The 143010-nt window shown below is 46.1% G+C and overlaps 3 protein-coding genes across 17 annotated transcripts; 2 read left to right on the top strand and 1 right to left on the bottom strand.

The window, feature by feature from the left end:
- The first annotated feature begins 41878 nt into the window (after positions 1-41878).
- On the top strand, positions 41879-108990 carry SEPTIN6 (septin 6). Of its 15 annotated transcripts, XM_079911536.1 has the most exons (12): positions 41879-41892; positions 42363-42469; positions 55957-56071; positions 63409-63604; positions 81372-81558; positions 84498-84659; positions 90519-90615; positions 93320-93488; positions 96347-96479; positions 98974-99164; positions 101212-101273; positions 104709-105935. In XM_079911536.1, the coding sequence occupies exons 2-12, from the start codon at positions 42440-42442 to the stop codon at positions 104777-104779; spliced, it is 1413 nt and encodes a 470-aa protein (XP_079767662.1). In that variant the 5' UTR covers positions 41879-41892; positions 42363-42439; the 3' UTR covers positions 104780-105935. The 15 variants fall into 15 exon arrangements, with proteins under 15 accessions (XP_079767662.1, XP_079767658.1, XP_079767654.1 ...); XM_079911532.1 differs by lacking the exons at positions 41879-41892; positions 104709-105935 and adding an exon at positions 107982-108990 and having other exon boundaries at positions 42248-42469; XM_079911540.1 differs by lacking the exons at positions 41879-41892; positions 42363-42469; positions 104709-105935 and adding exons at positions 42727-42905; positions 105952-107906 and having other exon boundaries at positions 101229-101273.
- Positions 108991-116009: 7019 nt separating this feature from the next.
- NKRF (NFKB repressing factor) lies at positions 116010-129919 on the top strand. Its single transcript, XM_079910830.1, has 3 exons — positions 116010-116719; positions 125777-125907; positions 126958-129919. The coding sequence occupies exons 1-3, from the start codon at positions 116454-116456 to the stop codon at positions 128913-128915; spliced, it is 2355 nt and encodes a 784-aa protein (XP_079766956.1). The 5' UTR covers positions 116010-116453; the 3' UTR covers positions 128916-129919.
- Positions 129920-132787: 2868 nt separating this feature from the next.
- Positions 132788-142712, bottom strand: UBE2A (ubiquitin conjugating enzyme E2 A). Its single transcript, XM_079910603.1, has 7 exons — positions 142509-142712; positions 142109-142347; positions 141889-141969; positions 141470-141495; positions 135509-135598; positions 134419-134507; positions 132788-134075 (listed from the first exon to the last, which is right to left on the bottom strand). The coding sequence occupies exons 2-7, from the start codon at positions 142150-142152 to the stop codon at positions 133947-133949; spliced, it is 459 nt and encodes a 152-aa protein (XP_079766729.1). The 5' UTR covers positions 142153-142347; positions 142509-142712; the 3' UTR covers positions 132788-133946.
- Positions 142713-143010: the final 298 nt, after the last annotated feature.

Here is a 143010-nt window from a genome sequence, read left to right as displayed (position 1 = left end):
TCCGGGAAGATCCCACATGCCGCGGAGCGGCTGGGCCCGTGAGCCATGGCCGCTGAGCCTGCGCGTCCGGAGCCTGTGCTCCGCAACGGGAGAGGCCACAACAGTGAGAGGCCCGCGTACCGCAAAAAAAAAAAGACCCAATGCAGCCAAAAATAAATAAATAAATAAAATGTTATGAATACATTTTTTTCCTACAGAGAATGTGATCGCATATGCTTCATTAAAAAAATATCTTGGGTTAATATAGTAATACAGTAATACAGCTATAATTATACGCTATAATACAGCTGTGTGAAGGTGTGGTTCTAAGTTTAATTTATTTCAGCACTTGGTTTCAGCAGCTGCCATAGATGAGGAAGATGTCTGAAAAAGATGCACAGCTCTCAGTGGAAGACAAATTCCATGGGCTGAGTTTACCACATCGTCATGATTCTCCTTTTCCTATTCCACCCACCAATTATGAAACAGCTTTTGATGAAATTCAGCTGGTAAACCATCACCTTTCCTGATGCCAATCATTTGTTCTTGCCAACCAATCAGCACTTGCTGCACTTTTGTGTTTTATGTTTTTTTTTTTTTTCGGCACGCGGGCCTCCCAATGTTGTGGCCTCCTCCCATTGCGGAGCACAGGCTCCGGACGCATAGGCTCAGCGGCCATGGCTCACGGGCCCAGCCGCTCCGCGGCATGTGGGATCTTCCCGGACCGGGGCACGAACCCGTGTCCCCTGCATCGGCAGGCGGACTCTTAACCACTGCACCACCAGGGAAGCCCCGCTTTTGTGCTTTTAACAAATGTGTTCAAAATCCATCAAAACTCTACATTTGAAAGACATTTTCAGGGTAGATATTTTCAGTCCCAGGTTTTAAGTGTGTAGATATGAGAGGTTTTCTAGGTATGCAACTTAATCATTTTTGGCAATAAAATTACATAACAATGAAAACACAAATATCTGTTCTCCAAATGCTCTCTCCATGAACTGAGTTTCCATCCAAAGCAGTAATTTTCTCACTCAGTGTTAAAATATCAACTTAACCTTGAAGAGCTATATTGAGTGTGTTTATTATAATGGTTTTTAAAAAATAGCCACTGGGACTTCCCTGGTGGCGCAGTGGTTGAGAGTCCGCCTGCCGATGCAGGGGACACGGGTTCGTGCCCCGGTCTGGGAAGATCCCACATGCAGCGGAGCGGCTGGGCCCGTGAGCCATGGCCGCTGAGCCTGCGCGTCCAGAGCCTGTGCTCCGCAACGGGAGAGGCCACAACAGTGAGAGGCCCGCGTACAGCAAAAAAAAAAAAAAAAAAAAAAAATAGCCACTGACTGTTAAAGGACACCACAGAAAAGGTCAGTATATTTGAAACACGTACCTTTGTGTGAAAGGAAGCTATCTTTTAGTTTGAAAACTCTTTTAAGGAGTTTGCCACAAAATAACCAGCTAACCTCTGTGTGGTGGGGAAGTGACAAAGGGAGTGTCACTCACTACCTTGTTACAAAATAGAGTACTATGAACATATCAAAAGTCTAGTTTCTGTAGGATATTCGTGAATCCTATAGCAGTTTGTACATTCCAGGCTTCAATATCTTTGCTGTGAAAGGTTGCCAACTTTTTCAGTAAACTTACCTTGAAATTCACCCCCACCTTTTGAAAAATATTCCTGTCAAAACAGCACTTCATTAGAGTAAAAAACTGCATTTCCTCTTTTTCTGTAAGGCGTTTAAAAAAGATTAAACCATCTCAGTACTCTGTAATGACCTATACGGAAATAGAATTTAAAAAAGAGTGGATATATGTTTATGTATAACTGATTCACTTTGCTGTACACCTGAAACTAACACAACATTGTAAATCAACTATACTCCAATAAAAATTTAAACAATTAAACCAATCATTTTTTGTACATACTATATCTTGTTCTTTATATCTTTCCTTTAGTAGCCCACAAAAAAGTAGTTCTTTGTGGATTTCATTACTGAGACAGAATCTAGCAAATAGAAAGCTGAAAATGTTAGAAAGATTTTACCCAGCTATACAGCAAACCTCCCAAACTCCATCATTTATTCTAATACTGTTTGTTCAAATCTTCAGCAGTGTTTTCTAGATGCCTTCCAACACTATTTGCTGACAAAAGACTGGAGTTGAGTTTGTCATCATGTTGTTTCACATGGTTTTATTTTGCCCATTTTTACCATGATGGGAAAAACAAGTGGTTCCCTAAAGGGATCTGTGAACTTTCGTTTTTCTTTATTTAGTATGAAACTTCAAACAAAGCTTCTAAGCATGTATCTTTACGTTTAGTGAGATCTAATAAAGTACTATATTGAAAATCACTTGATGTTAAACATTGATAAAAAAATAGTAGAGGGGCTTCCCTGGTGGCGCAGTGGTTGAGAGTCCGCCTGCCGATGCAGGGGACGCGGGTTCGTGCCCCGGTCCGGGAAGATCCCACATGCCGCGGAGCGGTTGGGCCCGTGGGCCATGGCCACTAAGCCTGCGCGTCCGGAGCCTGTGCTCTGCAATGGGAGAGGCCACAGCAGTGAGGGGCCTGCGTACAACAACAAAAAAAAAAAAAAAAAAAAAAAAAGTAGAAATTTATTTTTATGTCCTGGATGCCCAGTTTTTTCATGTAAACTTAAAGAAACTATGACATACATATAGAAAAGTGCACAAATCACAAGTGTACAGCTTGACAAATTTTTACAAACTGAACACACTTGTATAACCAGCAGCCAGGTCAAGAAATAGAATATCGGGAATTCCCGGGCGGTTCAGTGGTTAAGACTTGGTCTTTTCACTGCCATGGCCCAGGTTCAATCTCTGGTCGGGGAACTAAGATCCTGCAAGCCCGGCGGCGCAGCCAAAAAAAAAAAAAAAAAAAGAATATCATAGCACCCAGGAGTCTCCTTTGTGCCCCCTCCCTTTCATTACCCCTTTAGTTCTTATTGCTGTGTAATGAATCACCCCAAAATGTAGTGAAAATGACCATTTTTTTATGCTCATGGATTCTGTAGGTCAAGAATTCAGACAGGGCACGTGGGGATGGCCTCTGGGGATTTTCTGGGAAGACACGATGGCTGGGGGTGACTGGACACCTGGCGGCTGAAATCTGGAGATGTCTTTCCTCATGTCCATCATTTTATGATGGCTGTTGGCTGGAACTTCAGCTGGAGCTGCTGGCCAGAACACCTATAGATGGCCTCTCTATGTGGTCTACGATCTAGCATCACTTCCACCATACTATGTTGGTCACTCAGATTCAAGTGAAGGAAACACAGACTCCTCCCCTCAAAAGGAGAACTTCCAGACATGTTTCAAAACTGCCACAAAAAGTAATCACCATCTTAATGTCTACCGCCATTGATCAGTTAAATAGATGCTTAGATTTTAAAGATCTTGCTAATCATTATAGCTTCATATCATTATTAGCTAATATATCAAGGCAAAGTACACACTTAAAGTGAGTTTATTAACAAAGTGGACGTGAACCATACTTTAATTAGCTTTCTTTTTTTTCAAGTTGAACTTCTCTTTTTCTTTTCATTCCTTTTTTTTTTTTTTGGCTGTGCTGCACAGCTTGCAGGATCTCAGTTCCCCGACCAGGGATTGAACCCGGGCCCCAGCAGTGAGAGCGCAGAGTCCTGACCCCTGGACCGCCAGGGACTTCCCTAAGTAGCTTTCTTGATGTTTTCTTTTTCTTTCTTTCTTTCTTTCTTTTTTTTTTTGGCTGATTTCTTATCAGAACCAATTTGTTCATTGTTGTTTTTATTTTGGAATGGGGCTGATGGAAAACTTATACTAGGAATGGGAGATGAATCAGTTCTGCCACTTTCCTGTTGCCCACTTGTCCTTGTATTCTTCATAGTATCTTCATTCAGGCTGTGGTTTATTTGTCGGAATCTTTTCAAGCCAGTTTTCCATTTGGGGAGGACTGGTTTAGTTAAAACCAGATGATATAATCTTCAAATTCACAACCCAACACAGACATTGCAGAACTTTGCAATAGGCTAAAAATAAAACGAAAGAGGGTGGACGCCACCATCAAACCCTTCTGTGTTGTGAAATTCCCATTCCTCCTTCAGGATACCCATCAGCAGCCGTGTTACAAATAGACCAAATGAGGGTGCCAGTGTCACCGCATGTCTTGGGTACATTACAGTTTAATTTCTTTTATCCTTTTGTTACAAAATAACTTTAAATAAAAGTTGTAATATTTTCTTCCCACACCTCAATGAATCACCTTGTACTCCTCACTTTAGAGACAACTGGTTTATTGCGTTTGTCCCATTTTACAAATGAGACAACCGAGATCCCAACAGGTGAAGAAACGAATTCGAGGATACACAGCTAGTACGTGATGGAGCCAGTATTCAAACAGGTCTGTTTGGTTCCAGTGCCCATGCCCCCTCTATTACAACCAAAAGATTCTGGCTGGTTCAGTGACACAAAGTTTCTGGTTTCAGACATCAGAGGGAGGGAAGACTAATGATCTTACTCTCCCAGCTAGGGGCACGTTTCCCTCTGCGTGGTCTATGGCAGAGTAGGGGTCAGGCTTAGAAGGAGGATACTGGCAAAACTGGGATCTAACCGCCAGTCATCGGGCACTTACTATGGGCAAGACCCAGAGCCGAGCACTGAATCCTCCTCACGGCCCTGTGAGAGAGCTCCAAGTGGTGCGTCCATTTTTCAGATGACAAAATGGAGTAGGTGGCCCTGCTGGCACTCCAAGCCGAAAATGGAATGACTCCCAAACCTGGGCTCTTAACCAATACACAGTGTAGCCTCTAGTAGACAGTGCCAGGCACTGTGCCAACTGCTTTTCATGTATTATATCTCATTTAACTCTCACAACAGCCTCATGAGAAAGGTACTGTTAGACATTATCTTCATTTTACAGGTGCAGAAACTGAGGCTCAGAGAGGTTAGGTAACTTGTCCAAGGTCACCGGGGGCTGCTAGCAAGTGGCAGATCTTCTAGCAGTCTGGCCTCCCTTCCGTCGTTGCTTTGGTCAGGGAATGGGCAGAATCTCCCAGAGCCAGCCTTTCTTGGGGAGTCCACATCCATCTGCCAGCATCTCCTCATTGAGCACATGGAGTCCAGAGAGGCCGAGAATGGTGTGGTCTGTGGACAGATGCCAGTCCAACGAGATAAGAAAGGACATTGAGAGCTTGGCAACATTTACACAACCTTGATACTGCTGCAGCATCCGAGTGCATGATTCATTTTTTAAAAACTTTTACAATAGTATCTGTTCATGACAGATTGGAAATTTAAAAACCAAATAACCTATCTTTCACCACAGATAGTTTGAGAAGCACAGGTATAGACAAATCCTGTCCACTATCCATGCCCATGATCTGTCCCTGTGAGAGCAAGAGTGGTCAGTTCCGAGCCAGGGGAGGGGGTGAGTTGCCTGCAAATGGTTCCCAAAGGATTGTGGGAAAGACTTGGTTCACCCCAAGTTGAACCTGATGCTGAGGGTTTGTGAAAGACAGTAAAGACCTGATCTTGTTCCTTTTGGGAAGCCTCCAAGAAGAATGAGGCTGTCGGCTTTAAATGATGATGATGCTGGCTTGGAAGATCCAGACTCATTTTTATTTCAAGGGGTCCCTCAGGAGTTCTCCAATGACTAGCCATCAACAAAGGGCATCAGGGGCTTCCCCGGTGGTGCAGTGGTTAAGAGCCCGCCTGCCAATGCAGGGGACACGGGTTCAAGCCCTGGTCCGGGAAGATCCCACATGCCGTGGAGCAACTAAGCCCGTGCGCCACAACTACTGAGCCTGTGCTCTAGAGCCCACGAGCCACAATTACTGAGTGCATGTGCCACAACTACTGAAGCCCGCACGCCCTAGAGCCTGTGCTCCACAACAAGAGAAGCCACCGCAATGAGAAGCCCGCTCACCACAACTAGAGAAAGCCCACACGCAGCAGCGAAGACCCAACACAGCCAAAAATAAATAAATACATTAAAATAATAATAATAAATAAATACGAATTTAAAACAAAAAACAAAGGGCATCACTGTGACATCCTCCGATCCAGAGATGCCACTGCTGTCCTCAGTTTCGGTAGGCATTGCCATCTCTGCAGATATAGGACATGACCCAGTTAAATGCTGTGGGACAGGACAGGCAGTGAGGCACTGGGAACCAGAACAAGATTGTAAAGTGAGCTTTAGGGGCCTAAGCTAAAGGCCTAGGCAGGTGACCAGACTCGTTTTTCCCTTCCACCTTCTGCCAGCACAGATGCTACCTATCACAGCTCTGCTTCCTCCAGGCAGCTCTAATCCTAATCACTTCCCTCTTCACAGCATCCTTGTTGCCTGTCACACCCAACGTTTCATCGTATAGTATCCTGAGTGGTTCTCATATGACTTACATCTCAATTTCTCATCTAGGTTAAAGGTCCCCAAAGCAATCACAGGGGAAAAGGCAAGGATTTAGCAACCAGAACTGAGGCATGATGGGATGTGGGGCTGGGCTTCAGGAGTAAGGGGGCTGCCCAGTTGTCAGAACTGAGGTCTGAAGTCAGGGCTGGTCCAGTAGTAAGGATGACCCCAGGCAGAATCCGAGAATGCTGGGCTGGAACTGCTGACATCCTTCTGAGCTAGAGCCTGGGGCTGGGCTGAGTCTGTAGCTAGAGGGTTGGTTGATCCTCAGAAAGTGGCTCCAGTCATGGAGGGGGAGGAGGAGAGTCTGGGAACCAGGCAGGACCTGAGCCTGCATTGTTCCTTGGCCTCCCATTCAAAGCCCTTTACAATGTGACCCCATCATAACGATAACAGTTAACATCTGGTGAGCACTTCCTATGTGCCAGCCGCTGCTCCAAGTTTACGTGTATTAGCTCATTGAATCCTCAGACTAACCTTGTGAGCAGGTTCCATTATTACCCCCATTTTACAGATGAGGAAACTAAGGCACAGAGAAGTTAAGAGGTTAAGTGACTTGCCCAAGTTTGCACAGCTAGCATGTGGTGGAGCTGGGATTCAAACCCAGGCAGTCTGGCTCAAGGGGCAGATGTTCACCCAAAAGCCTATGCTGAAATATTTGCCTTGTGACAGGGGCTTCAATGCCTTAGCCTGAAGGATTGCTCGAATGGCGGAGATCTCAGGCGCGCGGGAGCCTGATAGGGGAGGAAACTCTGATCTTGGAGACTTTAAGTTAGAGGCACACTCAACTCTGCCCTGAACCCTAAGTTTCATGGAGGCTCCTCTGTGAGACCATATCTGATTCTTACATGAGATAGATGAGGAAGAGAATCCCCTGCTTGGGTTTGTGGTATCTTTCTTTTCTTTTCTTTTTATTTTTTTGGCCACGCCACGCTGCGTGCGCGATCGTAGTTTCCCAACCAGGGATCAAACCCGTGCCCCCTGCAGTGGAAACGCGGAGTCCTAACCACTGGGCTGTCAGGGAAGTCCCTGTGGCATCTTTCTAAATGACCCAAGGCCTCCAAGCCATGGCCTTAATGTTTCAATGGCCCTTGTTCGGGCTGAGACTGAGTTCGCCTGAACATTGTTTCCGCTCAGATGGGCAGAGCCTGGTGAGATCTCAACTTGAAGCATTTTTGGTAGTATTTTGTATCGTGCCTCTTTGTCATTCATTCTGTTTCTGGAGTTCAAGAAATAGGGCCTGTGCCTTTACTGGCACCGAGTCTATCATCATCTGTGTATTCTGTGGCTTTGGGGAGACCATACTCTGTTTTCTTTCTTTTATTTATTTTTTATTTTATTTTATTTTTTTGCGATACGTGGGCCTCTCACTGTTGTGGCCTCTCCTGTTGCAGAGCACAGGCTCCGGACGCGCAGGCTCAGCGGCTGTGGCGCACGGGCCTAGCCGCTCCGCGGCATGTGGGATCTTCCTGGACCAGGAAACGAACCCGTGTCCCCTGCATCGGCAGGCGGACTCTCAACCACTGCGCCACCAGGGAAGCCCTCTTTCTTTCTTTCTTTTTTTTTTAATTGAGGTATAGTTGATGTATACTATACCTCAACATGAGTTTCAGGTTTACAACCTAGTGATTCACAGCTTTTAAAGGTTATACTCCAAAGATAGTTACTATAAAAGATATTGGCTATATTCCCTGTGCTGTACAATATATCCTTGTAGCTTAGTTATTTTATACACAGTAGTTTGTACCTATTAATCCACTGCCCCTATCTTGTCCCTCTCCCCTCTCTCTCCTCACTGGTAACCACTAGTTTGTTCTCTATATCTGTGAGTCTGTTTCTTTTTGTTATATTCACTAGTCTGTTGTATTTTTTAGATTCCACATATAAGTGAGATCATACAGTATCTGTCTTTCTCTGTCTGACTTATTTCACTAAGCATGATACCCTCTCTGTCTACTTTCACCTATTGTTAGGGCAGGTACGGGCAGTCCCTCACGACTGGTCTGCTAAGAGCATGATCCCTTTGTTCGGTGTGCTGGGGGTTTGGTCCAGGTTTGTAGAGGGGCAAGGAGGACCTCAAGCTGGGCACGGGCTTTCATGAGAAGACACTGTCCCTGGGTCAGCTCTTCCAGTGGGTGGCTAGGGAAAGGGAGAAGGAGAGAGCATCGCGGCTGGTCGCAGTGCCATTGCTAAAGGATTTGCGTGCCATCTTTGGCAAGCATGTCACAGGTTGCCAATCCCTGGAAGAAAGACAACCCTGCCTGGCCCTGCCAGGACAGTTGAGGGATCAAGGTCAACTGCCTGCTGGGTGCACTAAGACCCTGGAGGCGCCAGTTCAGTAATCCCTATCCCGGGGTGGTTCCCATTCTTTTGGAAGTTTAGCTGCTCCCTGAGGGCACAAGGAAGAACCCGCCCCAGTTTGGCCACCCTTTCCAGTTGGCCAGCTGGCATCATCAGGAGTTCTGTTCCTAGGGTCCCCTGGCAGCCAGTTTGGCAAGAGCAGGCTGGGAAGAATAGTCAGTTGATTTGTTTCCTGTCTGCCAGAAGCTCAGAGCTGCTGGAAATCCAGGCGGATGCAATAACCCGACAGGGTTTCATTCATCAAGATCTAGAGGGAGGACACACTCCTTCCGAAGACAGATCGGGCGCACATGCCTAATCTAGCAAGTCGGGTAGGGTTCACATTTCTCCACACATTTCAAATTATAATTAAATGTCAGGGCTGCCTCATGCACCTCCTTCTGTGCTCATAGAACACTTGTTTCTCAGGGGTCCTGGGGACAGAAGATTTTGTAAAGGAACAAAAGAGACCAAAAACACATATACAAGTTATTCATATTTATGAGTGAAAAACGAGCAAGACAACAGATCGGTGAGGCTTCTTTGCCAAGGCAGGAATTGGATTCCAGGCTGCGGGAGTGGCAGGACAGCGCCCAGAGCAAAGCGGGTGGGGACACAAGAAGAATATTGTGCTCAGTTTTTGGGACCCATCTACAGGGGTGACCAGCAGTGAAGGGACTTCAGGTGAGAAGTGATTGAAAGTTGGGAATGTTTAGCTGGAAGAGGAGAAGGCTCACAGGGAACATGACAGCTGCCTTTAAAAAACCAGACGGCTGGGCTTCCCTGGTGGCGCAGTGGTTGAGAGTCCGCCTGCCGATGCAGGGGACGTGGGTTCGTGCCCTGGTCTGGGAGGATCCCACATGCCGCGGAGCGGCTGGGCCCGTGAGCCATGGCCGCTGAGCCTGCGCGTCCGGAGCCTGTGCTCCGCAACGGGAGAGGCCACAACAGTGAGCGGCCCGCGTACCGCAAAAAAACAAAAAACAAAACCAGACAGGCTGGCCTGTGGGAGAGAGGAGGGGACTTAAGGCAGAGTGGAGGAGTGGAAAGTGTGGGCTATGGGTTCAGGAACCCTCAGTTGAAGTCATTGCTCTGCAATTTACTAGGCCTGCTCTCTTTGGTCATTTAATCTCCTTGAGCCTCAGTTTTTCCATCGGTGCAGTGGTTTGGAAGATAATACCTTCCTCCCTGTGCTGTAAGGATCCAGTGAGAGGGGGTCTACAAAAGAGTGCTTGAAATCTGCAAAATGCTTAGCAATTGATATTACTATCAGTCTCTGTGGTCCTGGAGCACAGAGCCTGGTCCAGTGGGTGAAACTGACAGAGAGGCAGACTGTGGTGCAGTACAGTTATGAAGAGGTACCTAACCACTATAGGGGTCATAAATGAAAATAACTGCTTTGGGTAGTAGTCAGTTCATCATCACTGGAGATGTTCAGGCAAAGGCTGGACCAGCATTTTCTGGGAGGCTGTGTGGGGGAATTACTGCATATGGAAGAAAGTTGGAGTAATCACCTCTAAGGTCTTTTCCATCCCTTAGGGTTGAAGATTCTATACTGAGTTTCTGCCAAGACCCGTTGGCACTCGATGCCATTCCCTCTCACTTACCTCAGGACCTTGCTCCAGCAGTTGCCCTCTCTCTCCTGTGTCATTTTTTCCCTCTCTACTGGATCTTTTCTATCACCACACAAATATGCTGTTTAAGCTCCAATCGAAGAAAAAGAAAAATGGTTTCCTCTAGCTATTGCCCCATCTCTCTCCTTCCCCTTTTCTAACACTTGCAGAATCATGGTCTGCATTTGCTTCCCCCCACTCAGTCTATGTCCTCCAACTCTCTCTTTCACATACTCTCGAAACTGGCTTTTGTCCCCTCCACTCCACCAAAGTTGTTCTTGTTAAGATCACTGTGAGATAATAGAGAATATATATATTGCTCTCTGTCCTGGTTCCTGGCACAGAGCTCCTAAAAACCTCACAATTTCCTAAGTGATAAGAATACTCGGAGCATCTCTTGTTCTAACATCTGTCTTCGACCCCATCCCTGACACAGGGCTCTTAAAACCGTTATAAATTCCTAAGTGACGAGAGCAATGAGGAACATCTTTTGTTCTACTGAGGTGGTTCTGGGTGGGCTCTTGGATGGGGGCTGGTCACCAGAGAGACCAAGCCATGATTAAAATCTTGGGATTTTCAGCTCCTCCCACATTCTCCAGAGAGAGGAGAGGGCCTGGAAATGGAGTTAATCATGGATCATGCCCATAAAATTTATGAAAGCCTTCATAAAATCCCAGTTCAGGGGGTTCAGGGAACTTCCAGATTGGTGAACACATCCATACCGGGAGGATGACACATCCCAGCTCCACAGGGACAGAAGCTCGTGCACTTGGGATCCTCCCAGACCTCAGCCTCTGTATCTCTTCATCTGGCTGTTCTGTAGCCTTTATCATATCCTTTGATAAACTGGTAAATGTGTTTCCCTGAGCTCTGTGACCTGCTCTAGAAAATTAATCAAACCAAAGAAGGGGGGCATTGGAACCTCTGATCTATAGCTGGTTGGTCAGAAGCACAGGTGATAACCTTGGCTTGCGACTGGCATCTGAAGTTGGGTGATTCACTGATTAGTTCACCGATTAGTACCCAAGTCTAAGTTTCTTTGTCTTGTCAGTTCTTCACACATTTATTGTTTCTTTGTCTAAAAGGTATAAAATCTGCCTGCTTTGGTCATTTCTTTGAGTCTCATATTTCTATGAATTTCTGTAAGTACCAAATTAAAATTTGATTTTCTCCTGTTAATCTGTCGCACTTCAATTTAATGACTAGATCAGCCAGAAGAACCTAGAAGGGTAGAGGAAAGTTTTTTCCTCCCCAACAGTCATTACGCATCCCACAGACAATTCCTCAGCAAATCCCGTCAGCTCTATCTACAACGGGTATCCAGAGCCCGGCCACTTCTCACTTCTCGGTAAAACATAAATGCGATCAGATAACTTCTCTGCTCAGAGCTGCCCAATGGCTACATCTTACTCCAAAGCCAAAGTCCTCATCTCCAACTATTCTCCCCATCACTCACCCTGCTCTGGGAATCAGTTGACCTTTTTGTTATTCATTTAACATGCCAGCCAAGCTCCTGGCCTGGAATGCTCTTTCCCCAGATGTCTGGTTGACCTGCTCACTCACCTCCTGCACATCTTCTCGGTGAGGCCTTTCCTGACCATTCTATTTACAATTGCAGCCCCTCCTGCCATCCCCTCTCTTTTACTTTCCCTTCTCTGCTTCCCTGCTTTACTTTTCTCCTTAGGACTCATCATCACCTAGCATACTATATGTTTTACTCACTTATTTTATTCCCCCCCTTAGAATGTAAGCTCCGTGAGGGCAGGAATTTTTGTGTTGTACACTGAAGTCTCTCCAGCTCTTAGAACAGTGCCTGGCACAGGATAAGTGCTCAATAGATGTTTGTTAATCTCCCAGACGGACTGGTAAGTGACAAACGCAAGTTGCAGAACAAGAAGAATCAGTGTGATCTAATTTATGTAAAAGAATACCCACAAAGCACCACTCTGTACCTGTATATATTCATGCATATGGATGTCAATGCACGGAATAGGCCCTGGAAGGAGCACACCAAAGCACTAACACTGGTTATAACTAGGGCTCTTCTCAATGGGCCCAGGAGTGGGAGAGGGGTGTCCAAGGAGATTTTAGTCATATCTGTAATGTTTTCTCTTTTTTTCCAAGGAAAATGTATCCCTGTATTACTTCTGTGGGATTCAAAAGAAATAAAAATGAGTCAATTAAAAGTTATAATTAAAAGTTATATTTTGCAGTAGTTTCTGGAAAGTGAACAGAAGAGTTTAAAGGACTCAGTAGTGCTAAAAGCCATTCTCAGGGCTGGGGCATCTAGGAGGCACCCCTCCTCCACTCTCTTCCTACCCCCCCCCCCACCCCATAAGACACATGATTTTTGTTTGCTTGTTTGTTTCTTTTGGCCACACCGTGCAGCTTGTGGGATCTTAGTTCCCCTACCAGGGATTGAACCCGGGCCTTCACAGAGTCCTAACCACTGGACCACCAGGGAATTCCTTCTTTTAAAAAATTTATTTATATTTTAGTTATTTTATTTTGGCTGTGTTGGATCTTCGTTGCTGCGCGCAGTCTTTCTCTAGCTGCTGCGAGCGGGGGCTACTCTTCGTTGCGGTGCGCAGGCTTCTCATTGCGGTGGCTTCTCTTGTTGCAGAGCACAGGCTCTAGGCGCGCCGGCTTCAGTAGTTGTGGCACGTGGGCTTCAGTAGTTGTGGCTCGCGGGCTCTACAGCGCAGGCTCAGTAGTTGTGGCGCACAGGCTTACTTGCTCCATGGCATGTGGGATCTTCCCGAACCTGCCAATGCAGGGGACACGGGTTCGATCCCCGGTCCGGGGAGATCCCACATGCCATGGAGCAACTAAGCCCGTGCGCCACAATTACTAAGCGCTCTTGCTGCAACTACTGAAGCCCATGCGCCTAGAGCCCGTGCTCCACAGCAAGAGAAGCCACTGCAATGAGAAGCCTGTGCACCACAATGAAGAGTAGTCCCTGCTTGCCACAACTAGAGAAAGCCCGAGTACAGCAACGAAGACCCAACACAGCCAAAAATAAATAAATAAAATAAATAAATTTATACATAGAAAATATATGTATATACCACCCCAGAATACACCTCTTTGGCATATTGATTATCTTTACCTGGTTATTTTTTATTTTATTTTTTTGTGGTATGTGGGCCTCTCACTGTTGTGGCCTCTCCCGTTGCGGAGCACAGGCTCCGGACGCGCAGGCTCAGCGGCCATGGCTCACGGGCCCAGCCGCTCCGCGGCATGTGGGATCTTCCCAGACCGGGGCACGAACCCGTGTCCCCTGCATCGGCAGGCGGACTCTCAACCACTGCGCCACCAGGGAAGCCCTACCTGGTTATTTTTAAGAAACAGCAGACACAGGTGAAGCTCTGAAAACTGAGTGGAAGTTACCCTTTTGTAAGAGACTTTTACATTTGTAGGGGACGTCTCCAAATGTAAGGATGTCTCCCCCTCTGTACACGCTTCTCTAAGCGTGACTCTAAATCTCTCGAAACTTATCAATGCAGAAGGCAATGACTTGAATCTGCATAACACCCTTAATCTGGTTTACTGTTTACTGTGCTTCTCCTGCTAACCTCCCCAAACTGTTTCCCACACCCCCATCTCCCCAATATATTTTGTCTTTAGCTGGAGATGGTATTTAAGATGGCAGCTTGGGCCATTTCAGGGAGTTACTCAGTTTTCCTGGTTATCTCTCACGTGTACAGGAAGCATATATATTATTAAACTTCTGTTTGTTTTTCTCCTGATAATCTCTTTTATTACAGCCTGTCTCAGCCAAGCACCTAGAAGGGTAAAGGGAAAATAATTCTTCCTCCCCTACAGTCTGTAGGGGAAAACCCAGTTCTTCCCCACTGCACGTTTCTTCCCTGTGGGTCTCCTTTACTACTCGTGCCAAACACTTCACTTCTGGTCACAAAATGTGTGGATTGTTTTTTCCTTTTTTATAAATTTATTTATTTATAGTAGTGGCAGTTGCTCCGCAGCAACTAAGGGATCTTCCTGGACCAGGGATCGAACCCGTGTCCCCTGCATTGGCAGGCAGATTCTTAACCACTATGCCACCAGGGGAGTCCCAAATGTGTGGTTTTTTTCCCCACATCAAACAATTCTCTGTGACACCAGCTAGGTGTTCTACAATTTAATTCAGTTCTGATATTGTGTACCAGTGATAGCCTCAGACCCCACAGGTTAAGGGCTCAGTCTCACAAGACTGCCCCCCACCACTTCAGCTGACAGTGGCGAGCCCAGGGTATCACTTCCGCTGCTAGCCAACAGGCTAAAGGGCTATAGGTCTGGGAGGTTCCAATGATCCCCTCCTTTGGTTCAATTAATTTGCCAGAGTGGCTCACAAAACTCAGGGAAACACTTACCTCCGTTTACCGGTTTATCAAAGGATACGATAAAGGATACAGATGAACAGCCAGATGAAGAGATAGGCTGAGGTCTGGGAGGGTCCTGAGTGCAGGAGCTTCTGTCTCTGTGGAGCTGGGATGTGTCATCATCCCGGTGTGGATGTGTTCACTGACCGGGAAGCTCCCTGAACCCCCTACTATCGGGATCTTATGGAGGCCTCCTCATGCGGACATGATCCATGATTAACTCCATTTCCAGCCCCTCTCCACTCTCTGCAGGATGGGGGGTGAGGTTAAAAATGCCAAGCTTCTCATCATGACTTGGTCTTTCTGGTGACTGGGCCCCCATCCAGGAGCCCTTGGGCAATTTGCAAAAACTGGGCCCTCTTCCTCATTCTACACAAAGGAGTTTCCGGTTTGTAGAAGGAAGGTGGTAACGACGATAATACCTACTTCTGAGGTTGTGGTGGCAATTAAATGAGTTTTGTACTGCGTGTAAAAGCTCTTAGAACAACGTCTGGCATATAGTAGGTGCTCAGTACAAGGAGGCAGTTATTTTTACTTTGATTGAAATCACCTTTTATTTAATTTACTGGTTATAGGGATTTCCCTGGTGGTCCAGTGGTTAGGACTCCACATTCCCACTGCAGGGGGCGTGTGTTCGATCCCTGGTCGGGGAACTAAGATCCTGAAAACGGCCCCCCCCCAAAAAAATTTACTGGTTATACAGCCCTGCAGGAAAGAATGAACAGAGTGGGCTTTGAAGTCAGACAGACCTGGTTTGAATCCCAGCTTGGGGACTTAACTAGGTGACCTTTGTAAGGCACTGCACGGTTCTGTGCCTCGGCCTCCTCCGCTAGATAGGTCATAATAATTACGTCTGCCTTCTAGCAGTGTCCTAAGACTTGAAGTTGCTCCTCCAAAGACAGCAAATGATGCTGGCGTGTGGCAAGCCTTAGTTAATGGGAGCGGGGTTTGGTTTTGGTTTACAATCTCCATTTGGCTGTGAGCTTCCTGTCTGGCCTTGGGCTCGCCGTCCTCTCCCTGGAGCTTGTCTGCTTCAACTGTCATTCAGAGAGTAGTGTCTGGCTCTCCCCTCCTGCAAACCGAGCCACTCAGCCTCGGCACGCCCCTTGGCTCCTGCCTGATGGGCTGTGACGGGCCCTGCAGGAGAGTTGCTGGCCCTGCCCACCCTCTGGCCCCCTTTCCAGCATCTGGGTCACTCAGCTCCTCCGAGGAGGGGACTTCAGCGCTCCTGGTCTTGACTTTGGTGACTAGACATTGAGTGCTAAGTCTATTTGTCACCGAGATGTCGAGATGGCACAAGTGCGGCCACCTGCAGCCCCAGCTCCTAGCTTAGGAGGAGGCGGGAGCAGGGATCACTGTTGTGCCCCCCGCCATTCCCAGGCCTGCAAGTGACATCTCTCTGCTCAGTTCACTGTCACACAGGAGGGTTCATGTGCGGTTTTCTCCAGAGCCTAGACTGCCCTCCCACCCACTCCCGCCACTCAGCTCAGCTTGTCACTTCCATCCCTCAAGCAGCGCCTCACACTGCCATCCCGATACAGCCTCAACGCGACAGCCACTGTCCTGGGCTCACTTCATGTGCCCCTTTGCCCGCGCCTGCTCAGCAGCCGCATAGAGGAGGAGACTTCTCCGGGGCAGAAGCACACAGCCTGAGCTGGTTGGACCCCGGGTCCCTGCAGTGTCCTTCACAGGGCTGTCGGCTCCAAGTGGGTCCTCTTCATGAGCCCCGCTGGCTGCCAACTGGCCCACTCCAGGGAGGCAGTCCTGCCAAGGGCTGCCGCGATCGTTGTTGTGAGAGAAGCAGCTTGTCCCCCATAGACACACTGGCTTCCATACTCACGGATGTGGACATGCCTCAGGAATTTGCTTCCTCCACTCCTCGAGTTTTGAAAACTGGCTAAAATGGGCAGCCGAGGAGAGAGGGAAAGACCTTACTGTGATTGGAGCCCTAGGTCTGGCGGTGACCGGCTGTGTGATCTTGGGCCATCACTTAACCTCTCCGAGCCTCTATTTTTCCATCTGAAAAATGGACATGAAAGGAATGACTTTATTACCTCCCAGGCCTTTTGTGAGACTCGAACGAGATCATGGATGTGAATGCTCTTGGCCAGATTACAGGTGATGAGGGCTGCTGCTGTGTGTGTGGTGTGGGTGCAGCATTTCCACTATGACGCAAAATGCTGATTTTGTGTGTGTGTGTGTGTGTGTGTGTGTATGTGAGAACAAGTAAAATTTGCCATTGATTCTCCTCTGAAGTACTCAAAGACTTTGCTCAAGCAAGTGTCCCCTCCTGTTCTTACATCATCAACTCCCCCCAATGGAGCATTGCCATCCATATTCAAGCATACTGTGCTGTTCCCTCTCTTTAAGAGAACCACAACTTTCTTGAGCCAATATCCCTGTCTACCCACCACTCCATTTCTTTTTTTTTTGAAGTACAGTTGATTTACAGTGTAGTGTTAGTTTCTGCTGTACAGCAAAGTGATTCAGTTTATATATGTACTTTCCCATATTCTCTTCCATTATGGTTTATCACAGGATATTGAATACAGTTCCCTGTGCTATACAGTAGGACCTCATTGTTTATCCATTCTACATATACTAGTTTGCATCTGCTAACCCCAAACTCCCACTCCATCCCTCCCCCACTCCCCTCCCCCTTGGCAACTACAAGTCTGTTCTCTATGTCTGTGAGTCTCTTTCTGTTTTATAGATATGTTCATTTGTATCAGATTTTAGTTTTAGTTTTTCGTTTGTTTGTTTCTTTTGGCCGAGACTTGAGGCTTGTGGGATCCTAGTTCCCTGACCAGGGATTGAACCCAGGCCCCGGCAGTGAAAGCGCCAAGTCCTAACCGCTGGACTGCCAGGGAATTCCCATTTGTGTCGTATTTTAGGTTCGACATATAAGTGATATCATATATTTATCTTTCTCTGTCCAACTTACTTCACTTAGTATGATCATCTCTAGGTCCATCCATGTTGCTGCAAATGACATATTTCATTCTTTTTTTATGGCTAATATTCCATTGTGTGTGTGTATATATATGTTTGCATATAGTCTTGGCTATTGTAAGTAGTGCTGTTATGAACATAGTGCTGTTATGAACATGTATCTTTTCGAATTAGAGTTTTGTCTGGATATATGTCCATGAGCCCACCACTCCATTTCTGTGCCCTCTTTTGCAGCAGGACTGCCTGGAATTCAAATTGTCTTCTCTGGCAGTCTCTACTTCTTTACCTCCCGTTGTCTCTTGGACACATTCCAATAACGTTCCTACCCCACCAAGCCTCAGAATCCGCACTTGCCGAGGCAGGACCGGCTACACCATTAGCAGGGCCCAAGGCAAAGTGAATACCTGGGGCTCTCTGTTCAAAAGTGTATTTTTTCCCTACAGTTATCGTAACAAATTACCACATGCCGGGTGGCTTAAAAGAACAGAAATTGATTCTCTCACAGTTCTGGAAGCCGGGAGTCCAAAATCAAGGTGTCAGCAGGGTAGGTTCCTTCTGGAGGTTCTGAAAAAGAATCCATTCCTTGTGTCTCTTCTAGCTCCCAATGGCCACAGACAGCGCTTGGCGTTCCTTGGCTTATAGATTCATCACTCCAATATCGGCCTCTATCTTCACCTTCTCTGTGTGTCTTTCCCCACTCTCCTCCCATTAGGACATCTGTTGCTAGGTTTAGGGCCCACCCTAATCCAATCTGATCTCACCTCAAGATCTTTACCTTAAGTACATCTGCAAAAACCCTTTCTCCTAATAAGGTCATATCCGGGTGGACATACCTTTTGGGAGAGGGGTCATCATCCAACCCACTGGAAAAAGTTGCTTAAGAGTTTCCAGATGGCGACAGAAGAGCATTAGACTAGTGCAAGACCCTGCTGAGAGCGGACTGTCCAACTGCACAGGTTGCGTGCCCGTGAGGCAGGAGCGTGCCAAGGTCATCCACGGCCTCCCTGCCTGCTGTCAAGTCCAATGGTGAGTTCTGAGTCCTCATCTTACTGGAGCTCTCCGGGCATTTGATGCAGTCCATCATTCTGTCCTCTCTTCGACCCTTGCTTCCCTTGGCTTCTGGGACAGCAAGCTCTCCTGCTTTTCCTTTGATCTCACTAGCCAGTCAGTGAATCCTCAATGCCTTCTGCTGGCTCCTCCTCTCAGCATCCTCTAGCGTCTGGAGATTGCAGAGCCACAGGGCTCTGGCTTTGGACTGCTTCTCTCTGTGCCTTCCCTCCTTTGAGGGTCTCATCTGGTGTCAGGTTTTTAAATGTCCCCCCTGCTGCTCTGAACCCTCCTCTGGGTGCTAGACAGACAGATCCAGTTGCCTGCTCGACAGCTCCCCTTCGAGGTCTAATAGGCCTCCCAAACTCAGCGCGTCTAAACTGGAGTCCTCCCCAGCTTTCCCCGAGTCTCCTCCGCATCACTTAATGGCATCTCCAGCCTTCCAGTTGCTTGGGTGAAGACCTTCGCATCACTGTAATGCCGCACTTTCCTCTCATAACCCAACAAGTAGTCTCAGCAACAGCTCGTCATCCCACTCAGAGGGAGGTCTCCGCTTCTTGCTGTGCGTGGCTCACAAGGCCCTCTGTGATCGGGTCTTCCTCTACCTCACCCACCCCATCTCCTGCTAACTTCACCCCGACCTTCACTCCCTCATGCTCTTCTAGCCCTCCCCCACCCCACCTGCTTGTTCCTTGATTATGCCAAGCACACTCCCACCTCAGGGCCTTTGCACCTGCAGTTCCCTCTGCCTGGCGTGATCTTTCTCCATTCATTCAAGATCCTTTTGCTCCCTCACTTCATCCAGTCCTGTTCAAATGTCCCCTGACCACTGTGTCTAAAATGGCACCCTCTGGTCTCTCTCTCGTCCCGTCCCCTGCTTTATTTTTATCCCTTTTGCTCTGTGTCAATCTTTCCAACTAGAATGTGAGCTCCATAGGTTTAGGGACTTGTTTTTTTTCACTGCCATCACCCCCACTACTAGCGCAGTGTGTGACACACACACACACACACACACACACATATTTGGCCGCGCTGCACGACATGCAGGATCTTAGCTTCCCAACCAGGGATCGAACCAGTGTCCCCTGCAGTGGAAGCGCAGAGTCCTAACCACTGGACCTCCAGAGCTATTGCCGTGGCACACGTATATTGAGTCAAAGAGTGACTCAATCTGACCATGTTGCCCTCCCAGCTTAAAATCCAACAATGCTCCTTCACACCTAGGTGCCTCTGCGCATGTTGCACTCTTCTCGGAAGGTGCTTCCTGCTCCTAGTCTGCCTGGAAAACTTTTATTCATCCCTTAAGACCCAACCCAGCTGTCACCAGCTTCGTGAAGCTCCCATGTCTCCAGGCAGTTAGCCAGTCGTTCCTCGTGACCCTGCGGCACCCTGCACAGGCCTCAGTTAATGTCTGAGTCTCATGCGATTGGTCTGTCTGTCCTCTCCAGTAAGCGGTGAGCTTCCTGAGGGCAGGCGCTGGGTCTTCTCATCCCTGTATCCCCAGAGTCTAGTCCGGTGCCTGCACAGCTATCAGTAAGTATTTGGAGAAGGTTTGCTGTCTGAATGAATAAATGAACCAACAGATGAGGGAAAAAGGGAATAGAAAGGAGGGAAAGGGGAACTATTTCTATCTCAGTAGGTGCTCTCAGGGTTCCTGGGAGCCCTGTTCTCCAGACTAATCCTGACACGCTCCCCTCATCCAAAGTTTCTAGAAACAGGTGCTAACCTCTCTGCCACAGTGATTTAATTTCCACCACCCCAAATTAGGACCCACGATCTGACAAGTTTAAGCATGGGTTTTAGAGACAGTAAGACTGAATTCTTGAAATCTGTCACCTGCAGGACCTATGGCTATTCAGGTTTATTTTCTGGTGAATGTGACCAAGAATCAGGGCTTGTGGATCTAATATATATTTGCTAGAGATTATTTGAAAATACAGGTACATGCAGGGAAAACCCATCCACAATCCTACATCCTAGATGCTAAACATTGTTACTATTTTGACATAACTTCCTCTGGCATGTATGTAGGCATCAACATATGTGCATGTGTGTATATGAAACATAATATACACCTGTAAGTGCATATGTGAAATACATGAATGGAATCTCCCTGCACCTTCCATTTCATACCAATGGATCATATTGTAGCAGATGCCTGCCCACTCTCTTCATTCCATGAGTAGCTGACAGTTGGGTGTCCACACCAGACACCCCAGGAGACCTGGCTCTGCCTAGACTCCCCATGCTGCCCCCACCTACAAGCAGGACCTCTAGATGTGCCAATGTGCCCAGAGGGCCAGGGCCAGCTGTGGGTAAATAGAGCAATGGGGGGCAGAACCAGGAGTTGGGGTGACCCTCCCACCTATTCCTCAGATCCTTCCTGTGAGGTCCAGGAGCTGAGGCAGGGGATGGAAGGAGAAGACATTTCCACAGAGATGGAAACTGGGACCCTGCTTGGAGAAATCCAGCAGTGGGGGGCTCTGCAGCCTGAACTGTCAGAATGCTGTGTTGCCGTGTTGCTTTTTTCCAGACATTTCTGGCGTATCATGCTGGATGGTGTAAGAGACACTCAGATTTTCTCCTCTATGTTAAAAAACAGGCAAAAAACCAGTAACAACAGTCTCCCTCAATCACTCTTTTTCCTTGCCTCTCCCAAGGTAACACCTTTCCTAGAGGGAAATTATGGGAATAAAAAAGATGGTTAAAGAAGATGTGATACAGGGACTTCCCTGGTGGTGCAGTGGTTGAGAATCCACCTGCCAATGCAGGGGACATGGGTTCAATCCCTGGTACGGGAAGATGCCACATGCCACAGAGCAACTAAGCCTGTGAAGCCACCACAATGAGAAGCCTGGGCACCGCAACAAAGGGTAGCCCCCGCTCTCTGCAGCTAGAGAAAGTCTGCACACAGCAACGAAGACTCAAAGCAGCCAAAAATAAGTAAACAAACAAATTAATTAAAATATGCTGTACATATATACAATTGAATATTTCTCAGCCATGAAAAGGAACGAAATTGGGTCATTTGTAGAGGCATGGATGGACCTAGAGAGTGTCATACAGAGTGAAGTAAGTCAGAAAGAGAAAAACAAATATCGTATATTAACACATATATGTGGAATCTAGAAAAAAGGTACAGATGATCTTATTTGCAAAGCAGAAATAGAGACACAGACGTAGAGAACAAATGTATGGATACCAAGGAGGGAAGAGGGGATAGGAGGAATTGGGAGATTGGGATTGACACATATACACTATTGATACTATGCATAAAATAGACAACTAATAAGAACATACAAAAAAAAAAAGAACATACTGTATAGCACAGGGGACTCTACTTAAGACACTGTGGTGACCTAAATGGGAAGGAAATCCAAAAAAGAGGGGATATATGTATATGTATAGATGATTTATTTTGCTGTACAGTAGAAACTAACACAACATTGTTAAGCAACTATACTCCAATAAAAATTAATAATAATAAAAAAAGATGGTTGTTTTTTTTAATAAAGTGGAACCTGGGGGTAAGAACTTGGCTGGACACTAGGGGGCAGCAAAGTGCGCCTATTCTTGGAGGAAGACAAGAAAGCCTTTCACATCCAGCCGGTAAGGGGAATCAATCTTTAGCCATATAGCAATAATGGCTCAGGCACTGAATTTACAAATGACTGGCCATCACCCACTCCAGCGTCAATATTTGGAAAAGAAATAAGAGTTTAAATCTCAGCTGAGCCACTTAGGATATGCCCTCGGGCCAGTCGCAATCTATTTCAAGTTACTCATTCTTTTATTTATTTATTTATTTTTGGCTGCGTTGGGTCTTCGTTGCTGCGCGCGTTGCTGCGCGCGTTAGTTGCGGTGAGCAGGGGCTACTCTTCGTTGTGGTGCACGGACTTCTCATTGCGGTGGCTTCTCGTTGCAGAGCACGGGCTCTAGGCGCGCAGGCTTCAGTAGTTGTGGCGCACAGGCTCAGTAGTTGTGGTGCACGAGCTTAGTTGCTAAGTGGCATGTGGGATCTTCCCGGACCTGGGCTCCAACCCGTGTCCCCTGCATTGGCAGGCGGATTCTTAACCACTGCGTCACCAGGGAAGTCCCAAATTACTCATTCTTAAACTAGGGATACCTGCTTCCCAATATCACACCTTCTTCATATAGTTTTCTTGATAATTAAGTGGATTAACTAAGGTAATAGATAAAATGCTTGGCATAAAGCAAGTGTCCATATGTTAAATATTATTATTACCATATAAAGAACCAAGGGAATAGTTATTTGAATACCTATTATGTGTGAAGCACTTTGAATCCTTAGAGCAATCAAGTGAGGAATGATGACAAATTAAATGAGAGAGTGAATGACAGATTAGAGGTTAAAGAATATGGCCAAGGCCAAGTAGCTAGCAACAGTAATAGCAGCTAATGCGAAGCAGGCACTAATTATGCGCCAGGCACTCACTGTTCTAAGTTGCATGAATTATCTCACTTCTTACAGAAGTCCTCTGGAGTGGGTACTATGATTATGCCCATTTGTCAGAAAGGGAAACTGAGGCACGACAAGTAACTGACCCAAAGTCACTGCTTTCCCTAAGGTTGGCTCTGTCTTCTTGATCTCCAATTCCCAAGTAAACCCTTATAAAATAATCATCAACGGGTATTTATTTTATGCCAACTATTTACAAGACATCGTGTTGAGCACAGTGAAGACTTGCACTGTTACTGAGGAACATAAAGGAAGACCTGAATGTTTGGAGGGATGCACCATGTTCAGGAATGGAAAGACTCAATATCATAAAGATGTCAGTTCTGGCATACAGAATTCATAGTTATGAGATAATAAAAAATATAAGTATTGGGCTTTGACCCAGTTGCTGACACAGAGCTTCTGAAACCCTGTAGTTTCCTAAGTGACGAGAGCAGTAGGAGCATCTTTTGTTCCAATATTTGGTTTTTAACCCTGGTTTCTGACACAGGGCTCCTGAAACCCTTGTAATTACCTGGGTGGTAGGAGTGTCTTTTGTTTTCATGAGGCGACTCTGGGTGGGCTCCTGGATGGCTCCTAGATGGGGGCTGGTCACCAGAAAGACCAAGCCATGATTAGAAGCTTGGGATTTTCAGCCCTTGTCCCCCATTCTCTTGAAGAGGGAGAAAGGCTGAAAATGGAATTAATGTTCAATCCTGACTATGTGATAGAGCCTCCACGAAATCCCAGTAGTATGGGCTTCAGAGAGCAACCACATTGGTGAAGAGCTGGAGATGCCGGGAGAGTAGTGCACCTGAAGAGGGCATGGAAGCTCCACCCCCTTCCCACAGAACTCGCCCTGTGCATCTCTTGCATCTGGGTGTTCATCTGTATCCATATCGTATCCTTTAATAAAACTGGCAAACGTAAGGAAGTGTTTCTCTGAGTTGTATGATGAGCTGTTCTAGCAGATTAATTGAACCTGAGGAGGGGGTCATGGGAACCTCTGATTTATAGCCGATTGGTCAGAAGCATAGGTGACCTGAACTTGCAATTAGCATCTGAAGTCGGGGTGGGGGGCATCTTTTGATACTGAACCCTTAACCTGTGGGATCTGACACGATCAAATTGTATCAGAACTGATGTGAGGGAGTTCCCTGGTGGCCTAGTGGTTAGAATTATCTGGGCTTTCACTGCCATAGCCTGGTCTGGGAACTGAGATCCCACAAGCCACCTGGCACGGCCAAAAAAAAAAAAAAAATTGATTTGAATTCTCAGTCACCCTGCTGGTGTCCAAGAATTGCTTGTTGGTGTGGGGAAGCACCACCCCCCACACACATTGGATTTGTGTCCAGAACTGAAATAATAGCTAATGAGGGTTTAAAAAAATGTTGTGCCAGACTGTAAATACTGTTTTGCAATATTTTTTCGTTTAACATTATATCTGAGTTCGCTCCCTTTCAGTGCACATATAGATACACATACAGAGTCAGCGCTTTAGAAGGATGTATGTCAAACACTGGTAACCTCTAGGGATGAGATTAGGTTTGGAGATGACTGATGAAAGGGAACTTTTACTTTATTCTTTTGTTTTTGTTTTCTTTTTAAAATAAGAGTGGAGGGGCTTCCCTGGTGGCGCAGTGGTTGAGTCCGCCTGCCGATGCAGGGGACACAGGTTCGTGCCCCGGTCCGGGAAAATCCCACATGCCACGGAGCAACTAAGCCCATGTGCCACAACTACTGAGCCTGCGCTCTAGAGCCCGCAAGCCACAACTACTGAAGCCCGCATGCCTAGAGCCTGTGCTCCGCAACAAGAAAAGCCACCATGATGAGAAGCCTGTGCACCACAACAAAGACCCAGAGCAGCCAAAAAAATAAAAATAAATAGAAGACATTTAAAAAAAAAAAGAATGGATTCATGTAGGATGGACCTAGAGATTATCATACTGAGTGAAGTAAATCAGACAAAGACAAATATCATATGATATCACTTATATGTGGAATCTTTAAAAAAGGCTACAAATGAACCTGTCTACAAAACAGAAACAGAGTCACAGGTGTAGAAAGCACACTTATGGTTACCAAGGGGGAAGGGGGAGGAGGGATAAATAGGGAGATTGGGATTGACATATACACACTACTATATATAAAATAGATCACTAATAAGGACCTACTGTATAGCACAGGGAAATCTACTCAATACTCTGTAATGACCTATATGGGAAAAGAATCTAAAAGAGAGTGGATATATGTATATGTATAACTGATTCACTTTGCTGTACAGCAGAAACTAACACAACAGTGTAAATCAACTGTACTCCAATAAAAATTAATTTAAAAGAAAAAAAGAATGGATTCATGTGTTACTTGTGCCATTAATAATAAATTTACATTTATAATATAACGATACAAACTTAGTGAATGGGAATTGGAATCAAAAGGGTTTGCTGTCCTTCTTAGAATGTTCTAAAATGTCAAGGCAGTTGCTTGTGTTTAACTGTGAACAAATAAAAATTTATTGTTTTGTACTAAAAAAAAAAAAGGATGACTCCTATGATTCTGATCTGTGTGACAGGCTAAATGGTGGTACCATGCTCTGAGAGGTGGGACACTGATGAAAATCAGGTTGAGGGTCAAGAGCAGGGAGGAGATGATGTATTTGTTCTTGAATTTGTTGAGTCTGTTTCTTTTGAAATATCTAAGTGGCAATGCCAGACGGGCACCTGCATACATGAGGCTGGAGCTGGACAGTTTGGGCTGGAGGTGCAAATATGTACTATATTGGATACTGTCCTTAACAATATTTTTTAATAGTCAGCAAAAAAGCATTTTACATGACTCTTTATTGTAATGATCAAAAGTGGAAGGTATATGGCCTTCCCTGGTGGCGCAGTTGTTGAGAGTCCGCCTGCCGATGCAGGGGACACGGGTTCGTGCCCCGGTCTGGGAAGATCCCACATGCCATGGAGCGGCTGGGCCCGTGAGCCATGGCCGCTGAGCCTGCGCGTCCGGAGCCTGTGCTCCGCAACGGGAGAGGCCACAACAGTGAGAGGCCCGCGTACCGCAAAAAAAGAAAAAAAGAAAAAAAAGTGGAAGGTATAGCATTAGAAGTAAAACTCAGGGAAAGTGATCCTGCAAAGGTGACCAAATACACAGGTTTCAAGTGCTCTAATTTGACTGAAGAAGAGGACTTAGAGTACCCAGGAGAGTGAATGGACATCCAAGGTGTCTGACACGAAGCTTGCAGACCCAAACATGGCCTGGGAAAGGGGGAGTTGTTGTTTGTGCCTGCCTGAGATTTTTAGCTAAATTAACTAATCTAATTTACTTAATAACTAATACTTAACGGCTTTTATTATATGTCAGTACTGTTCTAAGCATTTTATAAATTTTAACATATTTCATCCTCATAATAACCCCCTAACATAGGTAATCTTATTATCATCACCTGAATTTTACAGGGAAAGAAGAAATTGGGGCACAGAGAGGTTAAGCATTTTGCCTAAGACATATAGCTAGCAAGAGACATACTGAGATTTAAACCTAAAGGGTCTGGCCCCAAGGTCCACGCTTTTTTAAAATTTATTTATTTTGGCTGTGTTGGGTCTTCGTTGCAGCATGCGGACTTCTTAGTTGCAGCACGTGGTATCTAATTCCCCGACCAGGAGTCGAACCCATGCTCCCACTGGACTGGGAGGGAAGTCCCCATGCTTTGTTTTTAAGGCCAACGCACATGAATTAGGAGGTCGCAACCAGCTTTTTTTTTTTTTAAGTATTAACTTTTTTTTTTAAATTTTTATTTATTTATTTATTTATGGCTGTGTTGGGTCTTCGTTTCTGTGCGAGGGCTTTCTCTAGTTGCGGCAAGCGGGGGCCACTCTTCATCGCGGTGCGTGGGCCTCTCACTATCGCGGCCTCTCTTGTTGCGGAGCACAGGCTCCAGACACGCAGGCTCAGCAGTTGTGGCTCACGGGCCTAGTTGCTCTGCAGCATGTGGGATCCTCCGAGACCAGGGCTCGAACCCGTGTCCCCTGCATTGGCAGGCAGATTCTCAACCACTGCGCCACCAGGGAAGCCCCTAACCAGCCTTTTTAAAGGACTTTAAAAAGTTCTAAACATGGAAAAATTCACTTGTTATACATGGAGCGCCTGCTTTGAAAGGCAAATAAGATTTAAACAACGTATTCAAGCCAAGAGAAATTTGGGGGCCCAGCTGTCATTGCCTCATACCTCATGCCATGAATTTTGCAAGTCCAGTTTACCACATGGTGGGATGGAGAGAGCAATGAAGATTATGAATTTCCTCTGTGCTCACGCCTTTAATCATGAGCAGTTTAGGAGCTGTTTAGAAGAGATTGATCCCAAGTATGGAGATTTACCGAGCTGCCATCTCCAATCAAGGACTTTTTGGAATGAGTCCCCAAGTCCAATTTGTTAGACTTCCAGTGATTCACAAGCTTATATTTTCTTATGGATGTGACAAGACATCTGAGCACATTGAACTTGAAACCGCAGGGGACAAACAAAAGCTCTGTTGATTTGTTCAAGGAAATGCAGACTCCAACTGGACATGTGGATTGGGCAGATGGTGACTGGAAATCCCTCATTTTCCATCGCTGAGCCTTCTTGAGTTCAAGGCATTCATAGATTTTGAAGAGTTCTGCACTTTATTGGTGGAAAATAAGTCACCATTGTGCGAAGATCCCTTCCCTGGGTGCAAGGGGAGGGGTGCAGAGGAGAGTTTAGACCACAGGATCCTGAGAACCCAGGAATGGAGGAAGGAGCCTCTTACCTTAGTCCAGATACGCAGAGTCAGGCATCTGTAAGCCAAAACAGCAAGAGCAATAACAGCAGGGTCAGAGGCAGCTTCCAGGCCTGGGCCATGCTTGGCCGGTGCCAGGAATTATTGATTGTCCTGTATTTCGCGTAGCCCGGTAGGATGCAGAGGGCCCAGGGGAGTTTAAGGCACAGTGGTGAGGTGGTCAGAAGAGGCTGATAGGTTTTATTTTTCTCTAGTATAATAGGTTTTTTTCCTGGCCAATGCCACGCAGCATGAGGAATCCCAGTTCCCTGACCAGGGATCAAACCCGTGCCCCCTACAGTGGAAGCACGGAGTCTTAACCACTGGACTGCCAGGGAAGTCCCTCTAGTATAATAGTTTTTGTTTTTTGGTTTTTTTTTTTTTTTTGTGGTACGCGGGCCTCTCACTGTTGTGGCCTCTCCCGTTGCGGAGCACAGGCTCCGGACGCGCAGGCTCAGCGGCCATGGCTCACGGGCCCAGCCGTTCCGCGGCATGCGGGATCTTCCCGGACCAGGGCATGAACTCGTGTCCCCTGCATCGGCAGGCGGACTGTCAACCACTGCGCCACCAGGGAAGCCCTAGTGTAATAATTTTAATGAGATATAATTCACACACCACACAATCCATCAGGTTCATAGGTTTTGGTGAGCACACACAATCCTTTAATTTCATAAACAAACAAAATATACTTTATTTTTTACAATTTTATGTATTTATTTATTTATGGCTGCGTTGGGTCTTCGTTGCTGTGCGCGGGCTTTCTCTAGTTGTGGCGAGCGGGGGCTACTCTTTGTTGCGGTGCGCAGGCTTCTCAATGCAGTGGCTTCTCTTGTTGCAGAGCACGGGGTCTAGGCGCACAAGCTTCAGTAGTTGTGGCGCACGGGCTCTAGAGTACAGGCTCAGTAGTTGTGGCGCACGGGCTTAGTTGCTTCGCAGCATGTGGGATCTTCCTTGACCAGGGCTCAAACCCGTGTCCCCTGCATTGGCAGGTGGATTCTTAACCACTGCGCCACCCTGGAAGCCCCAAAATATACTTTAAAAGACAATTTTATGACTGTCTTGGGAGTACAGGCAGTATTAGGTTGTCATTTATTCATTTATACTTTGCTTACAACTAAATTTTCAAACCCACTACTAGTGTGTGTCAACGTTCAGCTCAGTGAACTGGATTCACCCAGAATTTTGCAGGTGAACATTATCCCAACGTCTTAGGTTGGATGGCCAAGCTCTAGACAAGGTTAAGTAAGGTCCTCCTGATGCAGCTTAGAGTGTGTTCTCTTTCTTAAAACTGCCAAAATTGAAGCCCGCATCAGGAGTCTGTCTCTGAAGTCAGCATAAGACAGCCCCAGACTGAATTAGGTCTCACTGTTCCAGGTCATTTTGTTAAGTGTCAGTGTTCTACTCTTATTATTGAATCAATCAAAACTGACCAACGACCAACAGACTTACAAATGTGCGCTTTTGAATGAATACAGTTGGTTAAACTTTTGGGGGATGCTTTTGTATTACTGTCTCTACAGTCCATATAGTTGACCAGCCAACAAGCCATATTTCACTATTACTATCAATGTATGCAGCCTGTACATATCTCCATCTTTTATCATGTGACCTACAATGGAAAAAATGTGGATGCCACAACCCAAGCAAACTTCCCTAAAATTTCAGTTCTCTTATCTAGATTTGTGATCAGAACTACATGGCAGGGGACTTCCCTGGCGGGCCAGTGGTTAAGAATCCACCTTCCAATGCAGAGGATCTGGGTTTGATCCCTGGTTGGGGAACTAAGATCCCACATGCCGAGGGGCAACTAAGCCAGCAAGCCACAACTAGTGAGCCTGCGTGCCACAATGAAGAGCCCATGCATGGCAGCTAAGACCCGACACAGCTAAATAAATAAATAATTAATTAATTTTAAAAGAAGAACTGCATGGCAGGCCATTTAAACCTGTCATCTCTGATAATGGCTTAGCTAGTATTTTCTCTCTGTTGTTTATGGAGGACTGATCCATTTATTTTGGAAACCTATAGAGGAGGTGGTTGGTAGATATTCTGTTACGAAAATTGAGAAGCTCGACCTCTGGTCTCACCTAAATGGTAGGTCATATGCCTTCTGGAGGTGGGCCATGAAGCTACTTATAGTGAAGCCCAGATCTTCCTCAGGAAGCTACTTTGACTATTTGCCAACAGGTCAAAAAACACTGCGTTCTGTCCCTGAGTTCTACAATATGGAGCATGACATTAATCAATAACCTGCCATAATCCTAGCAGAACCTCTGTACTATTCCAGCTCAGCAAAGGTCACATATGTTCCCTCCAAGGAGTGGGAATGGGGCATTCCATATAAAAGCAAGCTTCCAGAAAGGGTGTTTGTCCTTTCTGCTAAGATCTTACCTGCACTTGAGGCATGCTTATTTTTGCCTTGCTTACTTTTTTTTCAAATTTTATTGAAGTATAGCTGATTTACAATGTTGTGTTAATTTCTTCTGTACAGCAGTGACTCAGTTATACATATACATATTCTTTTTCATATTCTTTTCCATTATGGTTTGTCACAGGATACTGAATATAGTTCCCTGTGCTATACAGTAGGACCTTGTTGTTTGCTTACTTTAAAAAGTACTTGCTGGGACTTCCCTGGTGGCACAGTGGTTAAGACTCCGAGCTCCCAATACAGGGGACCTGGGTTTGATCCCTGGTCATTGAACTAGATCCCACATGCATGCCGCAGCTAAAGAGCCCGCGTGCCGCAACTAAGACCCAGTGCAACCAAATAAACAACTAAATTTTTTTTTTTTTTTTTTTTTTTTTGCTGTACGCGGGCCTCTCACTGTTGTGGCCTCTCCCGTTGCGGAGCACAGGCTCCAGACGCGCAGGCTCAGCGGCCATGGCTCACGGGCCTAGCCGCTCCGCGGCACGTGGGATCTTCCCAGACCGGGGCACGAACCCGTGTACCCTGCATCGGCAGGCGGACTCTCAACCACTGTGCCACCAGGGAAGCCCTAAATATTTTTTTTTAAAGTACTTGCTCTTCAAAGTCCCCACGCCCCATGTCTCTGCAGGAGAATGAAAGGTTCTTAATTCTGGAACCTACTCCCCCACCTGCAATATACACATCCATGCTCACCCTTGTTTTTTTTTTAATTAATTAATCTAATTTATTTATTTTTGGCTGCATTGGGTCTTTGTTGCTGCATGCGGGCTTTCTCTACTTGTGGTGAGCAGGGGCTACTCTTCGTTGTGGTGCGCGGGCTTCTCATTGCGGCGGCTTCCCTTGTTGCGGAGCACGGGCTCTAGGTGCGCAGGCTCCGTAGTTGTGGCGCACGGGCTTAGTTGCTCCGCGGCATGTGGGATCTTCCCAGACCAGGGCTCAAACCCGTGTCCCCTGCATTAGCAGGCAGATTCTTAACGACTGTACCACCAGGGAAGCCCCACCCTTGGTTTTTGACTCTAGCTCAAGATAATGGACTCACACCACTGGAACCCACCTCTGAACCTTTGCTGACCATCTGGCATTTCTCCACCCATTTCTGGTTACTAGTGTTTTCTTCTTAGACCTCAGCTTGATGAGATGATCATTGCCTTTGTCTTGTTCGCCCAACTCCTACTGCCATTCAGGCCTCAACTTAGTTATCACTACCTCTGGAAAGCCTTACTTAATTACCAGAATTAGGTACCCATCCCCTGGGGGCCCCGTAGCATCCAGTGGTTCTCTTTATCACGTTGTATTATAATAGCCTGTATGTCTTTCCCTCCACGCCCACCTAGACTGTAAGTTCCATAATAGCACTTGTTCACTGCTGTATCCCCAGCGTTATGTACAGTGCTCTGTAAACCTTTATTGAATAAACAAATAAGTGAATTCATTCCACTGGCTTCCCAACCCTGGAAACCCTGGCCGTATCCATTTTTTTTTCTTTTCTTGCGGTACGCGGGCCTCTCACTGTTGTGGCCTCTCCCGTTGCGGAGCACAGGCTCCGGACACGCAGGCCCAGCAGCCATGGCTCACGGGCCCAGCCGCTCCACGGCACGTGGGATCTTCCCGGACCGGGGCACGAACCCGTGTCCCCTACATCGGCAGGCGGACTCTCAACCACTGCACCACCAGGGAAGCCCTGGCCGTATCCTTGACTTGATCCTGCAGCTGGTGATTGACACTATGGGATGTCTGATTTTAAGTAACATGAATTACCCATGAGCGGGCTTGGTTGAATTAGCTGCAAGTCAATATGGCCTGAGGTGAATGAATCTACTTTATCAAGTTATTTAATATTGACCAGTTGAGTATGGAAAATATGTGCTAAAGTCAATGGTTACAATTTTACTTTACTTACTTCTATTAGGAGCAAAATACTAGGTCTGATTATCTCTTGAGGTCCTTCTCGGCAGGTGATGATAGAATCATGTCACTAGCTTACTAAAAGTCCCTGAATGTCTTATTTGCCGTGGTAGGGAGAATATCTGTGCAGGTGATTGAAACGCAGATTCAAATTATTGGAGTAGAAATTTTAAAAGAGAGGGCAGGCTCTTGGCAAGTGCCTTCTGTCTTAGTATGATATCTGAAATAAGGAATTGAAAAGATGAGGTTAGAGGTGTTACCTGGCCACCAGAAGAACTCACAAGATGGTTAGTACCTTGGTGGATTCACTAAGAGCCACAGTCTGTTCATCACCTTTGAGATTTAAAACACCTCAGCCTCAGGAAAGCTAGTTCATGAGAGCCAATTTCACATAAATCAAAGCAGAGGGCCAATTTACTAATTCACAAAGAAGGGCAGAACACCAAGGGAAAAAATCATAAAGGGAAATACTGATAGATTTTGACTGTACAAATATTTTAAACTTCTTTCCACAAAAGTCTGCTATAAATAAATGACAGTGTTAATATCCATATATATAAAGAGCTCATATGAATTAACAAGGAAAAAAGTGTTCCAGTATAAAAGCAGGCAAAGGACACGTACAAGAAATTGACAAAAGAAAAAGGTAACTGATAAATATTTCAATGCTTTCTGCCGTTGGTGGTGTGCTGGAGCCTACTTGCAGGGCTTGAGAACGCACTCACATTGAGAGCTTGAAATCAGTTGTGGTGAGAATATTTACACCACGGAAATAAGCAAATGCTGCATATCAGGGTTTTTTTCTTTTTTTTCCTTCTCAGAGAACCAGCTGTCAAACATTTAGCAGCACATTACTGCACATCTTCTATCACTCTCTCACCTGGATCCTTTCCAACAACATTCAAACCTTCGCAGGTCTTTTCTGCCATCTTTAAAGAAACTCCAACCTCCCACATCCTTCTCTAGCTACCATCTCTGTTTTCCTTCACAGCCAAACTTCCCCAAATAACTGACTATATTTCCTGAATCCATTTAGTCATTTCCCAATCGTTCTTCCACACGCTCAAGCCATTTTTTGCCACCATGTCTCCCCTGAAACAGCTCTTGTTGAGCTCAATGACCTCCATGGACCCCAAAGTCTGTGAACAGTTTTCCCTTACTTCCTTTGACCTCTTGGCAGTATTCAATTCTGTTGACGACCTTCTTGAAATCCTCTTGTCCTTGGGCTTCGGCAGCCCATGATCCTGGTTTACCTCCAACCTCTCTAGTTTCTCCTTTGCAGTTCCCTTCTCAGGTTCTTCTTCTCGAAATGCTGGTGTTTTTCAGGGATCAGTCTTGGGTCCTTTCTTTACTTTCTCCCTAGGTCATTTCATTTATTCCCATGGCTTTACACACTACCTATACACCAATGACTTCTAGATTTATAGCTCTGGTCCTGGCCCCTCTTCTGGGAGCTCCAGTTGCCTACTCGACATCTTCCCCTTCAATGTCTCAAAAGCATCTCAAACTCAAGCTAATCCCAAACTGGAGCCAAAGACTTTCTCTCTCTTCCTCGAACCTGAGGTTCTCCAGTGTTCCCCATTTCAACGAATTGCAGGACCATATAAGTCAGAAACTTAAGAGTCAACTTCGGCATATCTGTCTTCCTCGTCTCCCACATCACCAAATCTGGGTTGTCTTTACCTTCTAAATAGCTCCCCAATAAGTTCTCTTCTCTCCATCTCTACTTCTACTGCCCTAGTACAAGCCTCCATGATCTTTCAGCTGGAAGACTAAAAGAGCCTCCTAACGGTTTTTTCTTTTTTTCTTTCTTTCTTTTTTTGGCCGTGCCGTGCAGCATGTGGGATCTTAATTCCCAGACCAGGGATCGAACCTGTGCCCCTGCAGTGGAAGCTCCGAGTCCTAACCAGGACTGCCAAGGAATTCCCCTAACTGGTATTCTGCCTCCATTTTCTTCTCTTCAATATGCTCTGCATACTGAAGCCAAGGAACTTTTCAAAACACGAGTCTGATCATGCCACACTCCTGTCACAAACTCCTCAGTGGCTCCCATTGCTTAGGGTAAAAAAGTCCAAACAGCTCTGTACAATGGCCAAGGGCCCTGATTATCTGGCTCTGTGCCTATGTCTGCAGCCTCATTTCATTCCCCTCCAGTCTGTCTGTACTCCAGGAACACCAGCTTCCTTTCCGCTTCTTTTTTTTTTTTTCCTTTCCGCTTCTTGAACAGAGCCTTCGAACATGCTCTTTCCTTTGCCTGGAATGCCCTTCCCACTCCCGTCCTCCCTTCACCTAGCTGACTCTTATTTAATCCGCAGATCTCGATTTAAACATCACTTCCTCCACGAAGCCTCCTACACTGACAAGCTAGACTAAGTCAAATCTGCACCGCCCCCCCAATAAGTATGTCCTTAATTGCTCTTACTGCAGTTTTATTTCTTCATTTTATGTGATTATTTGATGTTTGTCTGTCCTCCCTACTAGATCATAAGCTCCATGAAGGCCAGGACCAAGTTTGTTTTTACTCACCAATGATCTCCAGCACCTAGTCTAAGACTTGGCACACAGTGGGTTATCTATTAATATTTGTGAGATTAATGAATCAGGGATCCCTGTGTACAGAAAATACGTAAAACTAAGCCAGCTAGTATTTCTCCTTTTGTTATATCTTCCAAGAAGCTAAGAATCCTATTTAAAGCTTAATCATGGCAATTATATCAACCCACTAGGTTCAGCATATCTGAATTCTCCTTTTTGATACCGATGTTCTATTCCCAGTTTATTGATCCATAAAATCTGTTTTGGAATAAGACGCTGTGCGTGTGTGTGTGTGTGTGTGTGTGTGCACATGTACGCGAGCACACGCCTCCATGTGCACATGTATATGAATGCAAAGCTAAATCAATACCTAAATGCAAAGCATTGACAGATTGATGAAAAAAGACTTCACCTTAACTGATGACTAATGGTGGTGATGGTGAGGCCAGTATCTCACTGAGTGTCGTTACCATCTTGATTCCATCTATGTGGCTCATTTCAATCCTTTCACAGTGCTGGTGGCTCATCTGTGGAAGACTGCAGGGTCACTGGGTAGAGACCTTCTTTCTCTAGATTCTGTACCATGTCTAGGGGCTGTGGGTGAATGTCATTCAACTCACAGAACTTATTGTCTTTTTAAACCTTCTTTTATCTCGTGAAATGTAACACATATCCCAAAGAGTTCCTAAAGCAGAAAGATAAAGCAAAAATCAATATTTATAAAGCAAACACCCATGTGATCACCACTAGGTTAAGAGCTAGAGCCCTGGGGGAATTCCCTGGCAGTCCAGTGGTTAGGACTCGGCGCTTTCACTGTCGTGGCCCAGGTTCGATCCCTGGTCGGGGAACTGAGATCCTGCAAGCCGCACGGCGCAGCAAAAAACAAAACAAAAGAAAAAGAAAACAGAAATAGAGCATTGTATTTATTGTCTATGCTTCATATTGGATACTGCCTTAAGACACATTTGTTATTTACTATTTGACTTTTAGTGCATATATATCTCGTCTCCCCAGTTAGACAGGAACTTCCTTCAGAACAGAAGCCATACCTCATATTTCTCTCTACCTCTCTCCGTGCCTAGTGCAGTGCCCTGGTAGGTACACAACGCATCTGACATGATTACACATCTTAGACTAACTCTGTGATTCTGGGAAGACCACTGAGGACTAATTGTGGTGAACAAGAATTGTTTGAGGGGGACTTCCCTGGTGGTCCAGTGGCTAAGACCTGGCACAGCCAAAAAGAAAAAAAAAAGAATTGTTTGAGGAAACACAAGATTGTATCATTTGTCTAAGTCTATGTGTACAAATCAGGGTCTAAGGACAATTAGTATCCCTGATATGGGCAGTGTGCCCAGCCTTCTCTTGAGTTCTGGCTCTTGCCCAACACAGAAAGCCAGCCTAGGACTATGGCAGTAGCCTCCTAACTGGTCTCCCTGTCTTTGGTCTTGCCCTCATTCAATGAGTTCTTCTGTGGTGACTCAAGTGTGCTGTGTAAACATAGATCTCACTGCCATGTCACTGCTCAATAACCTTTACATGGTGGTTCTCCAGCTGCGATGCACCTCACAACCACCTGGAAATCTTCTTACACACCCATACTTCTACCAAACAAAGATTCTGTCTCGGCAGGTCTGCGGTGGGGTCTAGGCCTTGGCCTCTATAAGAAGCAGTAAGGGTGATTCTGATGCAGCTCGGGTACCGTCCACCAAGAAACACTGCTGCAAAGGCTCTTTATTCCCTACAGGGTGAAACCTCAGCATCCTTAGCAGGGCACACAAGGCCCTTAATGGGTGGCCCATTTTAAAGCAGACTCTGTTCCCTCCATGCTACTCCAGTCCCATGTCACTGTCACCATCATTTCTTGCCTGAACTGCTACAACAGTGTTCTGGTTCCTGAGTCCTAATCGCTTCAATTGCTCTCTGCTCCAATCTTCTCCCCAACCTGGAGCCAGAGTGACCTTTCAAAATTGCAAATGTATTCATATCGCCCCCCTGCTCAAAACCCTTCGGTGGTTCCTCACCAACTAATGGACAGTTTCTCCAACTGGTTCAGGTGGCACGGCAGCTGGAAGTCATGATGGTCTTTCTAGAATGCCAGGAAATAATTGATATAGGATATCGCATCAGATGAAATAGAACACTTTTCAAAAGAACACTTCTGCTAGCAGAAAATACGTCTACATTATGTGTGTGCAACACAAAATCATAGCCACAAGCACAGATGTCCATGAAAAAGAAATAACCTGTTGAATTAAGCATAATCAGTCCTGGGATTGTCTTTAATATTCCTTTGCTACATGTTCATTCATTTTGTTGCTTGCTAGCAGATAAGAAGGAGCATCTGTCGAAGACTGAGCAAAACTTTATGGTTAAAAAAATTAAAATAGAGAAGTTTCTACCCATTAACTGATTTGTTTTTCACTGTGCGCATCCGTCTCATTTGCACCGGGCCTGGTTCCAGAACGAGCAGGCGTTGTCCCTGGAGAGCACAGCTCGAGAATCCCTACTCTTGAGCATGAAGGCTAAGCTCTTTGGCATATGACCAACGTGCCCCTTCCGGCTCTGGCCCCACCTTCTCTTCCAGCCGCATTTACAACCGCTCTCCTCTCCTCCACCACTCCCTCTGGCCAAGAGTTGGAATTCCCTAAATGTTCTGTCCTTTTCTTCTGTGGTTTTACATATAGTGTTCTTCTACTGTTCCCCCCACCCCTTGATGGCCAGATAAGCTACTACTCTTTCTTCAAGATTCAATCCAAATGGGTCTTTTTTTTTTTTTGGCCACACCGCACGGGCATGTGGGCGCTTAGTTCCCCGACCAGGGATCGAACCCACGCCCCGGAAGCGTGGAGCCCCAACCACTGGACCACCATGGAAGTCCCCAAATGGGCCTTGAGGTGCCTTCCCTCACCTCTCTGGGTCTCCACCTCTCCAAGGTCTTGCTCCTGACTGATTATATCACTTATCACGTTACTGGTTGTTTGTGGAACCATAATCTGGCACCTGGCCTGGGTGCTCCCTCAGGTCATGGCAAAGGTGCTTGGCACCCATTTTTCTTGAGTCCTCTGGCACTGAGCACAGTGGCTGATATGCAGCTCATATTTGTGGAATGAAGAGTAAAATTTCAAAGGAAGCAAAGTTTATCTTTAGAAACTTCCAGCTCCCTACAGGGGTCCCCTCTCCATCTTTCTGGTACCTCTTCTCCAACCCTAGGCACTCTGTATTCTCATGCTGCCCACTGGTAGAAATCCACCAGGATCTGCCATTATCGCTACAGCCCAGGCTTCAGAATTTTCCCTCAGTATCCTGCCAAACTTTACCCAGTCCTGTGTCCCATCCCTCCATGGCTAGATTTCAGATAAACCAGTGGTTCTCAAACCTTAGCATAAATTAGAATCCCCTGGAGGACTTACTTATTCAAAGGGTCCCAGTCCTCAAGGTTCTGATTCAGTAGGTCTGTCTGGCCTGGGGCCTGAGAATTTGCATTTCTAACTTCCCAGGTGATGCTGAGACTGCTAGACAATGACATATTTTGAGAAGCACTGGAATAAAATAATGTAAAGCCAGGGGCGACAGGTAATGATGCACAAAGGAATCCTTACTTCATCCTGACTCAGCCCTTCACTGAGTTTCTGGTTCTATCAGCACTGTCTGCATTTGGTTAATCTCAGATCATTTTCCCTCTGCTTCACCCTGTCCTCTTCCTCCAGCTTTCTGAACTTACTTTTCAGATGCTTCTCAGAGCGTCTCCACTTTAGACCAACTCTAGTATCCTCTTTCTCCTTTCATAAAGCCACAGTTTCAGGACAAAGCCCTTTGCTGAGCTCTTAGCTCCACTTCACGGCTCTCCTCCCCTGCCCTGTCCCCTTCCCCCATCCAGTCTGAGCACCCCCTGCCCCAGCCGTCAGGGTGACTTTGCTAAAGCTTGACTATAATTAGGCCCCCTCCTATCTAGCAGGGAGGGCCATTTCCCCTCCCCGGGGAGTCCGGTTCCACAAACAACATTAGCAAATTAATGACAGTCACCTGCTGGCCTGGGGAAGTCGCTGCTTGCTCCAGCTTCCTTAAGGACAGTGGAAACACTGAAAACACCACATTTACAGGCTTCCGTTTATTCATTCACTCAACAAACATTGAGCACCTGCCAGATAACTGTGCTGCGCCCAAGGGACCCCACCAGGACACATCGAACATGAAGACATGTTCATGGCAGGGCCTGAGGGTCCACAGTGCCTCTTCAGGAAGGGGATCTTTTGGTCCCACTCATCAACAGGGACAGACATGCAAGAAAGCAACTGACCACTCGTCAGTTGGTCGGAGCAACTGACTCTTGCCTCGGCCCTCCCGTGTCTGCCCCGTGCCTGGGCAAGTGACCCAGCACCGAAGACAAACCCAGCGAATTTCCAAATTTCTTTGTTTTCATTTTATTTTTTCCCCTCCCTCCCTCCAAGCTTCTTTGTTTAAATAAGTATTATAATCCACAGCATTCAGTTACTGGCCTCCTGCATTGAGTCAGGTAAGGTATGTAAAGCCCAGAACGCAGTGAGCTAAAACCTCTCTACACATACGCACACAGCCACTGACACACACATTGACATGCACACACTAACACACACACAATACTGGCACGCACACCTTCTCATACATACCAACACACACCAAAAATTCACACTGACACACACACATCGACACAGACACACTCACTGAAACACACACACTGGCAGGTACACAAGAACAAATACAAACATAGGAGTAAGCACATGCCCGTACACACACACACTGACATGCACTGAAACACACAGACACAGCTGACGCACACTGACACAGACAAATGCACGCCTACTCACACATCAACAGCAAGCCACACCCCACGGAAACCGGGAAGCCCAAGCCCCGGGAGGCACTTGCAGACGCAGGTGACAGGTCTTGCAGGGACCAAGGGGTTGAGGGAGACTTGAGTTACACACTTGGTTCCAGTCTGCGAGGTCTAGCGTTTTGGAGGCGGAGGCCTCCGCGAGGTTCTGAGGGTCCCTAGGGACAGGTGGGCAGAGGGGGGCACACTGGCGGGGCACCAAGGGTTCCCCGCTAAGGTACCCCCAGCGTTGGGCCGAAATGCACGGAGCTTTGGGGAGCGTGGAGCGCTAAGGCGGGAGGGCGGTGCTGCTGGGGGCAAGCAGGATTCCCCGGGAGCCCCGCAGTCAGCCAGCCCAGCTCTGCTGGGCCCTCCGCCGGCTCGCCGAGGCTCCGGGTATCAGCTCTCAGCTCTGCTTTCCAAATGTGCGCCTCTCGTCCCGCAGTCACCCAGATCCCACGTCCGGGTCAGAGCTAATGAGCTCCAGCCCCTCCCCGTCCTCCATGCCCCAGCCTTTGCAGGGAAGACCTGTCTCCCTGCCAGACACCCAGTCTGGAAGCGGCCAGTCCCCTCTGACTCCCCGCCCCCATCCGGTCCCGGCCCAACCTTACAGCGGTTCCTCATATACAGCCCTGCCCCCGCACATGGCTGCCACCCCAATCCAGGGCCTGGCGCCTCGCCCAGGCCCTGCCCCAGCGCCCTGGTGGGCCTTGGAGACAACAGCCGCCCCTCTTCTCTGCCACCACCATCTGCCCTGTGGGCCTGCGCTGTCTGTCTACAGAACTCCCCTGTACTGTCCCAGATTGTGCCAGGCCCTTCTCTTTCGGCGCCTCCTAGGTCTCCAGCACAGTTGGCACCTCCAATACTTGGCTCTTCTGTCCCTACAGTCACCTCTTGATTGTGTCTCTTCTTTCTTCTGTATCCCTCCTCCCAATCCAAGTCCTCTGCCCGCTTGTTCGGGAAATGCTTAATTGGGCGCTTGGTGGATGCCAGGCCCCGAACTAGGCACTGGGGGACGCATTTTGCGGAGTCCTTGTTCTCAAGGTTCACACGCACGTAAAGAGCTCCCTGAGACAGTGTGAGCAGCACTGCCCCGGCAGGTGAACACTGCCAGGGGAGCGCTTCATATGGCCACCCCAATTTCTCTGCCTTCCCCCCTCCCCGCGCGCACGGGCCTCTGGGTTGGGTCCCTTCTCCTTCTCTCTCGTTGGTTCCCGTTTTTCTTCTTTCCTCCCTCCTGCCCCCGCCTCAGCCGCTCCGCCTTGGGCCATTTCCCACGCTGCATCCCAGCCCCCTCGCGGGCCCAGCTTTCTCCCATGGATCTGTCTCCCCCCGCGGTCCCGGGTTCCACTCGAGGGTCTGAGTTCCTCTCCGAGACCAGGGCACCTGTCCTCTTAAGGAGTGGAGTGGAGTGGATTGTCCCGCCCGCTCGGGCCTCGGGCACGCCAAACCTGCCAGGGTTCGCCTGTCACTAGAAGCTAACAAGGGGCCACTCCCAGGAGAGGGGGTGCGGGGCGACAGGCCGGAGACGGGGAGAGGTGCCGAGGGCAAGGGAGGGGACCCGCGGTGGCGGTGGGCCGGGAGGAAAAGGAAAGCAGGCGGGCAGAGCCTCTGCCTTCGGAAGGTCTCCTGCACGCCGCGGCCGCCTAGTCTCGGGCTGACCCAAGGTTAAGGGGAAATCAGGGGGCGGGACAGAGTCACCGGAGGCAGCTCCGCGCTCCTCCCCAATATCCCCTTCAGTTGAGCTGGGAGCCTTCAGCCCCAAGCCCCTCCTCTGAGACTCCCCGGCGGTCCAGGCACTACGAGGGAGTGAGTCGTCTGAGTCTCCGTTCACACGCTGAGCGTCTAGGGCTCGGTGGGGAGAGGAGGCGTGGGGTCCGTTTGTATGAAGTACCCAACGGTGGTGAGCTCGGAAATGACAGCCCACAGCACCCGCCGCGTGGAAACCCCAGGGCAGAAGGGACGTCTCGTCTCAGACCGCTGGCCTCGGACTCCGCAGGTCACAGCTCAGCTGCTGGGCCCGCAGTGCGGCTCCCCCCAACCGCCTCCTTTCTAAGCTCCACCGTGGGGCGGCAGGTGCCGCAACTCGCCCCCGCCCCAGCAGCACTCCCGGGCCGGGATGGGGGAGGTGAGGGGAGGTGTGGTGGAGCAGCGAGACTCCAGCGGCGGGCGCTCCCCTCCAAGCACCCAGAGATCTCGGTGAGGAGGAGGAGGGGGTCCAGGGGGCGGGGATGAGGGAGAGGATGACCGCAGGGCTCAGCCGCCGAGTTGTGCGCGGCGGGGGCGAAGGGCGGGGGCTCCCTTCCAGCCTCCGGGGTCTGGGGACTCAGGGATGTAAGGCGAGAGCAGGGGGGTGTGTGACAATTCAGCAGAGGTCGGGACGTACCACGGAGCCCAGTGGCGAGGGGGGGGGCAGAGGACGTGGTCACCGAGGGGAGCCCCCGCCCCCCTTCGCAAAGGCCTACAACTGAGGCTGCAGGGAGAGCCGGAACTAGGCTCGCGGGAGAGGGAAGCGGCGCGTTAAATCCGCCCCCTTCCCGCACCCCACTTCCGAGGGGGTGGGCGATAGAGGAGAGGTTGGAGCCGCGGTGAGGGGGCCCCTCCCTTGCACCTCCCCCCACCGGACTTGGTCGCGCCCGAAGTGTAACACTTTCTCTTTGTCGGAGGAGCTCAACGGTTTCCTGTAGCTCGTGCTGAAGCTCCCGTTGCGGAGGCGCCGGTGGCAGCCCTGGCGGAGGCAGGAGCGATGGCAGCGACCGATATAGCTCGCCAGGCGGTGAGTGCGGGGCGTGGGTGCCAGCGCCGGGGCCGGGGGCCTCGGAAGGGCCGAGGGGACCTGGCCGCCGCCACCTCCACCGCGAGGAGGGCAGTGGGCAGCGTCCAGGAGCCAAGGCGCGGGGTCAGCGACTCAGTCCCCTAGCCTCCCGTCCCCCAGAACCGTGGTGGCTGGCGTGCGGGTGGGGGGCCTGGTCCGGGTTGCGGGTCAGCGACTGAACTTGCATTGCCCAAGAGCTGCAGTCGGCGCCGCCGCCTCCCTGGCTGCAGCTGCGGCCCCGCCGCTGGGGCGTTGCCGAATGAATGGCCGCACTGGCCGCCAAGCCCTCCGGGTCCCGGCACGCTGGCCTCGCTCCCTCCGGCTGCCGGGCCGCGCCCCTGCGCCCCGCAGCCCGCCGGGACCCGGGCCTCCTCAACCAGAGGGGCTCGGGGCTGGGGTGAGCCTGGGGCAGGAGGCGGCGAGTGGTGAGGGGGGCGGGGAGGTGACTGGCTGGGGTAGGGTTTCTCCATATGCATTACATATGTGACTGCGTCTGTGTGTGTATCACTGTGTGCGTATGAGTGCACGCGCGCGCGCTCCTGCCTCCCCGGGCGGGCGGCGGTGCCCGGCTTGTCTGTGACCCTAGATGAGTCCGCCAGTTTCTTGGAGTGTGCTCGCCTCTCTGGTGCTTGTCCCTGTGTCCGGACGCTTCTCTCGCCGTCTGCTTGTGCTGTGTGCCTCTGGGTCCCATTTGTGCGTTTTGTGGGGTGCAGTCCGCTGGCCTGTAGGTGGTTGGCTGCGTACTTTGGCGTGTTTCTGAGCACCTGACCAGGGTTTTGCGGGCCTCTGGGCAGGGGGATCTGTCTCCGGTGCGTGTTCAGTGTAACTGGCTTGTGTGCCAAAACCTGTGGAGCTGGCTTCTTGTTATGGGGACTGAGGAAAATCAGTGCGACGCTTGCAAAAGCGGTGCCCTCTCTCTCTTTTTGTTGGCAGCCGACTCTGGAAAAAAAAAAATCTTCATTTAACGAACTGAAGTTTTCCAGACTGGGATGTGCAGAGAAATTATACTGAAGTGACCCGGGGCTCCATGTTTGTTTTTTTAGACCAGAAGTTTCGTTGCCAAGGGAGGGGATGATTCCATTTGAGGGAACAACCTAGCCTTTCTATTCATCCATGGGTATCTGGGATTTTAAGAAACCCACAATTACCAGCACCCTGAGGTGAGGAAGGAGAGTGAAGTAGAGGAAGGTCAGATCCCATGACACTACACACACACACACACACACACACACACCCTAAACCTTGTGGCTTACTTATTTAAGGAAATACTCCATGCAATGCAATTTCAGTGCAAAAAATATACATAGCCTCTAGGTATTTGGTGTAATTGAAACTGATTTGTTTTCAAAATCTGAATCCAGAATCTGATAGCATTTCCTCTCCAGGAAATGGATACATTTATTCCATCCTCTTGTTCTTGTTTGGAAGGGCAAGGTGATTTCTTTGGAACCTCCCCCACCCCCCTGAAAGACCCCAGCATGGAGCTCCTTATGCAGTCATGATATGGAAGGACCAGCAGAAGATGGGAGGCAGTGCTCTGTGATAATGGAATTTGAGAGAATTCTCTTCTCCCCAAGATTGGCACTGTAATATGTATTGCTTTAGTGTTTTGAGGGTTCCCAGAGTACCTTTCTGCTCCTCCATTATCTGCATTTTAGAGATGGCATGCCTTAAGTAGAGGACTTAGTCTCCTGGATTACACTTGCTCCATCCTTAGTGACCAAGAAGGACACTAGTGATTTTTCTTGTCAGCTAATTAATTTGCATCGACCTGCCCATACTCTCTCACCAGTCCCCCTAACCTGAATTAAGATTGCAGGGCCGATGTAGCAAAGGGGAACATTCCAGAAGGTTGTGTTTCACCTCCGGCAACCCAGAGATCCCCTTTGTTCTGCAAATGGAGGTGGGGGCGATTTAGGGCCACTTGGTTTGCTTTGGTTGTTTCCAGTTTGCTCTGGCGGGCCTTGCCCTACTGTATGATGAAGAACATAATTGTATGCCAGATTCTGAAGCTGAAAGAGCAGCCCGAGCACTTGAGACCTTGTTATGGTGATAAATGGGTTTCTGGGAAAACTGACGTCACTCTCCATGCCCCCCTCCCCCAGCCAGTGAAGCCCTTGTTTATGTGTCATTTGTCTCTCTGCCTGCCTTTGTGTCTGCAAGAAGTTGTAATTCACCGGGGGAAGATGGAATTAACTCGGGAGGCCTTTGGACGTCTGGCTGCTGATTGTTTCTTCCTGGGAACGAGTATCCAGGATTTGGGAAAAGAAGACTGGAGACTAAACCTAAGTGTGCCTGGCTTAGGAGTTCTTTTTAATGAGCTCTGAGACATGGTGCCCTGCAAATAGTGCTCTGGTGTGTGTGTGAGGGATGGGCTGTCCTTTCCAGAGTCAGCTGAGGGTCACTGGCTTGTAAGGTAACATTATTAGTGACAAAAACAGACCTTAGAGTTGCTGGATAGGATCCTTATTTGGGCATACATGCAACTTGGAAGTTCAGCTTTTGTGTACATAATACAATCCCATCCCATCTGAATGAACACCACAAAGATTCTGTAGGACAAAACTGTTTCTTCATCATGTCCACAAGTGTTTATTTGATTAACTGCTAAGTGTCCAGCACTACGGCTGGCTCCGGTCAACTATACCAGAAAAAAGTAGTAGACACAGTTCTTGGCTTTTACGCTTATTGCAGTCTAGTTGGAGAGGCAAATTGTGGACACGGTGAAATAATTAGAGAACTATAGAAGATTCTTGGGATGTTTCCATCCCCAACCCCTGCCTGTGAGGTGGCTTGGGCTGCTGTTAATATATACTCTGAGAGGTTCCATGACTTGTCCAAGGTAACTTGGCAAGGCACGGTGCAGCCAGGTAATGGTCTTTCTCCCTAAAGAAAGAGCTTGCAGGGCCTAACGCTGCCCTAGCTGTGCTGGTCCTGGGGCAACTGTCCCGGGGCAGCTATCCCAAGGCAACCGCCTATAGGTGGCTGCACTCTGGTCTTGCTATCAAATGACACTTAACCTTGATTCCCATTGAAGTGCCCTGCCTCAGCCATCTCCCCACCTCGCACTAAAAGTCATATGGTGCCCCAAGCAGGGAGAGGAAAACCCCAATATCCACACATACCTCTACTGTGAATACAGCACTGAAGAAAATTTGCATGGCCCCAAATATTAAAAATTCTTGAATCTAGGTCGTGGGTATATGAATGATCATTGTACTATTTTCCAACTTTTCTGTGTGTTTGAGACTTTTCAAAATTAAAAGTTGGAGGGAAATTACAATGTCCGCCCTCCTCCCCACAAATGCACATGGCCCCTGCCCTCAGGGAGTTTACAGTCTAGTAGTGGAGGCAGACACAAATAATTATAATTATCTTTGTGATGTGCTGCAGAGGAGTGCTACTGCCCGCTAGGATAATTCATTACAAGGGGACCTGATCCAGCAGTGGACAGGGGCGGTGGGTGACAGGAAAGGCTTGCTGAGGGTTTTAACTAGGAAAAGGGTAGGTGTGAAGATGGGTGAGATCTCACTTCTGCTCCCAGGCTGGGTACATTTCATTTGTTAATTCACACACTTTTATTTTCATTCATTCCTTCAACATGTGTTTATTGGGCACCGACTCTGCCAGGCCCTGTGCCAGGTGCTGGGGATATAGTGGTGGCCACGGCACACACGACAGCCCTCTCAGAGCTTCCCCGTGAGAGGCCGGTATAAGCCCCATTTCCTCTTCATATCCTAAAACCTGGAAATGTGAGTGTTCGCGGCATTCTTATTACAAAACTGCATTACAGCCGAGCGATTTGTCTGTATAGTATAATGAGATTTTGATCTGCAGTCATGTGCACAGCATTTACTTTGTAGAGTCTCTGCTGTAAATTTTCTATTAATTGCTGGCTTTGTTACCTAGTATGGCCCCTCCCTTTTTGTGCTGTAAGGGAGCGAACCCGTTGCATTAGCCTTAGCAAAACTAATTAGAAAGATAAGTCCCCTGGATAAAGGTATTCCAGAACTAAATAGGACTGATTTCTGGACTTGCATGGGTTTCTGGATTATCGGAGCCTTGGTTTTGTATTATCGTGCGCAATTGAGGAGCGCTTTCAGTTGCATTTATGTTAAAACCACATTCCAGAAAGAAAGAGACAGAGAAAAGAAAAGAAAGAAAAAGAATACCGTAGATAAGTGTAACATGTCTCTTTCAACGATCTCAAAACGCTTCCATCTGTATGATTTCATTTTCCCCAGCAGCTTCCTGGATGAGTATTACTGTTCTTTTCATTTTATGGGTTCAGGAAGACCAAATGACTTAGTCCGAAGTGTTACTGCTGGTCAGTGGATGAAGCAATGAAACACCTTCCAGATGACACAGATTCGTTGGTTTTTTTTTTCAGATTCGTTTTTATATTAAAAAAACTCTGGCCTTTTCATCATGTTTCCAAGAAATAAAAATCCTGCCATGTCCCCTCTTCCCCCTCTTTTCACTGCGACCCCCCCACCCCCACCTCAGTATACTCATGGAGGTTGAGAAGAGTATACTTGGGTGCTTTGAAGACTCTGATGTTAAAAAAGATTCTCAGCTTAAACCCCAGATAGCACAGTCATGGCTATGTGGGCTTTCTTCCTTCCTTCCTCCCCTCCCTCCCCTCCCCTCCCTCCCCTCCCTCCCTCCCTTCCTTGCCCTCCCTTCCCTCCCCTCCCTCCTCCTCCCTCCCTTCCTTCCTTTCCTTCCTTCCTTCCTTCCTTCCTTCCCCTCCTCTCCCTCTCCTCCCCTCCCTCCCTCCCTCCCTTCCTTTCCTTCCTTCCTTCCTTCCTTCCTTCCTTCGTCCCTCCCCTCCTCTCCCTCTCCTCCCCTCCCCTCCCTCCCTCCCTCCCTTCCTTTCTTCCTTCCTTTCTTTCTTTCTTTCCCATACTTTAAATAAAAATCTTGGAGCCACCAGCCACGTAATGATGGATTATTTTAAGTAACAACTGGAGGAGGCGCGCAGAATAAATTTGAAACACAGACCCTTCCTCCTCGGTGTGGCAGGAGGAGGCTTCTGCTGCCTGCACAGGGGAAGGACCACATGCTCGGGAGGGGGAGATAACGTTCCCGCTTCTGCAGTGTCTTCTCATTAGAGGCAGCCATCTGCTGAATTATGCAGCACGCTCTCCGCTGGCCCTGCAGTGGGGTCATCCCTTCCACTCACTTAAAGGTGACTGGGCGAAAGATTCACGGGCCTTCTCGGGGACAGGACCCAGGGCTCAGGTTTCTCCTGCCAGGGCCCTCTCGGGAGCAGAGCTCTGCGCTTTCACGGCCCTGATGAGGTGTGAGGTCGTGTTCAGTTTCCTTTCGCAGCAGAGGCCCCCAGCTCTGAGCACTGGCGCTGAGGCAGGAACTGGGTTTTTTCAGATCCCCTTTAAATGAGACCAGATGGAGGCAGAGGCAAATTCAGGCTCCCCAGAGGACAGCTGGGCGTTCATCCAGAGGCCTGTGAGTAAACCTTTTTTTTTTTTCTCTTTTTAACAGATTGGAGATAACAATGACCAGAACACCTAGGAAACTCTAAATGGCCTGATTTGAAGGGAATCTGTCAGGCCTTTGTGGGAAAGTTGACCCACCCTGGGCAAGGGTCACCCCTGGCTGAGGTGGAGCTATTTCACCTAGAATCTGGCTGGCTGGGTTCGGTAACCCTGGGGCTCTTGAGCAGAGGCCAGGCTGAGGCTCAGGCTTGAGTCAGCAGTGAAGGAAATAGGAGCTAGAGGTGGGAGAGAAGATGCAGAAGAGGGGCACCAGCGTCTCCTGGCCTCCACCGCCTCAGTTGCCTTGTGTGGGCCAGAGGCGCCTTGGTGAGCCCACGGGCTTCTGGGTCATTTTCCATGACCCTTCTCCTCCCGACTGGCATCAGCCACAAGCCCAATGTCCCAGAATTCTAGCAGCAGAAAGAAATCTATGCGCCACTTGAGTCAGCTTTTCCATTTGAGAGCGGCGGTCTGCTTGACAGGGCCCTGGGTCCCAGCACCACTCTCTGCCACTAAATCACTCTGTGACTCGGGACAAGTCACTTCCTGCCTCTGAGTCTCTGTTTCCCTTTTTGTCAAATGCGCGGGTTGGATTAGGTGATCCGTAAGGGTGTTTCCAGCTCTGACATGGTACACTTCTTGTGTTTCCTCCAGCCTGATTTCTTTTAGGTCCTTGCCTGCTTCTGCTTCTGCTTCCAAACGAGGTGGCGGAATTTAACTCCACCCCTTCCCTGCTTTGACTCCTTGAGCTGGGTGGGGAGACGGCTGTAGAGAAAGCAAGTCTGTGCTTTTAGCTCAGCAGGGTCTCTGGAACTGGAATAGAAACAAACAACCCTTCGCATATTGTCTGTCCGGCCGTGTAGGTGTATATAGCTATTGACTTCCTATAAAGGTACGTGACAGCTGAATTTTTGTCTGTTGAATCCCCTTTTACATGCACTAGGAGAGCTGGCTATCTAATAGAATCCTGCTGTGAATCCTATAGAATGAAAAGCCACTCTGGAATTGATCCGGTGTATTAAAATCCAGAGTTCCATCTATTGGATTTGCCAAAACTGGGCCTTCTCCCTGTATGGTGAGGATGGTTTCCTTTGTGCTTCGTCAGGATCCCCTAAGCTGCTCCCCCACTGAAAGGTACTGGGGCCCCTAAGGGGTGCTGCTAGCTTTGGCAGGTTTTATTTCTCCTCCGAAAGGCCCCCAGATTTCTCTCTCCCAGTTCAGGGCATCGCTACTACTGTCAGTTTCCTCTCAGCTCAGCTTAATTGGAGCCAGGGAAATCGTGACGTTTGATGTGTTAGGCATACTGGAGTTGTTGTTGTTTTAACCTCTGGGAACTTAGCAGTGCTCTTGTGGTTCTTATGGCTGATAATATGGGATAATAAGTGGCATTCACTCCCTTGGTAACACCGGAGGTAACAGATAGGGCTATCATCCACCTGATTGTTTCAGCAAGACTTTTTGCTGCATGTTTCAGGGTATGTGATTTGACTTTGACTTCTGGTTCACATGAATCTTTATAAGAATAAGGCATACTGTATAATAATGTTATATTGCATATAAATATGTTATAATAAGAAGAATAATAAGGTTTTATTGTGTTATTGGGAAAATAAATGTTTTATATACAATAAAACTGCCAGAAAGCTGAATACTTCACCAAATTTTCTGGTTATCTGTACATAAAGCAACTTTTTGGCTGTAACTAAAGATTTTGCTAAAATATCTGAGGCCACTTTCCTGCCTAGGAAAGTATCATCATAGAATCTTAAAAAAATAATATTTTAATTCTGATTATAAAAGTAAAATATGGGGCTTCCCTGGTGGCGCAGTGGTTGAGAGTCCGCCTGCCGATGCAGGGGACACGGGTTCGTGCCCCGGTCCGGGAAGATCCCACATGCCGCGGAGCGGCTGGGCCCGTGAGCCATGGCCGCTAAGCCTGCGCGTCCGGAGCCTGTGCTCCGCAATGGGAGAGGCCACAATAGTGAGAGGCCCGCGTACCACAAAAAAAAAAAAAAAGGTAAAATATGCCTACTGTAGAAAATTTGGAACAGAAAAGCAGCAGCTCCTACAGCCCCTCCAAGCCAAAAGCAACCATTCTCACCATTTTGGTATATAGTCTTCCAAGTTTTTAAAAATGCATGCATACTTTTTTTCCTCATGATTGGGATGATCTTGTATACACAGTTTTTTATCTAACAGTATTTGGTGATCCTTTTCCTATGCCATTAAATATTCTTAGAATATGTTTTTATCAGCTGTTTAATATTCCATCATGCATCATTGAACTATTCATTGAGTTTGAGCGTCCTGAAGATTTGCAGGGTCTCTCAGAGATTGATAGTCAGAGCTGGGGAGGGAAATAGAGGAAGGGAAGGTGTGAGAGATCGGGCCCACCAGTAAGTGACACATGGGGCTGCCGGAGATAATCCTATTTCAGTGTTTCTGTCCTTTCCTAGCATCTTTGTGCCAAGGCCAGAGGAGAAAGTTAAGGACAAGCCTGGTCTTTGGCCATGAGTTCCAAACTTTTTGTTTTGATCTTGTCCTTCAGAATGACAGCTACTAACTTGGCCACCCCGGTTTTAAACGGAGGCCAGAAATTCTCCGTCGACACAGATGCGCCCTCGGTTTCCGGAGGCTTCCTACATGGCTTGCGTCCTATGCCACAAAGGTTGGAAGGGGGGAGGGGGGCAGGGGTTGCCCACTTGGGTGCTTATGGGACCCTTTATTTTCAGAATCACAGCAAGGGGAAAACGATGCACAGCTGGAACTGCCCTCACTCGTACTTCATAACACGAACCTCCGACTATTCAATTAAAACGCGCAATCGGTGTGTCCTCGGGGGAGGAGGCGGAAGAGAAAGCGTTGTTTCTGCCTGTGATATGAAATGTGGTATATAACGTATTTCAAGACCGCAGGTGACTGCAGATGAGGAGAAAACAGGAAACGTAATTGGGGAGGGGAGTGGGGCCTCTCCCAGTTCTCAGGAGCACGCTTTCATTTTTGCCTGCCTTTTAGCTCCTCTCAGACGCTGCAGCCTAATTACCCCTGCTGCAAAGCTGAACCAGAACTCGCTTTTCGTGTATTAAAAATGGTTTTTAAATTACACAGGTAATGTGTGAATACATTCATGCTGTAAAAGAATCAAACAATGCAGAAGCACACTGACTACCCCCGAGGAAGCCCCTAGTTCCAGTCCCCTCCCCTGAGGTACCCTGAGTTCTAGGTGTGGTGGGTGCCTTTTTAGTCCCCTTTCTCTCACATACATTTAAGTGCAAATACACGCAGAGGTTTTTTTTGCATATATGGCCTCATACTGTGCTTATTGTTCTGCAGTTTCTTTTTTTCTATATTATAATATGTCTTGGAGATATTCCGATCAGTACTGCATTCTTTTTTTAAATTATTAGACCTACTGCATTCTTTTTTTAAATTATTATTGGAGTATAGTTGATTTATAATGTTGCGTTAGATTCAGGTGTACAGCGAATGAATCAGTTATACATACACTTATATCCACTCTCTTTTAGATTCTTTTCCTATATAGGCCATTACAGAGTATTGAGTAGAGTTCCCTGTGCTATACAGCAGGGCTTTATTAGTTAACTATTTTATATATAGTAGTGTGTATATGTCCATCCCAGTCTCCCAATATATCCCTCCCCGCCCTTACCCCCTGGTAACCATTAGTTTGTTTTCTACCTCTGTGACTCTGTTTCTAGATCTACTGCATTCTTCTTGATGGCTGAGGAATATTCCAGAATATGCACGTACCATAATTTAGTTAACTGGTTTTTCTGTCACAACATATGAAACACCCGAATGAACTTTTTGGCCAACCTAATATTTTTCCCCATTGTCGGACATTTAGGTTTTTTTTTCTAGGTTTTCAGTATTATAAATAATTCTGTAATGAGTTTCCTTGTACTGTACGTGGACCTTTGTACAGGCATGTGAGTCTCTGTAGAGCAGATCCCGAGGGGAGGTTGCAGGTCACGGGAGGTGGGCCATTTAACATTTTGGTGGCTGTGACCTTTCTAGCCTCTCAGTTCAAAGCGTCAAACGTGGCACCACCTGCTACTCAAGATGATAACTTAAGGTTTTAGTGTCAGACGTCCTGGGCCAAGTTGCCAGTTCCATCTCCTTTTGTGCACTTTGTAATCCAGGGAACATTCAATTGACTGCAATCAAAGCAGTCAGGACCTCAATTAATCAGGCCACGTTAAGGAGAAAGAGGAAAGAGATAAGCTATCGGAGGTTTAGAGAGGGAAGAGGGAAGAAATTTCCAGGGGCTGTCCAGGGGTCAGTGTCCATTCAGCCCAGTGTCCTGTCGTTTTCACCATTACGTATTTACCTCTGAACAATGAGGACTGATGTTCATAACGGTGACCTTGACATCTTCTAAGATTCATCAAAGCAGAAGTGAATGGTGCTCGCTAGGCAGGATTTCCTAAAGCAGGAACTGCATATACAAATTCATTTTCGAAGCTTTCTCAACTACAAGGATTGAGACATACAGTTTGCTGCTTAAATCTTGATTAGCAAGAAAGACGCATTACCCAGATTCCATGTTCCCTAGTCCCCAAACCTTCCAGTTAACTTAGGTGTATTGGACACCGGGTAAAAAGATACAGAAGAAAAAAGGATTCTAAAAGTTACCAGTGGACTTTACCAAATCCAGACCAATGGTCGTTTCTCTGTAATTCTTCCTGACTTCAATCTTGGCCTCTGGTGATAGAAAACTATTGGGTCATCTCTTACTTTTCTGATCATCCCCCCACCCCTTGGAAGAATTCTCTTCATCTTCCCATTCCTTACTTGTGGGCATTGCTTATATTCAGTCCTTAATTCTTTTCTCCCTGTACTGTCTCTTGAAGAACACATCCAGTTTCATACCTCTCACTGCTAAATTTATATCTCAGTCCTGAATTCTCCCTGAGCCTACAATCCCATATTGCTAAGTACTTAGTGGGTAGATGTGTCACCATAAAATCAAAACTATCTTGTTTTCTTTAGTATAGAAAATGCTTTTACAAATCCAGAAGAGAAAGACAAGCACCCATTTTAAGAAAATGGACAAAGACGTGAATAGTTAACTCGCATATACATAGACACAACACACATATGTAGTTGAACAATAAAAAAAGTTCACTCTCACCAATAAAATGCAAATGAAATTACATGATGCCATTTTGCAGTGATTCAATTCACAATGGTTAAAAAGCCTCAAACTCAGTGCTGGTCTAAGTATGTGTAAACAGACACTCTCGCATACTGGCGTTAGAAATAGACATTTGTAATATTCTCTGTTGAACGATTTCTCAGTGTGTACCAAAGTCTTTCCAATGTGTGTGGCCTTGCACCCAGCAGGCTTTAATTCTAGGAATTTAGCTTAAGGAAATAATCAGAGACTATGCAAACCTGTAAGAACAAGAATTATTACTTATAATGTTGAAAACTTGGAAACACGCTAAATGTCTAGTAGTGGAAGACATTTCACTGGTTGAGAAAATGTGGTAAATTTCCACAATGGAATTCTATGTGGCCAAAAAAGTAATGTTTTAGAAGTATACTTAATTACTCAAGAGAACATCCATACTATATTAAGTGTCCGGTTATTAAGCCAGGTGATGAAAAGGAATATACAGGATTATCCCTATTTTGTAAACAAAAAAAAAAAAAGAAAAAAAGTATTATATATAGACTGTAGGGAAATACATGTAAATACTAATAGTGACTGTCTCTGGAGAGTGATATTATGGGTGATTTTTATTTTCTTCTTTATAATTTTCCATATGTTTTAAAATTTCTACAGCGGACATGGATTACTCTTATAAAAAACCTGATAAGTGTAATTTTAAAATAATGGCTATTTAAAACTAGAATCTTCGACTTTTCCGCTAATGCACCCTCTCCTGGCTTCCCTCTTTCTGCCCTTGGTGCCATCGATCCAAGCTCCCAGGCGCAGGACCTTGCAGCCTTACAGCTTTGATTGCTCCCGCACTCTGCCCAGTCATTCACCGAGTCTCATCCTTTCTTTAGGACGGCTCTCAAATTTGTTCCTCCCTCCTGAGTCCCAAGTCAGATCAGTTCACTTCAAGCAGCATTTATCGTCACAGTGCCTGGCTGTCACTCTGCCAGTTCAGCGTTATTGGAGTCCTCTCCTAATATGTCTTCCTGCCCCTTCTCCCGCTCTCCTCCCATCCATCAAGCGCCCTGCAGCTGGAATGATCTTTTGAAAAGACTACTTGTGTCATGGCCCTTCCTGCTCAAAACACTCAAAATGCCCCTTTTAAACCCCATTGCCTAGGGAATAAAGGCCATACTCTTCTTCTGCTATTTAGGGCTCTCACAGCACTGGGCTAGGTGGGAGATAACTGTGGGCACGTGGGAGGTGCTTGGGTGAGACTTGACAATGAAATAAATCTTTAAGAATAAGATGTGGAGTTCTCCCCGCTGCCCTTCACTGTCTTCAGTTTGAAAATTCCCTTTCCTCATCTTTTGGCACTTGGACCAGACGCCCTGGAGCACTTGAAGTTTCATGGTGCTGAATTTGGACACAGGAAGAGGCAGCCGGGGGTGATGATATATGGCTCAGGAAACCTCAACTCTGAGTCCCTCCCAATTTCCGATGCCTGCTGAGTAGGAGACTCCATCGAGAAAGCATATTGGCTCTTAGGTTTCTGTCTCCCCTACAGTCTTGAGGACCAAGAATGAACAGTGGGAAACTTACATCTTTTTTTAAAAAAAAATAATTAGTTAATTAATTTTTGGCTGTGTTGGGTCTTTGTTGCTGCGCGCGGGCTTTCTCTAGTTGCGGTGAGCGGGGGCTACTCTTCCTTGCGGTGTGCGGGCTTCTCATTGCGGTGGCTTCTCGTTGCGGAGCATGGGCTCTAGGTGCGCGGGCTTCAGTAGTTGTGGCATGCAGGCTCAATAGTTGTGGCTCGCAGGCTCTAGAGTGCAGGCTCAGTAGTTGTGGCACACGGGCTTAGCTGCTCCGTGGCATGTGGGATCTTCCCAGACCAGGGATCGAACCCGTGTCCCCTGCATTGGCAGGCGGATTCTTAACCACTGCGCCACCAGGGAAGCCCCTTACATCTTTTTTTGATTGCTTTGATAAAAAGATGGCGAAAAGGGTGAGGGAAAGCAAAAGGGGGTGAATGTAGCCCTGAGTGATGCAGGCCACTCATAAAACCCAGCTGTCTTCGGGTACCCCTCTGGGGCCCAGAATATACCACCCAGGACTGAATGATGGCATATGGTTGTCTGTTGAGACTACTCCACTGGAGGGTGTGGGGTGAGATATGTGAGGGTAGCAGTCTTGCCAGATGGCAGTCACGGGCATGAGGGATCTTTAGTTGTGGCATGTGTGTGGGATCTAGTTCCCTGACAAGGGATCAAACCTGGGCCCCCTGCATTGGGAGCGAGGAGTCTTACCCACTGGACCACCAGGGAAGTCCCAAGAAGAGAAATTGCTTTTTGAAGTCCCTTTGTCGTATTTACTGAACACTTATACATATTCCAGGCATTGTACTAAGCTCGTTACATGTGTTGGCATATTTGAGTCTCCCAATCATCTGTAAGGTAATATTATGTCATTTGACAGATGTGAAAGGAAACTGAGTCTCTGTGAGGAGAATTAACCCAAGGCTGGGAACCTTCTCATCCCCTGACCTCCCCCCCCGCCCTCCCACCCCTTACAAGCCGCCTCTGTAGTTTGCTGTGTCTGGAACTATGTGACGTTCATTATGGAGCCTCAAGGATGACTGTACCCAAGAATCCATGATTTCTAAGCGAATGGGTCATTTTGCTTTGGATCAGGGACTAGCTAAGGGGAGATGGGCCCCAGTGGGTGTTAATTCCTAGCACAGAGAGCATTTGGATGGGGAAGTGAGACCCAGGTTGCTTTTAAGCACATTTTCATTTTCTCCCCTCCCTCCCCTTCCAAATTAGGGTGAAGGTTGCCGAACTGTCCCCCTGGCTGGACATGTGGGGTTTGACAGCTTGCCCGACCAGCTGGTGAATCAGTCAGTCAGCCAGGGCTTCTGCTTCAACATCCTGTGCGTGGGTGAGTATTTCCATAGCAGGAAATTCTATTACAGAATATGGATCCTTAATGGCTGGGTGTGGCTCTGCAGGTCATTAGGTTCAATAGTGTGTCATTCTGATCTATTTGCAGGAATTTTTCTGCCCCTCTTCTTCTTTTGTCCCTCTGCTTGTTTTGGTGAGCAGCTGGCTGTAGTTACATTTTTCCCTGCCCAGACCAGAATGCGGGGCCATACCCTGGGGGGAGCTGAGCTGCGTGACACCCAGTGGAAATTCTGTAAGGGAGCTGGCTGGCTCAGCTACTCTTATCAGGTTTGTTCTGACTGCAGAAAATAGGAGCCAGGGCAGAATTGGGAGGGAGGTAATGGCTGTGGAAAGATGCCTGCTTACCAGCTGTGGGCAGTGGGTTGGGTCTGTCTGTTTCCTCTGCAGCCCTGCTGTGCTTGGTACAGTTTGAGCTCTGTGCAGGCACCACACAGCTGTGTGCCAAGTTCTTTTTATTCCCTTTAAGTGTATCTGTGCCTGGACCTTTAGTCTCAAGTGTGGGAACCATGTCTTAGTCACCTCTACTGTGCTAATTACAGCACAAAGAGAGTTCAATAATGTATGTGAAATGAACGCATGAATTATCCCCGCAGGAACCACTCACTACATTTCTCAAACACTTTCCCATGTTAACAGTTTGGGTCCTTACTAGGACTCTGGGAAGTGAACAGACTTCATATCCTCATGGAACAGACGGAGACCAAGAAACTCGGGCGGGGGTATAAGGGACTTAGCTGAGGCAACACAGAATAAGTGGCAGAGCCATGACAGGGACCCAGGTCTGCCTGACCTTTTGTCCCTCCCACTGCTTTGGTAACCGCTGCCAGAGACATCTCTTGAGAACGCAGAGGCACTTTGGAAACTGTCAAGCACTAGTCAAGCAAGTCTCAGGAACAGCGGTTCCTTGACATTCTTTGAGAATCTCTCCTTAGACCTTAAATAATCCCAAATTTGCAAACACGATCACAGTGTAAAATTTTCACTATACAGTGCAGTAAGGCGTACCTGCATATTTTTAGTGACATACCTCCAAACCTTAATGATTCTATAAATACCATAATAATGGCAGTTTTCATGCCCGGTCGGAACACTCAAAACACTTTTGCTAATTGCCTTTTCCTGTTTTTGTACAGAGCATACGGGGAATTCATTCCTACTGAGGGTGTGAACCACTACTGAATTGGATATTCTACTCTCTAATGTAGTCTAAAGTTCTGTTTTGTAACTAAGGCCATTCATTTTCTTGGACTCTGTTTTTTCTTCTCCCTCCCTGGCACTCCTCAGATCATTTTGTGTCGGAGAATTAGCTACACACTCGAGGACAAGTAGAGAAAACAAAGCCACTTCTAAGTATGGTTGACAGGCAGTCAGCTAGGCTCACTCACTAGTGAAATGACTCACTCTCACGCACCAGCTTTGGAACCTATGAGATGAAAATATGTGCTTCACGGATTTACATATCGTGGGCCTGAGAGTCCAGATCTAGGCTGTTAATTCTTCAGATGCCAAAAGTCTACCCATGGTTACGATGAGGTGCTATTAGGAGAGGGATACAAAATAAACAGCAGTCATGGTGATCGACATCAAGATCAAATACCATCACGTCCAGTATTAGCACTGCCAGATCTCTCCCATCTTTGGCTGATGGCCAACTTATTTCACATAACATTTGATTACTGAAAAACTTCCACACAAACATATTGGAGTCCCTTGGCATTCCTCCCAGAGCTCCGGGTGACCTGCATTGAAGCTGAGGGGATGAGAAGTGAAGTGACAGGCCCACCCCCATCAGCCTCTCAAACCAAGTGCAATTGGGTGGGCTAGTAAAGCTTTAGGAGGGAGGCCGCATAGGTCAGGATGGCTCTCTGAGGGCGGCAGCGTAGGGTAGTTGGACATGTGGTCCACAGGCTCCCCTAGGGCCCGGAGGAAGAGGCAGCCAAGCTCAAGGCAAAGTGAGTGGGAGAAATATTTCTTTATTTCTTTATTATTTATTTTTATTTTTGGCTGCGTTGAGTCTCCGTTGCTGCGCGCGGACTTTCTCTAGTTGCCGCGAGTGGGAGCTACTCTTCATCGCGGTGTGCAGGCTTCTCGTTGCGGTGGCGTCTCTTGTTGTGGAGCACGGGCTCTAGGCGTGCAGGCTTCAGTAGTTGCGGCTCGCAGGCTCAGTAGCTGTGGCTCGCGGGCTCAGTAGCTGTGGCGCACGGGCTTAGTTGCTCTGCGGCATGTGGGATCTTCCCGGACCAGGGGTGGAACCCGTGTCCCCTGCATTGGCAGGCGGATTCTTAACCACCGCACCACCAGGGAAGTCCCAAGTGGGAGAAATAGTAAACCCCTACCCACCCAGGCATCGTACATATGCAGCTGCTTCACTGTGCACCTGCGGGCATGGAGTCGCTCAACTGCCCAGGACAGACCCTCCAAGAGGGGAAGGGTAGAAAGGAGACCCTCACACCCAAGGAGTCACCTCCTCTTTCTCTTTCTACTTATGAAGTTTCAGGAAACGGCTGCTCTAATAGCTCCCCTCTTAGCCGTGCAGGTGCACCCCTTGGATGTACCCGCCCAGGCTGGTTAACTGCACTCCCCATCCCTGATCCAGAAAAGCCTGCAACTCATGCATCCCCCGCTCTGGCTGGGCTCAGAAGCCTGTCATTGCTCTGAACCCACAATTTGGGCCAAAGTCACAGGTGGCTTACGGTGGCTCTAAGGCTGCAATCTCAGCCCAGCCGTGGGACTGGGTAGCGTCACCGACGTGGCGAAGGATCCATAGCTTGGCTGCTGAAGGTGGTCGTTTCTCTCGCAGGACCTTCAGCGACCATACTTTCATGCCTACTGCCTGTGCATAACCGTCAGCTTTACTCCCTTAATGACGATTATAAAGCGGTTCTGTTTGGGCATAGAATATGTTTCCCCAAAGGATTTTCTTTTCTTTTCCGATAGGGCATTTTAAGTGTAAAATTATGGTAACACTGGCTTTGGTTATTAACAGAGATCTAGAATATTTTTATCACCGTATTGTTTATTGTGGTGCATAAGTGCGCATGTGCATGCTGGCATGGAGAGGGAGAATTTTTATGAATCAAGAGCGTAATTTATACATAAGGGCACTGATGATGACACCTACAATCATTATTTTTAGAGGGCCAGGCACATGGGTGTGAGCACATTATGGCTCCTCTCCAACAGACGCTATGGTTGACAGTAATTACCGAGCGGGCTGAGGTCCCCCTCCTGTTCTAAACAGTCTACTAGCCCACTCCCAGTCTACTAGCTTAGCTTTGGAAATCACTCGGATCCCAGGATTCTAGATATAGCACAGGAGGCGTTGGAGGAACGACTAGAGTCAGCAGTGCAAACGTTCTGCTGGGAAAGAGCCCCAAAGAGACTCAGCCCTCGGAACGTGCCAGCAACAGAGAATGCCTGACGAGCGCGAAGGGTCATAAGGCTAATATTTACTTTGAAACTGCTCAGGATTCCAGGCTCAACTAGGCTCTGTTGAACTTGGAAAAACAAAACATACAAGAGAAGCAGGATTGAGGCTCAGTGCAGGAGGAGGGGAAGGGCAGCTAGCATTCTCTCAGGGTTAGGGAGCGATGGTTTCTTCTCTCCATCTCTGGGAGAGGCAGCCGTCCACCTGTCTGAGACAGGCTGCCAGCGGTGGTGTGCTGGTCAGCGTCAAACCACCCACTCTCAGGAGAAAAGTTGCCGTGGTTTGTAGCATTTACCAATTTTTGTGCTGTCATTATTCCCACCATAGCTGGTTTTAAGCTGCCAACATGACATCACTGCACATGGGCTTGGGAAGAACTGCAGGAAGCCGGGCGAGCCGGCTCCAGCACACCCCTGTTTGCTAGGTCTCTGCAAGATCAGGAAGAAGTAGAGGGCAAGGTCACAGAGCCAGGCAGGACCTCGTCCCCATCCATAGGCTCCCTTGGCCAACAGGAGTTCCTGGAGAGTTCCCTTTTGGACACCTTCCGGTTGAACTCAGAGACGTTTCTCTTGGTTTATTCCAACATTCGGAGCCGGAAGAGACTAGCTCCTGATCATTGCTGTATCCCCGGCTCCTAAACCTGTGCCTGGCTCCTGTTAAAGGTTCTAAATATTTGTCGAATGACTGAATGAAACAACAAATCACACCTATGGGACACACTAGAACATGCATGGGCTCCAGTGTCAGACTGCCTGCGGTCAAATGCTGGCATTGCCACATACTACTTTTGTGACCCTGGGCCAGTTTCTTCCTCCACATTTTATAGATGAGGAACGTGACGTGCAGAGAGACTGAAGAGCAGGGGCACATTCACACAGCTAGGAAGTGGCTCGGTTAATCCACCTGTAAATTAAGGACAAATAGTAGTATTATCTAATACACAGTCTTACTTTAGGGAATAAATAAGGGAATATATGTAAGGTATTTACAGTGGTGCCCACGTAGTAAGTGCTCCAGGAGCAATAGCTGTTACTATTACTACTCAAACCTGCTCATTTTATGGAAAAAGAGACTAGAGTCCAGAGAAGGGGAAGGGCTAGGCTTAGGTCAACCTGCCTGGGACTCTGCATTTCATCACTTGCAAGGACTTAATTGCACAAGGTACCAGAGGATGCAAATGTTAACAGCAGATGAGGAAAAGGGCTTAAGCTTTTCTTTGTCACAGCGGTTTTGAACTCCCGGTAGAGAGGTCAACATCAGACTAGCCCAGGGAGTATAGCTTGAAAAAGCAGATTTCATATTGCATGTTTTAAATTGAATTCTTTTTTAAAAAGCTGGTGTTTCCGGGATCCTATCTACATTAAGTCAAGTGAGAGGAAATCCTCTGGGCTGGTGGAGATGACTTAAAAAGGGTTAAGAAACCCCGCTGTACACTCTGAGGAGGGAGGAGGAGAGAGAAATTGACCCCTCGGGACTGTTCAGGTTTCCTGCTGGAATCTAATTGCCAAGTCCCTACCTTCCTGCAGGGGTGTGGAATCTGCTGACCTGATCTGAGTTGAGCCGAGAGTGGCTCCCCTCCCCCGCTCAGTACCGGGCCCAGGACAACATCCCAGGCTCAGGCTGGGTCTGTGGCAGCCATCCAGAGAGAGAGAACTCCCACCCCTCCCCGCCCCCAGGCTCCACATTGATGGAAAACTGGAACGGGACAAGCACACTTGATTTTCTGCCCTCTTCTCATGCTGCATTTATCACAATTCCCTAGACACCCGCCGGGTCTTTTCTTCCAGACACTCATCATTGAGCATCTAATTTCCACAGCCCTTTTGCACTGGCAGGCGTCCGGGTGGTCATTTTCTCCGTTGCCCTGCCCTGCCCGGCCCACCCGGCCTGCCTTTCTACAGCTGCGCAAACAGGGCGGGCCCTTGCCTCTGTGGTACTGCTCCTGAGGCCTCTGTGTGAGCCTCTTGCTAGGCGCTCCGGGGAGTACCAGAAGTTGCCCATCCCCTGCTCTCTGGGAAGTCTTAGGATCAGGGAGTCAGGGAGCCAGCTCTGGGTGCTGGGGAGTCAGGGCCCGCCACGATCTAGGAGCTGCGGGGCGTTCAGCAAAGAGCTCACAGAACGGGAGAGAGGGTCTGAAAGTGGGGATGTACATGGACACTGTATTAGGCACGGACAAAGACCGGCGAAAATGTAGCTTAAGCTTCAACGCCCAGAGGGAAGGCGAGTTAGGGAGAGGCAGCCACCCTGTGTTCCCGTTTCAGAGGTGCCGGCCCCTTTCCAGTGGAGCGGCACCCGCACCTTGGGCGGGGAGGGGGGCGATTTCTTCCGTTGCTTAGCCAAGTCTGCCACTTCCCATGGCAGCCAAGTCTGCCACTTCCCACCTCACCAAGTTTTTCTGGGGACCCAAATACTTCCTGTCCCTTTAGGGAGGGAGAAAAGGGCCTCTTCTGGGAGAGTCTTTGCTGCTAGTAGGTATAACAGACCCTGGCTGGAAGCAGGATCTGTGTGAGGAACCATTTCCCTGCATCCTGGCAATCAACCACATTAGTCAGACCTGGCTATGAAATCGGGCTGGGGAGCCGGGTAGCCAGGCTGAGTTGAATGTTCTCCTTGTTTTCTCTCTCTCTCACACTGATCCCTCCACATACAGAAAGCTCTCAGCATAGACACATATTTTTAAAAGCACCTCCTGCATTCATAGCTCATTATTCCGGATAAAAGAGGTTTGCAAGATGCAAAGCTAGACACACCCAGAGGTGGGAGGGGAGATGGACCATTTACGGTTATGGGTTGTGCAGCTCGAACCCTAGCCCTGGACTGCCCTGCAGATATGTGCTGTCGGTCACAAGAGGGGACCTTCCAGGCCAGGATTGGCCCAGGGCAAACCCACTCCCCCCATTCCCAACTGGGAAGGTGTGTCAATTCCCACATCTCAAGGGTTGTGAGCAGGGAAAGGGAGAAGAGGGGTGATGATAGCGCAACAGCAGGGTAGCCCGGGTCTTCAAAGCGCAGCCCTTGGTTCCTGGCAGTGACTTGACATCCTTTGCGTCTCTCAGGAATAACCTCCACAAACCTTCACCAGTCCCCGCAGCCCTTCCCCGACTCGTTGCCCTGGTGCGAAAGCCAGTGGTTTTGAAATTCCAGGGGTTTAATGTATTAGTATCCAGCAGCCTGTTAGTTAAACAAACAACTGACTGGCTTGTTTGAAATTTAAAGGGAAGAATAACTTGTGGCCTGCTAAATTCCCTCTCCATTAGCTAAAAATGGTCTCCCCACTGGGATGCGTCTGCGGGTGCTGTCTGGGCCTGGCTGGGAGAGGTGGGGACTGAGAGGAGAGGATACTTATTTGATGAGGGACTGCTGTCCCTTTCTTGTAAACTTGAAAATAGCCCTTAAATTTTTATTATGAAAGCTATACACGTTCCTTGTAGAAAACTTGGAAAATAGAGAAAAGCATAAAGAAAGAAGTGAAAAGCGCACATAACCCCACCACCCAGACATGACCGTTGGTAAGAGTACATTGTACGCCCTTCCAGTGTTTTTCTAGGCGTAACTCTACCTCGCCATCACTGCCTTTAACACCGTTTCTTTTTCTGACTATAAAAACAATGCATACTCAATTTTCAAATAACACAAAAATATGAAGACTAAAAGAAAAATGACCCCAGTTCCACTGTCCTGAGATGACTGCTGCTGCTATGTTGGTGCCGTTCCTTATACTCTTTTCCACTTAACTGAGATCAAATAGTCCATGTAGTTCTACGTGCTCCTCACTTAGTGTCTTACCGTGTACATTTTCCCATGTCAGTGAATATGCATCCAAAACATGTGTAATGGCTGCGTGGTCATTGTGTGAATGCATCATAATTCATTCTTTTGTTTTTCAGGAGAGACAGGTTTGGGCAAGTCCACCCTCATGGACACCCTGTTCAACACCAAGTTCGAGGGGGAGCCAGCCACCCACACACAGCCGGGTGTCCAGCTCCAGTCCAATACATATGACCTTCAAGAAAGCAACGTGGGGCTAAAGCTCACAATTGTTAGCACAGTGGGCTTCGGGGACCAGATCAACAAGGAGGACAGGTAAGGGAGGCGGTGGGGTGGGGAGGCTACTGGGAGGCCACGGGGAGGAGCTCACCACTGGGGTCCCGCTGGACCTCTCAGATGACGCAGGCAGGCAGCAGAGAGCTCCCTAGCGCCGCCTCCGCCCAGGGTCCCCGTCTATTTCAGTGTTCTACTCCACACGCTTTGCCAAAAGCAGGCTGCTTTTCTATTCCATTCGACAGACATTTATTGAGCCAGGTACTGCCGTCCTCCAACAGTCTAAAAAGGAATGACCTTGTCTCTGCCCTTGAGGCAAAGACTCACGGGAAACCTGGTCTTAAACAAACAAGTTCCTTTGAGTGCGACCTGCTCTGTAAAGGACAGGGTACACAGAGGTAAAGGACAAGCTACAATGAGAACATGAAGGAGAGAACAGTCAGCTCCATGCAGGGAGGTCAGGGAGGCCTGCACAGAGGAGGTGCCCCTGAGCTGGCCTTTGAAGGGTGAACGATTTTGCTGGACAGACAAGGGAAGGTTGGGAACCCCATCCCGGGCAGGGACAGCTGCTTGTACAGAGGCAGAGGGATGTGGAAGACTGTGGCATGTTCTAGGGGACTGAGCTTGCTCTGTTTGGCTAGACCAGGGGTAGAGTTACTGTGAAGCTAGTGAAGCTTGTTTCAGGGCCCTCAGTTGCTCACGCACCTCCAAAGCCCTGGAACTAATTTCTAGTCATTGTGGTGTTTGATCTTTCTTGGAGGGCCCTTCAAATCGTGTAAACCTAGGGCCCCGCAATGCCTGCTGTGCCCCTGGGCCGGTGCTTGGCGTGAGCTGGGGGAAAAGTGAGGGGAGATGAGCCTGAAGAGGTAAGCAGCGACCAGATCATGGAGGGGTTTGTAGAATGTGTGGATAAGGAGCCACTGAAAAGCTTTATGAAGTAGAACGATGTAGTCGAATTGGCCTTTGAAGAGGGGGCTTTGGGATAGTATGGGATGGGCTGGAGAGCAGGAAGACCAATTAGGAGACTGTTGGACCAATTTGATCGAGGCCAGCGATGACACAGGTGCTGAGACAGGGAAGAGGAGACAGATTTGATAACTACTGAGTAGGTAGACTCAACAGGACTTGGGGGTTGGGAGGGCAAAAGAAGAACCTAGAATGAGGCTTGGATTTCTGGCTTTGGAGGGTGGACAGATGGTTGGCAGCATTCAGTAAGAGTTGCCATAAGAACCAGGTTTAAGAAGAATCAGCTCTGTTTAGGAAGTGTTGAGTTTGAGCTGCCTGCGGACCATAGAGGATAGGCAGCTGAATATGCAGGGTTAGAGGTCAGGAGAGGGTCTGCGCTGTAAACAGACTTGGGTTATCAAGGTATAGGTGATATGTTCCAGCCACAGACACACGTAAGATCATCCAAGGATTGGAGCCGAGTGAGATGAACGCTGGGCTAAAGATAAAAACCTGAGGATGTTAAGTCAGCAGATGGAGGAAAAGACATCCTGGAAAGAGACCGAGCTGGAATAAGCAGAGAGGTAGGAGGAGAGACTGTGGGTGGTTGAGAATGGTGTGCCAGTGAGGGCTGGAGTGAGGCTCAGATGAGGACGAGATGAGGGCTGGGTTGAGGGAGGGGGAGGGCGTCAGGCACCGTCTGCATTTAACTAAAAGTCACATGGTTATCACAGGTGCTCTTCACAGAAAAAGTCATTCATCATTTTGAGCAGTGCTCATCCTTTGAGGATTCCCTTGCTTCTCAGATGAACTGTATCCCAAATTCTTCTATTTCTCCCTTAAAATAACAACAGCCATACTCATTTCCTTATAATGAGTAAATATATTTAGCTCCTTAATAATTGAACTGAATTCTGTTTTCCATTTGAAATTCTAGACGAAGGACACCTCTGCTTTGTATAGGCCTGCTTATTGTGCTAATCTTGTTTGGTGGAGAATAAATTAAACCCTGGGGAAAGGGGATATTTGGGTCACAATATGAGTGATTAATCTCAGCTGCAGATGGCTCAGCATCTCGTCCATTAAATTTTTCACAGTTCTCAGTAACATATAGTCGACATATCTAACATTGGAAAACGCCTGCATAATGATGGCTTGGGAGGGCCAAACTGATAGAGCCCCTTAGAGGCTAATCTACTTCTCTTGCCCCTTAGAGGCTAACCTACTTCTCTTATATTTTTAATATCCTTACTGTTTTTCCCGATTATAAATGTGATACGTGCTTATATCAAATAATACAAACTCGCATAAGTAAAAATGAGAAGCCTCCGGGAAATGGACTGGGGAACAGAAGTGGAGTAAGCGCCAGGGATTTGTAATAAAAAGCTGTGTTTTCTCCATTCTGACAGGGCCATGAGGACATAGATAGGTCAGTGCAGCTGCACTGAAAGAGAGCATCAGAAGGCCCTGCTTTACCCAGGGTGCAGGGGCAAACTGAGAAGAGCAGTGACGAAGGCCATATCGTGAAGGGCACCATTTGAAAGCTGCTGAAGCAAAAGGAACTCAAGAGGGAGACAGAGGACAGGCTGGAAAGGGGTGTGCTTAGGAACTCAGGCTTTGGTCTCAGACAGACCTGGGTTCAAATCCCATCCTGCTACTTATTAGCTCAGGGATCTTGGACAAGCGTTTTGTGCTGGTCTCGGCCTATCCATAACCAATGTTGCGGCTGGACCGGCCCTTGTGGTTCTTATTATGATTGCAAGACGCCCTCAGTAATAACCGTCAGGAAACTTGGAGGGGAAAAAAGGGTTTATTACTCACAGCTTCTGGAAAGGACAAGGCACACCCGGGGCTACACAGCGAGGTCGAGGGTAGAGAAAGAGAGAGAGAGCACCTGGGCTTGGGGTTCTGCTTTCATAGGGATCGAGGGTAGGCGGCCTGTGGTTTTGCGGGCTTACTCTTTATTGGTGAATGTAAAACATAAGAGCGGGAATTTAACACGTGGGGAGAGAAAAAAAACAAGTGGCCTAAATGGTCAGTTATAGAAATCCACCAATATCTTTAAAACAAGGACGCCTGGGCTGGGGGGGTGGACGGGGCTGGTTCCTTATCTTTCTGTGGCTGGCAGTGTGTTTATTCGTGATAGCTGTCCTTGAAGTAGGTGCCTTTTTGAAGTGGATGCCTCCGAAATCAAAGCTTCAATCAGACACTTGGGTTACAAAAATGCAAGTTACAACTGTCAGGGCTTACACTACAACTAGGCACTTAAATTCTTTATGCCTCAGTTTCCTGTGAAGTGGGGATGGTGATAATACTGATATCTACCCAGAGGGTCATGGGTGAGGCATACTCCACGTGTATGGCATAGGAAACGCTTAAACAGTGCCTGGCACGGGGTAACTAACGAATAGAAGATACTGTTATGATCGTGACTTTTATTGGTAGAAGAATCAAGGGAGAGTTGTATTATGTAGCATATGTGAGGGAATGATAAATAGTGTCCGGAGAGATAAAAACTGAAAAATATCCATTGGGTTTGGCAACATGAAGGTCATTAATACACTTAGGAATAATAATTCCAGGGAAATCGTGGGTAGAAACTAGATTGCCATGAGTGAATGGGAGGTAAGGAAGTAAAGGCATCAGAATAGCAAAAGGAGGGACTTCCCTGGTGGCACAGTGGTTAAGAATCCACCTGCCAGTGTGGGGGACAGGGATTCGAGCTCTGGTCCGGGAAGATACCGCATGGCATGGAGCAACTAAGCCTGTGTGCCACAACTACTGGGCCTGCGCTCTAGAGCCGGAGAGCCACAACTACTGAGCCCTCGTGCCACAACGATTGAAGCCTGTGCACCTAGAGCCCGTGCTCCACAACAAGAGAAGCCACCACGATAAGAAGCCCGTGCACCACAACGAATAGTAGCCCCCGCTCGCCACAACTGGAGAAAGCCTGTGCACAGCAACGAAGACCCAATGCAGCCAAAAATAAATAAATAAATTTATTTATTTATTAAAAAAAAAGAATAGCAAACGGAACAGTTGAACAGAAAAATGAGTCCAAGATCAAATTCATGTTTCTATGGGCATTTAGCATTTGTAAGTTAGCAAGGAAAGAATGGACTATTCAAGAAAATGTGGGCTTCCCTGGTGGCGCAGTGGTTGAGAGTCTGCCTTCCGATGCAGGGGTCACGGGTTCGTGCCCCGGTCCGGGAAGATCCCACATGCGGCGGAGTGGCTGTGCCCGTGAGCCATGGCCGCTGAGCCTGCGCGTCCGGAGCCTGTGCTCCGCAACGGGAGAGGCTACAACAGTGAGATGCCCGCGTAACACAAAAAAAACAAAACAAAACAAAAAGAAAATGTGCTGGGAAAATAGGCCATCCGTTAGGAAAACATAAGATGAGACCCTCCCACACAAACACCATTCACAAAAATAGATTCCAGTTGGATTAAAAACAACTTCTAAAAATATGAGGAAAAAATATAAGAGAATATTTTTATAACTTTGGGGGTAGAGAAGGCTTTTTTTAAAACATCTTTATTGGAGTGTAATTGCTTTACAATGGTGTGTTAGTTTCTGCTTTATAACCAAGTGAATCAGTTATACATATACATATGTTCCCATATTTCTTCCCTCTTGCATCTCCCTCCCTCTCACCCTCCCTATCCCACCTCTCTAGGTGGTCACAAAGCACCGAGCTGATCTCCCTGTGCTATGCGGCTGCTTCCCACTAGCTAGCTATTGTTTTTTTGTTTGTTTGTTTGTTTTGCTGTACACGGGCCTCTCACTGTTGTGGCCTCTCACATTGCGGAGCACAGGCTCCGGGCGCACAGGCTCAGCGGCCATGGCTCACGAGCCTAGCCACTCCGTGGCATGTGGGATCTTCCTGGACCTGGGCACGAACCCATGTCCCCTGCATTGGCGGGCGGACTCTCAACCACTGCGCCACCAGGGAAGCCCACTAGCTATCTATTTTACGTTTGGTAGTGTATATATGTCCATGCCACTCTCTCACTTTGTCACAGCTTACCCTTCCCTCTCCCCCTATCCTCAAGTCCATTCTCTAGTAGGTCTGTGTCTTTATTCCCATCTTGCCCCTAGGTTCTTCATGACCTTCTTTCTTTTCTTAGATTCCATATATACGTGTTAGCATACAGTATTTGTTTTTCTCTTTCTGACTTACTTCACTCTGTATGACAGACTCTAGGTCCATCCACCTCACTACAAATAACTCAATTTCGTTTCTTTTTATGGCTGAGTAATATTCCATTGAATATATGTGCCACATCTTTTTTTTTTAACATATTTATTGGGGTATAATTGCTTTACAATGGTGTGTTAGTTTCTGCTTTATAACAAAGTGAATCAGTTATACATATGTTCCCATATCTCTTCCCTCTTGCATCTCCCTCCCTCCCACCCTCCCTATTCCACACCTCCACGCGGTCACAAAGCACTGAGCTGATCTCCCTGTGCTATGCGGCTGCTTCCCACTAGCTATCTGTTTTACGTTTGGTAGTGTATATATGTCCATGCCTCTCTCTCGCCCTGTCACAGCTCACCCTTCCCCCTCCCCATATCCTCAAGTCCGTTCTCTAGTAGGTCTATGTCTTTATTCCTGTCTTACCCCTAGGTTCTTCATGACATTTGTTTTTTTTCTTAAATTCCATATATATGTGTTAGCATATGGTATTTGTCTTTCTCTTTCTGACTTACTTCACTCTGTATGACAGACTCTAGGTCTATCTACCTCATTACAAATAGCTGAATTTCGTTTCTTTTTATGGCTGAGTAATATTCCATTGTATATATGTGCCACATCTTCTTTATCCATTCATCTGTTGATGGACACTTAGGTTGCTTCCATGTCCTAGCTATTGTAAATAGAGCTGCAGTGAACATTTTGATACATGACTCTTTTTGAATTATGATTTTCTCAGGGTATATGCCCAGTAGTGGGATTGCTGGGTCATATGGTAGTTCTATTTGTAGTTTTTTAAGGAATCTCCATACTGTTCTCCATAGTGGCTGTATCAATTTACATTCCCACCAACAGTGCAAGAGGGTTCCCTTTTCTCCACACCCTCTCCAGCATTTATTGTTTGTAGATTTCTTGATGATGGCCATTCCGACTGGTGTGAGATGATACCTCACTGTAATTTTGATTTGCATTCCTCTAATGATTAGTGATGTTGAGCATTCTTTCATGTGTTTGTTGGCAATCTGTATATCTTCTTTGGAGGAATGTCTATTTAGGTCTTCTGCCCATTTTTGGATTGGGTTGTTTGTGTTTTTGATATTGAGCTGCATGAGCTGCTTGTAAATTTTGGAGATTAATCCTTTGACAGTTGCTTCATTTGCAAATATTTTCTCCCATTCTGAGGGTTGTCTTTTCGTCTTGTTTATGGTTTCCTTTGCTGTGCAAAAGCTTTGAAGTTTCATTAGGTCCCATTTGTTTATTTTTGTTTTTATTTCCATTTCTCTAGGAGGTGGGTCAAAAAGGATCTTGCTGTGATTTATGTCATAGAGTGTTCTGCCTATGTTTTCCTCTAAGAGTTTGATAGTGTCTGGCCTTACATTTAGGTCTTTAATCCATTTTGAGTTTATTTTTATGTATGGTGTTAGGGAGTGTTCTAATTTCCTACTTTTACATGTAGCTGTCCAGTTTTCTCAGCACCACTTATTGAAGAGGCTGTCTTTTCTCCACTGTATATTCTTGCCTCCTTTATCAAAGATAAGGTGACGGTATGTGCGTGGGTTTATCTCTGGGCTTTCTATCCTGTTCCATTGATCTATCTTTCTGTTTTTGTGCCAGTACCATACTTTCTTGATTACTGTAGCTTTGTAGTATAGTCTGACGTCAGGGAGCTTGATTTCTCCAGCTCCGTTTTTCTTTCTCAAGATTGCTTTGGTTATTCGGGGTCTTTTGCATTTCCATACAAATTGTGAAATTTTTTGTTCTAGTTCTGTGAAAAATGCCAGCGGTAGTTAGATAGGGATTGCATTGAATCTGTAGATTGCTTTGGGTAGTAGAGTCATTCTCGCAGTGTTGATTCTTCCAATCCAAGAACATGGTATATCTCTCCATCTATTAGTATCATCTTCAATTTCTTTCATCAGTGTCTTATAATTTTCTGTATACAAGTCTTTTGTCTCCTTAGGTAGGTTTTTTTTTTCCTTAGGTAGGTTTATTCCTAGATATTTTATTCTTTTTGTTGCAATGGTAAATGGGAGTGTTTTCTTAATTTCACTTTCAGATTTTTCATCATTAGTGTATAGGAATGCTAGAGATTTCTGTGCATTAATTCTGTATCCTGCTACTTTACCAAATTCATTGATTAGCTCTAGTAGTTTTCTGGTAGCATCTTTAAGATTCTCTGTGTATAGTATCACATCATCTGCAAACAGTGACAGCTTTACTTCTTCTTTTCCGATTTGGATTCCTTTTATTTCTTTTTCTTCTCTGATTGCTGTAAACCTTCCAAAACTGTGTTGAATAATAGTGGTGAGAGTGAGCAACCTTGTCTTGTTCCTGATCTTAGTGGAAATGGTTTCAGTTTTTCACCATTGAGGATGATGTTGGCTGTGGGTTTTTCATATATGGCCTTTATTATAATGAGGAACGTTCCCGCTATACTACTTTCTGCAGGGTTTTTATCATAAATGGGTGTTGAATTTTGTCAAAAGCTTTCTCTGTATCTATTGAGATGATCATATGGTTTTTCTCCTTCAGTTAATATGGTGTATCACATTGATTGATTTGCGTATGTTGAAGAATCCTTGCATTCCTGGGATAAACCCCACTTGATCATGGTGTATGATCCTTTTAATGTGCTGTTGGACTCTGTTTGCTAGTATTTTGTTGAGGATTTTTGCGTCTATGTTCATCAGTGATATTGGCCTGTAGTTTTCTTTCTTTGTGACATCTTTGTCTGGTTTTTGTATCAGGGTGATGGTGGCCTCATAGAATGAGTTTGGGAGTGTTCCTCCCTCTGCTATATTTTGGAAAAATTTGAGAAGGATAGGTGTTAGCTCTTCTGTAAACGTTTGATAGAATTTGCCTGTGAAGCCATCTGGTCCTGGACTTCTGCTTGTTGGAAGATTTTTTTTTATTATTTATTTTTGGCTGCGTTGGGTCTTCATTGCTGCACACGGGCTTTCTCTAGTTGTGGTGAGCGGGGACTACTCTTTGTTGTGGTGTGTGGGGGCTACTCTTCGTTGCAGTACGTGGACCTCAGTAGTTGTGGCTCGCAGGCTCTAAAGAGCAGGCTCAGTAGTTGTGGCACACGGGCTTAGTTGCTCGGCGGCACGTGGGATCTTCCCAGACCAGGGCTCGAACCTGTGTCCCCTGCATTGGCAGGTGAATTCTTAACCACTGTGCCACCAGGGAAGTCCTGTTGGAAGATTTTTAATCACCGTTTCAATTTCAGTGCTTGTGATTGGTCTGTTCATATTTTCTATTTCTGCCTGATTCAGTCTCAGAAGGTTGTGCATTTCTAAGAATTTGTCCATTTCCTCCAGGTTGTCCATTTTATTGGCATAGAGTTGCTTGTAGTAATCTCTCATGATCTTTTGTATTTCTGCAGTGTCAGTTGTTACTTCTCCTTTTTCATTTCTAATTCTATTGATTTGAGTCTTCTCCCTTTTTTTCTTGATGAGTCTGGCTAATGGTTTATCAATTTTTTAAATCTTCTCAAAGAACCAGAATTTAGTGTTATTGATCTTTGCTTTCATTTCTTTTTGATTTATTTCTGTTCTGATTTTTATGATTTCCTTCCTTCTGCTAACTTTGGGGTTATTTTGTTCTTCTTTCTCTAATTGCTTTAGGTGTAAGGTTAGGTGTTTATTTGAGATGTTACTTGTTTCTTAAGGTAGGATTGTATTGCTATAAACTTCCCTCTTAGAACTGCTTTTGCTCCAACACATAGGTTTTGGGCCGTCGTGTTTTCATTTTCATTTGTTTCTAGGTATTTTTTGATTTCCTCTTTGATTTCTTCAGTGATCTCTTGGTTATTAAGTAGTGTATTGTTTAGCCTCCATGTGTTTGTATTTTTTACAGATATTTTCCTGTAACTGATATCTAGTCTTATAGCATTGTGGTTGTAAAAGATACTTGATATGATTTCAATCTTCTTAAATATACCAAGGCTTGATTTGTGACCCAGGATATGATCTATCCTGGAGAATGTTCCATGAGCACTTGAGAAGAATGTGTATTCTGTTCTTTTTGGATGGAATATCCTGTAAATATCAATAAAGTCCATCTTGTTTAATGTATCATTTAAAGCTTGTGTTTCCTTATTTATTTTCATTTTGGATGATCTGTCAACTGGTGAAAGTGGGGTGTTAACGTCCCCTACTATGATTGTGTTACTGTCGATTTCCCCTTTTATGGCTGTTAGCCTTTGCCTTATGTATTGAGGTGCTCCTATGTTTGGTGCATAAATATTTACAATTGTTATATCTTCTTCTTGGATCGATCCCTTGATCATTATGTAGTATCCTTCTTTGTCTCCTGTAATAGTCTTTATTTTAAAGTCTATTTTGTCTGATATGAGAATTGCTACTCCAGGTTTCTTTTGATTTCCGTTTGCATGGAATATCTTTTTTCCATCCCCTCACTTTCAGTCTGTATGTGTCCTAGGTCTGAAGTGGGTCTCTTGTAGACATCATATATGTGGGTCTTGTTTTTGTACCCATTCAGCCTGTCTGTGTCTTTTGGTTGGAGCATTTAATCCATTTACATTTAAGGTAATTATCGATATGTATGTTCCTATTACCATTTTCTTAATTGTTTTGGGTTCGTTATTGTAGGTCTTTTCCTTCTCTTGTGTTTCGTGCCTAGAGAAGTTCCTTTAGCATTTGTTGTAAAGCTGGTTTGGTGGTGCTGAATTCTCTTCCCTTTTTCTTGTCTGTAAAGGTTTTAATTTCTCCATCAAATCTGAATGAGATCCTTGCTGGGTAGAGTAATCTTGGTTGCAGGTTTTTCTCCTTCATCACTTTAAATATGTCCTGCCACTCCCTTCTGGCTTGCAGAGTTTCTGCTGAAAGATCAGCTGTTAACCTTATGGGGATTCCCTTGTGTGTTATTTTTCCTTTGCTGCTTTCAGTAATTTTTCTTTTTCTTTAATTTTTTATAGTTTGATTAATATGTGTCTTGGTGTGTTTCTCTTTGGATTTATCCTGTATGGGACCCTCTGTGCTTCCTGGACTTGGTTAACTATTTCCTTTCCCATATTTGGGATGTTTTCAAGTATAATCTCTTCAAATATTTTCTCAGTCCCTTTCTTTTTCTCTTCTTCTTCTGGGACCCCTATAATTCAAATGTTGGTGAGTTTAGTGTTGTCCCAGAGGTCCCTGAGACTGTCCTCAGTTCTTTTCATTCTTTTTTCTTTATTCTGCTCTGCAGTAGTTATTTCCACTATTTTATCTTCCAGGTCACTTATCCGTTCTTCTGCCTTAGTTATTCTGCTATTGATCCCTTAGAGAAGGCTTTTCTAATCATGACACAAGATCCAAAAGTCATAGAAGACTGACAGATTTAAATTTGTTAAAATTAAAAACAAAACAGAAACAAAAACCTTTTTCTTGTGGGTGAAAAGTGTCGCCTGCTTTTTCAGTAAACAAAGGATATTGAGGCCATCAAGCCAGCAGCCACTGAGGCCACCTGCAACAGTGCACCCTGCGGGGACTCAGAATGGATGGAGAAAAGCAGGATACTGGCCCTAGATAGTTAAGATGCCTGTCAAAGGCATGATTTCAGTGAGCCCAGCCAGACTCTTGTCTCTTCCCATACATAGAAAAGTGCTACATTCATTAACGTGAGATGTCTGGTTTTCTTTAATTAACAGTAATCTTTTGATGTTCTGACTACCTGGTTTTTGTTGCAAAAACCCCTGTATATCCTGGCTCCTCCTTTACCTCTTTGGAGCAGTCCCTCAGAACTCTCTGAGAAGCTGTCTTCTGGGCTTAAGGCCTCAGTTTTGTCCACCAAATAAAACATAATTCTCTACTTTTAGGTTGTGCATTTTTTCAGTCAATAGTCTATTGAAACATACTATAAACAAAAGTAAAAACAAACTACAGATGGGGAGAAAATATTTGCAACCTGTATAGCAAAGGACTTTTCTAAAATGTAAAAAGAGCTTCTACAATTCAATGAGAAATAAACAAGTAATTGACAGAAGGGGAAATGTAAATGGCCCATCAACATATGAAATGATTGTCATTCAACTTCATCAGTGAGTAGGGAAATGCAAAATGAAACAATGAAGTATTTTTTTCATCTATCAGATTTGCAAAAATAAAACATAAAAATATAATATCCATTAATACCAGGTAATTTTATTCATGTTGCTGGGAGTATAAATTGACACAGATTTTGTAAAGGTCAAATTTGATGGTATCTGTTAAAATTTTAAATGTGAATATCTTATGATCCAGCAGGTCCACCTTTAGGAATATAGCCTAGAGAAACAACTGTACATGTTCATAAAAAGCATAGAAAAACGATGTTCACTGCAGCATTGGTTATGGAACGAAAAAAAATTTTTAAACAGTCTAGATTTCCACCAGTAGGGCAACTAAATGATCTATAGTACAACCATACCATGGAACCGTATTTGGCAGTGTAAAAGAATGAGTTAGATCTATATATACTTACATAAACATGTTGTTAAGTGAAAAAAAGAAGTTGAAGAATGATACACAGATCATGACGCCATTTGTATAAATCTGCCCCTTCCCAGTAAAACAAACATTTCTCTCTCTGTTTATAGAAGCAGAGAAAAAAGTCTGCAAGAATAATCAACAAACTAAAAATGGTAACTACTATTAGTAGTTACCTCTGAGGAGGGTAGATTAAGTACATGTATTCTTTGCATAATTAAAAATAAATTTTGGGGACTTCCCTGGTGGCGCAATGGTTAAGAATCTGCCTGCCAATGTAAGGGACACGGGTTCGAGCCCTGGTCTGGGAAGATCACGTATGCCGTGGAGCGACTAAGCCCGTGTGCCACAGCTACTAAGCCTGCGCTCTAGAGCCCACATGCCACAACTACTGAAGTCCGCGTGCCTAGAGCCTGTGCTCCGCAACAAGAGAAGCCACCACAATGAGGAGCCCGCTCACCGCAATGAAGAGTAGACCCTGCTCGCTGCAACTAGAGAAAGCCTGTGTGCGGCAATGAAGACCCAATGCAGACCCAATTAATTAATTTAAAAACTAAAAAGAGTTGAAAAAATTTAAAAAGAAGCAGATAAAGTGGATATACATTGCTCCTTTAAAAAGCTTTTCTGAGCTGGGAAAAAGATAAAGCAGTGTATGGAGGAAAGCAAGAAGGTCACAGGTGAGTTTTATGAGGATGAGAGAGATGACAAGGGCTTGAACAGGAGAGAAGCTTCCAGGATGGAGAGGAGGGGGCAGATGTGAGAGATAGAAAATAGTAACCAATTGATGCGGGAGATCTAGTTCAGTTTATAAAATACTAAATGCCTACTGTGTGCCAGGTACAGTGTGAGGTGCCAGGGCTACTGAGAAATAAGACACAGTCTCTAGTTAAGGAGCTTGTAGTTGAGTAGAGGGGGCAAATATGTATACAAACTCTACATAATGTGGTAAGTACAGTAACAGAGGTATGTGGAGGGGGCCTGTGCGCACAGGAAGAGCAGCAGTCAAGCCTGGTGGCGGGAGTATAGGGTGCAGGTTGCTGAAAGGGGAGAGGAGGTGATCAGGAATGACTGGGCTAAGTCTTGAAATCTTGCAGGATGAGTACAAGCTAGTGAACTGGCTTAGAGTGGGTATTCAGTACACATTTGTTGAATGAATGAATGATATATACATTGATGGGAAAAAGAAAATAAACACCTCTAACTTTTCATCATTTAAAACCCAAAGTATCCAACCCACAGACATAGAAAACAAACTTATGGTTACCAAAGGGGGAAGCGGGGGAGGGCTAAATTAGGAGGTTGGGATTAACAGATACACACTACTATAGACAAAATAAACAACAAGGACCTACTGTATAGCACAGGGAACTATGTTCAATATCTTGTAATAACCTATTATGGAAAAGAATCTGAAAAAGAAGATATACAGTATAACTGAATCACTTTGCTGTACACCTGAAATTAACACAACATTGTAGATCAACTATACTTCAAACAACAACAACAAAAAAAACCCCAAAGTATCCATTGAAGGTTTCAACTAGGATGCTGGTGAGGGTGGAAAACAGTCTACAGTGCGTTGAGGAATGAACGAGAAGTAAAAATAAATAAATGAGTAGATTATTCTTTCATCTACTCCATCCATGCATTAAATATTTATTGGGCACCTGTTACATGCCAGACCCTGTGGTAGGTGCAGAAAAGAAACTTGACTGCTAAGGGGAGAAAAGACACAGGGCAGTAGTTGGGGAGAAATGTGTGGTTGAGGAGGACTGGGCTGTGGAAAGATCTTTCTTTTTGGTCGTTGTTGTTGTTGTTGTTGTTTTGCGGTACGCGGGCCTCTCACTGTTGTGGCCTCTCCCGTTGCGGAGCACAGGCTCCAGACACGCAGGCTCAGCGACCATGGCTCACAGGCCCAGCCACTCCGCGGCATGTGGGATCTTCCCGGACCGGGGCACGAACCCGTGTCCCCTGCATCGGCAGGCGGACTCTCAACCACTGTGCCACCAGGGAAGCCCAGATCTTTTTTTTTTTTTGAGATGAGGGGAGACTTAAGCCTGTTTATAGGTTGCGGGGAGGGAGTAGTCAGTAGTAGGTGAGGAGCTGATAGATGAAGCCAGGTTCTCAAAGAGCCTGAAAGAAATAAGATCAAGTACACAAGGGATGGTGGACCTTGAACAGGATGAGGGACCCTTCATCCTCAGAGACCAGAGGGGAACAGGGAAGGGGAGGGAGTGAGGTGGGTTGGGGCAGTGTGAGCCTGGTGACCTTGATTTTGTTGATAAAGTAGAAGATAATACCCTCTTGTGAGAGGGAAGGGACCGTGAATAAGTTCTGAAGCTTGAGGAAAGTGTTGAAAGTTTGGCATGGTCAATGAAAGCAGTAGGAATGGAGCCAATCAAGGCCGGGCAAAAGGATTGTCGTGCTGTTTTAAAGGCCTATAATGAGGTTGGAGGCCAGGAATTTGGGTACCAAGACCCAAAGGTTTTTGTTTGTTTGTTTGTTTAATATTTATTTATTTATTTATTTTGGCAGCGTTGGGTTTCAGTTGTGGCATGCACGTGGGATCTAGTTCCCTGACCAGGGATCGAACCCGGGCCCCCTGCATTGGGAGCGCAGAGCCTTACCCACTGGACCACCGGGGAAGTCCCCAGGACCCAAAGTTTTGTGATTGCTTCGAGTCAACTTCAGCAGCAGTGGTGTAGGAGCAGAAAGCAGATCCTGAAATTTATTCCGCCCAGCAGGTTTGCTAGGCAGGGAGGGTAGAAAGCAGGGGTGTGGTGGGAGATGAGCTGATAAAAGAGCGTTTTGGACAATCAGTTATGGGGGTCAGCCTGGGCCGAGAAGGAGATGAGGCCAGGAGGGGGTTGGTATCCTGTGAGATAACGGAGAGGTCAAGGTACCAGTGGATTCTATGAGGTGAAAGATCAGGTTTAGGCAGACTGAAAGCATAGGAGAGCTGGGAAGTTGTGCAGTGGTGGTCAGATAGTGGGGCGTTAGAAGCTGTCTTGGGTGAAGCTGGCCTGGCAAATGCTTTGATGTGTAGGTGGCTGAAGTAGAGGGAGCTGGAGGTTGGTGAAGTTGAGGCGATCAAGGAATAAAGAGGCTGAAGGTTGATGGCCTGTCCTCAAGCACATTGCAGTCACCAGAACAGGGAGAAGGACGGGGTCAGGCACCACCAGAAGAGGATGGAACAGGCCTCAAAACGGAGACAGTTTTTTACACTGAGGTAGAGGAGTAACGCCCTAGAAGTGGCGCTGAGGGGCTACCTGAATGCCCACACACTGAGCCCAATGTACACAGGTTGTGGGAGAATAAGAAGCCTACACAGGGGGCTTCCCTGGTGGCGCAGTGGTTAAGAATCCGCCTGCCAATGCAAGGGATACGGGTTCGATCCCTGGTCCGGGAAGGTCCCACATGCTGCGGAGCAACTAAGCCCGTGCACCACAACTACTGAGCCTGTGCTCTAGAGCCCGTGAGCCACAACTACTGAGCCTGCACGCCACAACTACTGAAGCCCGCGCGCCTAGACCCCGTGCTCCACAACAAGAGAAACCACTGCAATGAGAAGCCCGCGCACTGCAGCGAAGAGTAGCCCCCGTTCGCCACAACTAGAGAAAGCCCGCACGCAGCAACGAAGACCCAGCACAGCCAAAAAAAAAGAAGCCTGCATAGGAGGGGGCTGCCAGGCAATGGGGTCCTCAGGGTTGCGGGATCCTCAGGGTTGCAGGGTCCTCAGGGGAGAATTGGGTTACCAGTAGTGTGAAGAGGTAAGGCAAGTTCTGTGAAGAGAAAGATGATATAGGCCAGCACTTCTCAAACTTTAAAGTTGCATACAAGCCACTGAGGCTCTTACTAAGATGTAGATTCTGATCCTGTAGGTCTGGGTTGGGGACTGGAGAGTCTTGATTTCTAACAAGCTTTCAGGTGACCACAGTGCTGCCTATTCAGGGACCACACTCTGAGTGGCAAAGAGGTAGGCAGTTTTGTTTACCATGGTTCAGGGGTTTCAGAGCGCACAGTGGACACATTTTTGAGGGGTGATGAGTCCATGAGGAGAGAGTGGCATAGCAGTGAGCATAGAGGGAAGAGGTGGCTGGGAGGATGGAGTAGATTAGGTGGTGTCACTCTGGGCACTGTTCCGGTAGACCTGACCTTATGGTATCTTGGCTTTGATGGCTGAGATGGTGCTGTTCAAGTATAATGTCTGTGACCAGGCCTTCTGGGTTTCTAGCAGGGGAGCTTCTGACAGCTGCGTTTGCACTGAGGACTGGCACGTGGGAGAAGGAGACTGGGATGACTTCCGGGTGTCTAGGAAGCAGATAGGAGACAGTGATAACTGAGGCCATGGGAGTGACCAGGACCACGCAGGGCTAACGGGCATGTGATGTGTAGAATGACAACAAAAGATGGTCCAGGGGCTTCCCTGGTGGCGCAGTGGTTGGGAGTCCGCCTGCCGATGCAGGGGACGCGCGCGGGTTTGTGCCCCGGTCCGGGAAGATCCCACATGCGGCGGAGCGGCTGGGCCCATGAGCCATGGCCGCCGAGCCTGCGCATCCGGAGCCTGTGCTCCGCAATGGGAGAGGCCACAACAGTGAGAGGCCCGCGTACCGCAAAAAAGAAAAAAAAAATGAAGTAAAAAAGTTATGTAATGGAGGGAAAAAATGTAGCAGTGCCATAATTAGATCACTCAAGTAAGCCTGTCACCTGAAAATTAATTGGATAAACCTAAGGGATGTATCCCCCCGCCCCCACTCCTGATTCTTCAGGAACCTTCTAAGGATCTCTGCAACCAACAGATTCTTTGATGCTCTTACCCTTCAGAACAATTGTTTGACTCATGGGGTCAAAGGAAAAAGAAAGGACTATATTTTTAGATTTTTCTCTGAGGCTCCAGAGGTACCCAGCATCTGGCGCTCTCTGTATGTAGCTCTCAGAATCTAGAATTCTGTGATTCTTTTTAAAAAAGCTCTTTTGCCTTCTCTACTAGGGGGATCTTTCAAAAAGGCTCACGGTGGGAGCTGCTGCTCCTCCTTCAATCGTGTTCCCTTCCCACAGTGGTCTCTGCAGACTCCCTGTCCCGGGCCGGATGCTAAACCTCTTCCAGCCTGAAGGGAGAAGCCCTGGAGGGAGGGGCAGCTGACAGACAGGGAGATGAGAACAGAGGCAGGGCGGAGGCTAAGATGACCTAGCTAGAGCAGGAAGAGGCTGCAGGGGTGGCAGGAATGGCCTGGGAGAGAACAGAGAAGCTTCCCAGGACAGATAGGAGACTCCCAGCAAGACTTGGAGCCACACGGGAGCGCCGTGCCTGGAGACTCAGTGAGCTGGGGGGTGGGGCGTGTGGAGTGTGTGTGTGTGTGTGTGTGTGTGTGTGCGCGCGCACGCGCGCACATGTGTTAAGGTTGTGCAGGCGGGACTATCTTTACCAAATTTTGTCCAAATACGTAAATTTTAAAGTCATGACCTTAGAGGAAATGAGAACTGGAAAAATATCTGGACCTTAGGGGAGCCAAGTGGGGAGCGCCTCGAACCCAGGAAGATTGAGCAGAACCCACTGTGTTCTGGAAGATTCCCCAGCAATGGGTCAAGGAGAGGTCCTGACCACCACTGGGTACCAGCTTGAGTATTAGGCATTGCGGGGGAGACGCAGGAAGTGGAGACATGAGCCCAGCCTGGTGTGCAGTCAGCCCATCCACAGATACTGCCAGTGGGCTCCACACTGCATCGGGGCCCCATGGGGGCAGAGAAGGGCCCTTCACTGTCCCTGCCCTTCACGAGGACACAGTCTATTTGAGGGAACACTAATCCTTGTGAAGCAACAGTAAGCGATCCAATAGCATAATTCTTTTTCACACTCCTGGGTCACAGAAGGCATTTCTGGCATAACTGGGGAATTGTGGAGGAGATGGGCATTCATCCGAGCCCTGAGGCCTGGGAGGGCAGGATTGGGATGAGAAGAGAGAAATGCGTATTCTAGAGAGAAAGCGCGCTGACGGGCATATGGTTGGCTCACGTGGGGACCAAAGAGGTGGCCAGTCTGACGGGAGTTGGAGGCCCCACTGAGAGGAGATGGAGAAATCCAGCTGGATGGGGAGAGTCGGATTACCAAGGACATTTGCAACTTCTAAAAGAGTTTCGAAGCCTATCAAAATGCAGGTTTTTGAAGTGGTCTGGCCATTCCCCTACTCTCTCCTTTAGCTACAGGCCCATTGTGGAATTCATCGACGCCCAATTTGAGGCCTACCTGCAGGAGGAGCTGAAGATTCGCAGGTTACTGCACAACTACCATGATTCCCGCATCCACGCCTGCTTGTACTTCATTGCCCCCACGGGTCATTCCTTGAAGTCTCTGGACCTAGTGACGATGAAGAAGCTGGACAGTAAGGTACCGAGGCCTGGGAGGCAGGGACCAGGGCAGGCGGGAGGCAGGGCAAGCTGGGCTCCCTCCTGCTGGTCTCTTGTGCAATGCAGATGCCAGAGCTCAGGAGAGGTTTTGTGGCATCTTCATCCTTCCCTTCATTCCCTGTCCCTCCATAAAGATGGTGTTGATTGACCCAGCACCTGAGTTGTATGCTTTGCGATGTTTTCCCAGCACTGGGCATGAGTCTCCCCTGAGCTGTCTTTCTGCCCTGATCCCTCTTGGGAATAAAGGTGGATGCAAGCAAGACGGCTGTCTGGGTCTAGGGCCTTAGGCTTTGGCGATGCAAAGGTGTTTTTCCTTTGTCCTGATGTTAACTGACCTTTACTCGAATCAAACATGCAAACTTGACTTCAAAAGTTACTATTCTTATTATCAATAATAATTTTATCATAGCAGCTGACATTTTTTAAACCCTTATTATATGTCACCACTGTAAAAGTACCTCATGGAGTATCTCATTGAATCCTCACAACAACTCGGTAAGGCAAACACTATCATTACCTCCCATTTTATAGAAGAGAAAACTGAGGCTCTAAGAGGTTAAGTGACATGCCCATTGTCATATAGCCAGCTCCTGGCAGAGCCTAGATTTGAACTCAGATCTGTGGCACCAGGTTATATTGCCTCCATACCCAAGGAAGATGGCTGTGGGAATCAGGCACATCCTGCTTTAAGATAAACTGAAAAATGCAAGTCCCACATCCGATATAAATTAGACAGTGATTCTTCACATTAAAGAATTATTGGCTGTGCAGAAGAGTCGACCACAGGATTCTTTTTTTTTCTTTTTTCTTTTTTTTTTTGCGGTACGTGGGCCTCTCACTGTTGTGGCCTCTCCCGTTGCGGAGCACAGGCTCCGGATGCGTAGGCTCAGCGGCCATGGCTCACGGGCCCAGCCGCTCCGCGGCATGTGGGATCTTCCCGGACCGGGGCACGAACCCGTGTCCCCTGCATCGGCAGGCAGACTCTCAACCACTGTGCCACCAGGGAAGCCTGACCACAGGATTCTTTAAAAAGCCTAATTACTAGTACGTTTCCTCCCCTAACATTTCATATGTGTCTGGCACTGTGATGAGTACTTTATAGGCATTGTTTTTATTTCCTCCTTCCAATAATCCAGTGTGGTGGGTACTATTATTATCCCCATTTTACACAGGAGGAAACTGAGGCACAGTCAAGTAGCTTGCTCCAGGTCAGACAACTTGTAATGGGTCTGGGATTCAGACCGAGCTCTCTCTGACTCCAGGGAATTTATTTTACAAAAAAAAATCTACTTTATATGCAGTTGTTTAGTAGCACATTCACTATAAAAACGGAGTTTCAGCTAGCATCGAAATAGGAGCAGTTTTTCGTTTTTCACAGCAGTGAGTTCACTGCCCACAAGTAACGGGCCGCTTGGGAAGTGTCGCCACGTCCTGCATGTCTTGAAGAGGGTAGCAGAGTGATGCGGCTGGCGGCCTGGCGGAAGAGCTGAGTTAGGTAGGCCTGTGTTTACAACGTGCCAGTGGGGGACGTGGCGAAAAGTGTTGCCACCTTGCCAAGGGCTTCGGTCCCCACGCCCCAAGGCTTTAAGGGAGGTACCTCCAAGGTGCAGTCTTTCTTTGACCAGCACCTGAAGCTGCAGTGTCAGCCTTGAGAGGCGCTCCTGAGGCAAAGAGCAAAGGAGGTGGGATTTGTCTTAAGTCTAGAGCTCTTTTCAGGGCCCAAGTACCATCCATGCCAGCCCATTGGAGTCTGCTGGCAGGACCAACTGTGCTTTCTGTGTGAACTTGAGCTTAGCTGTGCTGTGTCTCACTCAGGCATGTAGGTTTCTTTACCCTCCAGCAGTAAAAGCCTTGTCACTTCTTGGAGGTATTTCAAGGATTGAGGTTCAGGTGGATTGAACTTTGGGTAGCATTAGTCCTTTCTCCTGCTGTCCAAAATTGGGCATTTGTACCTACTTTCTTTTTTTTTTTTTGCGGTACGCGGGCCCCTCACTGCCGTGGCCTCTCCCGTTGCGGAGCACAGGCTCCAGACGCGCAGGCTCAGCGGCCACAGCTCACGGGCCCAGCCGCTCCGCGGCATGCGGGATCCTCCCGGACCAGGGCACGAACCCGCGTCCCCTGCATCGGCAGGCGGACTCCCAACCACTGCGCCACCAGGGAAGCCCTGTACCTGCTTTCTTTATGCAGAAATTAATCATGAGACTCTGGCAGTATAACTCTTTTTGGCTAAGTCTCAGATCAAATTGGTAACACAGGGTCATCATCACGTAAGTGGGTAGGTTCATCAGTGTTTGCTGCCAGAAAGAGGGCCAGGTGTGCATCTTCACAGAGCCCTGCCCTTCTTCCCTTCGCATGTGGTTCCTTTCATACTGGCTGGGGCTAGCCTGCGCCGATGGGCTGGGACAATTTACTGTTAGCAAGGAGTTGCCACCTCTCCCCTTGTCCACTGTCGATTCCCAACTCTCATCTTTGTGCTTCAAATCACCCAAGCAGTTCCCTTGATATTAAGATATCACATAGCTCATCAGTTTGGATCTGAGCTGGCAGGTTAAGACTGTGGACTTAGGAATAAGGCTAAACTTGGATGTGGATCCCAGTTCTGTTACTTACCTGCTCTGTGGCCTTGGACAAGCTCCTTAGCCTCTCTGTGCCTCAGTTTCTCATTGTGGTACTAATACCTCCTGGGAGGGTTTTTTGTCAGGGTTAATTGTGTTAATTCTTGTAAAGCACTTAGTTCAGTGCCCAGCAAACAGTAAGCACTCATTGTCGTATATTATATTGCTGTCTGGCCATGGAGGTGGCCAGTCCTGGACTACTGTGTTGAGCTGCTCCCTCTGGTAGCTGGTAGAAGTCCTAGGTCGTGCCGCTATCAGCTGCAGATTACCAACAATGACGCCGCTTTGCTCCTCCCTTCTCTAGGTAAACGTCATCCCCATCATTGCCAAATCAGATGCCATTTCTAAGAGCGAGCTAACAAAGTTCAAAATCAAAATCACCAGCGAGCTTGTCAGCAATGGAGTCCAGATCTACCAGTTTCCTACAGACGATGAGGCGGTGGCAGAGATCAACGGAACCATGAACGTGAGTGGGAGTACAGGGCTTCAACTTTCTGGCCATTTGCTCTTTATTATTATTTTACCAAATAGCAGTCAGACGTCACCATCCATCTTAATGTAGTCAACTTTCATTATCCGAGTCTCAGGGATTCAGACTTCTCCTTCCACCCTCCTCTCTGATGCCACACTGGTCTAGGCCAGGCAGCCCCCATGGGACTGCCGGCAAGGCAAACGGTCCTTGTCTCTGACCAATTGATGCGGCGAAAGAAGGCAAGGCTGAAAAAGCTGGCTGGCTTTGGAGACTCGAGACTAATCTGTACTCAGATAATCAAGCCCTTTGCCCCTGGGACATGTAGCCTCCAATTTTTCTGGTGACTAGAGAAATGTTATTTTTAAATTTCAGGGTTACGCTCTGCTTTATGAAGTGTGAATGAATTGAAGAAAAAAACCACAACCAACCGCTTGCCATCTTTCCTCTCACTCCCGCATTCCCCCTTCTTTACAATGTGTCGACGCTGTTGCCGCGAAATCGTCAATGTTGTGATTTCAAGGAGACAGATAATAGCTTGCAGAAGGCCTCTGCTTTGGGAACAGCTTTTTCTCTGTTGAGAGGCATCAGTTTTTCCTAATGACATAATGCCTGGGTATAGCCAAACTCAGGAATGCCTTATAATAAAAGCCATTTTTAGAAAACTTTCCTGCTGCCGCCACCCCCGAAGTTATCATTAGAGCGTCAGCTGCCACCTCCTATGAATCGGCCAACAAATTAGCATAGCGGGGCAGCAAGTCACTGTCTCGCCTGACTTCCTGCCCATCAATACACCCGAGATATGTCTGTGATGAGAGGTCCCTCATCATCTTTGACAGAAATCTGGCCCAAGGGTAGAGCTGTGTGGATTGTGGGAGGTGGAGTTGTAGCCTCTCTGACCCGTCATGAGCATTAAAAAAAAAAGATTAGTGTTTATCCTCTCCAGCAGTCAGGGCGTTTTGATGGAAACTAGCTTCTGTCATGATGAGAAAACCTGAAAGGGTGCCTAGTCTGCAAGAAAATTGGAGCCTAGAGAGAAGCGTCATCAGGCACTGATGTCTGGAAGCGCCTAGTCACCTCAGAACAGCAGGCCCCATAGATACCTTCTGAACGTGGATTCCATAAGTCACTAGGCAGGTTTCAGGCTTGTGGCTTGCTTTGCTAAGGACAGATAGGGGCGAAGAGTCCTCAGCAATCTCAGGGCATCACACAAAACGACCTCTGGCTGCATTGTGGGTCGGGAGTGGCAATCCCGTTGGGCTCTGCTCTCGACTTAGCTCTGGGCCCTTGCTTGGAGCTCGGGCAGCCTTGGCCTCAAGGTCAGAAACTTCCCGTGCTACGAAGCAGCAGTCCTCAACCATGCTGTTTTGGCTGTGAAGGGGTTCTGGGTCCTTTCTTACATTAGTCCAGTGTTTCACTTTGAAAAACTAAATTTGAGTGGGTTCCGGGTTAGCCCTATAACGGCATCACTCAGCACTCATCCCCTTGCGTTCCCCCAGGCTTTTTTGAGTGGGAAAGACGGGTGGCTCACAGCTAGCGTGCCTGAACTGGGCATGTGCACGGGAGGGGGCGTGCATGTGAACGCTGTGTGTTACATGTGTCGTGATGGGGGAAGGGTGGGGAGTTGCTGCTATAAAATATATACACAGGTTTGCTGAGCCTGCCTGCCACTGGAGCAACTGTGTCAAACTGGGTCTTCGGACAAGCCGTGCATATGAAGCTGCATCATCAGAGAGCCGGGCTTGGCTGGTAGGAGGAATGGGTGCTGGCCTTTCAACTCTGAATTTGACTCTAGCCTCACAGCCTCGGCCACCCCAGCCAATTGTCATGGGAACTGGATTGGAAGAGGGGAAGAAGCCTCTTGCCCAAGTGCAGAAGAGCCCCCAGTCATCCTGCAGCTCCCCACTAGGGACTTTCATGGCAGGAAATGAGAGTCGTGAGGTCTAGCCTTCCCCTGGGCTTCTGGGTGGCTCTGAAAACCCTTATTTCAGCTTGAGGGGCAAGAGAAGGGAGGGAAAGGTCTTGTTGCGTGCTCCTTTCCACCTATGCTCTGAGAGCTCTCAAGGTTGTAGATTTTAATGCTTAAAATTGCTGTGTGGTTCAGATTGAATGTTGTTCTTTGAATGCTTCAAATCATGGCCAGGGACCAGGGACTAGGCCCAGTTACTCGACTCGGCTCAGTCAGTTGGCTGCCTATGAGGTCTTGGGTTTGGCCCCCACAAAGGCATTTGGGCCCAGTGAGAGCGCATGGGTGACCGGGAGGGTCACAGGGAGACCCATAGGCACAAGCCTGTCTCCTCCTGAGGCAGCAGTGCCATTTCCATTGTTGGCACATACTTTTGTGGGCATCACCACCAAGGGTTGACTTGAGAGAATCAGACAATTCTCGGTCACTGGTAGGAGCCTAGAATGGAGGCCAGCATAACCGGCAGAACGACTGGGAAATACTGTCCGCCCGGGAGGGAACCACACCCATTCGGGATATTACCAGATGAGGGATAAACGGTGGTCCTGACACTCTATTTCACGAGGCTTAGGGGGATGGTCATCTAACCTCCCTAGCAGAATGGGTGTCGTGGAACCAGAATACAATAATCATGCCAGTTGGATCATCAAACACTTTAAAATGTACCGAGAGGAATTTAAGGTACATGTGAGGCTGCAAGGGTAGTGAGTCTGGGAACAGACTCCCGGGAGGAGGCTGAGACTGGGGCATCCGAGGTCTCTTGGGCGAGAGAGGGTAACACGGAGTCCCCTTAGGAACTTGTCCAGGTTTCAGCAGCTGCGCCGTCTTGCATCTCCCCTCTCCTCCCTGGGCCCACACATACAGAGTGTCAGCCCTGGAGGTGGGGTTGGTTGGAGGGTTTACCTTTTCCCTGCTCTGCTCGACTCTATTCTGGTTTTCAGAGCCATCAGTGTCTCAAGAGCAGCATGGTTAAAGCTGAGCTGACTTCCAGCCCTGGGTGGTTGGGAGAGGCTGGCGGCTACAGCGCGGTGTCCTCACTGCTCCCTGGGAAGATCTGGGCACGGGACTTAGGGACCTGGGCAACTCGGTTAACTTTTCTCTGCACCAGTTTTCCAAATCACGAATGGGGTTTATACTAACCGCCCTGTAAGCCTGTTGTAGAATCGAATGAAATCTGCCTGGGAGCACTTGGAAATGATATCCTTGCATGTACTTATCAGGACAGACTTTGACGCCCGTTGCAAAGGAGTGTGTGTGAGGCCTCAGGAGCGCTCTGGAGCTGCCGTGGCAGGGGCTGTGTGTCTTAGAGCAGGGAGGGATAAAATGACAGCAGTTTAAGGAGGAGGGAAAGTAAGTGACCCTGGCATTCTAACTAACAATGTTTTCTGGAGAGAAAAATAACAGTCCCAAGGGAATACTGACATATTTTTTTTTTTAATTCCTTTATTCTCGTCTTGGATTTTGTTTTCTTTTTTTTTGCTCTTAAGCCCAGAGAAGTACTTCCCACTTCACATGCCCTCCTCCTCCATCACTTGCGTGAGAATGATGCAACATCTCCTCCCTCGGTCTCGCCCTCTGCTATGGCTGCCCCTTCGTGTGACTGAAGCTTTGGGCTGTCTGCAGGAGGGGCAGCCTTTTCCTTGAGAGTGTTTGGGGGTGGATTTGAGGCTCCCGATGTGTCTTGGGTCTCTGAGGGGGAATGAGTTGTGTCCAGATGACCCCCCCCCCCCGCAAAGCCAGCTGGCAGAGGTCACAGACACTCTGGCACTTAGGCAGAGTTTTCAGGATTTCATTGCCCCCCATCCCATGCTCTATATGTCGCACGCCCAGTGATCCTCGTGATCGGTCCCCTACTAGGACTGATGAAACATTTCCCACCTCCACCCATCACCCACCTTCCATATCCATAACCTCATCTTTCCCTCTGTCCTCTGTCCGCACTTCGGGGACAGTCATTGAAGTGGGAACACCTGAGAGGATCATTGGAGAGCAGCTGAGAGGGGGTGAAGGGGGAGCTGCTTCAGCTGGATAGCCAAGCACCTCGGGGGGTTAGCAGGTGTCCTGGGGCTGAGCTCCTGACTAACGCCTGTGTTCCTCCACTCTGAAGAACATTCTTGGGGTGCAGAGTTAGAGGAGAATGGAAAGGAAGGATTGGCTGTGAGATCAGATTTCAACTGCCTCTTACAATCTGGCCTTGCATGGCCAGTTCACCCCCAGGGTTTAGAGTGTTCCCCTCATCTGCTGCTCGAACCCCGCAAAAGGGAGTGGTAGACCAGCAGGGGTGGGCTTTGAAGTCAGAGAGACCTGGATTCCGCCCCTAGCTCTGCCTCTTACTGCGGTGTGGCTGCTGGCAAGTCATTTAGCCCTTCCGGACTTCAGTTTCCTCTTCTATAAAATGGGGATAATAAGAATACCTACATCCTAGTGTTGTAAAGATTCAGTGAGATAATACAACGTAGAGCACCTGGTATGTGGGAAATAGAGCTGCTGCTAATATCAGGTCCATAGCTCCCAATCCCGTTAGTACGATTGCTACTACCTACTCTGTGAAGCCTGCTTTGACTTCCCACGGAATTAGCTTCTCCTTCCTCTGAGTTCCTCCAGCCCTCAAGCCTCTGTTCATAGTCTGGACCTTGACTGTATTATCACTGTTGGTGCGTCTTTCCCCTACCACACTGTGCACTCGCCAGGGGGAGGCTCTGAGCTTTTTCGGCGTTGTATTCTTCTTAATGCCTGGCACATAGTAGGAGCTCAGTAAATATTTGTAGACTGGATGAGTGAGCAAGTGGGTCAGAATATCTGAGATTGAAGCCTGTTTCTCCAAGCAGGCTAAGAAAGCTTGTTCCAGGGGACTTTTTCCTTCTCTGTGTAAAGCCCTTTTGGCTAAAACTCCACCCAGGATCACCTGGTTTGTAAACAGTATTTATTCAGTGCTTCCATTTGGCCGGTGGTGACTCAGACTTATAACCTGGCCGGCTCCCTGTGGAATGGGGTGCAGTGCCGGTGTCCCAGGTCCCACGCTACCAGATGGGGGTGGCTGCCTCTCCAGGCCTCGCTCCTTGTTACCCCCCTCCCCTGCAAGCATTTGTACTTTTCTTTCCTCTGCTATTCCTGTGGTCGTGCCACTGCCATTCAAGGAGTATTTATTAAGCACCTACTGTGTGCAGGGCACCAGACCATACACTTGAGCCCTTGGGCATATTCTGTCTTATGTGATTTGGGGTATGTAATTCAGTCTTCCCCAACCAGAGTGTAAGCTCCCCGAGGGCGAGAGAGTGTGTCTTCTACTCCTTTTGCTTCCCTTACAGCCCCTGACACAGAACCCCGCACAGGGATGGGCATGTGGGTAAACGCTTGGGGACTTGACTTCTAGGCTCAAGAGCTCAATGCGAGCTCTTGCTCTGGGGAAGGAGTGTCCATGTCAGTCAGCAGTGTGGTCTCTGTATGTGCCTATTCTCGGCGCTGTCACACGCCGGGAAGGGGGGGCAGTGATCCCAGCCCCTTGGTTCTCCTTTAGTCTCTCTCCACACATAGCCCCCCTCATCCCACTCACCTGCGCTCCAAAGGCTCTTCCCCTCGGCAACTGTGAAGACTGACCAGCTGGCTGATCTGTGTATCTGCTTATTATCCTGCTTACTTACTGTCTCTGTTCCCTACGCACTTGGCCGTGTCCTCGTTACCTTCGATTGTGAATTTCTGAACAGCAGGAGCTTGGACTAGGCCTGTTCTCCCTACACAGCTCGGGAGCTTAAGAAAGGTCTCTTGATAATGGCGACAGCGAGGGACACTGCAGCTGGAGCGCCGAGGCCCCGGCGATGACCAGCAGCTGAACTGGGGGTCGCTCAGTGCCTTTCCCGGAGTTCAGAGCTTTTGTCTGCCTCCCGTTCCAGGCCCACCTGCCGTTTGCTGTCATTGGCAGCACAGAAGAACTGAAGATAGGGAACAAGATGGTGAAGGCGCGGCAGTATCCCTGGGGCACGGTGCAGGGTGAGTGAATCTCCAGGAGGGGGGCTGCGCTCAGGGATCCCCTTCTGTCTGTCTCTTTGCTTGTCCTCAGCCCCTGTGTGACCAGTCCCTAGCTTGTCCCCAGTCTCTACTCATTCAGCTTGGGCCTCAAACATCCGTAGGTGTTGCCAGCAGGCAAACTCTGGCTCCATACCTGGATTCTCTGCGGTGAGCAGGCTCTCTTTGTCTGTAATGGAGAAAGCATTCTTAAAACAAAAATAAATGTACTTGGAGTAAGGTAGCAAGGAGTGTGTGAGAAAGCATGTGTACTCGCCTGAGTGTACCAGGAGACCGACAACAGTGTCCACAGCAGCATTGTTCATAATAGCAAATAATTAGAAACGAGCCAGATAGCCATTAAAAATAGATTGGGAGAATTGTGGAATGTTCAAATAATGCAATATTATTCAGCAACGAAAATGGATGGACTTTAGTTACATCTACAGCAATGCATCTCAGAAACATAATGTTGAGCTGAGTAAATCATAGAAGAAGACAGGCCGTATGATTCCATTTATACGGATTCCAAAAGTAGATAAAACCAGACTTTAGGAATTCATGCATATGTGGTAAAACTATAAAGAAAAACAAAGGAAGGATAAATCCCTAACTCAGGCTAGTGGTTAAGTCTTGTTGCAGGGAAGGAGAGGCATGAGATCAGGGACTCAAAGGGACTTCTAGGGCCCTGGTAACGTTTCACCTGGGCCATGGATACATCGGTGTTCTTTTTTTTTTAAACCTTTAAATTGTATATTTCAAGCACTTTTTTGTATGTATGATTATTTTGCAAATTAAAAACAGACGTATTGCCTACGGGCTCAGGAAATTTCCTTTTGTGGTCTGCCTGACACACATTATGTGGTACTAGTCAGTTCAGTGGATAAGGCCCAGGACATCGCCATGGGTGTACGAGGTGTCTGGTCCTCCGAGTCTCCAGCCATACGCTGGGTGGCAGATGGCAGGGGCACCGTGTGAGAGGGTGGCTGGTTTACTGTAAACTCATTCCGGCCACTGAGCAAACAACCAGAAGCTGATGGGAAGTTGTCCACATCACATCAAAGGCTGGCAGGCTCTGGGGCACGCCAGACACCCTCCGGCGATAGCTGGCTTTTCTGCAGGTAAGGACAACGCTGGTCATCAGAACCATGCTAGGTTTTGGTCTTCTCTACCATTTGGGTCTGGGGATGCTCCTCCCAGAACATTTGCAAATGCTTTCTGGACCAACAGTCCCACCCTGGGAGTGAATTTTGGAGTCTGAGAGACAGGAACCTGAGGTGAAATGAGGAGAAGCTAGCAGACGTGGTCCCAGTGACATACTCCGATTCAGACCACCCCACACCCAACCAACAAAGGGGGTTTTCCAAGTGTTTCTTGTAAGTCGGAGTTCGTGGTTCTGTTTGAGTGAGAGAAGCCATGCATTGTCTGGGCCTTGCAGGGCCTTAGAGTCACTCCTTGTGACTGGCCATCAGGGACCACTCTCCAGGGATGGAGGAGGAGATTGTCCTGAGGAGTTGCCTGACTTAACGCTGATATGTTCTGTGACAGCGAGGGGCTTTCTCCCAGAGGCAGTGTGTCTTAGGCAAAGGGGTTATGTGAGCTGATTTGGGCTTTGGAAAGATTGCTCTGATGACCGCAATGCAATCTGCTGCAACCCTGCCCCACCCTGTCATCCTCGTGTCCCTCCCTGTCCCCACGACCTTCTCCCAGACCCGTGAGACAGAATCTGGGGTGACTGTGCCTGTTCATCATCTCAGATGCTACTCTTTTGAGGAGGGGGCTTGTTCACTCAGGCTGGAAAGTGGGGCCCACTCTGTCCTGGTCATCATTGCTGCCATCAGGCCATTATCCACCCTCTGAAAACACCTCCTTTGAAGCTTCTGCCATACAGATGGGCCACACCTGTGGTCCACATCCCTCCTTGTCACTGTCATCTATTGATGTCCTAGTTCTTCTCCCTTATCCTTTGGACTTTGGCACCTGGTCATAGCCTTTGTCTCTCCTTTAGAGGACCTGGATTGCAATCCTAACCCTGCGACTTCTAGTTGTGTAACCTTGCCTGACCTCATTGAGATCTTGCAAGGATGAGTCCCTTATCTGCCTGATTAATTCCTAGCCTTCCTTCAAGAGTCATCTTAGGGGTCGGTCATCTCTTTGTTGAAGCCTTTACTCTCCCTGGAGTTCTCAGGCCCCCGGGCTTTTCTGGGCTTTTGTTGCACCTTGGCTACATACCTCCATGTTGGTAATTTTTGCATTGTATTATGTTCTTCCACTAAACTGGAAGCTCCTACGGGCAAGACTCCATGTTTTTGAATTTCCAGTGCCTCACATGATCCTGGGAACAGAAATTTTGCAAGTATTTATCACATGGATGGTTGAATGTGCATTTGCCGTCGTCCTAAAAGTGGTGCAGAGCAAACATTTCTGTGAATGTCTGGTGGGTGAATTTGGGTTGAGGTGCTAATGAATGTCTTCTTAGATATTTTTATGGTATTGCAGTTTTCCATTAGTGTCATTCCTGTAACTTTTCATTTGCCTTTTTAGTAGAAAAGCCAATTAGGAGGCAAAATTGCGAGCTCTATATACACAGATTGAAAGGCGATGTCACTGTTAGACATTTCCCGTCTCATTTTGTCCATTTCTGCTTCTTGTGACCTTCCTTTCCAATACCCCAACTGCTGCTATGCAGTTGAAAATGAAGCCCACTGCGACTTTGTGAAGCTGCGGGAGATGCTGATCCGGGTCAACATGGAGGACCTCCGGGAGCAGACCCACAGCCGGCACTATGAGCTGTACCGCCGCTGCAAGCTGGAGGAGATGGGCTTTAAGGACACCGACCCCGACAGCAAACCCTTCAGGTACCTCTCCCACCAGCCCGGCCCAGCTCAGCTCAGCGCACACGATGCGGGGCGGGGCGGGGGTGCGGTGGGGAAGCCTCGCCCTGGAGAATTCACAGGGGAGGTGAGACACGGGTGCCCAGACCTGGAGCCACAGGGCTAAGTCGCTCGCCACTTCCACTTGCCCGTCCCTTCTCTGCCTCGGCACACCTGCCAGGGGGAGCTGTGGCAGGACGGGCTCGGTAAGCATTGCTGTCCTGCTTATAAGGGTGGGGGCAGGGAGGAGGCCAGGGGATGGGCGAGGCCGATTGTCTCGCCGCCACAAGCATTCACACGGCAGCTGCGAGCCCTGAACCCGGGCCTTGTTCCGCCACGTGGCAGTTTGTGTCTGGCCACTGCCCTACTTTCTACATCAGGCTCCTTCTGCTCTGTCGGGTTTCCAGTCTGTTCTTCAGCCCCCTCCCTGTTATCAAAACCAGATGGGACCAGGCAGCAGTCATTGCACAAGTGTTGATGAACTTCCGGCTCTTCGGTCGCTGTCCTTAGTGTTTGTGTTCAAGGGCAAGTTTTGTTTTGACCACAGGATGTTAATAATCATTGACATTTCAAATCAGAACCAAGATGCTTTCAGAGAAGAGGAATGTTTTTGAAAACATTGCTTCAAATGCTTTCAAATAACTATGCTGATGGGAGCTATATGTTTAAGTGTTTGATCTAGATGCATGGTGTGTGACGTAAGCCCCACATTGTAAATTACCATGTGGTGTCCTTTATTGGAGCTCAGGTCCCCTTTCAGGAGCTGTCAGGCCTCGATAAGCAAGTTAGGGGGATGCTTGTGGGATAAGATGGCCTTCAAATGGCCTCTGAGATCCCACAGTACTTGTTCACAGCAGAAAGCCCACCTGGGGGCAAAGCATAGCCATTCCTTTGGGGATGCCTGGTTCTGGAGGGGCGAGTGAATGCCCCTTTCATGGACAGGGGCTGCCGGAGCCCCTGGAGTTGGAGGAAAACATGCTGGTCTCTCTGGTGGGCGTTGCCTTTGCTTTCTCCCTCCTTCCCTTCCGACAGCTTTAACTGCACCTGCGGGGGAAGAGGTGTCGTCTAGTCCCCTCCCCTCCTAGGTCGCCTCCAGCCTGACTACCTCTGTTTCCCGCGTCTTTGCCCTCTGCACGTTTTCTCTGCTGGCTCCTTTCCACGTTGCAGGCAGACATTCTCATCCTAAAGAAACTCTCCCTCACCCTGCTCCTCGTCACCAGCCTCCGCCCTGTCAAGGAGTTTGGCTGTGATGGGAAGGGGAAAGAATTGTTCCGTGTTTACTGGCTTCCGCCTCCACTGCACCACTGAATGCAGACGCCTCTCTCCAAGGTCAGCAGTCACATACTCACGGCCAATTCCACTGTGGCCTCTGAGTCCCATCTCTTTTTAATCTCAACATAGCATTTGATACTCGTCCCCTCTGCCTCCTCCCCGAAATTCTCTCCGCCGTTCGCTTTTCTAGCACTGGTCTGGCCGGTTTCAGTCCTCTCGCGCGCGCTGCTACTCCTTCAAAGCCTCATCGACAGGTTCATTTTGTTCAGCTTCTGCCTTTCCCTGTTCTTTCTGATGGCCTCTGCTCCTTTCACTCTCTATGTTCTTTGCAGCTGGTTCTTTCTACTCTCACAGCCCTAATTACCACCTAGAAATAGATTACTCCCAAGCTAACATCTTACTTTTGAGCTCCAAACCCGGTGATCCCACTGCTTACTGGATATTTTCACTTGGCTGTCCCATAGAGGATGTACCTGAAACTCAAGCTGTCTCAAATTTAATTCATCTCCTTAAACGTACTCCTTCTCCAGTGTTCCCTGTCAGAGTACATAGCACCACCATCCACCTGGTTGCCCAAGTCGAAAAACCAGAATCATCTTTGACTCCTCCCAAGTCCTGGGAGTTCTGCTTCCCTCGCTTGTCTCCCATTCCCACATTCCTTCCCAGCCCTTGACGTTAATTAAGATCCTGTCATTTCTTACTTGGATTGTCGGAAAGTCCGTCCTTCACACGATGCCCAGAGTGGTCTTTCCCATTTTCAAAACGTATCAAGTCAGCCCTGCTTAAAACATCTAAGTCTTAACATGGCATCCAATGCCTGCTCTCTCCTGCCACACTCAGGAGCCTCGTCGCCCACTACTCCAGCCAGGTGTGCCGTTCCTTCTCCACATGTGCCCTTCCACAGGCTGCCCTCTTCGGAGCACACATCCTCTTCATGTTCACCAGGCTAACTCCTATTTCTTTAAAACTAAGTCCAGGCCGGGGGCAGGGAGACTTAACCCAGGCATCTCTCACTAGACTGTGAGTTCCTTGGCAGGCACAGTGGCTGTTGGCTCTAGATATTGAGTGACTAGCATAGTATCACTTATTTCTGTGTCCAGCACATGGTGGAGTCTCATCAAGTGTTTGTTGAAATCGTTCATCAATGTGATCAGTTTCAGAGCCAGGACCTGGCAGCATAGTGCAGGTGGAAGGACCTAGATTATGAGACGAAACCCAGCTTCCGGTCTCAGCTCTCCCTCTAACTAGCTGTGTGATCTTGAGCGAGTCACCTCACTTCTCTGGGCCTCTCTCTTTATCTGTAAATCAGGGAATAGAAGCAGATGTTCTAAGTCACTCCCAGTTCCAGATATCTCTCGGGTTCACCGGGGTGGCCCCATAACCCCGCAGCACCCTGTGACCCTGCTGTCACGTGCCAGTCCAGGTGCCCACAGCTCTGTGCTTCTGCTTTTGCACGTCCCACAGAATTGAGGAAGAGAGGGTGGGAGAACCCAGGGAGGATCACTGGGGCCAGTTTTCAGTGAGCAGGAGCCATTCCAAAGGCAGGGGAATTAACCTGACCATGTTCGCAGCTTACAGGAGACGTATGAGGCCAAAAGGAATGAGTTCCTAGGGGAGCTCCAGAAAAAAGAAGAGGAGATGAGACAGATGTTCGTCCAGAGAGTCAAAGAGAAAGAAGCTGAACTTAAAGAGGCAGAAAAAGAGGTAAATGTGAGCCTGCGTGCCAGGTGGGAAGGAAAAGGAGGCTGAACTTGGGCAAGACAGGGGTTCCTGCCCCAAGAGAGCAGCTGGGGGAGTCTTGCAGCCTCCGGGCAGGAATGGGGCGCAGCATCTGTCGCCGTGCCTTGGCTGGCACAGAGGAGGCTGTGAGATCTGTGTCTTCTCCATCCCTCATTCCCCAAGGCCGGGATGTTTTCTCGTTCTCTGTTACTTAGTTCACTAGAGCCGCACTGTCCCATAAGGTAGCTGCTAGCCCATGTAGCTATTTAAATTTAAATGAATTGAAATTAAGTACAGTTTAAAACTCAGTTTATAAGTTGCATTAGCCACATTTCAAATGCTCAACCCTCATGCCACAGAAAGTTCTATTGGGCAGCGCCACTCAAGAGTCAAGACCTGACCTAGCCCCTCGAGGTCAGGGGCGGGCTGATATTCCCCCCCCTTTCTGGGAGTTCGGAGCCCAGTAGGGACAGTTGATCACTTTCTTCGCAGTCCTGCTCCATCCTGCTTGCCCTGAGGGCCATGGGGAAAGATGGTCCCAGGGAGTCCTAGGTACCTTGCTGAATCCTAAACCAGTGACAGCTGCTGCATTTCCCCGTCCACTTGAATATTCTATTCCATTTCATGCTAGCATTAAAGAAACATTGGTGCGGCTCTAGCAAGTTTTTAAACTAAGGCTTGATGGTCTGTCTGGAGTTTTCATTACTTAAGCCGTGACTAATAGAGTAGAGTGCATTTAGCCCTCTAACCATTGCCTTGCCTCCGAGGTCCCACTACCGATTCCCCTACTGCTGCCAGATTAATTGGCCTCAGGCACAGTTTTGGTCACGTCAGCAACTGCTTCAGCTCTCTGGGCCTCGAAACCCATAAAGAAAGGAAGCACTTAATTACTTCCCAAGCCTCTTCCTCTTTTAATCTGCTGTCCGGTGTTATTGCCAAAGCCCATGGCAAGAGAATTGACTTCATTTCAGTTTCACTTTTCAGAAGAATAATATCACCCAGTACTTTTAGGAAGACAGGTGAGGGGATCTCAACGATAAAGAAAATGAGTGAAAGGCCAGTGAACAAAAGCCAGACGAAAGCAACTGATCAGCAGAGCTTCCACCACCAGCCTGCCCCAAGTGACTAGCAAAAGCTGGTTTACACAGCAGGTCTGTCATCCACCACCCCTTACTCAGTGACAGTCCCAGATACCTGTAGGACACGTGACCTCCTTCACAATGTACTGTGAGTACTGCAGAACCCTCCATTCCCTCCTGAATCCTCAAAAGAAAGTGAAATGATGCTTGGGCTGCTCTTACTATTCAGGGTAGTTTATCACATTCTAGTTTGTTACCACCTACACCCCTAGCGCTCTGATCCACTTATCACAGTGGCATGCCAGAATATTCTTGCTCTTCTCCTTTGGGTCTCTGGCTCTATTCAGGGCTAGTTAAGCCTCCCCTTGATCAAAGCTGAGGTTTCCGCAATCATCCCATTTTCTAAAATTCTTTTATCTCCTTCCATGTCCAAGAACAAGTCTTGTCTTTGACCAGCTTCGGCACTGCTGAAATTTTCTCTGCAACTCCCCATGATCTCCCTGATTGGAGGGAATAAGAAAAGGCAGGGGCCCCTTTCATATTGAGAGAGATGTCATTATATAATCATCTAAAGAATGAGTTGAAGGACTTCCCTGGTGGCGCAGTGGTTAAGAGTCCGCCTGCCGATGCAGGGCAGGGGACACGGGTTCCATCCTTGGTCCGGGAAGATCCCACATGCCACAGAGTAACTAAGCCCGTGTGCCACAACTACTGAGCCTGCGCTCTACAGCCCACGAGCCACAACTACTGAGCCCACGCACCTAGAGCCCGTGCTCTGCAACAAGAGAAGCCACCGCAAGGAGAAGCCCACGTACTGCAGGGAAGAATAGCCCGCGCTCGCTGCAACTAGAGAAAGCCTGCACGCAGCAAGGAAGACCCAGTGCAGCCAAAAATAAATAAATAAATAAATAAAAAGAATGAGTTGACCTTGGGCAAATTCCTTAACTTCTCATACCTTCTATTTCCTTATAAAATTCAGACAATAACAGAATCTACCTCATAGGGTTGTTGTGATGATTAAATGAGTTAATACATATAAAGTGCTTATAAAAGTCAGTGCCTGGCCTATAATAAGCACTCAGTAAATGTTCTATATTATCACTGCTGTTATTTTTATCCACATGTAGTAACTCTCGGGACTCTTTTAAATAAAATGCTTGATTAAGCAGAATGCACGGTTCCCTGACCATATTCCGCAGCAGAAACACAGAGGTAAGATGGCAGAAGGGAACTATCCAGAACATGGTGCCCTTTGGCGCTATCATAGCCGTCCCTGGCAGAAATGGCCCGTCAGGTCCCAGGGTCCTGAGGGTCGCAAGCCTGCCCATCCCCCCCCCCCCGGGCTCAGCTGGGATCTGCTCACAGGGGGTCTCCCCAAACTCCCTGTGCTTCCCTGCCAGCTGCATGAGAAGTTTGACCGTCTGAAGAAACTACACCAGGACGAGAAGAAGAAGCTGGAGGATAAGAAGAAATCCCTGGATGATGAAGTGAACGCTTTCAAACAGAGAAAGACGGCAGCCGAGCTGCTCCAGTCCCAGGGCTCCCAGGCTGGAGGCTCACAGACTCTGAAAAGAGACAAAGAGAAGAAGAAGTAAGTAGTGGGCTGCTCTGGGGCGAGGGCCTCTCTCCCCTCCTGCTCATCCCCTCAGGGCGGTGACCGAGGCCAGCTGTGGGCTGATCTCGGTGTCCCCACCGGACCTTCGGATTCCCTGAGTTTGGGGAGCTGAGAGTAGGGGAGGGCGGTGTGTGGCCCCAGAGGCCCGGCCCCTCTGCTCGGCCCGCTTGGGAAAACCCTGCAAACTCAAGGTAGGAGGAGAGGGAGGGAAAGGGGGAGGAAAAGCAAAAGGAATGTGAGACAGGAGAAAGAAGAAGGGAGGAAACAACGAGAAGCTGCAAAGTTACAGGAAAGAGAACAGGAAGAAGCGCAGAGAGAGGGTAGCAGGAGCCTCCGGGCACCCTCTTTCCCCCGGGAGGCTGGAGCCGATCCAGCTCACAGGCCTCTGCTCGCTTGTCCTAGGTCTAAGGTGGTTCACCTCTCCATGCCTGGAGACCCCCCCTCGCCCCCCCGCTCAGTTCTCACGGCTGCGGCCAACAGGGTTCAAGTGCTGCCGCTGAAGGCTGCAACCTGGTCCTGATTTCTCACCCCTTCCCGTCCCTCCCTCTTGGCTGCTTTGTTGTTCCCAGCCTGGGGTACCGGGGACTTGGTGGGGAACCCTCAGATGCTAGTATCCTCCGCGGGCACCATCCTCCACGCCGGGGATGACTGTACAATCCATCTGTCTCCCCTGGCGTTTGGTGAGGCAGGATAGCATGAGCTCTTGGTTACCATGTGGGTCAGTATCCCTGACCCAAGCCCAGGCCTTGCTTGCTGAAGTTATCCATCCCTTATCCCAGAACCAGAGAAGAGAAAAGCATTTCCGACGGGACCTGTACAACACCAGGAAAACATCCGGTGGTCCCTTGCGCTCTAGTTGTTTGTGCAGTGTGACTGGAGGAGCCCTCATTTGCAGTGTCAAGCAGTGTCCTTAGTAAAGCGGCCCGAGGATCTGAAACATGTCCCTGGTCATTGCCTTCTGTTCTTAGCCACTTGTTGCTGGACTCAACTATTGGATATTTGCCAGAAGGCGGAAGCATCCTTTCTTCTGTGCCTGGCTTATCACTTAAGGATAAAACAGTATAACATTTCACCAACAATAAAATACAACAGTAAAATAGCTTATATTTAAAGGCACTCAGTTTTGCCATCTGAATATTCTTTTTTCAAAAGTGTAATTTGGGTATTTTCACCAATTAGTCCAGAGATTTTTTGTTACTGAATCTCACACTCTATGTCAAAGTCACAGACTAACTCTTTGTGGTATTACCTGATAGATAAAGTTCAGGTAGCCCGAAAAAAACCTCTTTGGGCGCACTGTATATTAACTGACTTGTGTTAGTTGCGCCGGCAGGAATGGATTCCTATTTTTAAGATCAGAAAAGTCTAAATTTGTCTTCCGGCCTTCCGTAGTCCTGTGGTGTTTGTTAACTCAGTCCCTGGGGCAGTTTCATGGCCTGCTGGCAGGAATTAGGAGATTCATTTGTTGGGACCCCACTGACACTCAACTATAAATAGTCCCTATTGAGCTGTTCAGTGGAAGTTCCTCCCAGGCCAGGCTTTCTCCTCGTTGCCCTCAATTAACTGACTGCCACCCCACCCCCAGGCAGAGGACCCCAATAAGGGGTCCTCTTCTGTATTTCCAGATATATAAGTGGCCCCAGGTGTGGGCTTCTTATGTAATTCCCTGAACAGTTGGCTAACCTCTGGAAGACCCATCATTAGACCTGTGTCACCCTTGTCCCGTGGTGATGATGGGGGGGCGGGGGTTGAGGGCGGAAGTAGGGGTAGAAGCATTTCTTCTTGAGAGATGGTGATCGGATCTAGTAGAGTCACATACTGAGAACTTCCTTTGGCTGCCCTTAAAGAGGTTAAGAAAGAGTACCGGTGTTTCGGGGGTCCCTACCAGCACACCCTCCCTTCTTCCCCTCCCCACTCCTCCTAATCTCCTCTGACCTCTAACTCTTCATTGTTCGTGTCAGCATAATATTATGTTTGATTCATAATATTTGATTTCTCCCCAAGCTCACTCCACCTTCATCAGCTTTTACTGTTTTACAGTTAACTCTGCTGTTTGCTGCATGCTGCATGAGACCCAGGGTCCCGGTAAGCTTCATTAACTCTAAATAGAACTGCCAGTGGCTTCTAGAACACGTCTCCCCGAATCCCACCCCCTGCCCAACACACGTATCTAATATCAAAGAAGCTGCTTCATTGTTCTAGCTGGTATTCTCTTGTGACTTATATTATGAAAAAATAGGCTGGTGTGATTTCAGGTATACATGTGGGAATGTTTGCCTTCCTGATGACAAGTGGGGTGTTTTCAGACTTTTGCTGCTAGAACAGCTAGGTAGCATAGGTAGATCCTGTGATCAATATTTGAAGTTTCAATTTTGGCCATTTTTTTTCTAAAGGCGCCTTCATCATTACTTTCAAAATTAACTAAACTGCTGTGACGAGGGGAACTGTTGAGTTCACAAGCCCTGTTCTGCAACGTCACGGTCAGCCTTGGCGCCCAGGTTTGGGAATGTTTTGAGCCAACGGAAACTTGCTTCTCTGTTTCCCTCTGGTGGCTGTTTCTTACCTGAGGGGTTCAAGTTCTCTAATTTCGTTTGGCCCCCAAAACTATAATAAAAGTGGAAGAAAATGAAGGTTCTCAGATATTATAGAATATTTAATTCTACAAGTACCAGCTTCATGAACACCTTTGATAAGTAGGTAAGCAGGTAACCGTTGGTAAGATGGATTCCTCAGGGCTAGGTGTTGTGTCTGCAGGAGTGAATAAAGCAGCCCCTGGCATCACATAGTTTATACGTTGGTTATAGCGATGATTAAGTTGCCTCTATCTTTTTAACTAGACTCAGGTAGTGAGTGGGGAGGAACATAAATATTTTAAATCTAACATAATTAGGCTTATTACCATTGTTAAACTTTACCATAGAAACTTTCAAGCAGGAACGAAAGAAGAGAGAGGACAGTACAATGCAGCCCCATGTACCCACAACACAGCCCCCAAACAACTGTCAGCATACGCCAATCCTGTCTTATCTATTGCTCCAAACCGGCTGGATTACTGCAAAGCGAAACCCATATCATTTCATTTGTAAATACTTCAGCATGCATCTCTAAGAGCTCATGACTCTTAAAAAAAAAATAAATAACGACAACGCCACCATTATCACACCCCCAAAATGAACAATTCGTTCACATAAAATTTCTAGTCAGTGTTCAGAATACCCCGGCTGTCTCATAAATGCCTTTTACATTTGCTTTGTTTGGGTCAGGGACTATAAAATATTGAGAAGACTTCTCCCCACTCACCCATGGAACTTATGATTTAAATGGAGAGCCTGCTGTTAGTCAGCGGACTAATCGCTGCAGCTACTGCCCTGGGGACTTTGGGCAGCTGGCAAAACATCCTACTTTCAGGCAAATCCCGAAGAGGAAGTCCATAGAGGCTTCTGAAACATAAGGCCCGTGAAATTGGGCCAAAGGAAACAACCCGAAAAGAACAATGAAATGATTTATTGTCTGGCTTAAAAGCAAGTCTCAGCGCCCTGGTAGTTGACTTGAATGAAACAGCAGGTTTCCACCTAGGAAGACTCACAACTCCGAGAGTGTCTGTCCATGGCTGCAGTCCCAGTGCCCAGCACAGAGGCCGGCACTCAGTTCATGTGTATTTTCTTTGCCCCCCCCCCATTTTCAATGAGGACAACAGGAAAGTTGCATCCTGTTCAGTTAGATTTCAGTTAATGAAACCCAAATTAACGCTCTTTGACACACTTTGGTTCAGCCTTCCCAGAGTAAATCATTGGTAATGGCCATTACTAAAATGAGTCCTGGCAAAACTATAATTAAAGCCATACTTTCCAAGTGAGAGGCAATTGGCAAACAGTGGGAACAGCCAACCCCGACCCTGAGTAGGTTGGCTTTTTCTGGCATGCTCCTCGCCAGCACACCACAAAAGCCGTTCCAAACCAAATAGGGGAAGGAGGCCTTGGCTCCCTGGGGTCTGAAAGCAGCAAAGGCAACCCGTCCATCCCCCAAAGCCCTCATTTCAGGGGTGGATCACAAAGGCCACCCCTCATTAACTAGAGTGCAGGCAGAGTGAGGCTTACTGTTCCTTGCTGGTTTTGAAATGGCCTGAGGCACTGCTGGCAGCTGTCTGCAGTTGCAAGAGAAATCCTTCCTCTGTGACCCGCACACAGTTGCAGGTGCTATGTCTCAGTGGTTGCTGGCCCCTTGACCCTTGGTTGGGGGTGCCCAGTGCATGGACGGTACACACATATCAAAATATTTCAGCCTTCCCGTGCAGCCCAGGACGTAGGCTGTTGCAGTGTTCTATAGGTTTCTCTTGCCCTAGGAAGTAGACAAAGAAGAAAAATAGAGCTGAGCAGTTGTATTACATTTTCACACTCTTCAAAGTGTTTTTCCGTATGGTACCTCATTTCCACATTACAACAGTCCCGTGAGGTAGAGGAGAAAGGGCTGACCTTCAGTTGACAAGATGAACAAATGGAGGAGTGGGGAATTTAAGAGACTTGCCAATGCTCACATAGCGAGGAACAAGAATGCAAAACGCCTAGTTCCTGGTATACACTGCCACTCACGTGAGTGTGTGTGTGTGGGTGTGTAGGCGTGGATGTATTCACTCCGAGGAAGTGACTGTACAAACATACTCAGCATATGCTTTTAACTGTCCCTCCCCAGTATCTTTATTTAATGAGATAAATGTGTTCAGGTAAAAAATAACCAGGGGCTTAGATCCACAGGCAAGGAGTTCTCAGGGACACTGTGGCGTGAAGGAAAGAGTCTTGATCAAACAGCCAAGGGATTCAGGTGCTGCGCCTCTTGGTTGTGACTTTCTCTGTGACCTCAGGCAAGTCCGTTGGCCTCACCGTGTTTCTCAGCCTCCTCATATGTCAAACTTGCGTCACAAGGATGAAGTTTAAATGGGAGAAAGTTCAAAGTGCAGTGTGAACACAAACCAATAATGGATTTCCGTAGTTCAGGTTTTTAGGTGACTGTGGTCGGACCCTAGTGCAGAGCCCAGTTACTGCCCCCAGACACGTCTCGAACAGATCTTGCCCCAGGGGTACCAGGTAGTGGACTGGGACTCTCCGAAGGTGAAACCTCTACCTCCTCTGCTTTCCCTATGGGGCGAGGCACTCAGTGGCTGAGAGCCTGGCGCGCTGTGCCGTGGCCTGAGGCCACCTGGAGATTTGCTAAAGGTATTCCTCTACAAGGTGTCTGGGTGGGGGGCACTAGTGAGGACCTAGGAATTAAGAAGAGAGAAGTATTCTTGTGGCTGTTGATAATTGTTTTGCTAGCTAATGCCACTGTGGTCGCCACTCAGAGGTGTGTGGGTGAATGAGAGAGAAAGCATGTTCCCAGAAGCCAGTGCAATAAGGACTTAAGACCATCTAACACAGCTATATTCTAATTTATCCATTAGTCATCAAGACATTTTCTTCTAACCTTTTTTTTTTTTTTGACATTAATCCATCCATTCATTAACCCAACTTCTGTTTTCATTTTCAGTTTGGGCTTCCTGTAGACGCCCTTTTCCTGTGCAACAGAGCTGGGCTTCCCTGTCTCTAATTCCCCCTTAACACATCTGTGGGCACAGAACCCGTGCCCTCCCCTTTCTTCCTGCCAAGGTTTATAGAAGCCGGAGAGTCTGAGGACGGCGTCTGGCCTCTGGTCAAGAAGCCATCAGTCACGTGGTTCAAAGATGCATCCTGCATTCCAGTGCCCCTCCCAGCGCCCCCAGCCGGCCACTCCCCACTCCATCTTTGCTGGACTGTAACATGTTCAGGGGTCCCACCTGCTCTTCTATACCACCAGCTTCCCTGGTCCAACTCTGGCTGCTGCTTGTTCCCCTGAGGTATTTGCATCCACCATGGCTGGGTGAGCGCCAGTCGGCACGGCTTTCCCCATGAGTCCGCAGTCACTTGGCTTCCCCAACCATCCCTCAGCCCCCAACAGAAGAGCCGCAGCCTCTTCTCAGAGGGTTCCAGAAGGAGAATCCTTTGGTGCCTTCTCCTCCTGGCCTGTCAGCCCAGCCCTCTCCAGTTTTGATTCACTCAAAATAATTGCACTCAAGCTGTGTTAAAAACCTGGAACGAGTTTACTTACAGCCAGCCCTTCCCAGACAACACGACTGCTGAAGAAAGTAGCATGAATTTCCCCTCTCTGTTATTCTGAGTACCCCACAGATGCAGAAGGCAGAATAAACCTGAATATTAGTACCAACCTAGTGTCTTAGGGAATTGTCACGAGGTGTCTCAGCATCTCCTCTGTAATTTCCCTTAGGACGCCACACCATCCCAATAAGGCAGGGCCAGTAGCAGGTATAACCATCCCCTGTCACAAACTGCTAAACTGAGTGGTCAAAGAATCAGTGTTTTCAGTTTTGCTCTGATGAATCTTCCAGTCTGTTTGGTGAATGTGATGATGAGTTTCAATCTGTATTTTGCGCGTGCCACACAATAAGAAGAGGTGAGACTATCAGTTGGAGAGGAGAAAAGAGGTGTGCCTTGGAAGGTCCCTAACTTTGTCTCCAGTCTAAGGATTTGGTATTTTAAAAATCTTCCAGCCCTGATTTGTATGATGGGGCCCATCCGATAGTGGCTTTGGGAGCCCCTTTGAAGTTGAGAGCCCTCCATTGTCAGGGCCATGAGGCACAGTGGCCTTTGGTGTTTGGCCAGTGAGAGAGTGAGAGCTGGAGTGACCTGGCAACGATCTGTGGCTAACACGCCGTTTCTCTGCCCTTCCTTTGCAGTAATCCATGGCTGTGTACTGAATAGTATTCCCCGCTACAGCTGGACTGGACTCCATTTAGCCTTTTAAGCCAAGGTTCCTATTGTAACTGACAGCTTTCCTTTGGAGCGCCAGGCAGCTGGGTCCCCTGCCCCTGCCATGTACTTCCACTTCAAGCCCCACCTCTTCTTTTGATTTCTGCCTCACAGTCCCACTGGCACTGACCATGACCTTCTTTTTTATTTTTGAGGGTTTTTTTTTTTTTTGGTCACTTTCTTTCAAAACACACAAACAAGGCTATGTGAAATTTTCAGGCCTTTTTGAAGTATTGAGAATGGGAAGGGGAGTTCTCTCTTCAATAATAGATAATGACAGGAAGCAAAAAGCAGAAAAAAACGAAAAGCAAACAAATGCACACACTTTATCTTTTCTTGTTGGCAAAGCAAGAGTGCAGTTTTGACATGTATTGTTTGGTGAGTCACTGATTGGTGAGTGGCCAGAAGCAAGTATGAAGGTGGTGCTGCGAAAGCATAAGCTAGTTTCTTGAGAAAATCCAAGTCACACCGTGGAGCATTTTCGGAGACCCTGTGCTCGGAGATTTAAAAAACAAAAAAGCTTGGGTACTCAGCCAGTAGCTCAGGGACATGCTAAGCTAGGGCTGTCAGGTCTTGGGAAAGGCTGCTTATTTGTAGCTTTGATGTTTCTGTGACCAGTTTCACGGCTGCTTCCCAAGAATCCCAAACATAAACAACGAATCGGTCTCCATCCGCTGTAATTATTTGCATTACAAATCGGAGGCTCCCTCATTTGCATTTGTTTACAGATTAACTGCTTGAGGCGTGAGGAGCTCTGAAAACTTCAAAAGGTATTAGAGCCACCCAGCCTTTGAGAGACCTTCAGAGACTAGGCAGGAATTTCGTATGAGGGGAGACATTTTGGTCCAGAAGACAGATAGGACCCACTTTCTTGTAAGAGGAAATTGAGGCCCCGAGAAATGAAGGGACTTGCCAGACGCCCCAGTCCTGTTTCATGGCAGAAGCCAGGCTAAATGCAGTGTGTCCTGAGTCCCGAGCCATTTTATAGATGGACTCAATGTGTTCATGTATGTTCCTAGAGACAAGTCTTTTGATGTTCCAGAGAAAATGAATAGTTAGTATTAGAGGGCCTTTGAGGTTTTTATCCCATAAGAAAATATTCGAGGATGGGGTGGGAAGGGACACGCAAAGCAGAGGGCTCTAGGCCAGCACTGAGCACTTCCGCTGACGATAAGAGTCACAGGCACCTGTTAGCTGCTCAGCTTTCCTGGGAGTCTGGAATGGGGCGTGCGGACGGATGTTTAACAGGTGCCCTAGATGATCCTTGTCATCAAGGAAGTTTGGTAAACAAAAATCTACCCTGTGAGTGAACACGAGACCTTTAGGAAGTCAACCAAGGCTATTAAAAGAATTAAAATGCTTATTTTATTGGGTAGCTTGTCTCACTGTAGACAGAAAGGTTTTCTTCCTTCTTCAGTGAAAAGACTTTTTAAGTGGTACAGTTATTACTATTTTAAAAAATACCCTAAGTACTCTGTTTACTTCTGGTGAAACAAAACCAGTCGTTAGAAATGGTCTGTGTCTGGCTCCACGCCCACCCCAGCCGAGACTGGGATAGAACGGTTTTCTTGAAAAATCCCCATGTGTACACACACACATCCCTCATGTCTCTTAAGCCAGAAGCTTGCTTTTCCTAGCTGCAGTACAGATCACTTTTTTGTTGTTTATGTTTTTTGTTTTAATTATTTGGCATTCACATGTGGCTGTTAATATGTGCTCTCTCTCTCTCTTTTTGTTTTAATTAAAACAAGAAGCTTTTAACTGGTGTGTGGTGTTCTTAAAACCTCAGCACATTTCCCTGTGGTGATGGCCCATCAGCGACCCCATTTCTCACCTGTCTTCTCCAAGTATGCTCTGTGCTACCTCACACTGCCTACTTCCCTCACCCTGTCTTATTCTGAATATCCTTTTTCTTTAGCTAATTTCATGTTTTCTTTCTTTCTCTCTCCCTCTCCAGCTTTTTTTAATCTTGTCTTCAGCAGCTGCACTAAGTCTAAAGGAGAAGACTGCCATTGTAGAAGAGTTAGGGTTCCATATTGTCTCAAATCAGAAACCAACCAATTCCCTCTCCCTCCAAAGTGCGTGCGCATACACACACACACACACACACACACACCACACAGCAAGTGTTCATTGTGTCCCTGTGTCCAGGCAAGACGCTCTCTCCCGACTTACGTGGTATTTTAAATGGAAGTGTCTTGTCCTAACCTAACAAGGCATGCAAAGAACCATCCGAGCTGGAGAATGGACCAAATGTAGCCTCAGAGAGACAACTGCAGGACGACTCACCCAAGTGTAAGTGACTGAGGCAGGAGACCTCAGCTGTGGGTGTGGAAGTACTGTTCACAAGTTTTCGTTTGAGTTTTCTGTTTTTCTTTTTAAACACCAATTCTCTGGTTCAATGGGTTGACTGTCTACAGCCACTATTAAACATTTCTGAATATGGATGAGAAAGTCGAGCAACATTCATGTCTTCTTCAGCATTCACAGACCTTCTGCAGACCCCCCAGCAAGTGGGGGAAGTGGATCTACTAACTCTCAGGTGGAGAAGGGAGAGTCGGGGGAGTTTAAGCTTAGTGAGAGCAAAATGACTCCGTTCAACCTTCCAAGGCCAGTTGGGGTTTTGAGAGAAGTTTCTGCTCAACTTGGGATCTGGAGGGAGAGCTTTGATGTCGATAAATCTGCCTTGAATTCATTGGTTTAACTTGCATCAAAATACCATGTGAGTGTGCTCATTCCCATATATCCCTACAACCATTGCCATTCCACTGTTCTGTGTCTCTTGAGAGAGCCTCTTTGCATGTTTTCCAGAGTCTGTTTTTCCTTTCTTCTCCTTTGTTCTTTTTGCTCAGAGATGTGACCAGTCATTGGCCCTCTGGGGCTTTCATTCGCCAGGAGAAACATCCCGAAACCAGCATTGTTTAGCTTGATACCTTTCTAATGTCCATGTCAATTTTCAATAAAATTCAAAGAAATGCTCAACGGCTGTGTGATCATTAGGTGATGGGCCCACCGCGGTTTGCCTTAGGAGGAGTGGGTGGCTTCCTTTCAAAGGGGGTGACCGAGGAGCTCAGGGAGGCACCATCAGCCAGTTTGCAACCTTCCTGGGTAGGCTGCTGGGCCTACTCCCCCCACCTGGGCTTGAAATTTCCATGGGGTGAGGTGGAGATGAGCAGGAAGTCCTTTACTTTTCCTTCATTAGCATGGACTTAACTGATGCGTTGAGCTCATTATCTTCCAGGATAATAAATAGATGGAGAAAGTGGAGTTGCCAAACCCTACAGAATAAGATTCGGGTGAGTTTTAATTCCAGAAGGAAAAGAACTCTGCGCTGCATGTCTTATTTAATACTGTGATGTGAGCATCCCTAAAATTCATGGATATGACTTGAAAAGCCTTCTATGGATAGGGTCTCCTAGGGAGGGAATCCTCCTTTTGTCCCTGCCAGCATTAAAGCGGGCAAGAGGGAGAGTGGTCAGTTTTCATAGTTCTGGTCGCCGTCGAGGTGCGGTTTCCTTTCCTCAGCTTCATTTCCCGAATGGCCAGATGCTGGAGACCGGAGGGTGGTGGATACCCTCTTCGAACCGAGGCCTGGAGGCGTCTGAGCGGGTACCGGGGGAAACGACACTGGCCTGCGTCTGCGCAGCTCGCACACTAGGGGGCAGCCGAGCGGGAACAACACTTGCCTGTGACGTCACCGAGCCCCGGCAGGCACTGAGGTGTGGAAAAATACCGGCTGTGGAGCCAGACAGACTTGCCAGCTGTGTATGCTCTGGGGCAAGTTGTGGTCAAAACTTCCCTGTAAAAGAAGAATATCAGTAACTCCCTTGCAGGGTGATTGCGAAGGTTCCATGAGCTAATGTAAATTAAAGATCTGGGTGTTCACTAAACGGAATCCCTGTTAAGGATGGAGTTTCCCCTTTACTAGAAGTATCTTAGGTTCTTCCAATCCACGGTTTCTCAACCTCAGCACTATAGTCTTCTGATGCCGGATAATTCTTTGCTGTGGAGGCTGTCCTGTGCACTGTAGCATCCCTACCCACTAGATGTCAGTAGCACACTATACCATCCCATCCCCAGCTGTGACAACCGAAACTGTCTCCAGATAATGCTAAATGTCCCCTGGAGGGCAAAATCGTCCCAAACTGAGAACCACTGCTCTAGGGCAGGGGCCAACAAACTTTTTCTGGAAAGGGCCAGCTGGTAACTATCTTAGGCTTTGCAGGCCACGTGGTCTCTGCAACTGTTCAACTGTTAGCTATAGAACAAAACCAGCCATTGATAATATGTAAAAGGATGAACGTGACTGTGTGCCAATAAAAGTTCATTTGCGGACACTGAAATTTGAAGTTCACGTGTGGGTTTCATTTTCACATGTTCTGAATTATTATTATTTTGATTTTTTCCAACCATTTAAAACGTAAAGACCACTCTGAGCATGAGGGTCATAGAAATGCAGGCAGATGGACGGCATTTGGCCTGTGGGCCACGGTTTGCTGACCCCACCTCTAATGCATTTTGGTGCTTGTTGATATCGAGCCTAAAGGTGTTAGAAGTGACTGACTGGGGACTTCCCTGGTGGCGCAGTGGTTAAGACTCCACCTGCCAATGCAGGGGACGCGGGTTGGAGCCCTGGTCTGGGAAGATCCCACATGCCGTGGAGCAACTAAGCCCGTGTGCCACAACTACTGAGCCTGTGCTTTAGAGCCCGTGCTCTAGAGCCCGCGAGCCACAACTACTGAGCCCTCATGCCACAACTATTGAAGCCCACGTGCCTAGAGCCCGTGCTCTGCGACAAGAGAAGCCACTGCAGTAAGAAGCCCAAGCACCGCAATGAAGAGTAGCCCACCCCCCCACCCCCGCTCGCTGCAACTAGAGAAAGCCCGCGCACAGCAATGAAAACCCAACGCAGCCAAAAATAAATAAAATAAATTTATTTAAAAAAAAGTGACAGACTGGTCAAAAGAAATCAGAAATGAAGACAAATGGCTGATGTTTTAATGCAAGTTAGTGGGGAAATGGGTTTGATTAACTAAAATTTGCATATAGTTTCGCTAGAGCATAGATGGGGGCAAGGGTCTGCTGGGGCTCTGAGAGCCAGTTGCTGGGGCCCTGCTGAGCAGTGAGAAGGCCAACTACTTCTAGGGACAGAACCAGGCCGCTAATACCCTCAAAAAGGCTGAGCAAACTGGGCTCCAGTTGTAAGCACTGAGGTTAAGCAGTGTCCTTTTGTGTTCAAAATGCCCCGGCTCGGCTCGGGGAGATTCAACCCTTTGCTAAAAGGACAGATTTCTTGCAAGGCCATTCTTTTAAAATGACGGCGCCTCTTGAAAGACTTCTGCATTAGAACAGTTAATACCTCACGTTGGCTTTGCCACCTGGACCTACTACCTTCCGTCAATGTCCAGCCAGGTCCTGTACTATCTCTTAGCTTGTTTGGCTTGGACTTTAGAAAGTCCCTGCCCTCAGCTCAATACCTATAAAAATTATATATATATTTGTTATGTATAGGATTGGGGTCAAACTTCTTATCTTGGTTTTAGGCTCAATGAAATTATTTTTTCTTAATCAAGTGATAAGGGTGTATTGGACACCACCCGTGAATTTGGTCCAGTGCCCTCTGCTGTGGGGGATACTTTGCATGAGATCAGTTAGACACTGCTCTTGAGGAACTTACAGACTGGCCCTATCTTATTTACCCAACCATACTTTCCAATAATTCCTAATAGCCGCTTCCATTCCAGTCCATTCAGTCTCTGCACAGGCCTCTCCCTGAATTATGCAAACTATTTGTTGACATTATCTGAAATATCCTCTACTGATTTAAATCCTGCCTTTGAGGCTCAGGCCTACCTTCTCCTTGAAGCCCTTCTTGACCCCATTCACCTATCTTGATCTCTTCTTCCTTTTCTAACCTCCTGGCTGAAATTTTCTAACCTTCTCTGCTTCTCGTTTGAGGGACTTCATTCCTAAAGAGAGGTTAAACTTCCTAAGGGTAGGAACATCATTTCATAGCCCCCCAGAGGGCCAGGAGAGTGCTGGACACACAATAAGAAGTGATTAAGAGGTAGCTAGATTGAGATTCTTAACCAATGTAGGGAACTATTGCACTTCTGAAACATTTAAATTTGAAATTAAGCTACAAGAATAATACCAAGTATACCCACATCCTCTTGACCCAGATGCACCAACTGATAATATTTTGCCCCATTTGCTTTATCATTTATACTCAGGCTCTCTCTGTATCTAGATAGATAGAGATACATAATATTTTTTTATGAACCACTTGAAGGTAATTTACATGTATCATGGCCCTTTACCCCTAAATATTCCAGTGTGTACTTCCTAAAAATAAGGATATTCTCTTACATAGCCACAGTCACCAACTTCAGTAAATTTAATATTGTTACACTGCTTTAATCTATTGAATAGTATACTTTACAGCAATTTTTCTTGTCATATAAGATTGGCTCTAGGATCACCCATTGTGTCCTGTTTCTTTAGTCTCCTTTAATCTGAAACAGCCTTTCTTCGTCTTTCCATGACATTGATATTTTTGAAGTCCCATTTAAAAAATAGACTGTTCTCATTTTGGGTCAAGGTGTTGCCCAGTGTCTGCACTATATAATCACTGTTTTTTCCCCTTCTTTGCTACTAGTAAACAATCTGTGAGGAGAAAGTATAAGTCCATGCAAATATCCTACTCCTCACCAAACATTTCCCCCTAGATTTAGCATCTATTGGTAATTCTTGCCTGAACCAATCTACAAAATGATGATTTTCCAACTCCAGCATTCCCTTCATATTTACCAGTCAGCACATGGTATTCTGTTGTAAGCAAAGGCCCTCCCTTCTCTCTCATTATTTCTTTATCTACTTGGTATCACTGTGGACTTATGACTTCCTATTTTTTCAGTGGCTCATAACTGTCCTTAATAATTTTTATTTTATTTATTTATTTATTTATTTATTTTTTTGCGGTACGCGGGCCTCTCACTGTTGTGGCCTCTCCCGTTGCAGAGCACAGGCTCCGGACGCGCAGGCTCAGCAGCCATGGCTCACGGGCCCAGCCGCTCCGCGGCATGTGGGATCTTCCCAGACCAGGGCACGAACCCGTGTTCCCTGCATCGGCAGGCGGACTCCCAGCCATTGCGCCACCAGGGAAGCCCTTTTCCTTAATAATTTTGGTGCTCAAATTACCGGGATTTGGCCAGCTCCTAGCTATTGCTTTTAATCCATTTAGTAGCCATTCCTCAAGAGGCTATTGTAGTGCAGAATACTCTGGTCAAGAACTTTTGGTGATCTAATTTCTGGGATAGTTTATGAGGGTGGTGCTTAGCCAGGTTCCCCTCCTCTCATCACGCACTGGCTTCCCCACGGGAAAGGGCAGGGAAGGAAGCTCAGAGCTGTCAGACTCTGTGTGTGTGTTTCATGTAAAAACAGTGGCAGGAGCCTGTGTTAGAACAGAGAAGGATGATGGAGGGGAGGAGGACAGGTGATTACAGGAGATTTCTGGATTGTTTTAGGATGGCAATGGCTGCTGTTATCAGAGCCCCCTCCTACACCTCTCTTCAACCATTATTCCGATAATCTACTTCTGCTTAGGGGTTTCAATTCCTGCTCACTGAGAAAACATCTGTGGCTTGTGAGAAGGGAATAGGCTGAGATAGGTTGGCTGAAGGCTTTTTTTGATCAGAAGGATTACCAGGGAAAGGTCATGGAGAATCATGGGAATTTTTGTTTTGTTTCCTAGAGATGAAACTGCTTATTCCATAGCAGGATTTACAAATGGACTCCAGCTATGGCTGTTCCAGAGCAAATGGCCTCTAACATCAATTTCATTGCCTTTCACTCTGTAATCCAAATTCACAAGTCAGATTGGAATTATTTGTTCCTGTATGATGGAAGAATTTTCATCCAAGGTGAGAGGAAGGCATTTTTATTTTCTCAACTCTTTTTCTAAGAAACCTGTGTATTTTTTTAACACTATGGTCTTTTGGTATAATTATCTGTACTTCTTTTTAAAATTTATTTATTATTTATTTATTTTTGGCTGTGTTGGGTCTTTGTTGCTGCACGTGGGCTTTCTCTAGTCGTGGCGAGTGGGGACTATTCTGTTGCGGTGCGCGGGCTTCTCATTGCGGTGGCTTCTCTTGTTGCAGAGCACGGGCTCTAGGCACGCAGGCTTCAGTAGTTGTGGCTCTCGGGCTCAGTAGTTGTGGCTTGTGGGCTCTAGAGCGCAGGCTCAGTAGTTGTGACTCAGTTGCTCCGTGGCATGTGGGATCTTCCCGGACCAGGGCTCGAACCCGTGTCCCCTGCATTGGCAGGCAGATTCTTAACCACTGCGCCATCAGGGAAGTCCCGAAAGCTGTGTATTGATTGCAATGTTGATTTTGATGAAAGTTGGCATCTTAGGCTGAAATTAATCTAACTGTAAAATTACAAATCAGCTTAAAATGTAGGCCCCAAGAAAATGAATTTCACAAGTTTGGGACAACAGAAAGAGCCTTCATTCATTCAATCATTCATTTAATTCAACAAATACCTGTGGAGTTCCTACAGGAGCCAGGTATAGGTGCTAAAAGCAAGACAGATGAGTTCCTTGTTCTCATGGGGCTGTCACGGGGGGTGGGGAGGAGTCAAATTTTTTTAAAGTTCAGAAGGTGGTACACACTGCAAAGAAAGAAAACACAGAGCAATGCAATGGCAAGTGACTGGGGGAGCACTGGATGATGAGTCAGGTGACCTAGATTCTGATCTCAGCTTTGCCGGGAATGGTCTCTACAGTCTTCAGCTATCATTACACCTCTCTGCCCTTATTTTTCTCACTCATGCAATGATGATTTGAGTTTATGGTCTCTACGCTTCCTTTCTAGTATCATGTTCTTTGATTTGATGGTTCAAAGACTGTCATTATTTCAATAAACATGAATGCCTATCAGAGTCAAAGACAGCACTCCCTGTGTAATGGGAGAGACAGGCATGGAAATAGATCATTATGAAACAGTGTGAACAATGCTGTAATTTGCTCTTCTCAGTCCAACACATCCCTACACATAAATGTGTCACATAATGAGAAATACATCGTTAAACAAAAGGGGACAGTGGGTCAAAGCTACCTCATCCAACGGTCCTGCTGCCGTGGGACATTGAGTTCTGTGCAGGACTATTTCTCCCCACTAACACTATAATCAGTTCCAGGACAACAGAGAAAACCCAGTTTCTTTTTCCTTTGTATTGACTATACTGAGCACACAGTAGGTGCTGTGTAAATTCCCGCTGACAGACACTCATTAACTACTTTCATAGCACAGATTGGCAGACAGGGATTGAGGGATTGGGCTGGAGCAGAACCGCGCGTCTAGTAATAACGTTTGCCTACAGAGTGATTGAGCCATTTGCTGCTGTGCAGCTTTTAACCCTCTTTTGGGGGCTTCTTTTGCATTTTGTAATATTCTGCACGTTTTAAATTGATACAGTTAATACAGAATTATTTGAAATCGTGATCACTACTGTGTAAACACGATGCTTGTCAACAATTGGGACGCAGTATGGATGATAAAAGTGGTTGACTAGAGAAGTGGCGCTGTGGATGATTTTCTAAGTATTTCGTTTTTAGTACTACTTCACAGTAAAACACAAAGCTAATCCTCTGAAGAAAAGGCGCCTCGGAGAGCTGACATTTAAAAAATAAAAAGGGTAAAATACATTTCAAACCCAAGTCCCTCCCAAAGTACACGGTCCCACTGTCAGAAACCCAGGGAAAAGCATCAGGCGAGCTACTGCTGCCAAGAATCACCTGTAAGAGCCTTCCAGGGACTTAAGGGAAAAAGGTTCCCAAGCCTCAGAGAACCTTCCAAAAATCCCCTTCCTGGAGCCCCGCCCCCCGCTTGTTATCACAGTGCGTCAAAGGCCCGTAGTCGTCAGGAAAGGGAAAAAAACGTACGTCGCGCGAGACTCAGCGACGGGATTTCGAAGTTAGGGAACAGCCGCGGCGCAAGCGCACTGGCTTCACAACCTCGGGGCTGCACGCGGGTAGGTAGACTAGAGGAAGGGGAGCAAAGCGTGCTGGTGTCTTTTTTTTTTTTCCTTCCCAGTGCAGTGCGTGAGTCTGCGGGTAGCCGGAGGTGCGGAGCGCGGGGCCTGGCTCGGCCTCCCCGGCGCGCGTGTGATTGCGGCGGGTGCCCTCCTCCTGCTCCTCCACGAGTTGGAGGAGTGCAACGGGCGTGCTCCCCGGTTGCCGGGACGCGAGCTTGTGCTCGCCTTTTCAGCGACTGCCCGTCACGCACACACTCCAGTCCCCTGAGAGTTGGTCTTCGCGCCTCGGCGCGCCCCTCCTCACCCAGCCCCTCCCACCGACCCCCGTTCCCGCTCTCTCCTGGTAGCGAGTCGGCTTCATCCCTGGGGTCCCTGCTTGGGGGCGGAGAAGATGGCTGGCGGACGTCTGCTGTTGGGGGGCGACTTCCTGTCGCCGCCGCCGCTGCCCCCCCTCCCGCCGCCGCCGCTGCCGCCCCTCCCGCCGCCCCCGCCCGAGCCAGTGCTGGAGCAGTGGCGCTATAGCCACGAAAGTGACTGGCAGTGGGCTCTGCGGCGCAGCTTCATCTGTCGGCACCTGCACAGCTATCCCGGGGCTGCCCTAGACCAGCTCCTCGCGCTCTCCGCTGCCTGGACCAACCACGTTTTCCTGGGCTGCAGGTGAGGAAGGTGTGAGGGTCGAGTTAGGGACCCGGGTTGGGGGGGAATCGGCGATGAGGGTTGGCATAGGGACGGGGGGGGCGGGTATGGATGAGGGCTTAGAGACTGGAGATTTGGAGGTGCTGGAGGACTCCAGAGGGCTCACTGTTGGCCTGGGGGGGTTGGCCGAGCTAGGTGGCAGGGGATGACATAACAGCTAGAAGGGTGCGGGGATCGCGGGAGCGGCCCCTCCAGGACCAAGGATGGAGATAAAGAAACGCCTGGGAGAGGATTATTGAGAGGTGGTCATTGTGATGGTGTTTTTGGACGGCGTGGGAAATGACGAATAGCAGAACCTCGGACCTGCGTAGGACCTTCCAGGGATGCGGTATCCGCAAAGAATATTCAACAGTCGGGGCTTTGAGGGTCTGTGGGGGGAGGGGAGGGGGACTCTTTGGTTCTAATTCTAGTCTCCTCCTGACTGGCCTCCCTTTCCATCCCCGTTAAATTAAACAACACCAGCCCCTCAGCTGGGTTGTACTGTCTTCTCCTGGGGAGGCGGTTTGTATGAGGTCTCTCAGCCGCAGGGCCCGCCTTCCTGTAGATTTGCGCATAATGTGTATGGATGCAAACAAAGAAATGGATATATCTGCTGTAAAAAAGGATTGCCCTCATTTCCCCTTCATTGTGATCAGAAGGATTAACATTTGGCCTCTGGGTGAGGTTTTAGGTATGAGTCCCCTACCCGCCTTTCCTAGAACCTGGTCTGTGTTCTGAACAGGCCTCTTTGAAAGCTCTTTGCATTCAATGGAGACTGCGGTATGGTTCCAACGCATTTTTTTTTTCTCAACAGACTACTTGGACCACTGTCATACAGAACCCTCAAACAGGCCCTATACTAGACTAATCATTCCTTTGATAGACTAAGAGGCTTCTTTTTTTGACACTCTTGCCTCACGGTGAATTTTTTATTAGGAAGGATGAGAAATTCTGGAAAATGATCAGATCAATTTCAGCCAGTTCAGTTCCAGGAATGACTGTAACAGATATAGATAAATAGGATTGTCTACTGTTAGTGCTTAATTGTTGAACATAGCATCCAGCGTGATACTTTGTTTTGCTTTCATAACACAAATGTGTTTTTTTCTACTCTAGGTTAGTGTAATTTCTGCCTCCAGAGATAATGATTATTTCACTGGAGGAACTGGTTGCAACTGGGGAAGCCTCAGTAATTAATCAAGTCAGATAAATCTAATTGACCTTCACTTAACAATATTATTCTGGCAGTAGAAAAGGTACCTTTATCCTGTAATCATAGATCTCCTTAATATCACAGAAGGCCATGGGGAATCTGAATCCTTAAAGAAAAAAAGTTATAGGTGAGGAGAATAACCATCCTTTGTGTTAATGATAAATCTTACCTTCCCATAAGAATGTGAGCTCCTTTGGGGAAAGGGTTTTTGCTTTCTTGTTCACACCTTTATCCTCAGTGCCTAGAAGAGTGCCTTCTTCATAATAGCTGCTCAGTAAATATGTGTGGCATGAACAGATGAATACAGCTTTGTAATGTACAAAATACTTAAAACATTTATGTATCTCATTTAATACAACAACCTTAGAAATTGAGTGGTATCTCGTTTTTACAGCTAAATCAACGGAAGCCAAGAAGTTAAGTGACTTTTCCAAGGTCCCATAGTTGGGGCTGGGACCCAAGTCTTCCGATGTTCTTTGCACTGAGACACAGCTGCTATAGGGAAGGATGGACCAGGAGTGAAAGCAAGTAACGGACATAAGTCATTATTATTTCTCAGGATTTCATCCCAAGAACAACAGCAGCCTTGAGCATAACTAGAGCATTAAAAACATAAACCGGGCCAGTGATAGTGTTAAAAGCTCAGGCATCCAGAGCATTTGTGTGTATGCACTCACCCAGGCACATTTGTGTATAGTATGTATCAACACATGTATTGTCATCATGTTGCATTGTAGTTAAGTCAATTCAATCAATACAAGAATTGCTATAACATTATCCAGTAGCTTAACTGAAGAGTAATGTTTGCACTGTACCTGATAACTTAGATATAGGAGAAATGGAAGAGGCAATAAAGAATCTTGGAAGCTAGGGACCAAGTGCAGTCTTCCACTTTAGGCAGGCTTTATATTAGCTGTCATCTTCAGGTGGGTAAAATCTGTATTCCAGTACTTGTTAATGTCGATGTTGGCAGAGCTCTTGTTTTCTGGTCTATTCTTCTGTGACGGAAGACTCTTCTTTTCTCCCAAGGGAACTGTGGAGTACATGGTGACACAGCCCATTCTACTCTAAAATTGTTAATTTGTTGTTCGAGGCTCATCCCTTGACTTACAGAACAGATTATAAACAGTAGCAAGAAGGGAACTCTTTGCCTTTTGTTTCCCACTCGCAGGACTTTCTGTGTTCTGATTTAGCTGGGGCTGAAAGAACTCCTAGGTTAAGGACATCTTTGAAAACTCCTTGATCATAAGACCAAGCCAGGAGGAGGAGCTCAAATGTGCAGGGAAGCAAACCACGTTTCATTCTTTTTGGTTATAGTGGCGATTGTCAGAGAACAAGTTTGAATATCTTCTTGACTATCTGTAACATGTTTCTCAGACTTAAGCAAGCATCAGAATCACCTGTTAGGCTTGTTAAAACACATTGCTGGGCTCCACTCCCAGAGTTTCTGATTCAGTAGGTGTGAGGTGGGACCCCAGAATTTGCATTTCTAACTAATTCCCAGATAATACTGTTGATCAGAAAATTCTCATCCAGGGACTACACTATAAGAACCGTTGCCTTATAGGATAAAATAAAGCAATGTTTTCCAGTCTGCTTTTTGATCATTTTTTCCCTCATAGTCTAGGCAATGAGGAAGCCCAAATAGCTGAAATTATTTCTCTTCGCTTTTTCTTGTCTGCTTCATAAAAGTAAACAACCTGTCAAGATTGTTTTCTGTAGGCAATTTCTAAGATTGTCTTGTGGTTAATGAAAAGTTAGTGCAGTCTTCTAATCAACTACATCTACAGCACTGACATAATTGTTCATATGAATGCCTAGGGACCTCTGCAGTTTTTACTTAAAATTGTCAATAGTGTATGTATATTTAATAAAGCAGAATGTTTGGTTAACTGGAGCATTCAGTTTTCCAATCATTCTTCATCAGTAGTATTAGAAACAGAATCCTGGCCTAATTACCTTTGATGAGATATTAATTAATAGAGAAAATATACCCTAAAATGAAATCAACTTTGCCACCTTGATTATTTGTCTCTTCCTTGTTGATTGAGATTGGTGTTTGGAAGGTAGATGCTAGCTGGGCTCATGTTGTGAAACTAACCTCGCACATAGTAGGTAGAGTGCATCAGTCACCAGCTAATGAAGTATGAGTGGGAGCTTTCAAAAGATGTATCAATAATCTTGGTTTTATGTTATTCACTGACTATGTTAGGAGTCTTAAGAATAGTTTTGCATAAATAATTTTATACTTGGAAATCCTAATCTTTGCTTAGTTTTCAAACCTCAACTTTTTAATTTGGACCTAGTAGAGCAGTTTTATAAATTAAAAAAATTGAAAGCATCTATTACTGAATATTCATTAAATTTCAGGTGCCATTGTATATCATAAGTATACACCTATATGCACGTGTCTTTTTTCAAGAATGTAAGATTCATGAAGTCAGATGTCTTTGTCCATTAGACATCATCTTTTTGTATGCTAGGTATGGTGGGACAGTTGTGATTTCCTAAAGCTTGGAACATAATAAACTATCTTTGGAAACCTTAAAGACTTGCTGGGGCTTTTTGGTTTTCTTTTTTAAGCATTTACAACCAAATGGGTGAATTAACAGACTTAACTACATAATATGCATGCATCTTAAAATTACTCTATTAGACTTGCCTTAGTGACACTTTACATCATGGTCCCACCGTAAGATAGAATACTATATAGCCATTAAAACTCATGTGGTAATGACATGGAGAGAAAGTTTATGACATAGTAAATTAAGAAAAACAACACCCGCCCCCAGCAGATTACAAATCAACATAGATGATCTGATAGTGGTTTTTTGGGGGGTGGTGGGGGGACGTGGTATGGGAAGCATAGAAAAAGGAATAAAAAGTAAACCCCAAAATGTTAGTGAAGTTATCAGTGGTTGGGTTTGTAGGTGCTTTTCTTGGTGGATTCTCTAAAATTTCTGGAGTGAAGGTGTTCCTTTTAAATCCACTACAACAACAACAAAAAATACACTACGGAAAACTGAGTAATGAAAGCTTTACTGCCTTGGCTTATTTCAAATTTGTGGAACCACTTCTTTATCCCCGGGTAGCTACTCTCTGGAGACAGAAATCCTAGTGGTCTTCATAGTAAAGATTAATGCAAAGATTAATATTTGCATTGTTCTTTGAATAGTCAAGTGTTAGGCACTATACGGTCTGTTCCATTATTTTTTCAGCTGGTTGGGCTTCTTCAGTATTATGACTTCCTAATAAAGGGCTGAGAAGACGACTGTGTTGGCAACTAACACAGAGGTTTATTTTTATAGCCTATGGGTGATGTTGAATTTTGTGGCAGATGTAATGAATAGAGAACAGTAAGTAGGTATAATCATTACTAACGCTGGAAGAAACCTGAGAGAAAAAGTGAATGAATGGAGTAGGCCCCAAATGTATCATTCATGAACACTGTATGGCATACATGCCATTTACAGTTGTATACCGTATTTGGAATCAGACTATAATTTAAGGTCTGGCGAATTTTGACTGGAATTCAAGGTGAGTGGGTTGGTTGTAGTACCAATTTTGGTAGCAAGAGTGGCAATACCAGTTTAAGATTTGTAGACTTCATCTCACTTTCATAGTCTTTTGTTTTCATCACCTTGGAAATTGGACTCCCAAATCTTAATGAAAGTGATATATACAATGTATGACGTTTTAGGCGATGTCTTTTGATATTTAGATAAGAGTAAATAAAAATAAAATTACTCTTGGCGTTTAAACACTGGTGCTAGCAGCAGCAGTTATCAGTGGGAAGTGCGGGTTACAACTGGGCTGGCTTCCAGGTAATCTGTCAGTGAAGGCCACCATGTCACTTCTCTGCTTTGCAAGGAAAGACATCTGAAGGGTGTGGAACCTATTGTGTTGAAAATGGAAAATGTTATCCTCCTTCAAGTTCAGAACCTATTCATGTAGAGGTGTGCTAGTCACTCATTTTCAGAACTTGCTTGGGGAATTCCCTGGCCGTCCAGTGGTCCCTGGTAGGCTGGGAAAGGCTCTGAAGGTAGGAAGGGTGAGTAGATCCCCATGATAACCAAAACTTCCCATGAGCCCATAGTTTTGTTTCTCTGCAGGAAATTGATATTCTGTCAAGCTCCAATCTACTTCATAAAGGAGTCCTTTTAAAAATTGTATGTTTTAAAGCTTTTTATTATGGAAAAATCAAACACACAAAAATAGTTTAGTGGACACCCATGTGCCCATTACTCAACTTCAGCAATTATCAAGTCTGTCATGCTACCCTTCTCATTTCATCTTGCCCCCAGTTTTTTTGTGGGAGACAGTCTAGAGTGTATTAAAGAAAATCTTGACATCATTTCTCCTGCAAATACTTTAGTATATATCTGTACCAGGTAATTTTTCATAATACCATTATTCATACTCAACAAAGTTAACAATAATTTCTTAAAATCATCCAATGCCTAGTCCATGTTTAGTTTTCTGCATTTGTCTCAGGATACCTTTTTACAGTTGGTTTGATTCACAATCCAAACAAGGTCCACGCATATCTGGTTGATCTGTCTCCTTTAACCTATAACCATTCCCTCTCCTTTTATTTCATGCTGTTTATTTGATGAAGAAATGGGCTGTCACATAGTGTTTCCTTCATTATGGATTTGGCTGGCTATTTTTTTTTAATATTTATTTATTTTGGCTGCACCAGCTCTTAGTTGCGGCATGCGGGATCTTCATTGCGGCATGTGGGATCTTTAGTTGTGGCATGCGGGCTCTAGTTCCCCGACTAGGGCCCCCTGCATTGGGAGCATGGAGTCTTACCCACTGGACCACCAGGGAAGTCCCTGGCTGGCTGTATGCTTGTGATGGTGTTTAACATGTTTCTAGGAGTTAGGGGCTTGATGAGGTTTGAGTTCAGTTATTTGGTGGGCAAGAACACTTTTTAGATCTTTGTCCTGTCATATCACATCAGGGACACAGGTCTGGTTGTCCAATTTTTAGTGATATTAAGATTATAAAGTTCTCCACCAGCTTTTTTTAATTGAAATTTTTATTGAAATAATTATAGATTCACGTGTAATTGTAGGGAAATAACACAAAGCAGTGCCCTGTACTCTTTACCCAGTTCCCCCCAGTGACAACATTTTGCTAAGTTATTGTATCATATCATAACCAGGATAATGACCTTGTTACAATCACTGATTCTACACAGATTCCCCCAGTTTTCCTAGTACTGGTGTGTGTGTGTGTGTGTGTGTGTGTGTGTGTGTGTGTGTGTGTGTGTGTGTGTGTGTGTGTGTGTGTGTGGTGTGTTTAATTCAATACAGTTTGTCACATGTAGGTTTGCATATCCACTACCACAGTCAAGATATTGAACTGTTCCAGTACCACAAGGATCCCTCATGTTGCGCTTTTATAACCACATCCATCTCCCTCCCACTCATACACAATATTGTGTGTATCAATAGTTTTTTCCTTTTTATTGCTGAGTAGTGTTCCGTGGTATGTGGTACCAGAGTTTAACCACCTGTTGAAAGACATCTGGGCTGATTGCAGTTTTGGGTTGTTACAAATAAAGCTGTTTTGAACATTTGTGTACAGTTTTTTGTGTAAACATAAGCTTTTATTTCTCTGAGATAAATGCCCAAAAGTACGGTTGCAAGATTGTGAGGTAATTGCATGTTTAATTTTATAAGAAACTTCCAAGTTGTTTTCCAGAGTGTCCATACCATTTTACATTCCCACTAGCAGTGTACGGGTGATCCAGTTTTTCTGCATCCTTGTCAGCATTTAGTATTGTCACTATTTTTCACTTTAGCCACTCGGATAGGTATGGAGTGATATCTCATTGTGGTTTTAAATTGCATTTCTTTGGTGGCTAATGATGTTGAACATCTTTTTGTGTGCTTCTTTGCAATCTGTATATCCTCTTTGGTGAAATGTTCTGTTTATATCTTTTGTTCATTTATATGTATGTGTACACATATATATGTGTATATACACATATATGCCCATTATATATATGCATATATCTTACTGTTGCATTTTGAGAGGTCTTTATACTAGATACTAATCTTTTGTCAAGTGTGTGGTTTGCAAATGTTTTCTTGCAGTCTGTAGCTTGTCTTTTCATCCTCTTCATGGGGTCTTTTGAGAACAAAAGTTTTTAATTTTGGTGAGGTCCATTTTATTAACTTTTTCTTTTTTTTTTTTTTTTTTTGCGATACGCGGGCCTCTCACTGCTGTGGCCTCTCCAGCTGCGGAGCACAGGCTCCGGACGCGCAGGCTCAGCGGCCATGGCTCACGGGCCCAGCCGCTCCACGGCATGTGGGATCTTCCCGGACTGGGGCACGAACCCGTGTGCCCTGCATAAGCAGGCGGACTCTCAACTACTGCGCCACCAGGGAAGCCCTATTAACTTTTTCTTTAATGGATCATGCTTTTGGTGTCAAATGTAAGAACTCTTTGCCTAGCCCTAGATCTTGAAGATTTTGTCCTGTGTTTTTTGTAAAAGCTTTTTAGTTTCACATTTTACATTTCAGTCTGTGATGCGTTTCGAGTTAATTTTTGTGTAAGGTATGAGGTTTAGGTTGAGGTTGTTTGTTTGGCTTAAGGATACCCACTTGGTCCAGCACCATTTGATGAAAAGGCTGTCCTTCCACCATTGGATTGCTTTTGCAGCTTTGTCAACAGTTGAGCACATTCGTATGGGTCTGTTTCTAGGTTCTTCTCCATCAACTTTTCATCTGATAAGCTTAGCAGCTATTGATGATCACTTATTGTTGCATTATGGGTCGCAAAATGGTAGTAATCTATCATTCCTTCATTTATTAGCTGGAATGCTTCTGTAAAAGAGATTTTCCTCATCAACTCTCTAGATTCTCTGAGGTACAGTCTGTACAGGAAAATGCCAGATAAATGCTTGCTTTCATTACCTGTTTTTGGAATAATGTTTTGATTCCCTACAAAGGTGACCAATAATGAGTTTGTAAGTATTATGAACTAATGGATTTTTTAAATATTTGATGTGTTTCAGTCCACTGTGATTATTCTTACTGATACTCAAGTTGGCTCACTTCTGAGTCCATTTGACACAACCCCTGAGGTCTTTGACAGCTTCCTTGTTTCCAGGCACAAAAATATCTCCCAGGTTCACCTTATACATTTCTTGCCCCAGACTTGGATCCGATGCAACCATTTCTCTCGGGACTCTTGATTCCTTTTGGTGGGAAGTGATAGAAACCACAATCTGGATGTTAACAACCCATCCCTTATTATTTATTTATTTATTTGGTTGCACCAGGTCTTAGTTTCAGCAGGCAGACTCCTTAGTTGCAGCACGTGGGCTCCTTAGTTTCGGACTCCTTAGTTGTGGCATGCACGTGGGATCTAGTTCCCTGAGCAGGGATCGAACCCAGGCCCCCTGCATTGGGAGCGCAGAGTCTTTATCCACTGCGCCACCAGGGAAGTCCCACAACCCATCTCTTATTAACACTCTTAGTACTTCTGTAAATATATTAATGTAATTATTTACACATAATATACATATATGATAGAGAAAAATTATGAGTTTATATGGATACTTTTAGTTCAAATTAAAGATAAGGTCTTCACCTAAATTTCTTGATTTTTATGTTTGTATGTCTCCTAATGATAGTAACATAGTTACTCATTTGATACATAACTATTTTATGGCAGATTCTTCAGTTTTATAGCCAAGACACTCTGTTGGTAAAGTCCTGTGGGAGCAATTATAAGACGGGTCATCTAGAAACTTTTTCAAAAACTGCATTCTTATCTGTTTTAACTGTAGATTATATTAATTTAAATAGGTACAGCCCACGCTTGATGGAAAAAATTCTCCAAATGGCTGAAGGTATTGATATTGGGGAGATGCCTTCATATGATCTGATGCTGTCCAAACCTTCCAAAGGTCAAAAACGTCACCTCTCAACATGTGATGGTGAGTATACTTATTTCTGGAAGGTGGGATTTGAAGAAACAGTGTGGCTTTTTTTTAATGATATGAGTGTGGTATATGATTTTAAATAACATTGGTAACTTTGGATCTTACACAAATGTAAAATTTTAACTTTCAGTTTATACATTTTTTTTTAGGATGCTAAATAGAACTGAAAACTAAGAATACTGAACTCACCCTATAATGCTGTCCTTGAAGTCCGTGCCATGGAACCTCCCTTTAAATAGAACAACCTTATACTCTAGATCATTTGAGCATCTAAGTAACTAAATCCTCTTGGATGGGTCCAGCGTGGACCAATTTTCTACTAAACAGTGTTATAGGGAGAAAGCTCTAGTGTCTGGTATAGCCTCAACAGAGTTCTTCCATAGCTTTAAATTTGATATCCTCCATAAATCATTAGTTTCCAGCTGTTCTAGAAATAAAATATAGCAAACACCTTTTTGTGCAGAATAGGTCAGAACTAAGATTTTGAAGTTGAAAACCTTTGGGATCTTTTGACAATTTTTTTAATTTGATTTTTCAGTCACAACCATGTAAAGCACCATCACAGAGTCAGTCACTTCTGGTACAAAAGAGAGGCTTTGTAAATGCCTCTGCTCATCATCTCTGTTGCATTAGAGCCATCTGTTCCGTTTGCAATCCTTAAGAAGGGAGCTTTTCAGCACAGGTGGTATGAGATCGTAGTGGAACAACCTCTCACTCGGTACACTTCACCTGTGCTTTAACGCATTAGATGTAGAAGCATCTAGCAGTCATGCATGGTGGTGACCTGCATACTCGAGTCAATGGCATATTTTCTATCAGGTCTCTTCCCTTACACATGGAAAGACAGGGAGCATCCCTCCTTATGCTGGAATCTTACATTGACATTTGAGCACCTTCACCTAAATGACCTGAAGTTTTTGTGATGGGAAGTATCTTGTACCAACAATATAGTTTGCGGAAATAATATGGTTGGTACTATTTTCCTGCTTGGTTCTTTTGAAATATTCCTTTTTTAATGAATTGTAAATTTCACTCATTCTATAGGTCAAAATCCTCCTAAAAAGCAAGCCGGTTCCAAATTCCATGTGAGACCTCGTTTTGAGCCTGTGCATTTTGTAGCTAGTAGTTCAAAAGATGAAAGACAGGAAGATCCTTATGGCCCTCAAACAAAAGAGGTAAATGAACAAACACATTTTGCCAGCATGCCAAGAGACATCTACCAAGATTATACTCAAGACTCTTTCAGTATACAAGATGGAAATTCTCAGTACTGTGATTCATCAGGATTTATTTTCACAAAAGACCAGCCTGTAACAGCCAACATGTATATTGACAGTGGGAACCCTGCCCCCAGCAGCACATCACAGCAGGCAAACTGCCAGTCAGCTCCTGAGCCTTCACCATCACAGACGTTTCCTGAGTCAGTGGTAGCCGAGAAGCAGTATTTCATTGAAAAATTAACAGCAACTATCTGGAAGAACCTTTCTAATCCAGAGATGACCTCTGGATCTGATAAAATTAATTACACATATATGTTAACTCGTTGTATTCAGGCATGTAAGACAAATCCTGAATATATATACGCTCCTTTAAAAGAAATCCCTCCTGCTGACATCCCCAAAAATAAAAAACTTCTAACAGATGGTTATGCTTGTGAAGTTAGATGCCAAAATATCTACTTAACTACAGGTTATGCTGGCAGCAAGAATGGTTCCAGGGATCGAGCTACTGAGCTAGCTGTAAAACTCTTGCAGAAACGTATTGAAGTTAGGGTTGTCCGACGGAAATTCAAGCACACGATTGGAGAGGACCTTGTGGTGTGTCAGATTGGCATGCCTTCATATGAATTCCCTCCAGCTCTGAAACCACCAGAAGAGCTGGTGGTGCTGGCTAAAGATGCTTCCGGGCAGCCGATTTTTAATGCTTCTGCCAAACACTGGACCAATTTTATCCTTACAGAAAATGCAAATGATGCGATTGGTATCCTTAACAATTCTGCCTCATACAACAAAATGTCTGTTGAATACAAATATGAGATGATGCCAAATCGTACGTGGCGTTGTCGAGTGTTTTTGCAAGATCACTGCTTAGCTGAAGGTTATGGAACCAAAAAAACAAGTAAACATGCAGCTGCTGATGAGGCTTTGAAAATCCTTCAAAAAACACAACCCACTTACCCATCTGTCAAAAGTTCACAGTGCCAAACAGGCTCTTCACCCAGGGCATCTGGGAAGAAGAAAGATATAAAGGATCTCGTAGTTTATGAGAATTCTTCAAATCCTGTGTGCACGCTGAACGACACAGCTCAGTTTAATCGAATGACAGTTGAATATGTCTATGAAAGAATGACAGGACTCCGATGGAAATGCAAGGTGATTCTAGAGAGTGAAGTAATTGCAGAAGCAGTTGGAGTGAAGAAAACTGTCAAATATGAAGCTGCTGGGGAAGCTGTGAAAACCCTCAAAAAGACCCAGCCGACTGTCATTAACAACTTGAAGAAAGGAGCTATTGAAGATGTGATTTCAAGAAATGAAATTCAGGGTCGCTCAGCAGAGGAGGCTTACAAACAACAAATCAAAGAAGATAACATTGGAAATCAGCTGCTGAGAAAGATGGGTTGGACGGGTGGTGGTTTAGGTAAATCTGGTGAGGGCATTCGGGAGCCAATCTCTGTCAAAGAGCAGCATAAGCGGGAAGGGCTTGGTCTTGATGTAGAGAGGGTAAATAAAATTGCCAAGAGAGATATTGAACAGATCATCAGAAACTATGCCCGCTCGGAGAGCCACACGGATTTAACCTTCTCTACAGAGCTGACTAATGATGAGCGGAAGCAAATACATCAGATTGCCCAGAAGTATGGTCTTAAGAGTAAGTCTCATGGGGTGGGCCACGATAGGTACCTGGTGGTAGGTAGAAAAAGACGGAAGGAGGATTTACTAGACCAGCTCAAACAGGAAGGCCAAGTGGGGCATTACGAGCTTGTGATGCCTCAAGCAAATTGAGATCTTACTAATTTATTTTGTAAATGCCTAATGAGGCAGAGTTATGACTTAAAGAAATGCTACATGTTCTGGTTGCAGCGTATATTCATTCTTAAGATGTTTCACCTTGTTCATTTCATATAGTGCTTTATTAGATATTGGAACTTGAAGAATTCTGTCCACTTGTATTAGCTTAATCCAGCAGATAATATTGTGCAGTTACTGTTTGTGTCTTTGATATTGCTGTGTCCCTCAGATTTTAGTAGTTTGTACAAAGCAAGAACACATATCCAAATGGAATTTCACCCCGAGAAAGAAATTCCCATTTTAAAGGGCATAGCACAGCAATTTGCAACAATATGTAAAGTTGATATTGACTACAATAAAACTACAGTCTTAATTCCAGACTTCACTGAAAATGTCAGGTCATTTTGTATTATCTATTTTCATCTTTATGTGAAGCCAGTTATAGAATGTTTAATAGTAAATTGTGCTGTACGTGTAAATGTCCTTACCAACTAAATGATGTAAAACTTTCTTAAAGTAATTTTAGTGTTCATTTATTTATAACTTCTACCATGTGGTTTCCAGAATATTGGAAGTGATATACTGTATCTTGTGATATATGAGTGTTAACAAATTCTAGTCTTCACGCTGAGAGAGCACTACTTAAGAGAGCAATTGAAAAGTTCCCAAAACTTTGATTCAGTCTGAAGAAAGGAAGCTGGAACTGTCTGTTCTTGGTGCCTTGCAGAGAGACTCGCAGCAACTCTCCGTTATAGCTTTCACATGATTTGGGTGTATAGCACATCCAAGGTGGCCACAGCTGTGGTGGAGCTTGGTAAAAGACTGAAGATACATTGGTGCTTTGATGAAAAGGTTAGTTGGCTGGTCCCTCTCTCAAAAAGCTTATTTAGCCCCCAAAGCCAACTTTGTAACATATTTAAAACTGCTATTTTCGCTTATTTCTGGAATGTACAAAAAACTGTATAAAAAGGATTAGTGTATGCTTCCTGAATAAAAAGGAGCCAAAGTTGATCAAAATGGTGGTGTGCTTGTTTCTGGGAAGCAGCCTGGTAGCGACACTTTGGGTCTTTGGAGAAAGGAAGTGGCGTTTGCACAAAATATTTCAACACTTAGAGCACATGTGGATGAACATAATGACTTAGCAGATACGAACAGCCAGTCAGCCACCCATCACGTTTTCTCTGGGGACCAACCTGCTGGCTGCAACCAAATCTCAGGCTGTTTACTTTTACGTGATTTTGTTTTTGTATCTCAGATAAATCAAGTGTTAATATTCAGAGATAAATACTGATACTGATAAACACTTCCAATGACTTCATATTTAGAACAATTAGGTTGTTTACAGTGTCTTAAAACATTTAGCACCAAAGTTGACATGTAATTGGCCCACAATGAACAATTTCCTTTCCCCTCTTATTTATATGTTACATTAAGCAGCTGTCCATTGTAGTTAAATCAGTATTTTAAAAATATAAAGGGATTAACTTTTATGCCTGGACCTCTGTGACTTTTAGTCACCTACAGTGATTAACACAGTAAGTGATGTTTGCTTTCCACTAACTCTTGTCCGGCAGTATATGGCCTTTCCTAATGTTGGTAGGAAGGGAAATGAGGTGTGCATTTTATTTTGGCACTTAATGTTTTAACAGTGGCAAAGGGAACTAAGCTAAAATGTTTACAGATTTTATAGGATTTTTTTTTTTACCTACAAGTCTCATGCCAACTCTGAGAAGCTGTGGTTCAATTAGTGTTAGAAAAGCCAGGCTTCAACTCTCTTGGGTAAGAGTGGCTTTGGGGATTAAGGAGTGTGAAAACTCATTTCTCTACATTTCTTTTCTCTTCCCAAAATGATTTGGGGGCTGGAGGAGTAGGGTAGTGTTACACAAATCTGGTTTATCTATATAAGTTCAATAGAACAGAATATTAATATAGTTAAGCTCTGAAATAATGGGGCCAAGTGTGTATTTGGTTCTCGATTGGAGAGTCCAGATTTCCTAACTTCTTAGATCTGCTTTGGTATAGATGTGGAATTAGGGTGAAGTCATTTAACTCTTGCTTGAGAATAAAGAATGTTGAGAAATGGGTTTGGCAAAAATGAGCTGCTCACAACCCTGCTGTTCTGTTTTGTCCCCTTTTTGTTGGTTCTTGTATTTTCCCTTTCTTTGAGATGGCAGTCGTTTTAACCCAGTAACCTTGCTATAAAACCTGCGCAGGTACATGAGCAGTTTTAAGTTTTATTTGAATCACTTAAATATATTATACCGAGGAACTAACTCTGCTTTCAGTTATATTTATAGCTTTGAGGCTCACAGACCTATTGTTTAGATTTTTCCCCTCCCCTTTGATTAGAAAATGAATAGAAATTTCCTGCATTCTGTTGGGATTCTTTTTAAAATAGTATAGGTGCATTCACTGTGCTATGAGTAACTCCTGAAGCTGGAGATCGGTCCTAAAGAAAGGACTTTAATTACAGCTTTGGTTCTTCATCATACCCTCTTTGCCACACCAGCAGGTGCAGAATTGAAGGTTCAAGTTCAATTCTGCCATTTAAAAGGGGACCTCACAAATCTGGTTTATTGTTGTTATAAATTATTGTATGCAGGCAGCCTGTGGCATTTGTTTAAAAAAACTGTAAAGAAAAAAGCCAAATCAGCATTAAACTTTGAAATGAATGATTTGTGGTGCCTTTGACCATGGATATGATGCTTTGGGAGGTCAGCTTGTTGACGCCGTTGTAAGATTTTAAAAGGATTATCCCATGAAAGCAATTGGGAATAGTGTTTCTCAGGAGGTGTACAAAAAAAAAAATTAAACTTGCACATTCCCAATCTCACCTTAATTTTTTCAAGTATAAGTAACAGTGTCAATATTTAAGATACCCAGCCACAGGACTTCCCTGGAGGTCCAGTGGTTAAGACTCAGTGCTTTCACTGCCGTGGACCCGGGTTCAGTCCCTGGTCGGGGAACTAAGATCCCACAAGCTGCACAGTGTGGCAGAAAAACAAACAAACAAAAAAAAACAGAACAAAAAAAAAGATACCCAGCCACAGTAGGATGAAGAAATTTATGTAAAACTAATCTGCCAAATAAAGACCAATTTAATGTCATTCTACTTTGAAGTAGAAATGGACTTAAGAGAAAGTAAGTGCATTTAAGGATGTTGCTTCTAGGTGAAACGAACCAGTTCATGTGTTCAGTGTAGGATGAGCTCCCTCACGTTGAGGCTCCTTTAAGTGCCATGTCTTAGAGGATGTATGGGTACATACACCATAAGGACTTAATTTCAATTAGCGCCCATCCCCCCTCCCCAAGAAGTGAGTTTCCACAGTCACTGTCCTTGTCTCTAAAATGAGATAGATTGCTCCTCAGAAGAAAGCAGAGTTTTGTTTAAACAAGGTAACATTGAGGATACCTGTACTCCCAAGCTTTACATGAGACTTAAAATACCATTTTATTATTTAGCTTGTTTGTTAGGCTAGGGCTTTTTTAAGAGGTGGAATGTCAGGATCAACAAGTTAGATCTTGGTCTCTGAGGATGCTGGTAAATCTCCGGGTTACTTCTCCCCCCTTACCACAATTTCGTTCCCTCGATTGACTGTAATATTTGCTGAAGTAACTTTGTTTTACCTAATAGATTTACAATCTGTTAGCATGTTTAAAAAAAGCATTAAACACTTATGACTGAAAAGAAAATACGTCCTCTCCAGCAGTATCTACTCTTCTCCCTCTCCCAGAATCTGTATTTTTGCTTTTACCATGATTTTTATTTTAAGGGGGGGAATGAGTAGACATGAGAGTCCAATAAATTCATACTAAAAGTTCATACTGAGCTAAAATATAATTATACCTTGACTACAAAATTTTAAGGTTATTTTTATTTACAAGTTTTGAAAAATGTACATTTTTTACATGGGTTACTTGTGCAAAGTTAAATTCAGAAGAGTGATAAATGCACAAAAGGTGACAATGGAACATCAGACAAAACAAGCTTTGTCCCACACTGCTACTTAAAGGTACTGTCAATCTGAAAGTATAAATATCCAAAGAAAGATTACAGACATTGACTTTAAGGTTCTTATAATACTGAAAGGGAGGAAGAAACTAAAGCATGCAGCATTAACAGAGGATTTGAGTGGAAAATAGTTTACCACAGACATGTTCCCTTCCTTGGGTTAATTAAAACTCTAAAAAAAACAATGATTATAAATTTGTTCATCTAGGGTAGCACTGCTCCTTTAAAAGGATTAAAGGATCTCCAACCTTCCCTAGCTTAAAAACTAATGATTGTTTCCATTCCTCTGCTCCCACACCTCTTTAAAAAGTGAAAATCCAGAAGACTTCAGTATTCTGAATCTTAGCTTGGGTGTGTCCATTGAACACCTTGCAAGGAGAGGAAGTGTCAGTTACTATGCTGCACTCCTTTGGCTGAGCCCTTTAACATTCTCCTTCCTACCAGTACAAAACACAACTCATGTTAGTTTGATATTAGTATCATAGCCTTTTTAGCTTCCATTGCTCTTTCAAAATGAGTGTTTATGTGGATTTGTTTCCCTGTTTTCTATAGGCCATATTCCAAAAATTCACTTCTAAATCCAACAAAAGTGAAGGACCAGCCAGGGTGAAACTCTTCAATAATCATTCTGTTAAAAATAACATTCTGGTCATCAAGCTATGCATAAGCACCACTTGTAAATTCATTCATTTTAAAAGCTTAGTGTAAAGTACAGTAACACAATACTGCCATAAAACTGGAAATGAGATACAACAGAAAAGGAATTAATTAAGCATTAGTGACTTTTTGCACGTAACCCAGGTACAGTACATTTGATCTCACAGAGGGTGTTTTCTGATGTTTAAGGAGAGGGTAGAAGGGGTAGGAAAAGCCTGGCAAGGGAAGATGGAAACAGCACAACAGCTATTTTGCTTTTAATAAAGTAAATGTAATGACACTGATGAATAGGAAGGTGACAAACACATCAATATATATTTTTCTTATGACCAGCTGCTTCTTTTCCTGCACCCGGGTCAACAGTCACGCCAGCTCTGTTCTACTATCGCAGAAACACGTTTTTCATACTCCCGCTTGTTCTCCTGGTACAGCTGAGCAGCCTGGCTGTTTGCTGGACTATTGGGATTGGGTTCATCCAAAAGAGACTATAGAGACAATTTGTAAAAAGTCAGTTCCTCAATGCAAATATACATATACATATGGTTGGCTAAAAACTTTGTTCAGGTTTTTCGTACCATCTTATGCAAAACCTGAACGAACTTTCTGGCCAACCCAATATGTATATTCAACACACTCGAATTGTCCTAGGTAGCAGCTAAATTTGCTCTCTTAGCATAATAGTCTACAGTTACATTAATCTGCTAGTAGCTAGGCAAACGTGTATGTTTTCTGGTGGGTTAGGTCTTACCTACTTTTTACTTATGACTTTCAAAAACAATTGCTAATATAAACATATCAAAGGCCATAGTCACATTAAGGAAAATTCACCTGTATGGATGTTAAAATGGAAGACACATCATATGTTGGACTCCAACGGTTCTGAAGTATGTCCAGACATATACTACCATCTGCATAGACTAAGAGCATAGAAGTAGGTTATGTTAAACATAACAAAACCATTAAGGTTTTAATATCATAGTCAAGACAAACACAGTCAAGAATACTTTGCTTTTGAGGTTTAAAAAAGACTACTTAGCTGCCTCTTAGTTACCTTCCTAAAAGTGTCATAATCACTACTAGTGAAACAGGATGATCAGAGAATGTCAAACATAATCAGTATAAAACTGGAGGATACCTAATGCTTGTTATTCTGAAAAGACTGCCCTGTTATCCAGGAAACCACGCACAATTTTTAAGAGGGTTCCTCATCATTGATAGACTTATGGGAAATTCACTCCACTAAATTTTTAAACTTTATCTCCTATCTGAAATAACCAAGATAGCTCAGAGTTCACAAGGTTTCATTTTGGTGTGAAGATAAAAATATCTGATACCCTGGAAAATACATTATTAACCTGAATAAAAGGCAACTTGTTCTAGGCTTACTACTAGAAAAAAAAATAAAAGAGCAAAATAGTAAGTTAGAATCACCTGTGGCACTTTTCCAATATACCGTATACCTGGACTCAACCACAGAATCTGATATTCAGTGGGTCTGGAGTGGGGCCGGGACATCCATGGCTTTTAAATGTCCCACGCTAATGCTGATCTGCATCCAAAGCTGAAAACTATTGCTCTAAATGCTAGTGAAAATAATCACAACACAAAACTACCCCAATCTGGCCTTACATTAAAAGGAAACCTCAAGAACATCCTTATTTTTGTTTAGTAAGTAAATGATAAAATCATCAAAACCAGGAGGCTCTCAGATTCCAAGCAAAGGCAATGTCCCTTCACTGCTTCAGTTCTAGGACCACAGACCAAGACAGCAACAGACCACCATGAACAAGTTCAGCTTTCAGGAAACAGCAAGATGCCTAGACAAATACTCAGGTGCTACAGACAAATAGGAAATGTGGAATACCTCCCAAATAAACAGTGTAGTAGTTTGAAATACTGTATTAAAAGTGATACTTGCCATTTGGATGAAACATCTTAGAGACAAATCTAACCGTAGGTGGCTTATTCGGATATTCTTCAGTGAATTCTATTGTAAGCTTAAAGGTTCCTGTAATTAGAAAAGAAAGGGTTAAGAAAACCTACTTATCACTTTGTTCGGTAGTACTTTGTTTTTAATACTACATGACTTCTTTTTTCAAATATTATATGAAATAATGCAAAGATATAGAGTAGAGAGGAAAGAGACCAGGTAAGAGATACAGCTCCAGAGACTGCCCTAAAAATGGACAGACACTGTAAGAACCATCACTCAAAGGTGATTTGTTTTCTGTTTTTCCATTATTCTCCCCCAAACTTAAATACAGCCATTTTAAACTCAAAATTACTGCCTGCAGGATAACTTTAGCCACTGTACATTTTGAAGACATCCTTAAAATGACAAGCAACTAGAGCCAAAACGTGGCCTTCCTCCTTGAGAAGACTGAAAGACCTTAATAAAGGCCAATTTTAATCAGCTGTCATCTTAAATGGTGATTTTTAAATGCACTAGAAAGAATGAGAGCACAAAGTTCAAAAACCAATGCTAGAAATACAAATCAGTAATCAAATTATTTTTAAAATAGCAGGAAATAAGAAAAGTGTTCACTGGCTCCTCTTCATGTAATAGCAACTCTATAATGAAAACATAATTGAATGTAAGCCAGAAAAAACTTCACAGTCCCTCTTTGAAACCCTCAAGTATGACTCACAAGCTACTTCACTATAAAACCAACTCAATTATTCACACTAATGGTAGGAATTAATGGCAGAAATAATTAAAAAATCATATTAGATTGCATTCATGTCTCCAGTAAATTTCTTTCTAATGATGTTTATGCTACTATTGAAACAAATTATTTTTCTTGAATATGTGTCAACTAAGGTAGCAGGAGGCCCTAAAGTATACTAAGTTAACAGACTTATTTATAAGAAATGGACAAACTGGATCTCATTCAAGAATTGCTGGGGACTTCCCTGGCGGTCCAGTGTTTAGGACTCTGCGCTTCTACTGCAGGGGACACTGGTTCGATCCCTGGCCGGGGAACTAAGATCCCACATGCCCCACAGCACGCCCCCGCCCCCCACCAAAAAAGAATTGTTGGATGTTGTGATTTGGGGAAATTATTTTCTTCAAAATGTTATTTTTAATTGGGTTTAATAAATTCAAGAAAACAACTGGGCAATTGTTTTTTCCTGACTGAAATTTCTTGAAGTAATCTTAAGGAATCAGTTATTATCTAAGGTGATGCACGTTCCACTATATTACTCTGGTCCATTTAATAAATTACTTATTCTAATACAATAGACCACACTTCAGATAGAGTATAATTTGTTACTGGTTCCTTCGAGTTAGCAATTTATTTCCTCCTTGCTTCCATTCCTCCTTTCCACTTAAGAAAAAAAGACTATAGGGCTTCCCTGGTGGCACCGTGGTTGAGAGTCCGCCTGCCGATGCAGGGGGCACGGGTACGTGCCCCGGTCCGGGAGGATCCCACATGCCACGGAGCAACTAAGCCCGTGTGCCACAAACTACTGAGCCTGTGCTCTAGAGCCCGCGAGCCACAACTACTCAAGCCCGCGTGCCACAACTAATGAAGCCCACGCGCCTAGAGCCCGTGCTCTGCAACAAGAAGCCACCGCAATGAGAAGCCCGCGCACTGCAACGAAGAGTAACCCCCGCTTGCTGCAACTAGAGAAAGCCTGTGCAGCCACAAAAACCCAACGCAGCCAAATATAAATAAATAAATATATAAAAATTAAAAAATGCAACATATGGAGACATATTATATTCCCCAACTATAGTTACTCCCTAAACTTGAAAGTCAGATCTGAAGTTACTATGTATTATAACTAAGGACAAAAAGCAAAATATTTTGGAATGGATAAACATGCTATAGTCCATCAGAACACACTTCACCTTTATCACCACCTGGTCATAACTCTTCCTATTTTTGAGGAAGAAAGCATAGTTCTTTCTTTTCAGTTCTATGATATTATAATACGCAAGAAAAAGTGGGAATGAGTGTTAGTTCAAAACTCTGAGCTTCCTTATGTATCTCAAGTATAAACACATTTGGCTCAGTGTTGATACCCGCTTAAATTATAGCTTAGAGATTTATCATCAAGAAATTGCTCTAAAAAAACTGCTCTAAAATTGGGCAGATTTAATAGCATGCAGAGCTCCCAGGTACTTTAAATTAAAACCATCATTAAATATGATACCTAAAGGTGGTAAAGTCACACAGAAGGCAGGCGTAGGTGGAAACAGTGGAGTGCAGTGGGGCAGAGCAGAAGCTTTGCAGTCAGACAGATCTGGGTTCAAATCCTTGCTTTGCTACTTGCTAGTTATGAAACCTTTGGGGAAACTGCTCAACTTGAGTAAACCTCAAGTTCCTCATCTGTAAAATAGGGTTAATAATAGTACCTGCTACATAACATTGTTGTGAGGTTTAAATGAGGGAAAGATGCACAGTGACACAAAATAAGTGCTTCATAAATATTTTAGTTACAGTAATTCTACAGTTTCGTATCTCTAGACCCAGCTGAAGGAGGCAAAACCCAAAAATCCAAACTTCACTATCAGTAAGAAAAATACAATTAATGAATTCAAATATTAAATAGTACTTTCTTTCTGACCTACATCAATCACAGTGAAAGCAAGTTGAGTACATACGCTGGTGGCTCACAAAACCCTTGACTTGAACTTTCTGCCTAATGCTTGCCTAAAAGTTCAATAAGGTGGTTACCTAGCTACCAAAGAAGTTAATCAAGTCTTTAAGAACAGCTCATTTAATATCTTGAGAAGTGAAACCAAGATAATTTATATTCAATGTGAATATAAATTAGGACGTACCTAAATCTTACTCAAAGCACACATTTAAAGGGATATTTCATACTTTTAGCCACCTTAAACAATGAGAACCTCTTTAGTACAACTCTCAATCCAATTTCTGAGGTCCAAAACAAATGTTAAGGAAATTTAAAATCTGAGAATTAATACTACGCAATCGAGACTAGAGCTTGTCCTCTGAATATTTAGAAGGCTAGGCTTTAAAATAATTGGAAACTGAAGCCTCACCATTGTTGTATACAATCTGTACTGATTTTTTTATCTTCCTGAGGAGGTCACAACATTGTAAGGAAAGTATAAATTAATCCAGCTATGTATAGGGACCAGGAAAATTATATAAATGAGTTAAATGGCGGGTGTATGGCAATAGGGAGTGATATGGTTAAAGCAGAGAGTGTATGTTCTGTCTGTCACAAATTCAATTTTTTGAAAATATTGTATTGGCCAAAGAAAGCACCTCTGTAGGTGTTTCCTGCCATTTAGCCACCAGTCTGTGACCCCTGAGGAGAAAGCAAAGTACATGTACTTAAAAAATTCTTTTTGGATGACTGAAAAAAGTCTGATTTTTAAGATAATACCTAAATACTCTTCATCATAGGATTTATTTACCTTAAGAACACCCCTAGTGGACTTTGATTCATTTTTTTTAAAAGACACCAAATTCTTGAGAATACATCTATTATGAAAATCAAGTACTGGTATCTTACTGTGTCTATTAACAATTTTCAGATGATGTGATGGAGGATACATTGTTCCTTAACCTTCGTATTCAGCATACATACCAAGATATTTTATGAGGAAGTATTTCCCCCCAATGTTTTGTTTGGTAGTGTAAGCTCTTGGGAACATAGTCCTCTTACCTTCAAGTGTGTAAAGTTAAATCAAATACCTTTAAGAGTTCCTTTTCTTAAAATTTCATCTCTTTAACTAGGGTCTGGCTGTTCCAGAAACCTCCACTACAAATGGTTTACAAGGAAGCAGCAAAAGTAGTTTTGGAGCTGTTGATTTATATAACACATTGGCAACAGCAAAATCAACTATGCCACTTGTCCCTAATTGGGCCTTTCCAGTAAATTCCCTAACTGTAAATAACAGGGATTTTTAAATGGTCAAAAAATTTCTTGTAAACTTGGTCAGTGTTCTAGACACCTGAGAAAGCATCCATGGATAGCAGACTGCTCAAAAGAATGAATGAGAAAAGGGTACTGTCATTTAGCCTGAGTAATTCCTTTCAGCAATGTCAGGGTGGAGATACACATCATCAAAAAAAGAGCCAGTAATGTCAAGGGGGAAGGTCCAGGTAGATAATGGATTCCACAAGTACCTTTTCAACTCATACCACTTAAAACGAGAGAAGCACCCTTGAAATATTTAAGTTGCCAACCCCAGCAAAGTGGTGTACTAGTAATAAAGCTGTGCCCAGTGTAAAGCAGTCTGAGTAAAATCAGGAGGAAAAAAGAAGCCAATGAAAACAAAGCCTGCTGGAGCTAAAGCAAATACACAGCTAATCTGCACATAAAGCTTAAGTATGAAGAACTAGCACCAATCTAGTAGAGGAAAATTAAGCTTAGCTAGCTCTTGCTACAGATCAGGATCAGTTCAAATGATTTACTGCACCGAAGTATCAATAGTATGGCTTGAGGATCACACTCCCCTGCTGTCATTTCTTTTTATTGCAGCACTGAAGAGCAGTGATATCCACCCAGTGGGTGAAGGTAGAGAGGAAACTACAAGTATTTAGGCTATTGTCTACAGTCTTCTAGGGAAATGTGAGTGTTTGAGACAAATCATAGAATTGGTTAATATTGACCTACCTCACAACATCTTGTGGTTGGTAGCATCAAAAAGCAAACTGACTTGGCAACATAAGTTTGTACTTAGTAGTTTGCAGAAATGTTTTTGTTCCTGCCTTCAAACTGAGTTATGTGCATATGTGTGTGCATATGTGTACAATATCTCTCAAATGCTACGTGACCAAAGGAAGGTAAGTCATTGAGAAAAAAATAACAGAAAGATCCTTTTCTTTTTAAAAATACCTCAAGATATTAAAGATGTCGATTAGTAGTTCAAATACGTTTAATCATCTTTTTAAATGTATTAAGCTTTCAAAAACAATTAACTACATACACACAAACACACATAACTGAATGCACTAAAACTATATCAATGTTAATTTCCTGGTTGTGCATAGTCATTCAAGATGACTTGTTACCAAAGGGGCGGGGGCGCAGGTGAAGGGTATACAAGGTCTCTCTGTAATATTATTTATTACAACTGCACATGAACCTATAATTATCTCAAAATAGGAAGCTTTAAAAAATCCTTAAAAAGCAACTAACGTGTGTTTTTAAAGGTCAAACCTAAACCCATTAAAAATCAGGTAACTATAAGTACATGTAGTACCTTGAAGTAGGTTGGACACTGGTCAAGACAGTACATTAAGGCTCCCCTCAACTGTGAAACTGCTTTGAGATACTGACCATCAAGTCTTGATAAAAGCACATACTGAAAACTCATTTAAAAATTAGAAACATTATGCTCAAACTGGCTATTAAAGGTGCCATTAAAGACCATCTTAAAGCAGTGAGGCTGACAGGCACTCAATGCCAGACGGTAGAAACCAGACAATTGTGTGCAAGGGATTCTTGCATCCATTCAACATCCAACAAACACACATTAAGCACCTGCTGAACACAGTTCCCGCCCTTGTGAAGAATTCTGAATCAAATGGTCCCTGGGGTCTCTGAGCCTATCAGCAAGTGGTTGGGTTGACACTTACTCAGTATCTTGATGGGGGGCTGAATTTAGCAGGATCACAGCCCAAACCTCACAGACCCTTAACATCAGTGGTATGATGCTCCTTTTACTGCCTTACCCAGATTTTTTTTTAAGAAGCAATAAAAAAGATGCAGTTCTAGTCAAGCGGACAATAGCCAGAACAACCTGCCACAGATTGGATTCCACTCAAGCCTTTAGTAGGCAGAGGCTAGGGAGAAGCGGGTTCCTAAGTAGGAGGCACTTCCAGGATGACTGGGAACCCTTTCCCCAGATGATCAGGCTCCTGAAAGGTGGGTAAAGAAACTCTCTTACCATCCTCAAACGGGGTCCCTTCAGGCCTGCAACACAGAGAAAAAACAATCAGTTCCCGCTTCGGGGCTCCCCTCTCCCCGATTCATCTGAGGAGATGGCTATTACGAGCCCTGCTCGCTCCACCGCTGGTAAACCACCGCTTCCCGGGTCGCAAAACCACTACCAGCAGAGGTCTGGGGCTCAGAAATCCCGGGCAGGCCGCCGCGCCGAAGCGCCACCACTCCCCGCCCCGCCCCCCTTAGTACCCCAAATGGTTCCCCTGGCAGCGGGAACCGAGCTAATCGAGGCACAGGCTCCGGGGAGGCGCCTAGGCCCAGCCAGCCCCAAACACTCTCCCTCTGCCCCCGCCTCCGCACCGGGCCGGTCTCGGAGGGCACATGCGTCCCTAGCCCTCGCCGCCACCCGGAACGCAGACTCACCCAAAAATGACCGCGTTCCAAACCATTATGTTGTTCTCGGATGGAGCCCCGCTGACTCCGGCTGGAGGATCCTCCTGCAACCTTCAAGGAAACAGACAGGGGGCCCGAGATCCGGCACCCGCTCGCGCCGCCAGCCGCCCCGCCGCCCGCCCGGCCCTCCGCCGGCCCCGCCCTGCGCCCCGGCCGCAGCCCCCGGACCCCGGCGTCCCGGGCGGGTTACCTCTTGAAGTCCCTCATGAGGCGCCGCCGAGCCGGGGTGGACATGTCTCTAGCGGGGTCAGGGGTGGGGCATACACCGAGCTCTCGCGTCCCCGCGGGCGGTAAGGCGGCCGAGGAGGCTGAGGAAGCTGAAGGAACCGAGGGGGACGCTCCCAGAGGAACTGCACTGCCTCTCCGAAGTCGAGGGTCTGTCTGGCGCCGACTGAGCACCACCCCTGAGTAGACGGGGGCTGAACCAACCTAGAAGGAAAGGGCGGGGGTGGAACGCCGATCGCCGGACAGGCCGTACCAAGACGGGGCGGGGGGGGGACGGAAAGTTGCTTAGGTCATTAAACCCGGGCGGGAGGCGGGGGTGTGGTGAGAGGCGAGCTGCGGGCCGCACGTAATTGCCTGGAACTCACTAGGATCGGGTGGTGGAAGGGGGTGCACCTCTATTTGCCAATTCTAAGACGAACCCTGGGAAGCTCTTTTCTGTTTTCCTTTTTCTTTTCCCTTTCTTTCTGTTTTTTTTTTTTTTTTTTTTTTTTGAGATCAGATCACTTATTAAAGTGAGCACAGTGGCTGAGGGGGGAGAAGAACGATGGAAGTCCCAATCTCGAGATCTCGAGGTGGGAGTGGGTGGAGGCAAAACCGGTTGTCCAAAAGCCGGAAGTCTAGGGGACACACCCCCTGCGGACACGGGAGACTAGGGAGGATGTGTGACTGCTTAAAATGACTGAAAATCCAAAGAATAAATAGACCTCGACTATGAGGTCGAGGGTCCCTTCTCTATGGAATGTGGGTCCGTTCTCTATGGGGTGAATGTGCGGGATTTGGGTCCCAACATTTAGGCCAATGATCACCCCCAAAGCGTAATGAAGTGGTGTTGTGTGTCCTGGGGGAGGGAATGAGAGCTGCAGGCGA

This window comes from Stenella coeruleoalba (assembly GCF_951394435.1).
Source record: "Stenella coeruleoalba genome assembly, chromosome: X".
NCBI lineage: Eukaryota > Metazoa > Chordata > Mammalia > Artiodactyla > Delphinidae > Stenella > Stenella coeruleoalba.
This window is presented reverse-complemented; position numbering and strand designations above follow the sequence as displayed.

Coding starts and splice junctions, on each gene's coding strand:
- SEPTIN6 (XM_079911532.1), top strand. CDS start 42,440: ATGGCAGCGACCGATATAGCTCGCCAGGCG. Junction 81,559..84,497: donor TGAAGAAGCTGGACAGTAAG/GTACCGAGGCCT, acceptor TCCCTTCTCTAG/GTAAACGTCATCCCCATCAT. Junction 96,480..98,973: donor TTAAAGAGGCAGAAAAAGAG/GTAAATGTGAGC, acceptor CTTCCCTGCCAG/CTGCATGAGAAGTTTGACCG.
- NKRF (XM_079910830.1), top strand. CDS start 116,454: ATGGCTGGCGGACGTCTGCTGTTGGGGGGCGACTTCCTGTCGCCGCCG. Junction 116,720..125,776: donor CACGTTTTCCTGGGCTGCAG/GTGAGGAAGGTG, acceptor TAATTTAAATAG/GTACAGCCCACGCTTGATGG. Junction 125,908..126,957: donor TCACCTCTCAACATGTGATG/GTGAGTATACTT, acceptor CTCATTCTATAG/GTCAAAATCCTCCTAAAAAG.
- UBE2A (XM_079910603.1), bottom strand. CDS start 142,152: ATGTCCACCCCGGCTCGGCGGCGCCTCATGAGGGACTTCAAGAG. Junction 141,970..142,108: donor CTCATGAGGGACTTCAAGAG/GTAACCCGCCCG, acceptor GTTTCCTTGAAG/GTTGCAGGAGGATCCTCCAG. Junction 134,508..135,508: donor TAAGATGTTTCATCCAAATG/GCAAGTATCACT, acceptor CTATGCTCTTAG/TCTATGCAGATGGTAGTATA.